Raw genomic sequence first — 144,179 nt, 5'->3', positions numbered from 1 at the left:
CTTCTTATTGAAGACTTTTTTTTTTTAACATCTGAAGACTTCTTATTTAGGAGTTTTTAATATATGCTTGATATGAGTTCTCTCTTTCTATCTCTCCTTCTCTTTCTTACGTGAGTGTCAGTTTTTAATGTTAATAACATCTAATTTGTTATTTTCTTCTTTATTTATTTAGTCTTATTTCTATTTATTTATGTAGTCTTCTTATCTGTAGCAGAATACATTATTTATTCTAAACCACAGATATGTTTTCATTTCTTCAATAAATCTAATTATTAAGCTTTAAATTTAAGTTAACTTTCTACATGTGTTATATCATAGTGAGTATTAATTTTTCTATGACAGCTGAAAGGTTACATTTATTCAGAAAATGTTGTATTCAGCTTTCTTTTCATTTGCTCCTACTTCTCACTGATTCACAGAGGTAAACATCACTTCATCCATGGATCTGACTTTTCTCTGGTTTCTCATGGTCATTCTCACTAATTCATCCTGCCTCCTGAAATCTTTAGCAATACCATTATTCCACAGACTCAGAAACCTTCCTTGGGCCTTTTTCCTCAGAAGATTGAATATTCCCACATTTTAAATGGGAGATTGCAATAAGTTAGGAGAAAATGCCACAAGGGTCTCTCATGTTTCGTTTTTTTCACATCTTGTATCAGCCTCTGCTTACACTTTCTGTTCAAAGAGTTTTGTACAACACATTGATGGAAGATGCCAGTTGTTTCTCTCCTTGGGGCAAAAGACAGATTAATTACCTGACAAATAAAATAAAGACAGTGTCTTGCTCTGCTCAAATGTTGGACAGGATTGCTTGCATCCTAATTTAAAAGTTTCAGGTGACTGAAGCTTAAGATTCCTAAGCTTTAATCCATACTTGCACCATGCACAGCACCCAACAGGACTGCTTTACATAATTCTATGAGAGTTTTGTGTGCAAGTGGAACAGATAAAAATATAAAAGTGTTGCTGTCTTCTTGTGTCATAAAAATGATTTTTTTGTGTCTCATTTAAAGTATTTTTTTTCTAAAATCCAAAAACGTGTCAGGCTAAAAGATTGGAATTTCAAATATGGTAAAATATAAAACCCTTCAAATTTCTTTCCAGTGTTGTAGATTATGGGATGCCGTCAGAGATATGACTTCATTAAACACAATAGGTAAGATTCCTTCATAGGCCTGGTTGGGGAATATGAAAATAATCCCTGGAAAAATCTGGACATTTTCTAGTTCTCAAGTATTGGTTAAGATGGTAGAAAGGACGCTTCATTGTCCTATATGTGAATGCAGATCAGTTGTGAGAGGTGGGGATAAAACAAGCAGGCTAAATATCCTTTATGTTTGCTGTACTACTAGTAGAAAGAGGAGGGGTCAACATGTCACCATGGTTGATATAGCACATAAGCTGCTTGAAACTACACAGAAACGTACCTGCTTTTTCTGTGCAGTTACCCTCTCTTTTGGTGGGCCCTGATACCTCCCTCAATTTATGTATCAACTCCAGCAGTATTAAGAAGAAATCCAAAGAAATCTATTCTTTGGAATTATGAGGAAGGGAAGAGTCGAAAATTTTGTAGCATGCTCTATACAAATATACACGTTACCATCCTTATCTATGTCATGCCATGCATGGAGGGTCAGTAGGTTCAGGGGATTCTGGAAGCACCAAGGTCTGTGGGGTTCATCACGGCTGCATTCATGGGCAGTAAAAGAGAAGGGCCTTATCTTGGTCAGTTTCTCAATGCTAGTAGCTACAAAAAGAAGAGGACAGCAGACATCTTAGGGAGAAGAGCCAACATAAATAAAATGTCCTAATTACTCTAGGCAACCTCTCACGATAGCCTCCCATAGCTCCACAAATCCCTACATCCTTGCACAAGGGATAGCGTAATATTACTGGAGCATGTGACTGCAGATTGACATTATTTTTGTTGTAAAAAATAAAAATAGTTTCAAGTGATAGGGTTTGAAAAGGTTTCACAGTGCAAGGGAAACTACTGTAACAATGTGGACAGAACCCTTTGGATGGATACATCATGTTTTTGTTTTTGTTTTTTTTGCTGCTTCAGAATCTGTAGGAGAGATTGGTGTGTTCCATGATGCATTCCCGCTTCTTATAAGTTTTAGATGGAATACCCCATTAGGAAGAAGTGCACGTAAGGAAGATTAGTGAGTCAAACTACTCTGCCCTCTGTCAGCACTGGGTGCAAAGGGATTTAGACCAAGGGCTTTCATCCTTTGATGTGCAAAGTTTTCACTATATGAATGTTTTGTTTCTTTGCAGGTCAGGAGACTTGGTCTCAATATCCTTGTTTAAAAAGTGTTATTACATGTCTGCCAGAAAGAATTGCTGATGGTACTGGAAAAAATTGAGGGTTATCCTTAACAATTAAGGGTTTTGTAGCAACATGGATGGACCTAGAGATTGTCAGACTGAGTGAAGCAAGTCAGACACAGAAAGACAGATATCATATGATATTGCTTATATGAGGAATCTAAAACAGAAAAAAAAGGTACAAATGAACTTATTTACTCAACAGAAATAGAGTCATGGATATAGAAAACAAACTTATGGTTACCAGGGGAAGGGATAAACTGGGAGATTGGGACTGACCTATACACACTACTATATATAAAATAGATAAATATTGATAAGGACCTGCTTTATAGCACAGGGAACTCTACTCAGTGGTCTGTACTGGTGTATACGGGAAAAGAATCTTAAAAACAATTGGGGGTTTGGGATTATATAATAAATATAAATGTGCAAACCTTTTACATGAAAGGAAAAATCAGTGAACTCTGTGGTCCCTGTCATGGTGTAAACATTTTGTGCCTCTAATTTTAAAATTTTGAAACCCAGCTCTTGTGTTGATGGTATTAGGAGGTGGGGCTTTTGGGAGCTGATTAGGTCATGAGGCCAGAGACCTCAAACATGGGATTAGTGACCTAATAAATGTAGCACACAGAAGATCTTATGCCCATTACATGATTTCATTGCTGAGCGAGAAGACCCACATAATGAACCAGAAATTGATCCCCCACCAGACACCAAGTCAGCTGGCAACTTGTTCATTTTTTTTTTTTTTTAATTAATTTTGGGGCTGCGTTGGGTCTTTGTTTCAGTGTGCGGGCTTCTCATTGGGTGGCTTCTCTTGTTGTGGAGCACGGGCTCTAGGCATGCGGGTTTTAGTAGTTGTGGCACACGGGCTCAGTAGTTGTGGCCTACTGGGCTCTAGAGCACAGGCTCAGTATTTGTGCTGCATGGGCTTAGTTGTTCCATGGCATGTGGGATCTTCCTGGACCAGGGCTTGAACCTGTGTCCCCTTTATTAGTAGGCAGATTCTTAACCACTGCACCACAAGGGAAGCCCCTGGGAACTTGTTCTTGAACTTTTCAGCCTCAGCAATTATGAGAAAACAAAAATATTCTGTTGTTTATAAAACACCAAGTCTCGTATTTTGTTTTAGCAGTCAAAGAGCTGGCTGAGGAGAAATATCTGTGAGCTTGAAGACATATCAAGAGAAACCTTTAAATCTCAAAAGAAAAGAGAAAATGGGCAGGAAAGAAATCAACAGAGCAATCAATAATTGTGGAACAACGAAAAATGCTGTGACCTATACATAATGGGTATAGCAGGAGGAGAATAAAGATAACAAAGAACAGAAAATGTTTTTTAAAAATGACTGAGAGGGCTTCCCTGGTGGCGCAGTGGTTGAGAGTCCGCCTGCCGATGCAGGGGACACGGGTTCCTGCCCTGGTCCGGGAAGATCCCACATGCCGCCGAGCGGCTGGGCCCGTGAGCCATGGCCGCTGAGCCTGTGCGTCCGGAGCCTGTGCTCCACAACAGGAGAGGTCACAGCAGTGAGAGGCCCGCGTAACGCAAAAAAAAAAAAAAAAAAAAAATGACTGAGAATCTCCCCAAATGAATGTCTGACACTAAATCCACAACATCCAAACTTAGAGGAACACATGAATAGTAAAGAAAACTGACCAGTATCTCTCAGGAACATCAATGCAAAAATCCTCAACAAAATATTAACAAATCGAATCCAACAATACTTTGAGAGAATTTTATATCGTGAATGAGAGGGAATAATCCCAGGTATGCAAGTCTGGTTCAACATTCTAAAATCAAATAATTATATCCATCATATCGACACCCTTAAGACAATCATGAGCATATCAATAGATTCAGAAGAACTTTGAAAAAATCTAACACCCATTCTTCATAAAAACTCTCAGTTAAAGAAATAGACTGGAGCTTTCTCAAGTTGATAACAAAGATCTACAGGAAACTTTTATCTTACATCATGATTAATGGTCAAAAACATGAAGCTTTTCCACTAAATTCAGGTAAAAGCAAGGATGTCCCCTTTCATGACTCCTTTTCTATATTTTATTCCAAGTCCTTGCTAATGCAATAAGGCATGAAAATAAATAAAACAAAAACAGATTGGGTAGAAAAAAATGAAAGCAGCCTAAATAAAATGTAGACCAATATACTTTATGGACACCTGACCAAAGAAAATGGACACTATGCATATAAGTATACAGAAGAATAATCCAGATTACATGCTGCTGTGAAAAAGCAAATTAACAATACAAATACATACGATTCTAGCCATTAGAATGGCTAAAATGTGAACAATGACAAGAACAAATTCTGTAGTGGATGTGGAACAATAGGAAATGTCATTTGTTATTGGTGGAAATGAAAAATAATACAGCTACTTTGGTAGTCTGATTGACACTTGCTATAATATTGAACATTCCCTTACTGTACAATCTGGCAAGTGTTCTCATGGATGTTTACCGAAAGTAGTTTAAAACATACTTCCAGATGAAAATCTGCATATGGATATTTATAGCACCTAATTCAATATTGCCAAAATGTGAATGAAACTAAGGTGTCCTCCAATAGGTGAATGAAATGATATAGTATTAATATATTCTGGGAATGGGATAATATTGAGCATTAAAAAAGTAAGCTATCAAGCCATAAAAATATGTGGGAATTCTTTTTTTCTTTTGAAATATAGGTGGTTTTCTTTATTTTGTAATTTAAATTTTATTGGAGTATAATTGATTTACAATGTTGTATTCGTTTCAGCTGCACAGCAAGTGATTCAGTTACACATACACATATATTCATTCTTTTTCAGATTCTTTTTTGATAAAGATATTCCCAGAATATTGAGTAGAGTTCCCTGTGCTATACAGTAGGTCCTTGTTGCTTATCTATGTTATATATAGTAGTATTCGTATGTTTACCCCAAGTTCCTGATTTATCCCTACCCCCCACCTTTCCCCTTTGGTAACCATACGTTTGTTTTCCAAGTCTGTGAGTCTTCCTCTGTTTTGTAAGTTAGTTCATTTGTATCAATTTTTAGGTTCCACCTAGAAGTGATATCATATAATATTTGTCTTACTCTGTCTGACTTCCTTCACTTAGTACAATCATCTCTAGGTCCATCCATGTTACTGCAATTGGCATTTTTTCTTCTATTTTATGGCTGAGTCATATTCCATTATACATATGTATCACATATTCCTTACCTATATTCATATGTTGATGGAATTTTGGTTGCTTCCATGTCTTCGCTATTGTAAAGAGTGTTTCAGTGAACATTGGGGAAGATGTTTCTTTTCGATTTATGCTTTCCTCCAGATATGTGCACATGAGTGAACTTGCTGGATCATCTGGTAGCTCTATTTTATTTTATTTCATTTCATTTCAATTTCAATGTTTATGGAGTAGAGTTGATTTACAATGTTGTGTTACTTTCTGCTGCACAACAGAGTGAAGCAGCTATACATATATCCAATCCTTTTTGGATTCCTTTCCCATACAGGTCGTTACAGAGTATTGAGTAGAGTTCCCTGTGCTATACAGTAGGCCCTTATTTGTTGCCTCTTTTATATATAGTGGTGTGTATATGTCAATCCCAATTTCCAATTTATCCCTCCCGCCTCCCCTTACTCTGGTAACCTCCATTCTGTACTCCATAGTGGCTGTTACCAATTGGCATTGCCACCAATAGCGTAGCATTGGTGGCGCAGTGGTTAAGAATCCGCCTGCCAGTGCAGGGGACACAGGTTCAAGCCCTGGCCTGGGAAGATCCCACATGCCACAGAGCAACTAAGCCCGTGTGCCACAACTACTGAGTCTGCACTCTAGAGCCCACGAGCCACAACTACTGAGCTCACATGCCACAACTACTGAAGCCTGTGTGCCTAGAGCCTGTGCTCCACAACAAGAGAAGCCACCGCAAAGAGAAGGCTGCGTACCACAACGATGAGTAGCCCTGCTTGCTGCAACTAAAGAAAAGCCGCGCACAGCAACGAAGACCCAACACAGATTAAAAAAAATAATAATAAGTAGTAGGTTTCTCTTTTTCCCACACCATCCGAAACATTTCGTGTTTGTAGACATTGTGATGATGGCTATTCTGAGTGGTTCCAGGTGATACTTCTTTGTACATCTGATTTGCATTTGTCTAACATAAAGCAATGGTGAGCATCTTCATATGCGCTTTTCTTTTTTTGAACAGTGTGAGTAAAACTTACCCCTTGAAAAAGGGTTATTGAAGGTTTGCCTTGTTTTGAAGTCTATTTCGATTACCTACCCTAAGACATTTTTCGAGGGCTGTTGTCATTTACAGCTCCTCAGGCATTGTGAATATGAAGGGCCTATAAGGTCCAGTTTTTGGAGTTGTTGTTATGGGAAACAGAAGGCAGCAGGATTTCTACTGTCCCTGTCTGGTTACTGACACAACCTTAGATGTAGGGAAAGTCCTGTTCCTGGGTTTTCAATTACAGTGGAATGTGCCTGACCAAACATGTAAGGGCTTCTGTCCCATTCCTTCTTCCCCCTTACCCTTCATCCCCCAAACAAATGCAAACCCCTGCAAAATCACCTGTTGAGGGTGCTGTCTTGCAGAGCGGGATGCCCTAACGAAGGATTCTGGAGGTCGGAACCCAAACACCAGGATATGTTGAGACCAGGTGATTTTCCAAGTGTCATCCAGCCCAGAGAGTCCACCATCCTTTGGGTGTCAGAGGGTTGGTTTAGTAGTATGAGGGCACACTTAGATCTGGAGATTGTGATCCCATGCAGAGGGGACCAGGGACTACATGTTCAAGGGGGGAGAATTAGCTGGCATATCCTCCCGAGGTCCTCAGGCCCACGGCAGTGCAGCCTTGGGGCCAAATTGGGTCTGTGTCCAGGGATGTGACACTAGCATGTTAACTGAGACTAAACGAATTTAGTGATCATTTTTCTTTTCTATAATTCAATTTTAAATTTATAATGGAGTATAGTTGATTTATCATGTTGTGTTCATTTTTTGATATATACCAACATGATTCATTTATACAGAGATGACTATATATTCTTTTTAGAATTATTTTCCCATTGAGGCTACTAAAGGGTGTTGAGAAGAGTTCCAAGTGCTCTACAGCAGGTCCATGTTGATTACAAGTTTTTTCTCTGTAAATATGTATATACTAACTCTAACCTCATGAATTATGCCTCCAACACAGCTTTCCAGTTTGGTAACCATAAGTTTGTGTTCTAAGTCTGGGACTCTGTTTCTGTGTTGTAAGATAGTACCTTTGTATCAATTTTTAGATTCCACTGATACGTAATATCATATGATATTTGTCATTGTTTGATTTATGAAACTTAGTATAAATGTACCTAGGTCCTTCCGAGGGGCTGCAAATGGCCTTATTTCATTCATTTCATGGCTGAGTAATAATCCATTGTACATATCTACCATAATTTCTTTATCCAGTCTTCCTTCCAAGGATGTTTATGTAGCTTCCAAGTAGATGCTCTTGTAAACAAGGCTGCATAAATTTTGGAGTGCCTGGGTCCTGCCAATTTACGTTTTTTCCAAGATACAGGCCCAGGAGTGGAAGCGCCATGTGCTCTGAAGCTCTGTTTTTGAGACTTTTAAGGAGTCACCACCCACTTCTCCAGAGTGGCTGTTAGCAATTTACATTCCCACCATCAGCTTGTCAGGGTTCCCTTTTCTCGACGCCCTGTCCTGCATTTCAGGTTTTACACATTGTGAGCTTGGCCATTCTGACTGGTGCGAAGTGATACCTCGTTGTAGTATTAATTTACATTGCCCACCTGTTTTGTTGGCCAAAAAGGGAGTAAGGGTTTTTCCTGAATATGTTAAGGAATAACGCATACGGCCTTTTTGGCAAACTGCATCATTGGCGATGTTCAGCAGCTTTGCATGTGCTTCAATGGCGAGTGCAAACTACCTCTTGAAATCCCTTTCCTGCAATTCTGCCTTGCTTACAAGGCCCTTACGAATACTTGGCTCAAGAAATGACTCCATTAGAGGTGTCAGTTACAACCCTGCATGTCTGTGAATTGCAATGCCCCTGAGCACCAGTTTTCAACTTGTTGTTTAGGGAAGCAGCCACAAAGGGGCAGGCTTTCTACAGACCCATTCCGGTTCCTGGGACACCTGAAGGATAGGGAAATTCTTCTGGATTAGGAAACTAGAGTGGCATGTGCCTGTCCAAACATCTAGGGCTTGTGTCTCATTCCATACCCCCATTCCCCTTCTTCACACGGAAAATTCCAAGCTGTGCAAAACCGGCTGTTGAGGGTGCTGCCTTCCCAAAGTGGGGACACTCTAAGGAAAGGAGCTGGGGAACCCCAATACCAGGAGAAGGGGAGATGAGGTGACTTTTCCAAACTCTTCCGGAACAGACGGTGTACCATCCTCTGGATGTCCCATTCATGTTTTAGCTGTAGGAAGGGTCCCTTGCACCTTGAGATATGGGACCCATGGAATGGGGGCCAGGCAGTATTACTCTAAAAGTGCTGCATTTGCTGTCCCATCCTCACCAAGCCTCTCAGACCCATGTGTATAGCGCCTTAGGTCTCATCCAGCTGTGTGTCTAGATGTGGCCAGTACAGGTTGCATAACAGCTCCTGAACAAATTTTGCAAGAATTTCTCTCTCTCTCACAGTTTTTTCTTTTTGTTCCTGTTATTTAATTTTATAATGGGGTATAGCTGATTTTCAATACTGTGTTTCTTGCTGCTCTACATCTATCCGCTTGACTCACTTAAAGAGAGACATCAATAAATTCTTATACAGATTCTTCCCAGTCTTATATATTCTTTTCCTGTGACAACAGTGTGCTGAGTCCAATTCTTTGAGCTATACAGTAGGTCCTGTCGATTACTTATTTTGTTTATGGAACAGTATCTGTGCGAATTTCAAACTCCTGGTTTATGCATCACCCCACCCCACCTTTCTCCTTTAGCAGCTATAAGTGTGTTTTCTAAACGTGTGACTCTGTTCTGTTTTGTAATTCAGTTCATGTGTAGCGATTTTAACATTCCCTCTATAGGTGATACCTTATGATAAGTTTTTGTGTGTGTGACTTTTTCCAATTAGAATCATCATACCTAAATCCACTCATTTTGCTGCTACTAGCCTTATGACATTGATTTCATGGCTGAGTGATATTCCATTGTACATATGCACCACAACTTCTTTATCCATTTTTCTCTTTCCTGGGATATTTAAGGTGTACCGAAGTCGAGCTTCTTGTAAACAGGGCAGTCCTAAACTTTTGGGTGCCTGTGTCCTGTCGATTTTTAGTGTTCGCAAGATATTCGCCCATGAGTGGAAATGCCGTATGCTCTGTAGCTCTGTTTTCTAGATGTTTTAGGAAACAACATACACTTCTCCAGAGTGGCTGTTGGCAATTTACATCCCGCCCGTCAGCATAACAAGGCTCCCTTTTCTCCATGGCCTGTCCTGCTTTTCTGGTTTTTACACTTTTTTAGGATGGCATTTTTGACCGATGGGAAGTGAGACTTCTTTGTAGTGCGGATTTGCATTGCCCGCTTGTTTGGTTGGCCAAAAAGGGCGTATGCGTTTTTTCCTGAAAGTATTCAGGAAAAAACGCATACGCCCTTTTTGGCCAACTGCATCATTATCGAACTTCTGTCGCTTTCATGTGCTTTAAATGTGAGTCCAATCTACCTTTTGAAAATTGCTCCCTGCAATTCTGCCTTGCTTTCAAATCCTCTGCATGCCTTACCTTAATATATTTTTGGACGATAGTTGTCATTTATAACTCTTCAGGTTTGTGAATTGCGGTGTCCCTGAGCTCCATTTTTCAACTCGCTTTTTTGAAAGCTGGCCGCAAAACCGCAGGATTGCTTCAGGCGCTATTCTTGTTCCGGGGGGCAGCCTGAGCCTTTGGTTAATTCTTCTTTCTGATTGGAAATTAGAGTGACATGTGCCTGTCCGAACACCTAGAGCTGGTCTTTCATTGGTCCCCTGTCTTCCCATTCACCCTCCGGACAAATTGCAAACTGTACGAAACAGGAGGTTAAAGGTGCTGATTTTCCAAGTGGGGAGATTGTTAGTAAAGTGGCTGGAATGGCGAACCCGAGCGCCAGGACATGAAAAATGAGGTGCGTTTTAGAAACCTTTTCCGATCACACGGTGTACCATCCTCTGGGCTTCCCATGCATGTTTTAGATGTAGGAAGATTTCCTTGAACCTGCAGATTTGGGGTCCATGGAATGGGTACCACGCAGTATTACTTTAAAGGGACTGCATTTGCTCACCCAACCTCACCAATCCTCTCAGCCCCAAGAGTGTCCAGCCTTATGTCTCATCCAGCTGTGGGTCTAGATGTGATCAATCCAGGTTGCACCACAGCCCCTGAACGAATTTGGTAAGAATTTCACTCTCTTTAACTGTCTTAGTTTTTTGGGGTTTTTTTTGTAGTTTATTTTTATAATGGGGTTTAACTGATTTTCAATGCTGTGTTTATGCCACTTTACACCCACTTGATTCACTTACAGAGAGACATCAATAAACACTTTTTAAGATTCTTACTAGTCAGATATATTCTTCTGTGGTGAATAGGGCTTGTTGAGTCCAGTTCACTGAGCAATGAGCAGGTCTCGTCTATTACATATTTGGTTTATGGAACGGTATGTGTACTAATTCCAAACTCTTGTTTTATGCATCAACCCACCTCACCTTTCCCCTTAAGCAGGCATAAGTGCATTTTTTAAATGTGTGACTCTGTTCTGTTTTGTAATTCAGCTCATGTGTAGCCATGTTTACATTCCCTCTATAAGTGATATCTTATGATAAGTTTCTTTTTCTGTGTGACTTCTTTCACTTAGAATCCTCATGCCTAAATCCATTCATTATGCTGCTGCTGGCCTTATGACGTTGATTTCATGGCTGAGTGATATTCCATTGTACATAAGTACCACAACTTCTTTATCCATATTTCTCTTTCCTGGGATATTGAAGGTGTACTGAAGTCGAAGTTCTTGTAAAAAGAGCGGCCCTATACTTTGGGTTTCCTGTGTCCTGTTGATTTTTAGTTTTCCCCAGATATACCCCCTTGAGTCGAAATGCCCTATGCTCTGTAGCTCTGTTTTTTAGATGTTTAGGAAATAGCATACACTTCTCCAGAGTGGCTGTTGGCAATTTACATGCCACCCGTCAGCATAACAAGGCTCCCTTTTCTCCATGGCCTGTCTTGCATTTCTGGTTTTTACACTGTGTGTGTGTGTGTGTGTGTGTGTGTGTGTGTGTGGTATGGTTTTTACACTTTTTTCGGATGGCCCTTTTGACCGGTGGGAAGAGAGACTTCTTTGTTGTGCGGATTTGCACTGCCCACTTGCTTGGTTGGCCAAAAAGGGTGTATGCGTTTTTTCCTGAATATATTCAGGCCCTTTTTGGCCAACTGAATCATTGTCAAAGTTCTGTCGCTTTTCATGTGCTTTAAAGGCGTTTCCAGTCTCCTTCTTGAAAACTGTTTCCTGCAATTCTGCCTTGCTTTCAAATCCTCTTCGTTGCCTCACCTCAATATATTTTTGGACGATAGTTGTCATTTATAACTCTGCAGGTTTGTGAATTGCAGTGCCCCTGAGCTCCAGTTTTCAACTCGCTTTTTTGTCAGCTGGCCACAAAACTGCAGGATTGCTTCAGGCCCTAATCTGGTTCCGGGGTGGCAGGCTGAGCCGTTGGTTAATTCTTCTTCCTGATGGGAAATTAGAGTGACATGTGCCTGTCCCAACACCTAGAGCTAGTGTCTCATTGGTTCCCCTTCTTCCCGTTCATCCTCCGGACAAATTGCAGACTGTACGAAACAGGAGGTTAAAGGTGCTGATTCTCCAAGTGGGGCGATTGTTAGTATAGTGGCTGGAATGGCGAACCGGAGCACCAAGCGATGAAAAACGAGGTGCATTTTAGAAACCTTTCCTGATCACACAGTGGTCCATCCTCTGGGTTTCCCATGCATGTTTTAGTGTAAGAAGATTCCCTTGAACCTGGAGATTTGGGACCTATGGAATGGGTACCAGTCAGTATTACTTTAAAGGGTCTGCATTTGCTCACCCAACCTCACCAATCCTCTCAGCCCCAAGAGTGTCCAGCCTTATGTCTCATCCAGCTGTGGGTCTAGATGTGGTCAGTACAGGTTGCACCACAGCCCCTGATGGGATTTCTCTCACTTTCACTGTCTTTGTTTTTTTTGGATTTTTTGTGTAATTTTATATATATATATATATATATATATAAAATAATTGAATCACTTTGCTGTACACCTGAAACTAACACAACATTGTAAATCAACTAAACTTCAATAAAAAAAAGAGAAAAATATTTTTTAAAACTCACTTAAAATACTAATTTCATCTGTACTGACTTTTTTCTACCTGTGCCAATATATATGTGTTTAAATGAATAGAATATATATTTTCAAAAGGTGTTTTAAAAAAAATAAGATATAATACCAACCCCTTGGGAGGAATCTGAGGGAGAAATGGAATTATACTCATAGAAGAGTTAGTACAGTGCCTGCCAATAGATGTCCGTTCCACTCTTCCCTTTCCCATTATAAGGAATGGGATTCTGGTGATAATAATGTAGAACATTTATAGTAATTTAAAAATTACAAAGCAGTTTCATGTACATTCATAGAATTATCAAGTCTTTGATAGATAACTTTGAAGATAACTTAAAAATCATCTCACTCTTTGTTCCTATTCATGAATAAACTGAAGTCAAGAGAATTTATGTAACATATTCAAGGTCACCCAGTTAGATAATGGCAAAATTATGATGGAAAACATGGGTGATATTTTGTTCCTAAACATATTTTTGGGTATATTTTCTCTTTACTGGATATGTAGAGTAATATCTTATAACAGTAGCGATTGTTTATAATCATTTACCAAATTCTATGATTTTCCCAACACTTTCTCATGTAATTCCTACAACAATATTCCAAGGCGGGTACTATTATTTTCCCATTCAAGGAGTCAGGAGTGGAGGCTCAGAGAGGTTGAGTAACATCTACAGGGTCACTTAGCCAATAAGAGACAGTGTAGGAATGGGTCTGACCAACTTCAAGTGTGTGCTCCTAACCCTGAAAGGCATTGTCCAAATGGGATTATTAAAGGACAGTTTGAGTGGAATTAGTTGCACTGTTCAAAGCATCTGTGTAACTCCCTGTGATTGATATTTATTGCTAGGAAACATGGCAGTGGAAAGTCTACCTGCTTTGGAGTTAGGCAGACTTGGGTTGGAGTTAGAACTCCAGAGAACTCCAGAGAAGGAGGCCTGTTGAGTGGAGTCGTTTAGTAGGGACTTTGGTGTCAGTCTGACCCATGTTCCAGGCCTGGCCCCTGCCACTGACCAATTATGTGACCTTGGGCAAGTTCCTTGTCCTCTCTAACCTCTCTTTCCCATCTGTGAAACAGACATAATCATAGTAGCAACCTCGTTGGGTTTTTGTAAAGAGGAAATGAGAGCAATGATGTTTATAAAGTATATACAGAGCACTTTGCGCCGTACTCGTTACCTAGTGGGTTCTTAATGTTAACTCTCATCACTGTTGCCTTTGTTATTGTTTAACCTCTCTGAGTCTTGCTTTCCTTATTGGTAAAATGAGAAAATGATATCTATATTATAGTGTAATCATTAAGGAAATGTATGTAAAGTGCTTGGTACTTAATAAATGGTGACTCACAAGTCCAGGGTGTCCTAGAGGCTTTCATCACTAAGTCTCGGATAACTGCAAATAAATATTAAGCTATTGGAAAAATATAGATAAGTCGTCTCAATGCCTGTAATGTTGCCCAGTGAGGGAAGTTGCTTCCTCATCCCTATTTTCTATTTTGTAAAACCAATGATCAGGGGTAGATGAAGAGCTACAGTTTAGGGAAGATGTGAGCTTTGCCTGGGACTAATTTTTTAAATGGCCGACACACTCTCAACCCCGAGGTTAAAAAGCAAAATCTGTTGGTCTCTTGTCTTTCTCAAAAGTTAACCAAGTTCACTAATTCCTGAGTTCACTGAGACATTACACTTAGCTTATCAGAAAAATGATTTAAACTAATCAAAATAGAAATAGTTCCAGAAGGCTCTTGAGGAGGGAATAAAAGGCGGGGCGTTTCATGGCTTTGCAAAGAGTGCTGGGTGCATGCCTTTCCTCAAACGCACCGCTTGTGCTGCGTGAACCGCGCTCATGTTTACACTCAAGTGGCTGAGTGTCCTCTTCACACTCCTTGGCAGGCAGGGAAACAAGCGGTTGTCTGACACTAGTGTCACCTTGGGGAGGGTGTGGAGCTGTGAGTGGCATGGCGGGTCCAGGGGAGCAGGCGTCCTGGACCGGAAGTTCCCTTAAGTGCACATAGGTAGCAAAAACCAAACATCCCCAGGATGCTATTGTTGGGGGGTGGGCAGAGAGACGACCCAGGAGAGCCCTGCTGGGAGCCCGTGCCTTCAGCCACAGTGCTCTGAGGTCTCCCTGCCTGGCACAGGCTCCCAAAGAAGGCTTGCAGGGGCGTACGGGTGGGTTCTGTTATCATGGCGGCCTCTCTTCTTCAGATTCCCTCCCGGAGTACAGGGCGCACAGGGGCGGAGTGGGATGTCGGAAACCACGGGGCAATAGAGAGGGCGGGAGACTTAACCCCAGCTCAGTCTTCTATCAGCTGGGGACCCTGGGTAAGTAGATAACTTAACTACCCTGCCTTTGCTCCCTGACTCCGCCATCTGTAAAATAAGAAGGAGGGCTGTGAAAGTGAACTGCAGAAATGTGTTTGCTGTGATTTATCGTGAGTGCTCCACATATGTCTTCCAATTTTTTTTAAGACCATTAATGTCAAAGGTTGGAGAATTAGAGAATACATCACAAGAAAAACCAAACAAAACAAACAACACCTCCACCCGAGCTTTCCAGACCTCCTGTTCAAAGCATGAAACAACACCCAGGGGATTGTCTTGATAAACACCCAAAGTCTAAATCAGTAGTACAGTTTTAAAAATAACGCTTGATTTAGATTTTCCCGGCTTAAAACTGCCTTGAAAGACTTTTTCATCAAACGGTGACATACTCGTTCTAAATTAATTTGAGAGATTAAGTCCTAAGGACTGTTTGAAGAAACTTGAAAAAAATTCTTCTTGAACACTTGTTATCTCAATAAGTAAATGAATTTCTAACTTTGGTATTTCAAATTAAGTATTTGCTTACTGTCTAGAAAAAAAGTCTTTTTATATTTCTGAAAAGCTCCCTACTGTCATCTTAATTATGACAAAGCATTTAATTTTGTAGGAACACTGCCCTTTCCACAGCTCAAAGGGCAGTTGGCACAAAGATCAATTAATGAATTCTGAATCCCTGATCTGCATACAGATTAAGGCCATAACTATGAAGACTCAGAATCTTCCTTTTTTTTATAAATTAGCTCATTTCTGAAGAGAAGCCAAAACTGGATCCCTTGACTATTCCAACCTTTACTATAGGAAACAAAGATATGAAAAAATATGTCTCCTGAAGTACAACCTGTAGGTTTCCATAGAGAGAGACAAAACCTACACCTCCCCCAAATAACAGTGCCCAAGTGGGGAGAGGAAATAATATTTATCAAGCATCTGCTTTGGAATCTAAAAACATTAGAGGCATGATCTCATTTTACTTTCAGAGACTCCATTTCATTTTAACCCTTACGATAACACTATGACATAGACATCCCTTCCAGTTTTCTGCATCCTGCTTCCCAAACCTGTCTCTCTCTCCATCCATCCTCCCTGCTTCAACTCCAGGTAGACTGGCGCTTCCCAGCACTTTCATATTGTGGCACATGGGGAAAAGTATAATATTTGCATAGCACCTTGAAACAAACAGCAGAGTCTTCTGAAGCACTTAGATAAGGCTTGGTGAGAAAATATATATAAGAAGAAAAATAAAATATATATAGTAGAAGATATTAAATACTGAATTTGTACTACACTTACAAATTAAAAGTTTTGAATTTTTTGAGAAACTTAAGCCTGCTTTTGCAAACACAGCTTCAGTATTTATTGGAAAAGTTTATTTAAGCTTAACTTACGCTCACTGAAATACACAGATTTTAATACACCTTTGATCATTTTTGACAAGTGTACAGATACTACCCCCGCCCCCAATCAAGATACAGAACGTCTTTTTGCCTTAAGAAGTCTCTTTGTGCCTGCAAACGGTCAATGCCTGGCCCTAGAAGCAGCCCCTTGATCTGGTATCTAATATTGTGGAAAGGACTTCATATAAATGGAATAATACAGTATACACTCTATTGTGTCTGGTTGCATTTATTAAACACAATATTTTAAAGATTCATTCAGTTTGTTGCATGTATTGGTAATTTGTTACAGATGTGCCTCATTTTATTGCGCTTCACTTTATTATGTTTGAAGATATTGCATTTTTTTTTTTTTAACAAATTGAATGTTTGTGGCAACCCTGCATCGAGCAAATCTATCAGTGCCATATTTTCAACATAGTTGACTGGATATTTGCTTGCCTCATGTCTCTGTGTCCCATTTTGGTAATTCTCATGATATTTCAAGCTTTCTCTTATTGTTACAGTTGTTACGGTGATCTGTGATCAGTGATCTTTGATGTTACAATTGTAATTGTTGGGGGGCACCACGAACCATGCTCATATAAGACAGTGAACTTAATTGATAAATGCTGTGTGTGTTGTGACTGCTCAACTGATCGGCTGTTCCCCTGTCTCTCTCCCTCTCCTCGGGTCTCCCTATTCCCTGAGACACAACAGTATTGAAATTAGGCCAGCTAATAACTGTACGATGGCCTCTAAGTGTTCAAGCAAAAGGAGCACATCTCTCAGTTTAAATCAAAAGCTAGAAATGATTAAGCTTAGAGAGGAAGGCAAGCCAAAAGCTGAGATAGGCCAAAAGCTAGGCCTCTTGCACCAAACACTTAGCTAACTTGTGAATGCAAAGGAAAAGTTACTGAAGAAATTAAAAGCGTTACTCCACTGAACACACAAACGACAAGAAAGCAAAACAGCCTTATTGCTGTTATGAGAAAGTTTTAGTGGTCCGGATAGAAGATCAAACCAGCCACAGCATTCTCTTAAGCCAAAGGCTAATCCAGAGCAAAGCCCTAACTCTCTTGAGTTCTATGAAGGCTGAGAGAGGTAAGAAAGCTGCAAAAGAAAAGTTTAAAGTGAGCAGAGGTTGGTTCATAAGGTTTAAGGAAAGAAGCCGTCTCCACACATAGAAGTACAAGGCGAAGCAGCAAGTGCTGATGTAGAACCTGCAGCGGGTTATCCAGAATATCTGGCTAAGAGAGGGTGCTACGCTAAACAGCAGATTTTCAATGTAGACAAAACAGCCTTGTGTTGGAAGAAGATGCCATCTAGGACTTTCATAGCTAGAGAGGAGAAGTCAATGCCTGGCTTCAGCGCTTCAAAGAACAGCCTGACTCTCTTGTTGAGGACTAACGCAGCTGGTGACTTTAAACTGAAGCCAATGCTTATTTACCATTCTGAAAATCCTAGGGCCCTTCAGAACTACACTAAATCTACTCTGCCTGTACTCTAGAAATGGAACAACAAAGCCTGGATGATAGCACATCTACTTACAACATAGTGTACTGGATATTTTAAACCCACTATTGAGACCTACCGCTCAGAAAAAAGATTCCTTTCAAAGTACTACCACTCATTGACAATGCACCTGGTCACCCAAGAGCTCAAATGGAGATGTACAAGATTCATGTTGTTTTCATGCCTGCTAACACGACATCCATTCTAGAGCCCATGGATCAAGGAGTAATTTAGACTTTCAAGTCTTATTATTTAAGAAATACATTTTGTAAGGTTATCATTGCCATAGATAGTGACAGATTTGGGCAAAGTAAATTAAAATACTTCTGGAAAGGATTCACAATTCTAGATGCCACTAAGAACATTTGTTATTCATAGGAAGAAGTCAAAATATCAACATTCACAGGCATTTGGAGTAAGTTGACTTCAACCCTCATGGATGACTTGGAGGGGCTCAAGACTTCACTGGAGGAATTAACTGCTGATGTGGTAGAAATAGCGAGAGAACTAAAATTAGAAGTGGAGCCTGAAGATGTGACTGAATTGCTGCAATCTCATGATAATACTTTAATGGATTAGGAGTTGCTTTCTTATGGATGAGCAATGAAAGTGGTTTCTTGAGGTGGAATCTATCAATACTCCTAGTGAAGATATGAAGATGGTTGAAATGACAACAAAGGATTTAGAATATGACATAAACTTAGTTGATAAAGAGCAGCAGGGCCTGAGAGGATCAACTCCAATTTTGAAAGAAGTTCTACTGTGGGTAAAATGCTAACAAACAGCACTGCATGCTGCAGAGAAATTATTAATGACAGGAAGAGTCAGTCTATATGACAAACTTCATGGTTGTCTTATTTTGCCATGGCCACCCCAGCCTTCAGCAACCACTACCCTGGTCAGTTAACAGCTATCAACATTGGGGCAAGACCTACACAAACAAAAATCTCCCTTAAGTCTCAGATGCTGGTCAGCATTATTTTTAGCAATATTTTTTAATTAGAGTATGTGCATTGTTTTATAAAACATGATGCTATTTCACACTTAATAGACTACAGTCTAGTATAAGCATAACTATCATAGGCACTAGGAAGCCAAAAAATTTGTGTGACTTGCTTTACTGCAGTATTGGGATATTCACTTTATTGCAGTGGTCTGGAACCAAACCTGCAATATATCCAAGGTATATGTATATGGATATCCTGTTGTACCTGTATATGGATATCCAGTTGTACCTCCATCATTTTTTTTAATGATACTTTTCTTTTCTCTATGAATTTCTTAGGTGCCCTTGTTGAAAAATCATTTTACTATATAGGTGTGGGTTACTATCTGAACTCTCTGTTTAATCCCAAGAACCTATTTTCTATCTTTTACCAATATCATACTATTTTGATTAATGTAGCTTAAAAGGGAGGACTGAAGTGAGGTTAAGTCCTCCAAATTTGTTTTTTCTTTTTCAAACTTGCTTTGACTATTCTAATCCTTCGTTTTTTCTCTAAAGTTTTAGAATCAACTTGTCAATTTCTACACACAGTCTGCTGTTATTTTGGCTGGGATAGCACTGACACTAGGGCGTTTGTGTAGAATTCCCATAGTAACACACTGAGTCTTCCAATTCATGAACATGGTATATTTTCCCATTTATGTCTTTAATTTCTCTTAGCAATGATGTTTAGTTTACAGTATAAAAGTATTGTGTATCTTTAAATTTTTTTATTGACATATAGTTCATTTATCTTTTGTTAAACTGATCCTTAAGTGTTTTATGTTTTTGGGTGCTATTATAAGATGGTGTCTTCTTTTAAGTTTTCAGTTGTTCATTGCCAGTATATAGAAAAAACATTTGATTTTATATATTGACTTTGTATTCTGTACCTTTGTTAAATTTTACTTATTAGTTCTAGTCTTTGTACATACTTCAGTATATTCTATGTACAAAATTATTCTATCTAGGAAAAAAGACTTCTGCCTTTATAAACTTCATGCTTTTCATTTTTTAGTGGTCTTACTGTGCTGCGTAGGACCTCTAGTAAATCTGTGATAAAAGATAAGTAGTGACAATGAACATTCTTTTCTTGTTCCCAGTCTTAGGAGGAAAGCATTTAAAATTCATTGATATTAGTAATAGGTTATTCATGGATGACTTTTATTAGGTTGGGAAATTTACATTGATTCTGAGTTTAAGGTTTTTTTGTGATGTGAAATAGTGCTGAATTTTGTTAAATGACTTTCTGAATTCATTAACAGAAGCATATTATTTTTTTCCCTTTAATCTGTTAATGTGGTTAATTATATTGATTCTTCAAGGCTTAAACAATCTTACACTCCTGGGATAAACTCCACTATGTCAGGATGGATTATTCTCTTTATACATATATATGTATGTTTTATATTATCTCTCTCTCTCTCTCTCTCTCTCTCTCTCTCTCTCTATATATATATATATATATATATATATCTGAATTCAATATACTAATATTTTGTTAAGGCTTTTGCATTTATATTCATAAAGACTGGGGTTTTTGTAGAAAAATTTTAATTGACAAGTTCAATTTCTTTAATGGATCTAGGATTTTCTTTTTTGTTGTGTCAATTATGCTTTTCAAGGAATATGTTTATATCATTTGAGTTATCAAATTACTAGTATGAAGCTGTTCATAATATTCTCTTATTATCATTTAATGTCTGGAGGATCTGTAATTTTGCTGTTTCCTTCATTGTTGATATGTGTGTTTTTTTTTTCATGCTCGATGTTTATCACTTATTGATCTTTTCAAAAATTCTACATTTCTTGATTTCTTTGCTATTGTTTGCTTTATATTTCCTTGATTTTGCTCTAGTTTTTATTTTCTTTTACTTACGTGCTTTGGATTAATCCTCCACCTTTTTTAGCTTCTTAAAGTAGAAGCTTGGGTCATTGATCTTACATCTGTACTCTTTCTTAATATAGACATTTAAAACTATGAAGTTTCCTCTAAGAACTGCTTTATTTGTGTTCCATAAAATTTGAAATTGTGTGTTTCACTATATTTCTGTTCAAAATATTTTCCAGTTTATTTTGCTGATTTTTAAAAATGCATTTGTTATCAGAAATGTGTTGTATAATTTCCAAATATTTGAAAATTTTCTAGATTTGTACTATCCAATACAGTAGCTACTGGTCATATATGGATATTTAAATTTAAATTAATTGAATGAGTTAAGATAAAAAATTCAGTTGCTAAGTCACTCTAGCCAAATTTCAAGGGCTCAATAGTCACACATGGATAGTGACCACCTTATTGGGCAGTACAGATACAGAACATTTTCATCATTGTGGAAAATTCTATTACAATATTTTATTGCTGTTTATTTCTAATTTAACACTATTGCAGCTGGAGACTATACTCTGTATGATTTTGACTTTTGAAATCTACTGAGACATTTTATGGCCAAGAAAATAGTCTATCTTGATGAATTTTTCATGTGCACTCTATTATTAGGTGTAGTGTTCTGTAACTGTTAAATCGAGTTATATCTTCCATGTCTTTCTTAATTTTTTTGTCTAGTTGTCCTGAGAGATGTGTTAAATTCTTCAACAAAAATTGTGGATCCATATATACTATTTTTTAGTTCTGTTGCATTTAAAATTATTATATTCTCTTGACCACCTAACCCTTTTGTCGTTATGAAATGCCTCTCTATCCCAGTAACACTCTTTATATTGAAGTCTACTTTTGTCATAAAATATAGTAATGGTAGATTTTAATTATTAGCATTTGCATGGTATATCCTTTTTCATTTTCCACTCTTTTACTTTCAAATTTTCTGTGTCTTTACATTTAAAGTGTCTTTCTTGTCAACAGCATACACTTTGGTCTTGTTTATTTTTAGCCAGTCTGACGATCTCTGGCTTTTAATTTGGCTCTTTAGTCCATATGCATTTATTGATATATGTGAATTTTAATTTACCATAGTCATCTTTGATTTATATTGTTCCATCTGCTCCTTGTTTTTATTTTGTTCCATTTTTTTAAATTGGAGTATAATTGCTTTACAATGTTGTATTAGTTTCTGCTGTACAACAGAGTGAATCAGCTATATATATATATATATATATATATATATATATATAGATCCCCTCCCTCTTGAGCCTCCCTCCCACCCCCCATCCCACCGCTCTAGGTCATCACAGAGTACCGAGCTGACTTCCCTGCACTATACAGCATCTTCCCACTATCTCTTTTACACGTGGTAGTGTATATATGTCAATGCTACTCTCTCAATTTGTCCCACCCTCCCCTTCCCCACCATGTTACAAGTCCGTTCTCTACATCTGCATCCCTTTTCCTGCCCTGCAAATAGATTCCTCCTTTTCTGCCCTTTTTTTTGTGTGTGTGAATTAAGTATTTTTAGGTATTTATTTTAGTTTTATTTTCCATGGTAGTTATTATCATTAGTTATGTCTCTCATTATCATGATTTTAGTGGTTGATCTAGAGGTTACAATATGACCTCTAACTTGTCACATCTACAATGAAAAATTATTCTACCACTTCACAAACAATGTAAGAATCTTAAAATAATATATTTTCATTACGATTCTCTCACTCTTTGTGCTCTTCTTATATATTTTACTTCTAAATATGCCATAACCTCATATTACGATGTTATTATTTTTACTTTAAAAGGTTGTCTTTACATTGTGTATATTTATGTGTGTGTGTGTGTGTGTGTGTGTGTTTTCTATGTCCTTTATATTTGCTGACATGTTTTCTCTTCCTTCACAGAGAACTGGGTCTCTATCTGGTATTATCTTTATTCAGCTAAAATAATTTAGTATTCCTTATAGTAGAGGTTTGTTGGATACAATTTCCTTCATTTTTACCTTTTTGAAAATACCTTTATTTTGCCTTCCTTAATTTTCATGAAATATTTCCACTAGACCTAGAATTCTAGATTGATTTTGTTTCTCTTTTCAGCACCTTAAAGATGTCATCCCACTTTCTTCTGGTCTCCATTGTTTCCAGTGAGAAGCTATAATTTCTATTGTTGTTCCGCTTTGCGTAATGTGTCTTACTTTCTCTGGCAGCTTTTAAGATTTTCTCTTTATGTTTGCTTTCCAGCAGTTTGACTGTGATGTTTCTAAGGATGCTTTTGTTAGTATTTCTTTGTATTTATCTTTCTTTGGGTCTGCTGAGCTTATTGAATCATGGGTTGATGTCTCTCATGTATTTAAAAAAATTCTAGGCCGTTCAAATATTTCTCGTGGGACACAAATTACATGTTTACTTGGACATTATATATATCCCAGGTGTGTGTGTGTATATATGTGTGTGTGTATATATGTGTCAGATATCTTGAATGCAGAGTTTGAAAATGAATTGTCTGACTGTTTTCAATTTCACTGATTCCTTTTTCTGCTGTGTCCAGTCTGCTAATAAACTCATTGAAATAAGTCTTTATCTCTGATATATTTTTTGTTTCTAGTATTTCCATTTGGTTATGAAATTGTCCATCTGTTCAAACATGTTGTTCACTTTTTCTATATATTTCTATATTTTTCTACATATCTATCTATATATTTTTCATTATATATATTTATTATTATTATTTTTTAAATGCCTGTCTGATAATTCCGACAACAATGCTATTTACTAGGTGTGGTTCTATTTACTGTTTTCTGTTTAAGGAAGATTTACTTTTCCATGTGTCTTGTAACTTGATTTTGATGGAATTCAGACATGATAAATTATCAGTGAATATTAGAGTCTGAAGCAAACAATAATGTTATCTAGAAAATGGTAGACTTTTTTGTCTGGCAGACTGTTAGGGAGAAGGTTTGAGACAATCTAGTCTGTCATTGATCCAGGTCTGAAAGTTTTGCTGCTGGAGTTAGATTTAGTTCACTGTGTGCTTCACATTATTTGACGGGGGAATCAGAACATTTCCTTTAGCAGGACTTGGAATATGAGTGCCTGGGGGGATTTTATCACTTCTTCTTTCCTGCCCTTAACTTTAGCAGCCTTTGTGTGCTTTGTCTTCTGCCTGCCTCCCAACTGCCCATGGCCCCCTGCCTTGTACTCAGTGTTAGGCCTGGGGGGTTCTCTCAATACTGCTGTTCTGCCCTTGGACTCCGGCTGGCCCTATGTACTGATGTTTGGGGTGAGGTGTCTTCCTCAGCTCTCCAGCTCCTCCCTGAGTAGGGAGAAGGACCGAACCTAGTAAGGTAAGGTCCTTAAGTGTCTGTGGCAGTTCTTTCAGCTCTCCTTGGACTCCAGCAGGCTCCGCCCACCTGCGCATGGGGACAGAGAGGAGTGCTTTCCTCAGCTCTCCAGCTCCTCCCCCAGGAGTAGACAGCTACTGCCTCAAAATCAGCACCAGGATCTTAGAGCTGGAGGAGTTCCCTAAGTTCTCCTGCTCAGACTCTGCAGTCTCCACACACCTGTGCATTGGGGGTGTCTCAGCAATCTTGCCATACCCCAATCTGTCTGGTGGGCCTTCAGTGAAGACTTGTGGAAGGACTTGGTGGGTAGGGGCAGACCCCTCTGTGCCTGAGCTCCTGAAGATATAAACCCATTTAAAATTGCACTAAATACAATGCACCCCAATAGTCATAGCAACACTGCTTACAATAGCCAAGACACAGAAGCAACCTAAATGTCCAGCAACAGATGAATGGATAAAGAAGTTGTGGTACATCTGTATGTCTTCTCTGGAGAAATATCTGTTTGGATCTTCTGCCCATGTTTTGATTGGGTTGTTTGTTTTTTTGATATTGAGCTGCAGGAGCAGTTTGTATATTTTGGAGATTAATCCCTTGTCGGTCGCTTCATTTGCAAATATTTTCTTGTGTTCTGTGGGTTGTCTATTCATTTTATTTATGGTTTTCTTTGCTGTGCAAAAGCTTTTAAGTTTAATTAGATCCCATTTGTTTATTTTTGGCCAAAAAGCACATGAAAAGATGCTCAACATCACTAATTATTAGAGAAATGCAAATCAAAACTACAATGAGGTATCACCTCACATCAGTCAGAATGGGCATCATCAAAAAAATCTACAAAAACAATAAATGCTGGAGAGGGTATGAAGAAAAGGGAATCCTCCTACACTGTTGGTGGGAATGGAAATCGGTACAGCCACTATGGAGAACAGTATAGAAGTTCCTTGAAAAACTAAAAATAGAGCTACTATATGATCCAGCAATCCCACTCCTAGGCATATACCCTGAGAAAACCATAATTCAGAAAGATACATGCACCCCAATGTTCATTGCAGCACTATTTACAATAGCCAGGACATGGAAGCAGCCTAAATGTCTATCAACAGATGAATGGATAAAGAAGATGTGATACATATATACAATGAATATTACATATATGCAATGAATATTACTCAGCCATAAAAAAGAATGAAATAATGCCATTTGCAGTGACATGGATGGACCTAGAAATTATCATACTGAGTGAAATTAAGTCAGACAAAAACAAATATATGATATTGCTTATATGTGGAATCTAAAAAATGGTACAAATGAACCTATTTACAAAACAGAAATAGAGTCACAGATGTAGAAAACAAACTTATGGTAACCAAGGGGGAAAGGCATGGGGTGGGGTGGGGTGGGGTGCATAAGCTGGGAGATTGGGATTGACATATATACACTACTATATATAGAAGAGATAACTAGTAAGGACCTACTGTATAGCACAGGGAACTCTACTCAATTCTCTGTAATGACTTATATGGGAAAAGAATCTAAAAAAGGTGGATATATGTATACGTATAACTGATTCATTTGCTGTAGAGCAGAAACTAACACAATATTGTAAATCAACTATACTCCAATAACAATTAATTTTAAAAAAAGAAGATGTGGTACATATATACAATGGAATATTGCTCAGCCGCAAAAAGAGAATGAAATAATACCACTTGCAGCAACATGGATGGACCTAGAGATTATCATACTAAGTAAGTCAGATGGAGAAAGACAAATATCTTATGGTGCCACTTATATGTGGAATCTAAAAACATGGTACAAATGAACTTATTTACAAAACAGAAATAGACCCACAGACACAGAAAACAAACTTATGGTTACCAAAGGGGGAAGCGGAGCAGGGAGGGATAAATTTGGAGTTCGGGATTAGCAGATACAAACTGCTGTATAAAATAGATCAACAATAAGGTCCTACTGTATAGCATAGGGAACTATACTCAATATCTTGTAATAACTTATATGGGAATAAATCTGAAAAATAATATATATGTCTGAATCACTCTGTACACCTGAAACTAACACAACATTGTAAATCAACTATGCTTCAATTTCAAAAAATGCGCTAAAGATTCAGCTGTTTTTCTTATCAGCTTCCTTTTCCATTCACAGTGCTGCCAAGGATAAAAGCTGCTCTCAAGGAGGATGCTGTTGTTTTTTGGATTTGGGTTCATTAGGTTTCTTTACGACCTGAACACTTGTACAGGCTTTTAAAAAACTACGATTTTGTAGATTATCTGCCTTGTTCTTGTTGTCAGGGTAAGAGTGATGTTCTCTCGTGACTTGCCTCATCCCAAGTGGAAGGGGAAGTCAACATAGCTTTTTCTATCAAGTTTTATGCAGAAATGGTTGCAAGCATATCCTAACTCGCTTTTTAATGTGTTCTCGTCAAATTCACATCATCACCACTGAAAACAGAGTTTCACACAGAGGTGCTAAAATATTTGAAACTATTTTTTATGACCATTCAAACATTTGCAAGAGTTCAAGTTATGTTTAACTGTATGCTAAACATTGTTAAACAGTTACGTTAAAGTTTGAAAGCCTTAATAGTGCTTCCTTTTCTTTTATTGACAAACGGTACGTTAAATTTTATTTTGTAATAATGCAACCAGAGTTCAAATGCAAACTATTTGGGGCATATCAAGTATTTGAAAATAACAGTGAGGCTCCACTTTGCAAAACGTGCGTGGCAAAGCCTTCACTTGGGAAGCTATGTGGATTGCTACTAAGAGCACATCAGCCACAGATCAACACTTTCTAATTTGTGTGAACTAGAGGTGTGGAGCTATACTACCCAGTGCCTTCCAGGGCCCCTTGGCTACCTTCACCGCAACAAGTTGCACCTTGGCCTATGAGCCCTGTTCTGTGGGCATTTGGAATATGAACTCTAGTGGGTCCATGGGTCTCTTGGTCGTGATGGGCAGCTGAGTGCTTTGCCGCTGCCTGCTGATGCAGAGGTCCAGATGGAACCACTCTGGATGCCACCTGAGAAAACCATGGGCCCACCATTAGACCTCACCATGTCTGCATCACCCTTCAAGGAGCCCTAGAAGCATTCCATGACTAGAAGTGCCTGGCCTTGTGTTCCTGGCACTCCTGGCTTCCTTGGATATGCAGAGGGCTGAGGGAATTGGTATCTCACAGTCCACCTTCAACCATAGGCACACCCCAATTGGGGAGCTCAGAGACAGAAGTGGTCCCGCACTACTTCCAGGCACTCCAGGCTCCCCTGCTTTTCTCTCACCTAACCCTGTGTTCTGAGCTTTGTTCTCACTTGGAAGGTTGTGAGGTAAAATGTTGACAAAAATAGCAGGTAAGGAATGGATAATGTTTTCGTATAAATATGTCTCAAACACTGCAGAAACAAACTCCTACTAAAAAAAATTATTTTCTATCTGAAATTCTAATTTTACTTGGAGTCCTATATTTTTATTTGTGAAATCTGGAAAGCCTACTCACTTGGATATAGCCAGTAATAAGGCAAACTCCTTGTTATTTTAGTCCTTGATTAGCTATGTTCAGTTGACCAGCACACTCAACCTCTGTACCCTCATCAGCTCCACTGTCAGGCAGGGTTGGGTGAGACTCAAATGAGATAATGAATGTAAGTGCTATCGGTGTATTATAAACTGCTCTACAGAGGTAAGACAGCATAGTGACTACAGACATGACTAAGTCTAGTTAAATGCCTAACGGTAACAGAGAAGAACAAAGCTGACGCCATATTGGGTCTCTTCCTTTAGCTCTAACCCTTGTGCTCTGTTGCAAGTGCTTAGTCATGCTGGCTCTTCACCTTTGTAAAAGAATATTGCCTATAGCTTGAAATATCTCAGTGCTCTGCCGTCTAGTCTTAGCCTTTAAACGTATAACAATTTTCCATTCATACAGAGACAGAAAGTTGCAGAACAGAAAATAGCAATTGTCTTGGAACATTACAGGAACATTATGAGGAGACCTAGGCTGACAGCTGCAAGAACAAAGGATTCCGGCCCCAAGAAGTATGCAACAGCCAGCCACACCCCTTCCCCTTTTAGTATAAAAGAACCCTGCATTTTAACTCGGGTAAGGTGGTCCCTTGGGACACTAGTCCACCATCTTCTCAGACTACTGGCTTTCTAAACAAAATAGCTTTTCCTTCTCCGGCACTTTGTATTTTGATTTATTGACCTGTCTGTGCAGTGAGCAGTACTAGCTTGGACTCTGTAACATAACCATTTTTAAAAAGTCCTTTTACACTGCTCTCATTTCAGGCTGCAATGTCTGTCCATGGGGGAGACAGGATAGCGTAGTTGTGGACTTCTAAACTCGAAACCTTAGTTTGAACCCTGACTCTACCAGTTAACTAGCTGTGGGATGTTGGACAAACGATTGGCCATGTCTATGCTTCAGACTCCCTCTATGTAAAATAAAGGTACTGTTAGTACAGAGCTCACAGGGTGCTATGTACTCGCACTTACAATAGTATCAGCAGGTAGCAAGTGTTCAACATGTGAGCAGATCATCACTGTTTTGCATCAAACAGGAGATTGCCACCACTACCTTTTTACAAGCATTTCCCCACAATACTGATAGATGTTCTATGAAAAAAAAAAGTTTCTATGATTAAAAATTTGGGAAATGCTACACATCACATGCCCTTTTGAAGCTTCACAGCATATATTTGCACATCAAAGCTACTGAGATGATCCACTGTAGAGAAACTTGTTCTATTTGTTGACCCAGGATTTCTTAAACTTATTAATACATAAAATACCTTTTTAATGGCCCATCTATTAACAACCTGTGTAACTATGTAGACATCCCTGTTAAAAAAATCCTTCCAATGCAAGGGAGAAAGTCAAGAGGTATTATTGTTTATGGACAATGGGGCAAGACATAAAGCTTATGGAATATCATTAAAAGTGACAAAAATGATCAATAGAGGAAGTACAAATGATGATAAAACTTTACTGAAGTTAGGGGTTGGGATGATTGTTATAGGTGAGCTAAATCTGCATCTACTAAAGAGGGTCAGGAGAGCTCTTACATTAGCACATAAAGCAAGAGTGATATAAACACATTTTTTTTTTTTTTGTAGGTAGGACAGGAACTACCCAAACAACTGAAAACAGCAGTGTGGGGAAGGTATGGGACAGGGATGTTGTCTTTCCTCACCAACCCCTCTGTAAAGCCTGATTTAAGAAAATATGTACATGTACTACTTGGATAAAAATTTACAAATAAGAAAAAAGACCATTGAATTCTCAAAGTTTTCAGGGTTAGTTAACTCTGGGCTGGGCCAACCCTACAAGTGATGAAAAAGGAATTTCTTGGGACTAGGACACCCACCCCTCCCACCTCCCCCATTTTGACCACAACCGAAGCTGTGATCACTCACTGTCAGCCAGCTGGAACGTCGTGCACGGCTTTCTACTTGCTCCTTTTCAATCTAGTGCTTCCTTTAATAATCTTTCCTCCCTCCCTTCTCTCTTTTTCACATTTCACGCCATCCTGCCATTCTATATCGTGGTGTAAGATTAAAAAGAAACTAATAAGCCCAGGGCAACTGTGATTGGTGAATTCAACTACCATACTATCTAGACAATATTATGACTATTTTTTCTGCAGCAACTCCACATATGCCTGCTCCTTTATGGCATGCTTTTTAGCAAAAAGATGCTGAAAAGTCTTAGTAATCCTAAGATAAGGACAATTTCAAGATGCAGCAGGCTTTAGAAATGGGACCCAGATGCACTGTCTAAGCCCCCTTAAATCACCAAACCAAGTCAAGGTAGCCTGAATGACTGATTAAATGATTACTTCTGACTGGATTTAATTTCTGGCTCTTTTTGAATTCAGCTGTGGTCTAGATTAAAGCTTTAGTCTTTAGCTCAGAAACATGAATTTGCTTTACATGTGAAGCTCCCATTAGGGACTAGTTCTCATCCATCAAATCTCAGCTCATAATTCACCTCCTTTCTCAACTCCATTTTTCTCCTCCTTCTTCAATTTTACTCCTAATTACCCATAGATCTCATACACACCTTTTCTGCCAATGCCTCCTATGCTGTATTACAACCTGTTTACCTGTTTATCCTCACCTTACTTATTAAAAGGTACATTTTAGACACAAAGGTGGTGTGTATAAACCCCTCCCCTTGCGTGTAGGCAGGACCTGTGAATATGATGGATTATTACTCCATTGATCAGGTTACTTTATAGGGCAAAGGTGAAGGGAGAGTCATTCTGTGATTACCTTATGTTGTGTAAGGCTGTCATCGCAGATGGCAGGGACTCAGCACTGCTGATACCTTCATTTTAGCTCATTGAGACAGATTTTGGACTTCTGATCTTCAGAACTGTAAAATAATAAATGTGGGTTATTTTAAGCTGCTAAGTATGTGGTAATTTGTTACAGTAACAATAGGAAACTGAGAGAGATTTCAACCCCTGCCCCATTCTATATTCCCTTGGTGACTGTCAATCACTGTGCTTACCTTTCTTCCTCCCCAAAGAGAAGACAGGATCCAGATTTCCTATCCTGGAATTTGAATTTTAAATGAACTGAGACCAGGATGAGAATGGAAAGCATCTGGAGCTAAATCATCCCTGTGCGAAACCCAGAATAAGTCTCTTAAACGAATTTCAACAGTTGAAATCCCTATAGTCACATTCTTCCCAAGGTTGATTGTTCTGATTACCCTTTGAGCCAGTTAGTGCCCCAGCATCTGTATAAATTCCTTTTTTTTTTTTTTTGGCTTAAGCTAGTGAAATGCAATTTCTTTTGCATGCAGCCAAAAAAACCAAACCAAACCAAAACAACGGCAACAAAAAACCTACCAGCTATCATTTTGTCAGCACTTACTATCTTCTTCCTCAAATATTCTCTCCAGCTTGACTTCCCCTCCCAGGTATTGTGCTTTGTCTTTAATTACATTTTAACTCTATTACAATAATTAACTCTTTACAGTAACTCATAATAATTTTAGGATTAGCTATTCTTAGACCCATTTCACTGAAGGGAAACAGACAAAAAAGGGTTAACTTGCCCAATGCCACATGGCTATCTCATGACAGCACCTGAATTCAAACATGGGTCTCTTCGCAACAGGGAAGAGATATGGGAACATATGTATATGTATAACTGATTCACTTTGTTATAAAGCAGAAACTAACACACCATTGTAAAGCAATTATACCACAATACAGATGTTAAAAAAAACAAAAACAAAAACATGGGTCTCTTATTTTCAAAGGTCCATTTGCCTGGCCACGAAGCTATATTCCTTTAAAATAAGTGATGTCTGTTAAAGAAAGAAGAGGCATTCCTCTCAGAGAGAACAGGAGAATCTAACATTAAGGGCAAGGAATAGGCTATGTAGTTGCTGTAGATATAGAAGCTAAGAGGGGAGGCTATTTTCAAAAGGCAGGAAACACCTGGCTAAAGGATGAATCTATCAAACAACTTTGGTTGCTCCTCTCAGTATCGTGTTCTGTGCCGTGATGTTTGGATCACATATTAAGCAAAAGAATTATGAGAAACAAAAGACATAGTTTCTGTTCCCATGAGTCTCAGTAATGTACTTTTGATGAGAAGACCAATGGAAGCAAAGGAAAGGGCTGTTGGGGGGATTACAGGAGATAATGCCGGGGAATCTCTCAGCAAGGTGTTTGGCCAGTATCAAGGCTAAATAAACATTTGCTCTAATTCGAGGACTGATGAACCCCTCTGTCAAGGAAGAGAGTCTTCCTTTAGCTACGCTAGTGCCTCCACCTGAGAGTTGCTCCAGCTCATAGCCCTGATCCAAGGTTGGTTGGTTTCCCATTTGCCAGTCTGAAGGCAATCTTATTTTTTTCCTATTTCTGTTCCTTGGATGCCTTTTCACTTTTTGTTCTCATATCTCATCACCAATGCCTGTCGGATAATGTGGCAGGATGGAGTTTTCTCCTTCCACCCTGTGCCCCGCCCCATCCTCTCCCTTCCTCAATAGTGTGGCCATCATCTCTTTGATGAGATGAAAAAATATGAACATAACAATGCACTGGAGCTATACTTTTAGCAACATTAGCCAGACAAAGATTGATTGTCTTTGAAGATTCCCACTGAGGCTGGATTATTCAATCTAATATCCTCCAGAAAGAATGGAAGGACCTAAAACCTTCTTCTCCAGTGCCACCTGAGGGAAACTTATACAGAGTCGGGGTCTAGAGGAAAAGATGAAGGCCTGGAGGAAGCGAAGAGCTAAAAAGACCAAAAGAGACAAAAGGGAGAACTGGTGGAACAGAGAGGAGGTGGACTGAGAGACGAGAGGGACACGTACACTCCTTCATTCATTCTATGGATACTTATGGGCACCTACTGTATTTCAGAGAATGTGGTCATGGGAAAAGAAGGCCCCTGACCTCAAGGAATTCACATGACAGTCAATAAACTGGCGAAGAAATGGACAAACCAGATGATTTCTGAGGGTGGTGAGTTCTAAGACGAAGACACAAGAGGATGATGTACTGGAGAGTGCCTGGGGATGAGAGTTGGGGGCAGCGATACTGGATTGAGGGCTTGGGAAGGTCTCTGAAGAGATGACAGTTAAGCTGAGATCTGAATGATGAGCAGGCAGCATGTGGAGATGAAAAGAAAGAGTGGTCCAGGCAAAACCAAAGCCAAAACCAAAACTGCAAGAGAACATGAAGGTGCAGAGAAAACTGGTCCAGGTAAAAAGAGAAGGACCAAAGTCTCGGTGGTCATGTACCTGCCATGGTCAAGCAATGGGAAACAGACCTCAGGCAGAGATGTTCCTGCTCCAGCCTTTGGAGCACAGGTATAGGCAGGTTGGTCCATGGTAAGAATTTTCTCTCAGATAGTGGACTCCACTCCACTCTCTCAGATAGTACCCTTCCAAATATTCAGGGGAAGCACAGGGATAAGGTTGCACCTTTTACAGATGAGGAACCCTAGGCACAAGAGTGGAGATGATACTCCCAGAGAAACAGAGCAAATAAGTGGCTGAGCGAAGGGCTCGAGCGTATCACAGCCACATGATGTGTCTCTTAAGCATCACACAACACATCCCTTAAGCCACACAGATGTTCTCTGGATCCAGCTCTTGGGCTGCCTGCTTTCAAAGAATACGTTTCTCTCTTTTCTTTACTCTTTCCACTGCCTCTTAAAGAAACCTTGAGTGACATCATTCTTAGTTAATATTAACCTTCATTATTTGGCAGTTCTATCATTTTCCTCCTGTTTCCTGTCTCTTCTTCTTTCCTTGTGAAGTCAAGCCTGCCTTCCCCCACTTCGTTTATGGAGCTGCTGACCCCTCCAGCAGGCCTCTAGAGATAGGGTCTTCTTGGCCAGAAGGGAACACAGCCACTTCAATGTCTCAGAGAAAGGGAGGTAGGCTTTAAATCACAATGTCCCTTACCAAGTATCCAGGAGCATAGGGTTGGCAGGGCCTATCTCTGACCTCTCCCCCTCTGCTTATTCTAACATTCCCACTCATCCTGAGAGCAGATGTCATAGGGATTCTCGAACTTTGTAGAAGGTACTGGAATTCTGTGTGGATCCTGGGAGGAATGCAAATTCCAGGGTGCTACCACCAGAGACTCTGATTCAGTGGCCCTGAGATGAAGCCCAGGAATCTGAAGTTACAAAGCCCTCTCCATTGATTTTTTTTCTCTCAATCAAATTAAATCTGATTCTGGAGACGGAACTAGTCTGATTTCATCTTTTAATTCAAATACACATGTTAATATGAGTTTCAGGAGTATTTAAATATAATTTAAATTTAATATTGAGTAAAGCTAAGATATTAAAACTGAGAAATAAATGAAAGGATTCATATTAAAGAAGGCTAAAATGATATAATTATTGATAATTTATCCACTTTAAAGTTGTAAAAACAACTAAAACATCAAGTTGCTATTTCCAATTATTTGTTAAAAAAATAACTTGACTCCAAGCCTGAATCCCAGTCAATATTAGGGACTCTCCCTTCCCGGAGGTCAGAGAATCAACAAGGCCTAGATGGTGTCTGAAAAGCAGTGAGGGTCCTCTAATAACCTGTCTGCCATGGATGCCCTAATAGCTACATTTTCTAAATGTATCCTTGAATATCCCTTGAATCTGACAGGTATCACTTGAGTTGGACAGCTCTGCTGCTTCCTGGCTGGGCTTGGGTTCTGGGAACCTGCGGGGAGGGAGACGGAAGGCTAGGACCCTGGTGTCAAGTGTCCAGCCTCTCCAGGTCGCCAAGGAGTTATTCCCTCCATCCCACCTGGCACCTTCTTCTGGAGGCCTCTGCAGAGTCGTGTGGCGGTCATGGCTCCCAAGGGAAGCTGAAGAATTCCTCTCCTTACCTATCAGGGAACCACTCAGGAATCTGCATTTATAATAAATTCCCCTGAGGAATTCTGACCTAAGTGGTCTTTGGACCGACTCCTGGCAATGCTGCCTTAGGGAATGCATTCTGGATTCATTTGTTCTTTCATTCATTTTATTCATTCATTCATTCACAAGTGTTTATTGACTGTACCAGGTACTGTTTTAGACACCGAAGAAGGAACAGTGATCAAAGCAGGCAGAAGTCCTGCCCTCATGGAGCTTACATTTCTCGGTTGTTAGGCGACAAACTGGTTAACAAAGAAATACACATGCGGCATAGTGTCAGATGGTGATGGGTAGAAGGATGCAGGGGAAAAGGAAGAGGGGCAAGGGTACTACTTTATAAAGGGTGATCAGGTCTCCTGGAGGAGATGTCACCTGGGGCAAGGCCTGGGGGCCGTAAGACTGTTCTCTAGGAAAATGAGTCCTGAGCAGAGACCCGCACAGATCTGAGGCTGGGGTGAGCCTGGTGCCTCTGAAGGACAGTGGGAGACCAGTGTGGCTAGAGCAGGATGGGGGAGGCAAGAGGAGGACCGAGTTACATGGCTATAGGCAGGGCCAGTCAGGAGGCCATCTGGGCCACGGAAGGATTTAGACTTGTATTAGATTTTGTAGGATAAACCCCTTTGGATGCTGGGGGTGACCACCACGGTGCGTGCTGCTGGTGCCCTGGGACGCCTTTTCCGTGCTCTGTGTGTCCCTCCCCCAGCTTCTCTGAGCGTTCAGAGGACGACCCACGCACACGGGAGGCATCACCCCCGGGAGGACCAGATGAGCCAGAAGAGCTTGCAGAGCTGAAGGCCTGCCTGGGAGCTGTGGCCCCAAGTCAGTGCTGACTGGTGTGGTTACAAAGGTCCACCTTCTCCCCTTCCCTGGCCTGATGCCTGCCCACCACTCTCTCACTGGCGCTTTGTCGCTTGTACCAAATCTTTGCTTCAAGTTCTGCTTCTGGGAGAACCCATGCCATGACAACCCCTGGGTTGGCTAATTAATACCCACTGAGCCCTCTCTTTGTCAGACCAGGTCCCTCGTCCCCTGTGGCGAGCTGGCTGGCAGCCTCCAGCAGTGATTTTGTGTAATCCCCACTTGCCTCCTATCCCTTTGGCTTTATCTTCCAGACCCTTCTGAATCCCAACATCTCCTTATTACTGAGAGTTCAAAGTGTAATTCTGGGGCGGCAGACATTCCCATCCAAGAGAGTTTCGGTGTTGGCTCTGACACTTGCTGGTTTTGTGGCCTGTGCCATCTGAGCTGCAGTTTCCTCTTATGGGAAACAGTGACAATCAAGCCACCTGGCCAGGTGGCTGTGCTGCTTAAATGCCACAAAGCACACGGAGTGCCTGGAGTTGCTCAACAAATACCATAACCTGCCTCTCCTGTCCCACCCTTAGAGCTTAAAACTCTCCTCCCTTTCCTCAAGGAGTTGAAGAAGGCTTTTGAAAATGATTACACGAATAGCAAACATATTTGCATATTGACTAATACTCCAGGAGAGTGCTAAATGCTTTGCACATGTTCTCTCTCTGAGCTGTCTTATGTTGTCTGTGATTTACTTGAAACCTTTGAGCCAGACAATGTATTCTTGCGTGTGTGTGTGTGTGTGTGTGTGTGTGTGTGTGTGTGTGTGTGTGTGTGTGTGAGATTGCAGTTTAGTAGTCATCCGGGTGCAGCTGGTATTCCAATGTGGGCTGAATGTCCAGGAGTGGTCTGTGTGCACTCTACCCAGGAGGCCCCTCCCAGGGCTAATGCAGGCTTCTGTATCTGCATCACCATCAAGATCAGATGTGTTGCCTGTTAACTCAGAGAATGTCAGAAATGTTTCCTTACTGGTGAAATTAGTGGCTTGTTAAATAACATGGCAACTGTTAGAAATGCGTTTCAATGAGGAAATTAAAATCTTCAAGATATTTGGGCTGGATAAAATATTTTAGAAATGCTCTCTACCTTTGCGTGAGTTGGGTGTAAAAAACCAGAAAGACGTGCAGCCTGAATCCTTAGAAGTAACTCAAGAGGGCTAACTCCCTAATCTGTCAGGTGTCCAGCATAAGCAAGGAAGAAGATTCTGGAGCCTGATGCCAATTATAACGTGAGCAGGATCCCTGCCTCAGCAGTCACCATGTGTCTGCTCTGAGGGAACCTCCCATACAAATGGGGGTGGGAACATGAAGGGACTGAGAACTTCGTGGAACTTACAGGCAGGCACTATGGGTCTTTTGGGTTTGCTTGCTAATAAATGTCTATATGTATGGCAGAATTTTGAAATTTCCTTCCTACTTAACCTGGTGGTTAGCTTGTAGAGAAGTTGGCCAACTCTTCCCTGCCTCAACCCTCTTTGGTTAGCCGCATCTACCTAAAAGAACCCAAGAAATGGGCAAGATGAAATCGGCTTGAGTTGGTTTGCAATAAATCCTACAGTGGAGGTACCCCAGTTAGAAGAGTCAAGCCACTTGTCTGTGGTCGCCAGGAAGCGGCAGAAGCAGGGTCCCAGCCACACTCAATGCAGAGTTCACTCTCTTGAACACTGTTGTTCTACCACCAGACACCCCTCTGTTATCAGCACCTCCTCCATTTTTCTCCATGGATAGCCATCCATGGCATGACTGACATTTGGGCTGGAGAATTCTCTGTTGTGGAGCTGCCCTGTGTATTGCAGGATGTTTGGCGGTAACCCTGCCAATAGCATCCCCTACCCCTGTTGTGACAATCAAAAGTGTCTCCAGTCATCGTCAGATGTTCGCGGGGAGCAAAGCTGCTCCTGGTTGAGAGGCACTGGTATAGATCCTACCTCCTTGGCGAAATGCTACCTCTTCTTACAAAAATAACAATGTTTTCCTGAGCACTTACTATGTGTCAGGCACTGTACCCAGAGCTTTAGCTGTGGATTAGGTATTACTAAGCACAATGTCAGCTCAGAGGGGTAAGACGTGTTTACTCTAGCTGCTCCAGGTAAAAGTATGAGGAGCTGACTCAACATTGCCTACAAGATATGTCAGACTTTTACTGAGCCCGTGTGCCTGTCTGCCTGTTGCAAACAGACCTAAGCCAATGGTGCCCTTCACAGTTGCAAGGCTGTTTTGCACAGACATGCCTAACTTCTCACTGCTAGAGGTCCTTGAGGTCTACAGACCCTGCCAGGCAGGACACACAGTGCACAATGGCCAGGCCCCATATGACAATACAACTCTGACCCACAACCTCTATAGCAACCAGTCCAGAATGGTCTGGTTGTTCGATGACCGCCAACTTCCTTATATTTTTTGGCCCCATCTCAAACTCAAGACCAGCCAGAGAAAGCCGAACACATCCCTCAAGCCAATCACATGAGACCCCCTGCTTCTAGTTATCCCGTCTCCAGCTTCTTCATGCCAACAACCTGAAGCCTTCCCTTTCTCTCATTGTACAGTTTTCCCACTTCTCCACTGGCTAATGCTAGTGATGGTGGTGGACTCCCTTGCTGGAGCAAGCTCTGAATAAAGAACCTCTGAGTTTTCTCCCATGGGTGGTCTCCATTTATTTCCACAGTCTCCTACCCACCACCTTGCCACCAGGTAGTACGCTACAAGGGAAGCAGGTCTCAGGAGGAATTCTGCCACCCATACCAATACTGAGTAGCAAGCAAGAACAAAAGCTGTTATCCAAGCTTGCTCTGCAGGCTTGTGGAAGCCCTGGCCCTCGGTTTGCCCATATGCTTCCAAAGTTTCTTGCACAAAGCTTCAACTGGAGGTAGAAAAGATCATACTCTAGACAAGAGAGGCAAGACACCTTAACTGTCCTCTTGGAATCCCCTTCTCAGGATCTGAACGAGGATCAAATGGGAGTCCTAAGCCTTGTGTCCCACCCGAGAGGGTTTAGGCTGCTGGGTTCACTAAATTCTTATCTTCCTGTTCATACAAGGGCACACATGCCTGTGCAATATTTATATCCTTTCTACATATATTGAATACCACTTATTGCACCAATGAGACATGACTTTTGATATCCCTGATGCTACTCTGTAAGCCCTCTAGCACAGATCAAAAGAGCCCGATTGGGAGAGCTGCCACAGAGCTCTGGGGCGTGCGTGCCTAATTAGGATTTTTTTTAATGTGCTATCAGTCCCAGGAGGGTGGATTCCCTGAGAAGGGAGTGTTGGAACAGTATGTGGCACTTAGCAGGTGTTGAGCTATTATGTCTTGTACGACAGGATAAGATGGAAACATCAAGGTGATGTGTCCCAGATGGACCTCACCTACCCAGGTGGTCACTGGATGAGGTGTGCTCACGTGTGGTTCTGAGAACTCCACCAGCCTGTCCCTGGAGCTCTAGGCTCAGTGCACCCTTTCTGCTCTTCCTGGACAGTGGGCCCCTCTTCTGTAACCTTCCTCCAGGATCAGCATGGAGCTCCCCAGGCCTCCTGATCCTTCACCTCTTCTGTGTCAGGTCTCGAGAGTTTCTTTTGTCCTTTCATTCAAGAGAATCCTGCCTTCCCTTTTCACGCAATTCCTCATCCCCAGGTCTTCTCTTTTCTCTTTTCTGTCCATTAATCTGTAATTCTCTCTTTTCTTTACAAGGGAAAAAGATGACTGTTTAAATCCACAGCCTTGGTTCTAATGAACCCCCAAGACAGTATTGATAACACTGTTTTCTTGATGACTGGGACTGTAAATCAATCAACAGGAACTCCAGTTGAATAGTCAGGAGACCAGAATGCAGAGCTCTCATGTCCTGTGAGGATAGCAGAGCTCAACAGGAAGAACAAAGACACCCCTTCTTCCCTGGCAAAGACTCAGCCAATGAAAAGCCATGAAATTTTTGTTCACTGGAGCCCTCCCAACTCCCTTTTCCTCTTTATAAAAGCATGCACCTCCCCTCGCCGTGGGGGGATTTGCATGGGGCTCATCATGACTGCAGACTCTGAATTGCAATTCTCTGCTGAACCTGAAAAAACCAATCTCAGCCAGAGAAATATTTGGCAGTCTATTTGTTTCTGGGTCAACATTTTGACGGTCTGTGTGCAGAGCACAGACACTGCTGAAGGCTGTGGGGCTGGTGAGCAAACAGGTGCTGTACCCACAGTTTAGCTCAGTGTTGCTCGTTACTTTTCTCTTCAACCCTGGAGGTGGAGATATGTCTTTCTCCTGAATCTGAGCTCATTCCCTCTTTGTGTTTGAAACTCTCCAGGCTTTATGTGGGATCTACTTTAAGGTTTCATTTTTCTGGTTAAGGCCTTGTTCTGTAGGCGAGAACACTTTTGGCACTTAAGTGTGAAAAAAACTTTTTTTATATTAAAGTATAGTTGATTTAAGATATTATATTAGTTTCAGATGTATAGCACCGTGATTCAGTATTTTTACAAATTATACTCCATTAAAAGTTATTACAAGAAAATGTCTATAATTCCCTGTGCTGTAAAACATATCCTTGTTGGTTATCTATTTTACACATAGTAGTTTGTATCTCTTAATCCCATACTCCTAACTTGTCCTTCCCTAGTCCTTCTCCCCTTTGGTAACCACTAGATTGCTTTCTATATCTGTGAGTTTATTTCTGTTTTGCATATACCTTAGAGGGTTTTTTAACATCTTTATTGGAGGATAATTGCTTTACAAAGTTGCATTAGTTTCTGCTGTATACCAAAGTGAATCAGCTATACATATACATATATCCCCATATCTCCTCCCTCTTGCGTCTCCCTCCCACCCTCCCTATCCCACCCCTCTAGGTCATCACAAAGCACTGAGCTGATCTCCCTGTGCTATGCAGCTGCTCCCCACTAGCTATCTACTTTACATTTGGTAGTGTATATATGTCCATGCCACTCTCTCACTTCGTCCCAGCTTACCCTCCCTCTTCCCCGGGTCCTCAAATCCATTCTCTACATCTGCATCTTTAAACCTGTCTTGACCCGAGGTTCATCAGAATCATTTTTTTTTAACATTCCATATATATGTGTTAGCATACAGTATTTGTTTTTCTCTTTCTGACTTACTTCACTCTGTATGACAGACTCTGTGTCCATTCACCTCACTACAAATAGCTCAGTTTCATTTCCTTTATGGCTGAGTAATATTCCATTGTATATATGTGCCACATCTTCTTTATCCATTCATCTGTCGATGGACACTTAGGTTGCTTCCATGTCCTGGTTATTGTAAACAGAGCTACAGTGAACATTGTGGTACATGACTCTTTTTGAATTATGGTTTTCTCACGGTATATGCCCAGTAGCGGGACTGCTGGGTCGTAGGGTAGTTCTATTTCTAGTTTGTTAAGGAACCTCCATACTGTTCTCCATAGTGGCTATGTCAAGTTACATTCCCACCAACAGTACGAGAGGGTTCTCTTTTCTCTACACCCTCTCCAGCATTTATTGTTTGTAGATTTTTTGATGATGGCCATTCTGACAGGTGTGAGGTGATACCTCATTGTAGTTTTGATTTGCATTTCTCTAATGATTAGTCATGTTGAGCATCCTTTCATGTGTTTGTTGGCAGTCTGTATATCTTCTTTGGAGAAATGTCTATTTAGGTCTTCTGCCCAATTATGGATTGGGTTGTTTGTTTTTTTTGATATTGAACTGCATGAGTTGCTTGTATATTTTGGAGATTAATCCTTTGTCAGTTGCTTTGTTTGAAAAGGTTTTCTCCCATTCTGAGGGTTGTCTTTTCATCTTATTTAGAGTTTCCTTTGCTGGGCAAAAATTTTTAAGTTTCATTAGGTCCAATTTGCTTATTTTTGTTTTTATTTCCATTTCTCTAGGAGGTGGGTCAAAAAGGATCTTGCTGTGGTTTATGTCATAGAGTGTTCTGCCTATGTTTTCCTCTAAGAATTTTATAGTGTCTGGCCTTACATTTAGGTCTTTAATGCATTTTGAGTTTATTTTTGTGTATGGTGTTAGGAAATGTTCTAATTTCACTCTTTTACATGTAGCTGTCCAGTTTTCCCAGCACCACTTATTGAAAAGGCTGTCTTTTCTTCATTGTATATTCTTGCCTCCTTTGTCAAAAATAAGGTGACCATATGTGCATGGGTTTATCTCTAGGCTTTCTGTCCTGTTCCATTGATCGATATTTCTGTTTTTGTGCCAGTACCATACTTTGTTGATTACTGTAGCTTTATAGTATAGTCTGAAATCTGGGAGCCTGATTCCTCCAGCTCCATTTTTCTTTCTCAATATTGCTTTGGCTATTCGGGGTCTTTGGTGTTACCAGACAAATTGTGAAATTTTTTGTTCTAGTTCTGTGAAAAATGCCACTGGTAGTTTGATAGGCATTGTGTTGAATCCGTAGATTGCTTTGGGTAGTACAGTCATTTTCACAATGTTGATTCTTCCAATCCAAGAACATGGTATATCTCTCCATCTGTTTGTATCATCTTTAATTTCTTTCATCAGTGTCTTATAGTTTTCTGCATACACGTCTTTTGTCTCCTCAGGTAGGTTTATTCCTAGGTATTTTATTCTTCTTGTTGTAATGGTAAATGGGAGTGTTTCATTAATTTCTCTTTCAGATTTTTCATCATTAGTGTATAAGAATACAAGAGATTTCTCTGCATTAACTTTGTATTCTGCTACTTTACCAAATTCATTGATTAGCTCTAGTAGTTTTCTGGTAGCATCTTTAGGATTCTCTATGTATAGTATCTTGTCATCTGCAAACAGTGACAGCTTTACGTCTTCTTTTCCAATTTGGATTCCTTTTATTTCTTTTTCTTCTCTGATTGCTATGGCTAAAACTTCCAAAACTATGTTGAAAAATAGTGGTGAGAGAGGGCAACCTCATCTTGTTCTTGATCTTAGTGGAAATGCTTTCAGTTTTTCACCATTGAGAATGATGTTTGCTGTGGGTTTGTCATATATGGCCTTTATTACATTGAGATAAGTTCCCTGTATGCCTACTTTCTGGAGGGTTTTTATCATAAATGGGTGTTGAATTTTGTCAAAAGCTTTTTCTGCATCTATTTAGATGATCATATGGTTTTTCTCCTTCAGTTTGTTAATATGGTTGATCACACTGACTGATTGAGTATATTGAAGAATCCTTGAATTCCTGGGATAAACCTCATTTGATCATGGTGTATGATCCTTTTAATGTGCTGTTGGATTCTGTTTGCTAGTATTTTATTGAGGATTTTTGCATCTATGTTCATCAGTGATATTGGCCTGTAGTTTGCTTTTTTTGTGTGTGACATCCTTGTCTGGTTTTGGTATCAGGGTGATGGTTGCCTCATAGAATGAGTTTGGGTGTCTTCTTCCCTCTGCTATATTTTGGAGGAGTTTGAGAAGGATAGGTGTTAGCTCCTCTCTAAATATTTGATAGAATTCACCTATGAAGCCATCTGGTCCTGGGCTTTTGTTTGTTGGAAGATTTAAAATCACAGTTTCAATTTCAGTGCTTGTGATTGGTCTGTTTATATTTTCTATTTCTTCCTGGTTCAGTCTTGGAAGGTTGTGCTTTTCGAAGAATTTGTCCATTTCCTCCAGGTTGTCCATTTTATTACCATATAGTTGCTTGTAGTAATCTCTCATGATCCTTTGTATTTCTGCAGTGTCAGTTGTTACTTATCCTTTTTCGCTTCTAATTCTGTTCATTTGAGTCTTCTCCCTTTTTGTCTTGGTGAGTTTGGCTAATGGTTTATCAATTTTGTTTATCTTCTCAAAGAACCAGCATTTAGTTTTATGGATCTTTACTATCATTTCCTTCATTTCTTTTTCATTTATTTCTGATCTGATCTTTGTGATTTCTTTCCATCTGCTAACTTTGGGGGTTTTTTGTTCTGCTTTCTCTAATTGCTTTAAGTGTAAGGTTAGGTTGTTTATTTGAGATGTTTCTTGTTTCTTGAGGTAGGATTGTATTGCTATAAACTTCCCTCTTACACTGCTTTTGCTGCATCTCATAGGTTTTGGGTTGTTGTGTTCTATGTATTTTTTGAATTCCTCTTTGATTTCTTCAGTGATCCCTTGGTTATTTAGTATTGTATTGTTTAGCCTCCATGTGTTTGTATGTTTACAGAATTATTCCTGTAATTGATATCTAGTCTCATAGAGTTGTGGTCAGAAAATATACTTGATACAATTTCAATTTTCTTAAATTTACCAAGGCTTGATTTGTGACCCAAGATATGATGTATCCTGGAGAATGTTCCATGAGCACTTGAGAAGAAAGTGTATTCTGTTGTTTTTGGTTGGAATGTCCTATAAATATCAATTAAGTCCATGTTATTTAATGTATCATTTAAAGCTTGTGTATCCTTATTTATTTTAATTTTGGTCAATCTGTCCATTGGTGAAAGTGGGGTGTTAAAGTCACTTACTATAATTGTGTTACAGTTGATTTCCCCTTTCATGGCTGTTAGCATTTGCCTTATGTATTGAGGTGCTCCTATGTTGGGTGCATAAATATTTACAATTGTTATATCTTCTTCTTGGATTGATCCTTTGATCATTATGTAGTGTCCTTCTTTGTCTCTTATAATAGTCTTTATTTTAAAGTCTATTTTGTCTGATATGAGAATTGCTACTCCAGATTACTTTTGATTTCCATTTGCATGGAATATCTTTTTCCATCCCCTCACTTTCAGTCTGTACATGTCCCTAGGTCTGAAGTGGATCTCTTGTAGACCCAGCATATAAATGGGTCTTGTTTTTGTATCCATTCAGCGAGCCTGTGTCTTTTGGTTGAGGCATTTAATCCATTCACATTTAAGGTAATTATCGATATGTATGTTCCTAGTACCATTGTGTTAATTGTTTGGGGTTTGTTTTTGTAGGTTCTTTTCTTCCCTTGTGTTTCCCATTTAGAGAAGTTCCTTTAACATTTGTTGTAGAGCTGGCTTGGTGCTGAATTCTCTTAGTTTTTGCTTGTCTGTAAAGTTTTTGAATTCTCTGTTGAATTTGAATGAGATCCTTGCTGGGTAGAGTAATCTTGGTTGTACGTTCTTCCTTTTCATTGCTTTAAATATGTCCTGCCACTCCCTTCTGGCTTGCAGAGTTTCTGCTGAAAGATCAGCTGTTAACCTTATGTGGATTCTCTTGTATGTTATTTGTTGCTTTTGCCTTGCTGCTTTTTAATATTTTTACTTTGTATTTAATTTTTGATAGTTTCATTAATATGTGTCTTAGTATGTTTTTCCTTGGATTTATCCTGTATGGGACTCTCTGAACTTCCTGCACTTGATTGACTATTTCCTTTCCCATATTAGAGAAGATTTCAACTATAATCTCTTTAAATATTTTCTCAGTCCCTTTTTTTTTCTCTTCTTCTTCTGGGACCCCTATAATTAGAATCCTGGTGCTTTTAGTTTTGTCCGAGAGGTCTCTGAGATTTTCTCATTTTCATTCATTTTTCTTTATTCAGCTCTTCAGTAGTTATTTCCACTATTTTATCTTCCAGGTCACATATCCGTTCTTCTGCCTCAGTTATTCTGCTTGATTCCTTCTAGCATATTTTTAATTTCATTTATTGTGTTGTTCATCATTGTTTGCTGTTTAGTTCTTCTAGTGCCTTGTTAAACTTTTCTTGTATTTTCTCCATTCTGTTTCCAAGATTTTGGATCATCTTTACTATCATTATTCTGAATTCTTTTTCAGGTAGACTGCCTACTTCCTCTTCATTTGTTTGGTCTGGTGGGTTTTTACCTAGCTCCTTATTCTGCTGCGTATTTCTCTGTCTTTGCGTTTTGTTTAACTTACTGTGTTTGGGGTCTCCTTTTCACAGGCTGCAGGTTCATAGTTCCCATTACTTTTGGTGTCTGCCTCCAGTGGCTAAGGCTGGTTCAGTGGGTTTTGTAGGTTTGCTGTTGGAGGGAACTGGTGCCTGTGCTCTGGTGGGTGGGGTTGAATCTTGTGCTTTTGGTGGCAGGGTTGCATCCGGTGGTGTGTTTTCGGGTGTCTGTGAACTTAGTATGATTTTAGGCAGCTTGTCTGCTAATGGGTGGGGTTGTGTTCCTGTCTTGCTAGTTGTTTGGCATAGGGTGTCCAGCACTGGAGCTTGCTGGCTGTTGGGTGGAGCTGGGTCTTAGTGTTGAAATGGAGATCTCTGGGTGAGCTCTCATCAATTGATATTTCATGGGACCAGGAAGTCTCTGGTGGTCCAATGTCTTGGATTCGCTCTCCCATCTTGGAGGCTCAGGCCCAATACCCTGCTGGAGCACCAAGACCCTGCCAAGCACACGACTTGGAAGAAAAAAAAAAAAAACAGATAGAACCCCAAACGAAAGGGTAAAAGCAAAACTAAACAGCAAAATCACACAAAGAAACATACACACACACACACACACACACACACACACACACACTGAAGAAGAAGAAAAACAAACAAAGAAAAAGAACAGACAGAACCCTAGGACAAATGGTAAAAGCAAACCTAAACAGAGAAAATAACACAAAGAATCATACACATACTCACAAAAAGAGAAAAAAGATAAAATAATAATAATTAAATAAGAAAATGAAAAATTAAAAGAAAGAGAAGAGAGTAACCAAGCCACTAAACAAATCCACCAATGATAACAAGCACTAAAAACTAAACTAAGATAAAGGTAAAACCGAAAACAAATCAGACGCAGAAAGCAAACCCCAAGTCTACAGCTGCTCCCAATGTCCACTGCCTCAGTTTTGGGAACATTCATTGTCTATTCAGGTATTCCACATATGCAGCGTTTATCAAGTTGACTGTGCAGATTTAATCTGCTGCTCCTGAGGCTGCATGGAGAAATTTCCCTTTCTCTTCTTTGTTCGCACAGCTCCTGGGGTTCAACTTTGGTTTTGGCCCCGCCTCTCCGTGTAGGTCGCCCTCAGGCATCTCTTCCCCGCCCAGACATGAGGGGGCTAAAGCAGCAGCTGATTAGGGCTATCTTGCTCACTCAGGCCCGGAAGAGGGAGGGGTACGGTAGTCATAATTGGATTGCAGGGTGAGCCTTCGGTGGCAGAGGCTGATATGACATTGCAACAGCCTGAGGCATGCCATGTGTTTTCCCAGGGAAGTTGGCCCTGGATCATGGGACCCCGGCAGTGGCGTGCGGCACAGGCTCCTGGGGTGGGTGTGGATAGTGACCTGTGCTTGTACACGGGATTCTTGTTGGCGGCAGCAGCAGTGTTAGCAGTTCATGCCCATCTCTGGGTCCGAGCTGATAGTTGTGGCTCACTCCCATCTCTGGAGCTCATTTAGGCGGTGCTCTGAATCCCCTCTCCTTGCACACCCTGAAACAATTGTCTCTTGCCTCTTAGGCAGCTCCAGACTTTTTCCCGGACTCCCTCCTGGCTAGCTGTGGAGTACTAGCCCCCTTCAGGCTGTGTTCACACAGCCAACCTCAGTCCTCTCCCTGGGATCTTACCTCTGAAGCCCAAGCCTCAGCTCCCAGCCCCAACCCACCCCAGCGGGTGAGCAGACAAGCATCTCAGGTTGGTGAGTACTGGCTGACACTGATCATCTGGGTGGGAATCTCTCTGCTTTGCCCTCTGCACCCCTGTTGCTGTGCTCTCCTCCGTGGCTCTGAAGCTTCCCCCCACCACCCCGTCTCTGCCAGTGAAGGGGCTTCCTAGTGTGTGGAAACTTTTCCTCCTTCACAGCTCCCTCCTAGAGGTGCAGGTCATGTCCCTATTCTTTCAACTCTGTTTTTCCTTTTTTCTTTTGCCTTACCCAGGTACGTGGGGAGTTTCTTTCCTTTTGGGAAGTCTGAGGTCTTCTGCCAGCATTCAATAAGTTTTCTGTAGGAGTTGTTCCACATGTAGATGTACTTTGATGTATTTGTGGGGAGGAAGGTGATCTCCAGGTCTTACTCCTCTGCCATCTTGTAGGTCTCCTCTATAATGTTGCTTTTAAGATGAGACTGTTTCAACTGAAGCTGGCTGAGATACTTTCTGCTGATTCCTCTAGGAACAGAGGCTGCTTCAGTGAAACTGTGCCTGTTCAGCTATTGGCCCATTCCTTTGGAATAGGGGCTTGCTCCCTGGAAACTGGCTGAAAAAAACTTTTGGCCTGGCTCCTCCCAGACCAAGCTGTCTCCTTAGAACTGGATGGTATTAGCTTGCAAGCTGTTTGAATTGACTGTCTGTACTGTAAGCTGTTTGAACATGGTTTTTCTACTCTAGAGAAAAACCTCTGAGAAATAGGATCCTAGTTATCTAAATATTTTAGGGAACACTCCCACCAGGGACTCCAGCTGATTTTATATTTAAAAACCACAATTCTTCATCATACACATTTCTAACTGATTGGACTGACCTAACCAAAGGCAATTTTGAGTATCAATGGCCATTATGGGGAACTTTTGAAATCCCCAACTTAATTTTCTTAAAATTGAATTGGACTACAATAGTTTACATTTTTTTCAGAACTGAGTGGAATGCTTATTTGGATTGGTATTTTGAGGCTTTCAAATGTTATGAGGAACCTAAAATTGCCTTTCTGCAACAGAAGGTTTTAAGACTGATTGAGGCAAACACAGAATTAGGGAAAGAAAAAAGTGGCTTTCAAAGCCTCAGGCTCTTCTTCCTTGGCTTCTTTGTCTCAGGCTCTGCCTCTGGCACCATCTCCCTCTTTCCTTTCTACCCTGACTTTGACTCCTCTATACTCTCAGTTCCCCCATACTAATTCTATCGCTCAACTTTCTCTTTTCTCTGAAACTCTCCATTCTCTTTTTCTCTGACCTTGTCAGACCTGTCCCTTTAAAATTGAGCCTTCTGAGGATGCAGAGTCTAAATCCTTAATTTCTTATATTCCCTGGACTAAAGCTGAACTGTGAGCCACAAAGATGATCCCCAAAATAACTGAAAATCCTCATGTTTGCTGAGGAATTAACATAGTCACTCAAACGTATCAGTATAATTTCTTTGGCTTATATCAGCTAGTTCATTATGCTTGCTGGTGAAGGTCAGACCCAGCATTGGATGAAAACAGCAAACTGGGAAAATCCTGAAAGTTCTCTAGAATCATAATTGGGAAACCAGCCCACTAACTTCATCAGCCTCAAACAATTGCTAGGTGACTTCATTAAGCACAGTAATTCCTAGGGCCTTTCCAAAGCCTGTTGATTGGAACAAAGTTGAGCCTTACACACAAAGATCTAATGAATCCAATTATGACTATTACAATTAACTTCAGATTGATTTTAAAGAAAATTCTAGTCTTCCTTCAGATGCTGATTTCACCCAGGGAAGCTTTTAACTCTATGTTAATGGGCTGAACTGGGACCCTTCCCTTCTAGTAAAAAGGCCAGAATGGGATGGGAAACTATGTCCATTCCAGATTTAGTGACTCTGGCGAACCAGCTCTCTCACACTCTACAAGAGTCACCAAAAAGGAAAACTGCCAAAATTCTTCTTCAACTCCAGCAGATGAAGGCTCCTAAAGAAAACCCAAAGCCTTCGAGTTTCTGATATTATTGCAGACAGCCAAGACATTGACAAAGAGATTGTTACACATTTAAGTGTTTTAGGTGCCTTCAGTTCTCTAATCAGCCTTTCCAATGCCCTCTAATTCTCAATGACAGGGCTCTGAGGAACTACAGGGGCACTTCCCAATCCTCCCTCTTAATTGGCTTGGAGAAACATTTCTCCAGATTGGGGATGAATCTCTTCCAGTCCTAAATGACACTAGAGTCATACTCTCAGTGCTCAACCCCACTACTATAAAACAGCCCCTGTCTTGGAGTACTAAAACAGTTCAAATATTGGGGAGACACTAATGAACCTCAAGAGGTTCCTGTCTCTGAACCTATTCCCTTTTGTTTAGGCTCTTTGCGAGATATACACCCTTTTCTCCTTAGTTGCTCTGTTCCTACCCATTTATTAGGCTAAGACTTCTTAGAGAAGTATCATGTTCAACTTTTACCCAAAAGGGATAAATAATTCTAGAATTTGACAATAGTCATCAAAGTAACCAACTAGGTGAATTAAATGACTCTTTGACATATTTTATTTGTTCTGTCACTGATGGTACTAGAACTGATTCTGGAAACACTGATCATTTGTCCCTATTGAATCAGCTACCTCCCTCCTTATGGGCAAAATCTCCAACTGATACTGGCAGAATTCACAGTGTACCTCCCATTAAGATTCAAATAGATCTCTTAAAACCTCTTTCAAAAATTAATCAGTATCCTATAAGTAAAGAAGCCCTTCAAGGCATAAAGCCCATAATAGAAGATTACAGGCTCAGGGTCTCATTATCCCTGTACTAGCTCCTGAAACACCCCCATTTCACCAGTGAGAAAACCTAAGCGCGGAAGGTGGAGGTTTGTCCAGGACCTCCCAGCAATGAACAATATTATTATCTTTCAACACCCTTTTGTTTCTAACCCTCATTCTCACCAGAAATAAAATTGTTGCTGTAATTGATTTATGCAGTGCATTCTTTAGTATTCTAGTTGATGAAGCCAGCCAATACCATTTGGCCTTCACTTGGGAAGAAAAATAATTCACCTGGTCAGTAATGCCTCAGGGTTTTACTGAGAGTCCTTCTTATTTCTTGCAAATCCTGAATGCTGAGCTGGATGAGATAAAGTTCCCCAGAGGTTCTACTTTCTTTCAATATGTGGATGATTTGCTTCTTTGCTCTCTTTCTCAAACCTCCTCATGGGAAGATAACATCCAAAGCTAAATCTTATAGCCTTAAAGAGACATAAGGTCGCCAAAGAAAAATTGCAGTTTGCCCAAACCAAGGTTCAATATTTAGGGCACCTGATATTACAACAAGGACTACACCAAATCCACAGAGACTTCATGGCGTCCTAAGTTTCCCCAAACCCAAAACTAAGTGCCAACTGTAAGGTACTTGGTTGTTGTTGAAATTGATTCCAAATATCTCTCTTATGCCCAAACCTCTATATGTTTTACTCAACAATAACAAGCCAAAAGCAATTTTATGGGAAGACCAGGATGACTTTGCCTTCAAAGCCTTAAAGGGAGAGTTTCATTAACTTACGTGCCCTTGGGCACCCAAATTATCAGATTTCCTTTCTCCTTTTTGTATATGAAAAACAAGGGAATGCCCTTGGGGTACTCACCAAAAAGCACAGGGACCACCATTGACCCAGAGGGTATGATAGCCAGCAAATGGACCCTGCACCATGGGGATACACCCCTTTCCTTAGAGTCATTACTGCACTTTTGGTTAAGGCCACTGAGAAAATTATTGTGGGTTCTCCTTTAACCATTATTTGTGCCCCATGCAGTAGAAGTTCTCTTGAATTCTCATCACAGTCAACATTTCTCAGCCAGCCACCTCATCTCCTAGGAACTCCTTTTTTTAACTACTCTCCACATAACTCTTTTATACTGTAGTAGTCTTAAACCTTGCTATTTTTCTCCCCTCTCTCACCAACAAAGTCCCTCATGGTTGCTTAATGCTGATGGACCATCTCCTGACTCCTTGTGATGACCTACATGAAATTCATTGGGGTAAGGCTGACTTCTCATGGTTTGCTGATGGTTCTTATTTAAAAGGTGACGAAGGCAAATATTGTGCTGGGTATGCTACTTTTGATGTTGTTGAGGAAGTATCTTTACATATGGCTATTGCAGCTTAACAGGCTGAATGATACCCTCTTACATGGGTCTGTACTTTAAACAAGGACAAAACTGGCAATACTTATACTGATAGTAGTATACTTTTGGAGTAGCTCAGGGTGTTGGAATGTTGTAGAAGCAATATGGCTTCCTTACTTCCAGAGGAAATAAAATTAAAAACGGTTCCTATGTTCACAAATGATAGGATGCAATACTTCTACCTGCCACTTTAGCTGTTATAAAGTTTGCAGAGAATCCTAAACTGGACTCTCTGGATGCTAAGAGAAATCAGCTTGCTGATATTTCTGCAAAGAATGCTGCCCTGAAAAGTACCAACAGCAGCCAAACCTCTGCCATGGTCCAAAGTGATACTTCCCCAAATGATAACTTAGAAAAACTGGCTAGAGAAGCCCAACAATTGACCTCAGAAAAGGAAAAACAAAATTGGAAATTCAACAATTGTTGGTTTGATAAAAAGAGAAAGCTCTGATTTGGACCAAATAACAACCCAGGCCTAAAATCCCCACTCCTCACCACTATACATGCAATAAACCATTGGCTTACTGACACAGTGATAGCCTTCATGAATCAATATGGTAGAGGAACATAAACAAGACTGCAAAAGTGCTACCACACTTGTCCCAGTTGTCTGAAGTACAACCCAGGGGAGACTGTTCTTACTGCTCCCAGATGTTTTAAACTGCATAATGGACCTTGCAAGTTCTGGAAAATGGATTTCATACAACTTTCTCCACCTTGTGGATATAGATATATTTTAGTCATGGTCTGTATGTTTTCACACTGGACTGAAGCCTTCCCTTGCAGACAGGCTACTGCCTGTTCTGTGGTCAAAGTCCTTTTAGAAAAGATTATCTCTACGTGTGTGGACCTCCCCCTTGAACTTCATAGTGATCAAGGAACTCATTTTACTGGCCAAATACTTTGACAAATCTGTGTTTGGCCAGCTTTACAACACTTTCACTGCTCTTACCACCCTCAATCCCCTGGTTTAATTAAATGCACTAATGACATTGTTAAGACTCAACTGGCAAACTTTGTAGAGGTCCTCCAAATACCTTGGCGAAAAGAATTGTTGTTAGTCCTTCTTAATCTCAGATTCACCCCTTTTGGAACTCATAAACTCTCACCCTTTGAGATAGTCACAGGGCATCCAATGGACTTGGCTCCTGCTTCTTTTGACCTACAACTGATAAAAGAAGAGATACTCCAATATCTCAAAGGTCTAATTGTTTCCATTGAAAATAACCATATTTTGATAGAGCAATCTTTTCACAGTGCACTCTCAGGAGATGAAGACCTTAAGCATCACATCTTGCAACCTGGAAATTTCATCCACTGCAGAAGAAACCTCCAGAAATATTCTTTCCAACCTCACTGGAGAGGCCCCTTGCATGTCCTGCAAACAAATCCCTGCATCAACAAACTTGAAGGTATAGACTCTTGGATTTACATGACACACCTAAAGAAAACACCAAACGCTGACTGGACCTGCGCATCATCTGGTGACCTAAAAGTAAAGATTTCCTAGAGTTGAAGCAGATAACATCTGTTAAGACAGCTTTCCTAAGAGACCAGGACCAGGCCTGTTGTAAGTTTATCTCCACATCTTTGATGATGACATATTGCTTCAGATGATCTCCAATAACTATTATCTTGATAATATATGGACTTTATATTAAAAAGAGCCTGAGAGCTCTCCCTCCTACCCTCCTTTTTACTCAAATGTGATCTCAGTAGGTTTCCAATCCGTGTACTTTTCCTCTGACATGGACACTACACTTAAGAAAGATCCTTTCTGACACTGAGGGACAAAAAGTTGCTGAAACTACAAAACCTGACTCTTGATCAGTGATGCTTTCAGAGAAAAATCTTAATCAAAAGGGGAAAATATTAAAAAGTAATAAACAGAAACCTCAATTAAATGGAGTTGGGAGATAGAGATTCAAGATGGTGGAGAAGTAGGTGGACGTGGAGTTCATCTCTCTCCACGGATGCATCAGGAATACATCTATAGATGCAACAATTCTCACAGAACACTGGCTGAAAACTAGCAGAAGACCTTGGACAACAGAAAGGACTATAAAAATCCCTGCATAACTGGGTAGGACGGACAAAAGAAGGGAGAAGGAGAAGGAGAGGAAGCGGGACGCGACCTGCACCCTGGTACAGGGAAGCTGAAGCAGAGGAAAGATTCCTGAATTCGGGGAAACCCCTTCTCCGACTGGGAAATTGACTGAGACAGAAGGGAAGCATTTGAGGCTGTCAGAAGGGTGTGAAGCGGCTTATCTGTGGCAGACAGGACAGAGGGAGGAATATATAGACGGTCCGTACCATGGCCCTACATGCCCCGGACGGGGACGTGTGTTCACCGGTGTGCAAGGGGACGGGGAGCTGGTGCATGGGGATTGGAGAACAGACCCAGAGCTAGAACTGCTGTTGGCTGTGGGGAGACGGACCGAGGAGACAGGAGGGAGGAAATCCACAGCAGGGAATGCTACAGAGGAAGACTGGACTGCCATGGAAGCAGGGCACTACTGCTGAGTCACACGCAGGGGGAGGAGCCGCTATTGTAATCTCTCTCTCCCCACGTGCCGGCGCCTGCCAACGACAATAAAAGAAGCCCCCTCAGGGCTGGCTCTCATGCACCAGCTGCCAAGCAATAAAAAAAAAGCCCCCCCTCAGAGCTGGCCCTCACGTGCCTGCTGCCGGGTGACAGAAAAGGCCCTCACTAGGGCCATATCTCTTGTGCCTGTGGCCGCCACTTCCCTGCACGTTTGGCGCTACCAGGACTCCTGCGATCCAAACAGTCATACCACCTCTCTGCCCGGTCCTTACAAGGGCAGACCCAAGAGCTCCAAGGCAGCCTCAGGACCAGACTCCTGTGGGGGGACCACACGCAGAGGTGGGGATAAAACCAAAGCTGAACCCCAGGGACGGGGTGACTAAGGAAGAAGATTGAAAATCTTTCCATCAGCTGTACAAGCTGCATACTAAATCCCCACGATCAGCTAGGTAGACCCTGTGTCTGCGGAATATCTGAGTAGACAATGAGTGTTCCCACAAATGAAAACAGTCTAGCTCTGGCAGCTGTGGACTTTGGGGGCAGCACACGCAGGAGCTGGGCCAGATCAGAGTCTGAGGGGTCACCACAGGGCCCACAGCAGGTCCAGAGACCAGCCCAGAGTCAGAGGAGGGCCTCCTGGGGAGACGGAGAAGGGCTGTGGCTCATGGTGTGTGCAAGGACACTTACAGTGTAGACCCCAGGGAAACATAATTATTACTATTAATTTTATTATGTTTTGATTCATTCTGTTGTTGGCTCTGGCTTTTTTTGTTTGTTCTTTTTTGTTTGTTTGTTGCTGTTTTAGTATTTTTTAAAAATTTAGTCTTTTGGGATCTCCACATATTATAACATATTTTTAATTTTTTATATATTTCTATTCTTACTTTGCTTTTCTTTTGTTCTGTGTTCTTTTCCTTTATTTTCTTCTTCTTTTTCCTTTATATATATATATATATTTAAAATATTTCCATTTCTATTTTGATTTACTGTTGTCCTGTGTTTTTTCACTTTTTTTTTTTTTTTTTTTTTTTTTTGTGGTACGTGGGCCTCTCACCGCTGTGGCCTCTCCCGTTGTGGAGCACAGGCTTCGGACGCACAGGCTCAGCGGCCATGGCTCACGGGCCCAGCTGCTCTGTGGCACGTGGGATCCTCCCAGACCGGGGCACGAACCCACGTCCCCTGCATTGGCAGGCGGACCCTCAACCACTGCGCCACCAGGGAAGTCCTCACTTTTTATTTTGTTTTATTATTTCTTTAAATCATTTTTATCGATTTATTCTCTTTCCTTACTTTATTCTTCAGTTCACACACAGCTTTGGTTTTTTTTTTTTTTTTTTTTTTGGTATGCGGGCCTCTCACTGTTGTGGCCTCTCCCGTTCTGGAGCACAGGCTCCGGACACGCAGGCTCAGCAGCCATGTCTCATGGGCCCAGCTGCTCCGCAGCATGTGGGATCTTTCTGGACCGGGGCATGAACCCGTATCCCCTGCATCGGCAGGCAGACTCTCAACCACTGCGCCACCAGGGAAACCTGGTTTTGTTTTGAGGTTATGTGTCTTTGTTATTTTTTTCACTGTTTTTGTCACCTTTATTATAAATATGTAGACTCAATCATTAATTTATATTAATAGAAGCAGGATCTTAACCTGCTAATTTTTAAAATTTAATTTAAATATTTATACAGCTGGTTTTTATTTATTTTTTTATAATTTTATTTTTTGAATTTTTGAATTTTATGTACTTTTTTATACAGTAGGTTCTTATTAGTTACCTATTTTATACAGATTAGTGTATATATGTCAATCCCAATCTCCCAATTCATCACACCACCACTACCCTCCCCTGCCACATTCCCCCTTTGGTGTCCATACGTTTGTTCTCTACATCTGTGTCTCTATTTCTTCCTTGAAAACTGGATCATCTGTACCATTTTCTCGATTCCACATATATGCATTAATATATGATATTTTTCTCTTTCTGACCTCACTCTGTATGACAGTCTCTAGGTCCATCCATGTCTCTACAAATGACCCAGTTTCATTCCTTTCTATGGCTGAGTAATATTCCATTGTATATATGTACCACATCTTCTTTATCCATTCATCTGTCAATTGGCATTTAGGTTGCTTCCACGACCTAGCTATTGTAAAGAGTGCCACAAGGACAATTGGGGTGCCTGTGTCTTTTTTAATTATGATTTTCTCTGGGTATATGACCAGTAGTAGAATTGCTGGGTCATATGATAATTCTATTTTTAGTTTTTTGAGGAACTTCCATACTGTTCTCCATAGTGGCTTTATCAATTTACATTCCCACCAACAGTGCAGGAGGGTTCCCTTTTCTCCACACCCTCTCAAGCATTCGTTGTTTGTAGATTTTCTGATGATGCCCATTCTAATTGGTGTGAGGTGATACCTCATTGTAGTTTTGATTTGCATTTCTCTAATGATTAGTGATGTTGAGCATCCTTTCATGTGTTTGGTGGCAATCTGTATATCTTCTTTGGAGAAATGTCTATTTAGGTCTTCTGCCCATTTTTGGATTGGGTTGTTCGTTTTTTTTAATATTGAGCTGCATGAGTTGTTTATATATTTTGGAGGTTAATCCTTTGTCCGTTGATTCATTTGCAAATATTTTCTCCCATTCTGAGGGTTGTCTTTTCGTCTTGTTTACAGTTTGCTGTGCAAAAGCTTTTAAGTTTCATTAGATCTCATTTGTTTATTTTTTTAATTTCTATTACTCTAGGAGGTGGATCAAAAAAGATCTTGCTGTGATTTATGTCAAAGTGTTCTTCCTATGTTTTCCTCTAATAGTTTTATAGTGTCTGGTCTTGCATTTAAGTCTTTAATCCATCTTGAGTTTATTTTTGTGTGTGGTGTTAGGGAGTATTCTAACTTCATTCTTTCACATGTAGCTGCCCAGTTTTCCTAGCACTACGTACTGAAGAGACTGTCTTTTCTCCATTGTATATTCATGCCTCCTTTGTCATAGATTAGTTGACCATAGGTGGGTGGGTTTACCTCTGGGCTTTCTATCCTGTTCCATTGATCTATATTTCTGTTTTTGTGCCAGTACCATACTGTCTTGATTCCTGTAGCTTTGTAGTGTAGTCTGAAGTCAGGGAGTCTGATTCCTCCAGCTCCTTTTTTTCCCCTCAAGATTGCTTTGGCTATTCAGGGTCTTTTGTGTCTCCATACAAATTTTAAGATTTTGCGTTGTAGTTCTGTTAAAAAAAAATGCCATTGGTAATTTGATAGAGATTGCGCTGAACCTGTAGATTGCTTTGGGTAGTATAGTCATTTTCACAATAATGTTTCTTCCAATCCAAGAACATGGTATATCTCTCCAACTGTTTGTGTCCTCTTTGATTGCTTTCATGAGTGTCTTATAGTTTTCTGAGTACAGGTCTTTTAACTCCATACATAGGTTTACTGCTAGCTATTTTATTCTTTTCACTGCAATGGTAAATGGGATTGTTTCCATAATTTCTCTTTCTGGTCTTTCGTTGTTAGAGTATAGGTATGCAAGTGATTTCTGTGCATTAATTTTGTATCCGGCAAATTTACCAAATTCACTGATTAACTCTAGTAGTTTTCTGGTGGCATCTTTAGGATTCTCTATGTATAGTATCATGTCATCTGCAAACAGTGACTGTTTTACTTCTTCTTTTCCAATTTGTATTCCTTTTATTTCTTTTTCTTCTCTGATTGCCGTGACTAGGACTTCCAAAACTATGTTGAATAATAGTGGTGAGAGTGGACATCTTGTCTTGTTCTTGATCTTAGAGGAAATGCTTTCAGTTTTTCACTGTTGAGAATGTTGTTTCTGTGGGTTTGTCATATACGGGCTTTATTATGTTGAGGTAGGTTCCTTCTATGCCCACTTTCTGGAGAGTTTTTATCATTCAATAGGTGTTGAATTTTGTCAAAAGCTTTTTCTGCATCAATTGAGATGATCATATGGTTTTTCTTCTTCAATTTGTTAATATGGGGTATCACATTGATTGCTTTGTGTATATTGAAAAATCCTTGCATCGCTGGGGTAAATCCCACTTGATCATGGTGTATGAGCCTTTTAATGTGTTGTTGGATTCTGTTTGCTACTATTTTGTTGAGGATTTTTGCATCTATATTCATGAGTGACATTGGTCTGTAATTTTCTTTTTTTGTAATATCTTTGTCTGATTTTGGTATCAGAGTGATGGTGGCCTCATAAAATGTGTTTGGGAGTTTTCCTTCCTCTGCAATTTTTTGGAAGAGTTTGAGAAGGATGGGTGTTAGCTCTTCTCTAAATGTTTGGTAGAATTCACCTGTAAAGCCATCTATTCCTGGGCTTTGTTTGTTGGAAGATTTCTGATCACAGTTTCAATTTCATTACTTGTGATTGGTCTGTCCACATTATGTATTTCTTCCTGGTTCAGTCTTGGAAGGCTATAGCTTTCTAAGAATTTGTCCATTTCTTCCAGGTTGTCCATTTTATTGGCATAGAGTTGCTTGTAGTAGTCTCTTATTATCCTTTGTATTTCTGTGGTGTCTGTTATAACTTCTCCGTTTTCATTTCTGATTTTATTGATTTGAGTCCTTTCCCTCTTTTTCTTGATGAGTCTGGCAAAAGGTTTATCAATTTTATCTTCTGAAAGGATCAGATTTAGTATTATTGATCTTTGCTATGGTTTTCTTTGTTTCTATTTCACTTATTTCTGGTCTGAACTTTATGATTTCTTTCCTTCTACTAACTTTGGGTTGTGTTTGTTCTTCTTTCTCTAGTTCATTTAGGTGTAAGGTTAGATTGTTTATTTGAGATTTTTCTTCTTTCTCGATGTAGGACTGTATTGCTATAAACTTCCCTCCTAGAACTACTTTTGCCACATCCCATAGGTTTTGACCATTGTGTTTTCATTGTCATTTGTTTCTAGGTATTTTTTGATTTCCTCTTTGATTTCTTCAGTGATCTCTTGGTTATTTAGTAACATATTGCTTAGTCTCCATGTGTTTGTGTTTTTTACGTTCTTTTCCTTGTAATTGATTTCTAATCTCATAGCATTGTGGTTGGAAAAGATGTTTGATATGATTTCAATTTTCTTAAATTTACCAAGGCTTGTTTTGTGACCCAAGATGTGACCTATCCCAGAGAATATCCCATGTGCACTTGAGAAGAATGTGTAATCTGCTGGCTTCAGATGGAATGTCCTATAAATATCAATTAAATATATCTGGTCCATTGTGTCATTTAAAGCTTCTGTTTCCTTACTAATTTCCTGTCTGGATGATCTGTCTATTGCTGTAAGTGAGGTGTTAAAGTCCCCCACCACTACTGTGTTACTGTCAATTTCATCTTTTACAGCTGTTAGCACTTGCCTTACATATTGAGGTGCTCCTATGTTGGGTGCATATATATTAATAATTGTTATATCTTCTTCTTAGATTGATCCCTTGATCATTATGTAGTGTCCTTCCTTGTCTCTTGTGACATTCCTTATTTTAAAGTCTATTTTCTCTGATATGAGTATTGCTACTCCAGCTTTATTTTGATTTCCATTTGTATGGAATATCTTTTTCCATCCCCTCACATTCAGTCTGCATATGTCTCTAGGTCTGAAGTGGGTCTCCTGCAGACAGCATATATATGGGTCTTGTTTTTGTATCCATTCAGTGACCCTGTGACTTTTGGTTGAAGAATTTAATCAGTTCACATTTAAGGTAATTATTACTTTGTATGTTCCTATTACCATTTTCTTAATTGTTTTGGGTTTGTTTTTGTAGGTCCTTTTCATCTCTTGTATTTCCCACTTAGAGAAGTTCCCTTAGCATTTGTTGTACCGCTGGTTTGGTGGTGCTGTATTATCTTAGCTTTTGGTTGTCTCTAAAGCATTTGATTTCTCCGTGGAATCTGAATGAGATCCTTACCAGGCAGAGTAATCTTGGTTGTATGTTCTTCCCTTTCATCACTTTAAATATATCATGAAATTCCCTTCTAGTTAGCAGAATTTATGCTAAGAAATCAGCTGTTAACCTTATGGGGGTTCCCTTGTGTGTTAGTTGTCATTTAACCCATGTTGCTTTTAATAATTTTTCTTTGTCTTTAATTTTTGTCAGTTTGCTTACTATGTGTCTCAGTGTGTTTCTCCTTGGCTTTACCCTGACTGGGACTCTCTGTGCTTCCTGGACTTGGGTGGCTATTTCCTTTCCCATGTTAGGGAAGTTTTCATCTCTTCAAATATTTTCTCAGGTCCTTTCTCTGTCTCTTCTCCTGGGAACCCTATAATGCAAATGTTGGTGCGTTTAATGTTGTCCCAGTTGTCTCTTAGGTTATCTTCAATTTTCATTCTTTTTCTTTACCCTTTTCCACGGCAGTGAACACCACCATTCTCTCTTCCAGGTCATTTATCTGTTCTTCTGCATCATTTATTCTTCTATTGATTCCTACTAGTGTATTTTTCATTTTAGTTATTGTATTGTTCATCTCTGTTTGTTTGTTCTTTAATTCTTCTCAGTGTTTGTTCTTTAATTCTTCTAGGTCTTTGTTAAATATTTCTTGCATCTTCTCGATCTTTGCCTCCATTCTTTTTCCAAGGTCCTGGATCATCTTCACTATCATTATTCCTAATTCTTTTTCTGGAAGGTTGCCTATATGAACTTCATTTAATTGTTTTTCTGGGGCTTTATATTGTTCCTTCATCTAGTATATAGCCTTTTGCCTTTTCATTTTGTTTATCGTTCTGTGAATGTGGTTTTTGTTCCACAGGCTGCAGGATTGCAGTTCTTCTTGCTTCTACTGTCTGTGCTCTTTTCTGTTAGTTTTAATCCTAATTGTTTAATTTCATTTTTGGGTTCTTCTATTTGTCTGGTTGTTCTCTTGCTTTTTGTTTTATTTGGCTTTGCTTTTGTTTCTTTTACGTGTGTGTGGTTCCTTGTTTCTGTTTGTTTGTTTTTACCATTTCTCTGGGGTTTTTTTGTCTTTTTTAAATATATTTTCTATTTTTTTTTATATTTCTATATCTACATTGCTTTTATGTTGTTCTGTCTTCTTTCCCCTTTTTCTTTTTTTTAAATATTTTTTGTCAGTTTGTTTTGTTTCTTTGCTTCATTCTTCAGTTGGCACTCTGCTTTGGTTTTGTTTTTCGGGTTTGTGTTTTTGTCAGTTTTCTTTTTAATTGTTTCAGTTCGTTCTTCCGTTTTTTTGTTTGTCTGGTTGTTCTCTTGCTTTTTGATTTGTTTGGTTCCTTTTTTGTTTCTTTTGTGTTTGTGCATGCATCCTTGTCTCTGCTTCTGTTTGTTTGATTTTACTTTTTACCATCCGCCTGGCGTTTTGTTAGCCTTTTTTTTTTTAATCCCTTTATTGCTGTGATGGCGACCTGTGGGGTCTTGGTCCCTCAACCAGAAGTCGGGCCTGTGGCTCTGGGGTGAGAGCACTGAGTCCAGGACTCTGGACCACTAGAGAATTCCTGACCCCAATGAAGATTAATCACCAAGAGCTCTCACGGAGACCTCTGTCTGAATCCAAGATGCAGATCCACCCAACTGCCAGCAGGTCCCAGCGCTGGACTCCTCACACCAAACAACAAACAGGACAGGAGCACAAACACATAAATCACACAGACTATCTAAAGTCAAACTAAGCTCAAAGACAGCCCAACACACACCACCTGACATGGCTCTGCTCATCAGACTAGCTCCACCCACCAGAAAGCAGGCACCAGTCCCTCCCATCAGGAAGTCTACTCAAGTCACTAGACCAACGTCACCATGGGGGGCAGAGAACAGAAGCAAGGGGAACTACAACCCTGCAGCCTGGGAAAAGGAGACCTCAAATACTGTAAATTAGACAAAATGAGAAGGAAATAGGCAAACTACCTGAAAAAGAATTCACAGTAATGATAGTAAAGATGATCCAAAATCTCGGAAATAGAATAGAGAAAATAAAAGAAACGTTTAACAAGGACCTAGAAGAACTAAAGAGCAGACAAACCATAATGAACAACACAATAACTGAAATTAAAAATACTCTAGAAGAAATAAATAGCAGAATAACTGAGGCAGAAGAACAGATAAGTCAGCTGGAAGATGGAATGGTGGAAATAACTGCCGCAGAGCAGAATAAAAAAAAAACAATGAAAAGAATGGAGGACAGTCTCAGAGACCTCTGGGACAACATTAAGCACACCAACATTCAAGTTACAGGTGTCCAAGAAGAAGAAGAAAAAAAGTCTGAGAAAATATTTGAAGAGTTTATTGTTGAAAACTTCCACAACATGGGAAAGGAAATAGTCAATCAAGTCCAGGAAGTGCAGAGAGTCCCATACAAGATAAAGCCAAGGAGAAACATGCCAAGACACATATTAATCAAACTAACAAAAATTAAACACAAAGAAAAAATATTAAAAGAGGCCAGGGAAAAGAAACAAATAACATACAAGGGAATCCCCATAAGGTGAACAGCTGATCTTTCAGCAGAAACTCCACAGGCCAGAAGGGAGTGGTACGATATATTTAAAGTGATTAAAGGGAAAAAAACTACAACCAAGATTACTCTACCCAGCAAGGATCACATTCAGATTCGACGGAGAAATCGAAAGCTTTACAGAAAGGAAAATTTCAGTGTATTCAGAGAATTCAGCACCACCAAACCAGCTTTACCACAAATGCTAAAGGAACTTCTTTAGGTGGGAAACACAAGAGAAGGAAAAGACTTACAAAAACAAACCCAAAACAATTAATAAATTGGTAATAAGAACATACATATCAATAATTACCTTAAATATAAATGGATTAAACGCCGCATCCAAAAGACACAGACTGGCTGAATGGATACAAAAACAAGACCCATATATATGCTGTCTTCAAGAGACCCACTTAGGACCCAGGAACACATACAGAATGAAAGTGAGGGCATGGAGAAATGCATTCCATGCAAATGGAAATCAAAAGAAAGTTGGAGTAGCAATACTCATATCAGAGAAAATAGACTTCAAAATAAAGACTATTACAAGAGACAAGGAAGGACACTACATAATGATCAAGGGATCAATCCAAGAAGAAGATATAACAATTGTAAATATCTATGCACCAAACATAGGAGCACCTCAATACATAAGGCATACGCTAACAGCCATAAAAGGGGAAATTGACAGTAACACAATCACAGTAGGGGGACTTTAACATCCCACTTACACCAATGGACAGATCATCCAAACAGAAAATAAACAAGGAAACACAAGCTTTAAATAACACATTAGACCAGATGGACTTAATTGATATTTATAGGACATTCCATCCAAAAACAACAGAATACACTTTCTTATCAAGTGCTCATAGAACATTCTCCAGGATAGATGACATCTTGGGTCACAAGTCAAGCCTTGATAAATTTAAGAAAAATGAAATTGTATCAAATATCTTTTCTGACCCAAATGCTATGAGACTAGATATCAATTACAGGGAAAAAAAACTGTAAAAAATACGAACACATGGAGGCTAAATGCTACTAAGTAACCAAGAAATCAAAGAAGAAATCAAAAAATACCTAGAAACAAATGACAATGAAAACACAATGACCCAAAACCTATGGAATGAAGCAAAAGCAGTCCAAAGAGGGAAGTTTATAACAATACAATCCTATGTCAAGAAACAAGAAACATCTCAAATAAATAACCTAACCTTACACTTAAAGCAATTAGAGAAAGAAGAACCAAAAAACCCCAAAGTTAGCAGAAGGAAAGAAATCATAAAGATCAGATCAGAAATAAATGAAAAAGTAATGAAGGAAACAACAGCAAAGATCAAAAAAACATAAAAGCTGGTTCTTTGAGAAGAAAAACAAAATTGATAAAGCATTAGCCTGCCTCATCAGGAAAAAAAGGAAGACTCAAATCAACGGAATTAGAAATGGAAAAGGAGAAGTAACAACTGACATTGCAGAAATACAAAGAATCATGAGAAACTACTACAAGCAACTCTATGCCAATAAAATGGAAAACCTGGAAGAAATGGACGAATTATTAGAAAAGTACAACCTTCCAAGACTGGACCAGGAAGAAATAGAAAATATGAAGAGATGAGTCATAAACACTGAAACTGAAACTGTGATTAAAAATCTTCTAAAAAAAAAAAAAATCTTCCAACAAACAAAAGCCCATGGCCAGATGGCTTCACATGTGAATCCTATCAAACACTAAAAGAAGAGCTAACACCTATCCTTCTCAAACGCTTCCCAAATATACCAGAGGGAGGAACACTCCCAAACTTATTCTATAAGACCACCATCACCCTGATACCAAAACAAGACAAAGATGTCACAAAAAAAGAAAACTACAGGCCAATATCACTGATGAACATAGATGCAAAAATCCTCAACAAAATACTAGCAAGCAGAATCCAACAGCACATTAAAAGGATTATACACCATGATCAAGTGGGGTTTATACCCAGTATGCAAGGATTCTCCAGTATATGCATATCAATCAATGTGATACAGCATATTAACAAACTGAAGGATAAAACCATATGATCATCTCAATAGATGCAGAAAAATCTTTTGACAAAATTCAACACCCATTTATGATAAAAACACTCAGAAAGTGGGCATAGAGAGAACCTACCCATGCCCACTTTTACTATGTTGAGAATAATAAAAGCCATATATGACAAACCCACAGCAAACATCATTCTCAATGGTGAAAAACTGAAAACACTTCCTCTAAGATCAGGAACAAGACATGGGTGCCACTCTAACCACTAGTATTCAACATACTTTTGGAAGATTTAGCCATGGCATTCATGGCATTTAGCCATTTAGCCATGGCAATCAGAGAAGAAAAAGAAATAAAAGGAATCCAAACTGGAAAAGAAGAAGTAAAACTGTCACTGTTTGCAGACGACATGATACTATACATAGAGAATCCTAAAGATGGTACCAGAAAACTACTAGAGCTAATCAATGAATTTGGTAAAGTAGAAGGATACAAATTTAATGCACAGAAATCTCTTGCATTCCTATACACTAACAATGAAAAATAAGAAAGAGAAATTAAGGAAACACTCCCATTTACCATTGTAACAAAAAGAATAAAATACCTAGGAATAAACCTACCTGAGGAGACAAAAGACCTGTATGCAGAAAACTAAAAGACACTGATGAAAGAAATCAAAGACAATATAAACAGATGGAAAGATGTACCATATTCGTGGATTGGAAGAATCAATATTGTGAAAATGACTATACTACCTAAAGCAATCTACAGATTCAACACAATGCCTATCAAACTACCAGTGGCATTTTCCGCAAAACTAGAACAAAAAATTTCACAATTTGTCTGGAAACACCAAAGACCCCGAATAGCCAAAGCAATCTTGAGAAAGAAAAATGGAGCTGGAGGAATCAGGCTCTCTGACTTCAGACTATACTACAAAGCTATAGTAATCGAGGCATTATGGTACTGGCACAAAAACAGAAATATAGATCAATGGAACAGGATAGAAAGTCCAGAGATAAACCCACGTACATATTGGTCACCTTATCCTTGACAGAGGAAGCAAGAATATACAATGGAGAAAAGACGGTCTCCTCAATAAGTGGTGCTGGGAAAACGGGACAGCTACATGTAAAAGAGTGAAATTAGAACATTTCCTAACACCATACACAAAAATAAACTCAAAATGCATTAAAGACCTAAATGTAAGGCCAGACACTATAAAACTCTTAGAGGAAAACATAGGCAGAATACTCTGTGACAAAAATCACAGCAAGATCGTTTTTGACCCACCTCCTAGAGTAATGGAAATAAAATAAAAAATAAACAAATGGGACCTAATGAAACTTAAAAGGTTTTGCACAGCAAAGGAAACCATAAACAAGATGAAAAGACAACCCTCAGAATGGGAGAAAATATTTGCAAACAAAGCAACTGACCAAGGATTAATCTCCAAACTATACAAGCAGCTCATGCACCTCAATATCAAAAAACCAAAAAAAAAACCCAATCTAAAAATGGGTGGAAGACCTAAATAGACATTTCTCCAAAGTAGACATACAGATTGCCAACAAACACATGAAAAAATGCTCAACATCACTAATCATTAGAGAAATGCAAATCAAAACCACAGTGCGGTATCACTTCACAGCCCTCCAAATGGCCATCATCAAAATATCTACAAACACTAAATGCTGGAGAGGGTGTGGAGAAAAGGGAACCCTCTTGCACTGTTGGTGGGAATGTAAATTGATACAGCCACTGTGGAGAACAGTACGGAGGTTCTTTAACAAACTAAAAATAGAACTACTATATGACCCAGCAATCCCACTGCTGGGCATATACCCTGAGAAAACCGTAATTCAAAAAGATACATGTACCATGATGTTTATTGCAGCACTATTTACAGTAGCCAGAACATGGAAGCAACCTAAGTGTCCATCAACACATGAATGGATAAAGAAGATGTGGCACATACATACAATCGAATATTACTCAGCCATTAAAAGGAACGAAATTGAGTTATTTGTAATGAGGTGAATGGACACAGAGTCTGTCATACAGAGTGAAGTAAGTCAGAAAGAGGAAAACAAATACTGTATGCTAATGCACCTATATGGAATCTAAAAAAACAGTACTGATGAACCTAGTGGCAGGGCAGGAATAAAGATGCAAACTTAGAGAATGGACTTGAGGACACAGAGGGGGAAGGGTAAGCTGGGACAAAGTGAGAGAGTAGCATGGACATATATACACTCCCAAATGTAAAATAGCTAGCTAGTGGGAAGCTGCTGCATGGCACAGGGAGATCAGCTCGGTGCTTTGTGACCACCTAGAGTGGGGGATAGGGAGGGTGGGAGGGAGACAGAAGAGGGAGGGGATATGGGGATACATGTATATGTATAGCTGATTCACTTTGTTATACAGCAGATACTAACACAACATTGTATAGCAATTATACTCCAATAAAGATATTTAGAAAAAGAGTTGGGCGACCAGAAGGGAGAGCCCTCATGCCCTGCAATGATAACAGAGCCCAACTGGAAGAAGAAAGACTCATCTTCTTTCCTGGCAACAACTTGGCCAGTGAAAATCATGGATTCTATGTTTACTATAGTCCCCCCAACTTCCTTTCTCCCCTCTATAAAAGAGTTCTGCTTCTCTTGTTGCTTGCATGAAGACTTGCATGTGGCTTGCCTTTGTTGCAGACCCTGCATTGCAATTCTCTGCTAATCCTGAATAAACCCATCTTAGCTGGAGAAACACCTGGCAATCTGTTTGTTTTAGGCCAACAGGTCAAAGAGGGCCCCATTTTCAAAAATTCTTCAAATGGATAAAGGATATTATTCGCATAGACAGAGAAAAAATAGATATCTATATTCTGAGAAATAGATGGTGGAAAGATAGATAGATAGATAGGGAAAGGTATAAGAACCTTCCAGGTGTTCAGAGTCTCATCACATCTATCTTGTTTTATACTCTCATGACCACTCTGTAAAGTGTATGTTATTAACCCAATTTTCGTGTGAAGGAAACTAAAGGTCCAAAAGTATAGATAATGTTCTTAATGCCACACAGCTGATAATAAAGGAGATTGGATTAGTACTCCCCAACTTCAAAGGCCCTGCCCTAGATCACCTCCCAGCTAGCAACCTTCGACTCTCAAGGCTGGGGCACTGGGTGAATAGGGCAGGAGATATCTGCCTTGGGACAATGCTTCTCAAACTACCTGCGATGGGGGCCAGTTCATTTCCAATCTTGTTTCCGATCAATAAGTGTGTTTGCTACACAGGACCCGTTCGTATCTCTTGCCACAAGTGACTCGCCAGCACATTTGTAACATCCCGACTGGTCTGAATCCGTGCAACTGATCCCAGCCTGGGATGTCACGGCAAGGTCGAAATTGCCTTACCAGTTTCTAATGCTCCCTGTCACCTTCTGTTCTTATCTCCTTGTGGCCTGGTAGCAAGCTATTCACAGATAGGAAGCACTTTGTGAACCACACCCAGTAACAGTGGTGGAAGACATGGCTCGTGCACGAAAGCCAGGCCTCCAGCGGGGCCCTGAGATCAGGGATGCGGTGCTGCCCGATGAGCTATCATTCTCCCTACTAACCACATAGCAATCTCTAGGCAATTTACAACTCAGAGGATGTGCAGCTGGCTCTAGATAAATAATTTGACAATGTCCTCATTCGTGGGGAAGAATATCTGTGACTCCTCTGAGATGCTAAATGAAATATTTTCCAAGTTTCCTTTGCTCTGCATGTGATGTTAATTACAGTGTATTTATGGGTGTTGCTCTGCATTTTTGGCTAACAGGCAGTTGACTCATTTAACAGCTGCTGTTTCAACAAGGACGTGTTAAGGTGTTTGGACATCCTCACTGTTGGTGATCGTGCCTATAATTTTCCTTTTCTTGGAGCACCCACGGGAATTTCTGTGTGTTCCTGGTAAACACGTGTATTTAAATAGTCTGCTTTTCTTAGGATTATGATTTTTCACTGAAATACAAACGTGAGGATTTGCTGCTACCTTTTCCCATCAGCTTTTGACACCTGATGAAACGTGTTTTCCAATCTGTTGCTTTGGCTCTTGGCTTATTTCCTTCTGGGAAGGAAGTTTTGCTTCCCTGTTTGCGCACAGCTCACCTCCAGAAACACCTCAGAGCAGGAAACAGCCCTTGCTTGCTGACTTTTGTGTCTCAGACATACTTGTTTCGTGCCACCTAGTGGCCAATTAGGTTGACTTCAGGCCCTGGAATTGTGACTGGTAAACGTGGACTCACATTGTTTCAGCAACAGGCCAAATGTTTGAGAAACTGAGGCACCTTAAGACAGTGGCAAAGGAAGTGGCCGTCTAGAATAGTTTGGATTTTTTTCCCCAAAAGACCCTACTGAAAGCATAGTTTCAAGGGTCTGTCGGGTTCGGGCTGGAACTCTAGCTCTGAGGCTTGCTAGCTGGGTGACATTAAGCAAATTATTTAACCTCTCTTGGCCTCGCTTACTCATGGGTAAAAAGGGGATAATAATAGTATGGTGGTAAGGATTAAATAAATAATATACTTCCAGTGCATATCACAGTAACTGGCACATAATAACAGCTCCCTTATTATAATGGCCATCATTCCTATTATTCAGCACCTAGAACATAATAGGCACTACATAAACGGTTGCTACAGTAATAATAACCAAGTCCAAATTATCAGTCAATTAGCAAATATTTATCAAGGACCTTTTATGCATTCAAATCCGTGTGTTGAGCCTGGCACTAAATGAAATGCTTGGAGGTGGCTATAGGTTCTTTGCCTCTTAAGAGCTGAGAACCATATAAGTGAGTGGAGAAACACAGCCGGCGACATAGTAGTTCTACACGAATAACAAATGTTGGCAAGGATGTGGAGGAAAGGGAATCTTTGTTCACTGTTGGTCAGAAGGTAAATTGGTGCAGCTGCTGTGGAAAACAGCATGGAGGTTTCTCAGAAAACGAAAAATAGAACTACCATACGACCCAGCAATCCCACTCCTGGATACATCTCCAAAAAAATCAAAAACACTAGTTTGAAAAGATGCATGCACCCCAATGTTCACTGCAGCGCTACTGACCATAGCCAAGACATGGAAACAACCTAAATGTCCATCGACAGATGAATGGATAAAGAAGGTGTAGTATATATACATATCCAACACATACAATGGAATACTACTCAGCCATAAAAAAGAATGAAATCTTGCCATTTTCAGCAACATGGATGGACTTGGAGGGCATTATGCTAAGTGAAACAAGTCAGGGAAAGAGGAATATTATATGATATTGCTTATATGTGGAATCTAAAAAACACAACAAACTAGTGAATATAACATAAAAGAAGCAGACTCACAGATACAGAGAATAAACTAGTGGTTACCAGTGGGAGGCAATCAATACAGAGGTGGGAGAGTCAGAGTTACAAATGACTGTGAATAAGGTAGGCTCAAGGATGTACTGTGCAATACGGGGAATATAGCCAATATTTTGTAATAACTGTAAATAGAAAGTAACATTTAAAATTGTATACAAATAAAAAAATGGTAGTTCTATCTGGCACAGAGGCTGAAGGAGGAGGGGGGAAGGGGGAAAGGGGGAAGGGAAAGTGAGCACTGAGGTGAAGCCCGACTGGATGGAAGGAAGGGAGAAGAGTGGGAGATGTTAGTGAATCCCTGAGACAGGAAAGTACAGGCATGCTTATGGCTGTGCCGGAGGCTGTGGCAGCTGTTTACTTAAGATGAGTAGGGGAGGACCTGCCAAACAGAATGAGGAGACGTCCTCTTCATCATGTACACTAGTTTCCTGTGGCTGCGAGGACCAATTGCCACAAGCTGGGTGGCTTAGAGCAACAGAAATGGCTTCCTTTGCTGATCTAGGGGCTAGAAGTCCAAAATCAAGGAGTCCGCAGGGCTGTGTCCTCCAGAGTCTCTAGGGGAGAAGCTGTTCCTTGCCTCTTCCAGTTTCTGGAGGTACCAGGTGTTCCCTGGCTGGTGGCCGCGTCCCTCCAGTCTCCACCTCTGTGATCATACGTCTTTCTCTTCTGAGGTCTTCTTCTTGCCTCTCTCTTACAAGGACACGTTTGACGGTGTTTAAGGCCCGTCAGATAATCCAGGGCCATCTCCTTATCTCAAAATCAGTAGCTGAAGCACATCTGCAAAGACCCTTTCCCCCAATAGTGTCACATTTACAAGTTCAGGGTTGAGAACTTGACATCTTTGGGGCCATTTATCCCACTCACTGCATCTTGTTTCTTATTTTCTCCTCTAGTCTGAACTTCCTGGCTTCCTGTTCTTTTCCTAGTCCTCTTTTCCTTAAATCTGCTTTTCTGTTTGTCTCATTCTCCTCTGTTATATTGCATCGGCCAGAAAGTTCGTTCAGTTCTAAGTAAAAACAAAAGACGCATTCTTCATTTTCCCCAAGAACTTTATTGAACAACGTATTCATTAACCGAACGAACTTTTTGGCCAGCCCAGCACTTTCCTCCCCTCTCTCTCTGTTTTCCTTTTCTCTGGTTAGAGTTAGGCTGGTACCAAAGTCTACCAGGAGAGAAGGAGCTCTTAGGTAAGCCAGGCCTTTGCTGATGACTCCTTCCCCTCTCTCTCCTTCCCTCCTTCCTTCCTCACTCCTCTGGCTGTTGATCTGGGTCTCACACATGCTGTTTCCTGTTCCTGCAACGCCACGTTTCCCCTCCACACCACCAGCCCCTTTGCCCTGTTACCACCTGCTTATTCTCCGCTCTTACCCAGTATCAACATAACCTCGTCTAGGAAGGCTTCCCCAGCCAGCCGCCCATTCCTTGAGATGTTTTCCCAAGGACTCCCACGGCATCCTGGGCTTCATTTGCTTCACGTCCACTGGCGTTTGGCCAGTGGCTCTGTTCAATACCATCTCTTAGGGACCCAGGCCGACAGCAGGTTTCTCTCAATGCTTGTTTCCACCATCACGCTGGCCCCTAAAGCTTCCACCTAGAGACGACCCACGTCCCTTCTGCTCACATTTTATTGACCAAAGCAAGTCACATGGCCATGCCTAACTCTAAGTGCTGGGAAGGGCAATCATAACGGGACCCCGGAGAAGCCTGGAAACATTTGCTGGATGACACAGATGACCAGCACAGAAGATGAGCCTGCTGTCAGAGCTTCAGTCCAAGCTAAGAGCACAGCATCTCTGCCCAGGTAACCTCAGGCTCAGCGCATTCAGGTATAAAGGGATTTGTACGCACTTCTTCATGAATTCAGGACAGATACAGAAAGAGGGAGGGCCTGGAAGCAACTGTCCACACATACCCCAAAATTCACCTATTCAATTACTGGGCAGTGGGGTGGGGAAAGGGAAGGAGGAATTGGCCTACAGACTTAAGAAGCTAAGAATGGGCTGAGGAGTTGTAGTTTGACTGAAGTGTCAAGAGATGCATCTCAGTCCCCCCGCAGCCTCTCTCTGCTTGAGAGGTTCACGTGACAGGAAGGAGGGGGCAACTCTGCCCTAATGCAGTCTCTGTGTGCGTCCTCCAAAGATTCCAAGAATGTGTAGGAACAAAAGTCTGTTACACCTGACACCGTAGGCTCAGAAGGAGGGACTGGGGTCTCCCTGGCACCTCTATAAGGAGAAGGGTGTTTGCCGGCACCAGAGGGGAACACTCGGGTCTCAGTCCAGGAGCTGCCCTGACAATTCCCCAGCACTGCCTCTTTGCTCTCACTGAAAACAAGGTGTGACTTCGGACGTGATGCTTTTCTGGGGTGCACGGTTTCTTGAGCGGCAGCGGGAAGCTGCAGTTGAAGGAAATTCGACACACGAAAGTGGAGATAAATTAGGGACTGACTCTTTGCTCTGTGAAGGGGTTCTTTGACGTAGAAAGAGGATTTGTCATGAAATTTAAGATACTGGAAATATGATCTGAGCTACAAAATCTCAGTTTGTGTACAACGTTACAGGAACACATGTCTTTCTCATCTAAAGCTCATCTGCATATTGGAACCTGAAGAATAAGGAGCCATTAAAAAAAAGAAACAAAGAAAAGAATAGAAACTGACTCTTCAGATAGGGAAAAACCATGGACTTTGGGTCACGCAGACATGGTACCGAACCCTGTCTCTGCCCTTTACTAAGGGTTAAGTGGTCTTAGGGAGGATGCACATCTGAGTTTCTTCAATGGGCAGGAAAGCACACACCTCAGGGGCCACACAAGGAGCTCACAGGCACGCAGCTTTAACCTGGCACTGAGGTGGCCCTTCGTAGAAGTCTGTTTTTCTTCCTGTTCCCCAAGGAGTTGATCGAGATGGTACCCTCACTGTGTTTACAGGCTGTGTACGTGTGTGTGTGTCTCACAACAGACTTGTCCACTTCACGCTACAGAGGAAGCGGGGTAAGAGGCTGGGCTTTGGGCTACAGGAATCTTCCATCTATAGTTCACAGCCCACATCTGGGTGAAATCAATATGAAGGCAATGGCTGGGACTTCCCGGGTGGTCCAGTGGTTAGGGCTTCATGCTTCCACTGCAGGGGGCACAGGTTCTATCCCTGGTGGGGGAACTAAGATCCCCCATGCCACAGGGCAAAAAAGAAAAAAAAAGTGAAGGCAATGACTTGGGCTTCTCTTCAGTTGCCTCCGTGATAGCCCCAGGTTTCTCCCTCTCATGATGTCAGATGGAGGGAAAGGGCTATACATGAGGCAGAAACATTAGTAGGTTGACAAGTCCCTAATATTTAGTTGCAGAAATCTCCATATGGGATTGTACTTCCTCCACAAAGCTGACCAGGAAGGCTCCCCTGTTCTAGCCAGGTGGCTGGGGTGGAAGGGTCCCTAGAAGTAGCACAGCCTTCTGCTGCTCCCTCATCCAGGACCCTGGAGACCTGGACCTCATCTGACCACCTCCATGCTTCCCTGGAGAAAAGAGAAACCAGTGGCAGAGTTCTGAACTTCATTCTCTGCCAACGATGCGTGAACGTGTTTCCTCCTCCTTCTATTCTTCTTCCTCTTTATTTTATTTTATTTTTTTTACAGAGATCATTATTCCCTTCAAATAATTTTTTCAACCTTTAGATTTGGATGCACTGATTTTTCTTGTCTCCCCTCCTACCTCTCCGATTGTTCCTATTCAGTCTCTTTTGGGGACCGACTCACTCCTTTCTGAATTGTGGAGGCCCCTCTATTTTCCCTTCACACTTTCTCTTCTCTCCCCAGGCAACATGACCTTCCCCTGTATTTTTAGGAGATGCTACCCCAAGTCTCCTAAATTCAAATTTGGGGATGAGACCTATGTCCAGCTGCCCGATGTGCATCGTCACTGGGCTGTCCCACTGACATCTTGAGGTCAACGTGCCTTGGGCTGAACTTCCTTCCTTCATGGACCTATCTAGTTGCTCAAGCCAGAGACCTGCATGTCCTGTTTTACTGTTTTCTCTCCATCAACCCTCATAGACAGTCAATGACTGTTCCCTTGCTTCCGTCTCTTCTTATTGTCACTTCCCTAGTTCAGGCTCCAAGACCTATTACCTGCCTCATCCTCCTAATGGAGCTTTGGCCTCCCATCTTGACCTGCTCCAATGTGTTCTCCAGAGAACCACCAAGGGTCTCTTTTCTAAGAATGCATCTGCATTTCTTTACTTAAAAAGTTGAAGTGGCTCCCATGCTCCATAGGATAAGCCTCACTCTTCCTAGTAAGGCAAGGAAAGCACTGCAATGTCTAGTCCATCTCCCCGCTCTGCCTTTATCTCCCTCCACCACCACGATGCATCAACATCACGTGTCTTGCAGCTCCCCAAGCATGCCATGCTGCTTCCAAGCTCTGTTCTCGGTTTCTGGAAAGCCTTTTCTTCTGCCATACACTTGGTGAACTCAAATGCATTCTTTGATTTTAATTTTTCTCTACAGAGTTGTCTCTGCCTTTCAAAACTGAATTAATCATTGCCCCCTCTGGGCAACTGCTGTAACTCATACAATTGTACCTCTGCTGTTGCACTCGAGATTGCTTTTGATGAGTTCATTTTTCCCATTAGACGGTGAGTGCTTGAGGGCAGGAACTGAGTCATATTCATCTTTGTATCATCAACTTCTGGCCCGAGGCCATACTGTCCATATTAAACAGATATTGTGGTTGAGACCTCAAGTGTTTCATAGGAGACTTTCTGTGCATTTAGAAGGAAGAGGCACAGGAAAATCATCTGTCCGGCCCTTGCGGGCCCTTCCCGCACAGCTCCGAGAATTGCCCTGATGTCTGAGAGCTGCTCTCTCACCTCCCCATAAACACAACATCTTTTTCTGGTCTATAAACTTTCTGAACTAATGTTTTCTTCTCAAACTGTGCTCCATTTTGCTTTCCAATATGACAGATAAGCTAATCTGGTCTAATTTTGACAAAGGTATTGATGGTTGCTAACAACATGAATACTAACTATAGACAGTATACATTTACATAATATAACTGTTCCTTGGATTATGTATGTTTCAGTAAAGAGGGCTACCTTTGTTGTTGTTTTTTTAGAAACTTGGTTCAGTATGCATCTTATGGTATGCGTATTAGTAAAATATAAAGTATGGTTATCAATATGAATATAGAAAAAGAATCTCAAATAACTGCTGAACTTTAAGCTAAAAGTTTCTTCCAGAAGAAGAGAGATCAGTTTCTCAAAAAATTTAAACATTAAATATTCATAAAGAAATTTATAAAAAAAACTGTTAGGAATTAGAGTCAGTACATTTGTTTAACTACCTGTTTCAAATTCAGGCAGTATCTACTGAGTCCCTTCTTTCCTGCTATAATTTTGTTCAGGTCTCACCCTCTTCTTTGTGTTCTAATTAACCTGCGCCCATCATGATAGTCCCATTCAACTTGTTAGAGACTGGATTCAGACTCAGTTCTGGCAATGAAAGGTGGAAGAGGGTCTGCAGGAGAGTCTTGAAAAATATTTTGTTTTTTTACTCTTCTATTGGACATGATCACATCTACATGAATGACTGTAGATGTGGCAGCCATAGGGAGCAGGCAAGCAAGGGCCAGCCCAACATGTGAATCACGTGGAAGTGACCTGTATCCTCCGTGACATCACAGCTGCTGAATTAACCTACTTGGAGCCTCTTTACATGGGAAGTTTTGCAACGTGGGTAAATAAATATTCCTTTTTGCTTACTCCAGTGGTTCTTTGAAAGGATCAACAAAATTGACAAGCTTTTAGCTTGACAGATGAAGAAAGAGAGAGAAGACTCAATACAATCAGGATTGAAAGAGGAGACTTCATTACTACTCTTATAGAAAGAAAAAGGATTATAAGGCCATCAACAATTTCATGCCAACAAATTAGAAAACTATGATGAAATGACAAATTCCTAGAAAGAAGAAAACTATCAAAAATGACTCAAGAAGAAATAGAACAGCTTAGTAGACCTATAACAAATAACAAGGTTAAATTTGGAGTCAAAAAATTACCCAAAGAAAAATCCCAGGACCAGGCTTCACTGGTGAATTCTACCAAACACCTAAAAGACAATTAATGCCAATTTTTCACAAAGTCTTCCGAAAAATATAAGAGGAAGAAATACTTCTCAACTCATTCTAAAACAAGTCAAAGACAGCATAAGAAAACTATAGCTTAATATCCCTTATGATAATAGATTAAAAATCCTCTACAAAATACTACCAAACTGATCCAGCAATATAAAAAAGATAATACACCATGACCAAATGGTATGTTTCCCAGAAATGTAAGGTTTGTTTAAAATACAAAAACTAATCAATATAATACAACATTAATAGAATAAAGGATAAAACTACATGATCCTCTCAATAGATGCAGAAAAAGCATCTGACAAAATCAATACTCCTTTATGTTAAAAACACTCAATAAACTAGGGATACAAGGGAAATTTTCAACCTGAAAAAGGGCATCTATGAAAACCCTACAGCCAGTAGCATACCTAGTGCTTAAAAACTGAAATCATTCCCCCTGAGATAAAGAACAAGACAAGGAAGTCTATGCTCATCACTTCTATTCAACATTGCACTGAAGGTTCTAATCAGGCCAATTAGACAAGAAAAATAAATATAAGACATGCAAATTAGAAAGGGAACAAAACCTCTCTTTCTTTCAGATGATATGATTCATATATATACATATATGAAATCTCAAGAAGTCCACACCAAAAAATTATTAGAGCTGATTTCTGCAGCAAAGTTGCAGGATATATGATCCTTATTCAATTGTAATTCTATATACTGGTGACAAACAATCCTAAAATGAAATTAAGAAAACAATTCTACTTACTACAGCATCAAAAACAGTAAAGTACTTAGGAATAAATTTAACAAAAGAAATGTAAACATTGTACACTGAAAACTATAAAACTTCAGTGAAATAAATTTAAAGACATAAGTAAATGGGAAGACATCTTGTGCTCATAAATTGGAAAACTTAGTATTGTTAAGTTTAAATCTCCCCAAACTGATCTACAGATTCAGTGCAATCCCCATCAAGATCCCAACCAACTTTGTCTTCAGAAACTGACAAAAGAATCATGAAATTCCTATGGAAAGGCAAGGGACTCGAAATAGACAAAACAATTTAGGAAAAAAAGTTGGCGGACTCACATCTTGCAATTTCAAAACTTAGGACAAGACAACAGTAATCCAGACGATGTGGTACAGATGTAAGGTAGACATGTAGATCAATGTAAAATAACTGAGAGACTCCAGAAATAAAGACTTACGTTTACAGTAAGTTGATTTTTGACGAGGGTGCCTAGACAGTTTAATGAGGAAAGAATAGTCTTTTTAACAAATGGTGCTGGGACAACTGGATAGCCTCATACAAAAGAATGAATTTGGACCCCTGTGTCATACTAGATACAAAGATTAACTCAAAATAGATCATAGAGCTAAATGTAGGAGCTAAAACTATAAAACTCTTAGAGGAAAACACAGGAATAAATCTTTGTGAGCTTGAATCAAGTAATGGTTTCTTAGATATGACACAAAGCACAAGCAAGAAAATAAAAAATAGATGAATGAAAGTTCATCAAAATTAAAAGCTTTTGTGTTTCAAAGGATTCCATTAAGAAAGTGAAAATATCCCACAGAACGGGAGAACGTATTTGCCAATCATACATCTGATAATGGACTTAGGTACAGAATATATAAAGATATTTTATAGCTCAAAAATAAAGAGACAAATAATCTAATTAGTGTAAAAATGAGCAAAGGATTTGAATAGACATTTCTCTAAAGAAGATATTCAAACAATCAATAAACACATGAAAAGATGTTGAACATCATCAGTCATTAGGGAAATGCCAATAAAACCAAAATGAGACACCATTTCACACAAACTGGGATGGCTAGAATAAAAAAGACAGAAAATAACACGTTAGCTAGGAAGTGGAGAAACTGGAACCCTCATACATTTCTGCTGGGAACGTAAAACGGTGCAGATTTTTGGAAAGCAGTTGGGCAGCTCTTCAAAATGCTAAATGTAGGATTGTCATATGATCTAGCAGTTCAACTCCTAAGTGGAAACCCAAGAGAATTCAGAACATGTATCCACATAGAAACTGTTCAAAGCCGCATTATACGTAATAGGCAAAAAGTGGAAGCAAATCAGATGTCTATCAACTAGTGAACAGATTAAAAAATGTGGTACAGCCATACAATGGAGTGTTTTTCAGCCATAAGAAGGATCAAGTACCGACTGATCCTATAACATTAATGAACCTTGAAAACAGTATACTAAGCGAAAGAAGCCAGACACAAAACGTCACATGATATATAAATACATTTATATGAAATGTCCAGACTAGGCCGATCTAAAGAGACAGAGAACAGATTAGTTTAGTGGTTGTCAAGGGCTGGGGGTAGGGTGTGACCCATAATGGGCATGGGCTTTCTTTTTGGGGTGAAGAAAATGTTCTGGAATTAGATAGCGTGATAGTCACACAATTTTATGAACATACAAAAACTCACTGAATTGCATACTTTAAAAGGGTGAATTTTAAGGGTATGTCAATTATATCTTAAGAATTTATATTAAATATAGAAAGAATAGGAGTGGTTGATTGGCAGGGTTTCTCTTTCAGATTCCTCTCTCCTAGCCCTTCTAAAGAATGACCTTTTCTATGACTGTCTCTGACTCTGGATCTCTAATTGAAGGATTAATGACTTTAATGTCATGGACATTGGCTATGACTTTTACGGTAGTGACCTGTATTTTTTAAATTGAAGTATAACACACTCAGAAAACTTCACCAACCCTAAATCTACAAAATGAACACACCTGTTTAACTGTGAACCAGGTCAAGAGAGGGAGTGTTTCCAGGATCCTAAAGGTACAATCTGTATATCAGCCCATTCCATAACCTTTCTACCTTCCCTAAATGTAACTATCTGACTTCTAACACCATAGATTAGTTTCACCCATTTTTAAAATCTTATAAATGGAATTATACATCATATATTCTTTCCTTTCTGACCTCTTTCGCACAATACCATGTATGGGAGATTCATCCTTGTTGGTACATGCAGCTATAGTTAAGCATTTTTTGCTGTATTGAATTCATTGTATACACACACCATAAAAGAATTTTTAAAATTTTTCTGCTGTGATGAACATTTGGCTTGCTACCTGTTCAGGGGCTGCTATGAATAAGGATGCTGTGACCTTTGCTGCACATAACTTTTGGTGTACGTGGGCATGAATTTCTCTATTTTTAAATTTATTTTAACTTTAAAAGATTTTTTTAAATTAAATCCTTTTTTGGACATGTATATAGGAATTGCTGGGTCACTGACTATGCATATGCTTAAATTTAGTGGGTACTGCCATACAATTTCCTAAAGTGCTTGTACAAATTTATGCTCCTATTAGCAGCATGTGAGAGTTTCAGTTGCTTTACATTCTTGTTAAACTTGGTTTTGTCAGGCTTTTAAATTCAAATTCAGGCATGTTAAAAGTTCTACAGTGGTATCTTACTGTAGCTTTAATATGCATTTCTCTTAATGAGTTTGGTCATATTTTCCTTTCTTTTCCTTTTTTAAAAAAATTGTGGTAAGCGACTTCCCTGGTGGCGCAGTGGTTAAGAATCCGCCTGCCCATGCAGGGGACACGGGTTCGAGCCCTGGTCCGGGAAGATCCCACATGCCTCGGAGCAACTAAGCCCGTGCGCCACAACTGCTGAGCCTGTGCTCTAGAGCCCGTGGGCCACAACTACTGAGCCTTTGTGCCACAACTACTGAAGCTGCGCGCCTAGAGCCCACGCTCCGCAACAAAGAGAAACCACCGCAATGAGAAACCCCTGCACCGCAACGAAGAGTAGCCCCCGCTCGCCGCAACTAGAGAAAGCCCGCACACAGTAACGAAGACCCAATGCAGCCAAAAATAGATAAATAAAAAGTTAATTAATTAAAAAAAGAACAGACACAGGGTTCTAGAAAAAAATTATGGTAAGAACACTTAATTTGAGATCTACCCTCAACTTTTTAAATGTACAGTGCTGTGTTGTTAACTACAGGCACAACGTTGTATAGAAGAGCCCTAGAACTTCTTTATCTCGCGTAACTGAAACTTGATGCTTATTGAACAGCAACTTCCCATCTCCCTACACCCGCCCCCCCACCAGACACTGGCAATCACCATCGTACTCTCTGCTTCTAAGAGTCAGACTATTTTAAATATAAAAGTGGAATCATGCAACATCGGGTCTTCTGTGACTGGCTTATTTCACTTAGCATAATGTCCTGAATGTTTAATTCAGGTTGCTACCTATGGCAGGATTTCCTTCTTTTTAAAGACCGAATCATACTCTATTGTATGTATATGCTACATTTTCTTTATCTACTCATCGCTCAATGGACATTTATATTGTTTCTACATCTTGGCTATTATGAATAATGCTGCAGTGAACATGGGAGTGCACATATCTCTTTGAGATACCGATTTTAATTTTGGGGGGTAAATATACAGAAGTGGAATTGCTGCATCATATGGTAAGTCTATTTTTAATTTTTTGAGGAACTTCCATATTATTTCTGTAGTGGTCACACCACTGTATGTACATTCCCACCAGAAGCATACAGGAGTAGCAATTTCTCTATATCCTCACCAAAACTTATTTTATATATAAACGAATATATATATATATAGTATGTATACATGCAAATATATATATATACATCTATATACACAAAAATCCACTTTAATATATAAATATATAAAATAAATTTTACATATATAAAAAGTATATATATATAATAGCCATCCTAACAGGTGTGAAGTGATAGCTCATTGTGGTTTTGATTTGCATTTCCCTGATGATTAGTGATTTTGAGCAACTTTTCATATACCCAAGAGGGTATGCAAATGGGAACATTTTCATATGTTTATTGACCATTTAAATATTCTTTTTGTGAAGTGCCCATTCAAGTATCTTGGCAGTTTCTATATTGAGTTGATATTTTTTCTTATTTAGTAGCAGGATTTCTTTATATAGTCTGGATATGTGTCTCTTTTAGTTACATGTAGTATAAGATCTCCCATTTTGTGGCTTGTCTTTTTGCACTCATAATGAAGTCTTTTCGTGAGCAGCTGTTTTTAATTTAGTCTAATTTATTATCTTTTCCTTTATGGTTAGTACATTTTGTGTTTTCAGAAATCTTTGCCTGCTCCAAGGTCATAAAGATATTCTACTATTTTTATCTTGTAGAAGATTGTTTTATATTTCACATTTAGATAAACAACTCATCTGAAATTGATTGTTTTGCATGGTACTAGGTAGGAATTGGGTTTTGTTTCTTTATATATGGACATCTAACTGATCAGCAATACTTAATGAGAAGACTGTCTTTTCCCCGCTGCTTTCCATACCACACTTGCCATAAATCAAGTTTTCATACTGCATGGGTCTATTTCTGGGCTTTCTATCCAGTTCCATTTTCCAATTTCTATCCAGTTTTCTTGCATCAATACCATACTGACTTAATTACTACAGCTTTATTATGAGTCCTGACATCTTTTAGAAATCTTTGAATTTGTCTTGAATATTCTTGGTACTCTACACTGCCACATCGATTTGTATTTTGTCAAATTACACGCACCCACATCCACACACATCCTGCTGAGATGTTGTTTGGAACTGTGTTGAATTTATAGATCAATTTGGGGAGAATTCAAACAATTACAATACTGAAACTTCCAATTCAGGAACATGGTATATATTGTCTTATTTAATTTCTCTCAATAATGATTTAGAGTTTTCTGTGTAGATAGCTTGCATATCCTCTGTCAGATTTATTTCCTAGGCTTTTGATTTTTTAATATTATTAGAAATAGTATAAACTTTTTTATTTTCTAATTCTTTTTTCCTAGTATGTAGAAATACAATTTTTTGTGTGTATTTACCTTTTATCCCGCATAATTGCTAAGCCCACTTCTTAATCTAAAAATTTGTCTATAGTTTGTGTTTCTGTGCACACAATTACCTCTTATGCAAATTATGGCAGTTTTCCCTACTTTTAATCTTTTTCCCCCTTACCTTATTAGACTGGATAGGACCTCCAGTACAATGTTGAATAGAAATTAATAAGTTCCATTATTGTTTCATTCTCAATTTAGAGAGAAGGTATCCACTATTTCACTATTAAGCATGAAATGTGCTCTTAGATTATTGTAGACCTCATTTATCAGATTAGGAAGTTCACTTCTATTCTTAGTGTTCTAAGATTTTATTATAAATAAGTATTAAATTTCATCAATCTTTCTTCTACACCTATTGAATAAAATCATGTAATTTTTCTTCTTCTGTAAATGGAACAAATAACTTTGAGCTTCAAAACTCAAACCTCCCTTGCATTTCTGGAATTAACTCAACTTTTTCACAATGTATTATCTTTCTCTATATATTGCTGGATTCTTTTTGATAATATTTTGTTTAGTATCTTTAAATCCTGGTATTGTGTTTGGGATTCATGTGTATGAATCATGAATTCATGTTTGGTATGTAACTTTCCTTTCTTGTAATGTCCCTTATCAGGTTTTGGTACCAAAGTTATACTGGCATCAAAAAATGATTTAGGAAGCACTCCCCACTTAAAAAAATCTGTGGAAGGGTTTATGGATTATTGATGTTCTTTTTCTCTTAGTGACATTTGACTTTGGGAAAATCTGCATCTTCCATAGAGTCCGAGGTAGATGAGTTGACTCTCACCATATTCCCTCGACTAGACTCAGATCTTGCAGTGTTTGCTTTGTTTATGCTTTGGCCACACATTTGTTTCCTTACTTTATTTAAAATGGTGTTATTTCTCTACCTTTTGTTTCTGTTTTTAGTTTTACTCAATTCATAAGGAGAGAGTACAGGAAAAACACTTCTATTCTTCCACCTCTCAGTGAAAATTCTTCTCCTCTATTTTAATGCGGGAATCCTTGCTTTAAACCAAAGTAATGAATCTTTCTCGTTGGAAATTTCAGACACCTAAGATGGGAGGATGGAGGGACTGTTTTTGGAGAAGCATGGGTCTTAAGAAAGAGAGACACAATGGCATACTGGAAGACCACTGGACTGGGAGTTAGCAGGCTTGGGTATTTGACTATGTTTCCTCTCTTATTATCTGTGCGAGGCATTAAACTTCTTTGAGTTTTAGTTTCTTTTCATGTAAAACAAAGAGAATAACACCAGCCTTGCCAAGCTCATAAGATTAATGGGGAGATCAAATGGGGTAAACGATATTATCCTATTTGTAAAATGCTATAGAAATACAGTATATTATTTTCATGCCTTCACACTGAGTGCTCAGGAAAGCTGTCGGGGAACATGAAACAAAGGATGTCATAGCTCCTGTTGCCTTTTTATTCCATCTTAATGAATATCTCCCAGCTAATCTGCAGTCACAGTGAAGTCACATTAATATGGAACTTTTGTAATTCATAAACTGCGACAGCAGCCTGGAAAGGCTTTAATCAGTTGTCTTCACTCTTAATTATTTTAAAACCTCAATAATGGTAAAATGAGCTACCTGACAGTTTAATTAGTTTGCATTAAGCCCAAAGGTCCTGAATGAGTGGTGAGTTTATGAACACAAAGCCTAAGGGTTCAGCAGGAGCACGTCAAGCCTGAATGGGTATCTGGTCTCTGGTTCCCTTCCGTTTCTCCCACGTCAAGCCCTGTGTGTATGTGTGTGTTGCATTCACACAATTTGTCTCTCTGTTTATTACATTAGAATTGTCCTTGAAGCCTCTGAAAATGAGATCACTTGCTGTCACTTGCTAGAGAAAAGCTTTGGAATTATCTGTGAATTGCAATTGCCTCTGCTCTTATTGCTCCAGTTTCTGTGGTTAATAGAGAGCTGGCTGCATGTCACTTTTATTTTTGTGGAGGAGAATTGGTGCTTTTTACTCCCTGCCCAGCATACTGGCTTGGTCATTAGCATATTACAATGCAAAAATCCCATTGGGTGATGGTGGCATTCCTGAATTGTACCAACCTGAGCCAGATGCTGCAGTGAGTTGGCCCTGCTCATTCTTAGCCTGGGAGGCTGTCTTCTCAGGCGTGGTCCTGGGCAGGATTTGTTACCCACATTACCATCTCTCTGAGTTTGGAGTTATAACCTATCCTATTGTGAAACTTTTATACCAAAATGGTCAGGAGGGCAAAAAGGAAAAAAAAAGGAAGGAGGTAAGTAGAGTCATTCATCTGGCTCATTTTTCTGGTCTTCTATTTTCTATCAAATGCAGCCACCAAGTGTACAATATTTTGCAATGGCAGCAGAAGCAAACTAGTTCAGGGGACAATAATATACTCCATATATCCCTAATTGTGACCATCTAATGATGGGCTGTGTGTGAAGCGTGTACAACAGAATCTGGTGTGTAGTAAAAAAGAATGGATATTTATTGAACATTTCCTATCTGAGTGCAAGTCATCTTGCTGAGACGGTTTCACCTTTGTGTGTGTTCAAGGGATCTAGGGTGGTGCTGTCCCATAGATCTTTCTGTATTGACAGGAATGTAATGCAGCGCTGTTCAATATGGTAGCCATGGGCCACATGTGGCTATTGAGTCCTTGAAGTGTGACTAGTGAGACTGAGAAATTTAAATTTTTATTGAATTTAAATGTAAATAGCCACAGGTGGCTAGTAGCTACTGTATGGGCAAGTACAGATCTAGACCCCACTAGAAGAGGCCCATTGAAACTTGAAATAGTTACACGTCAATCCCAAACTCCCAATCCATCCTTCCCTCCCACCTTCCCCTCCCCACCCCCCGGCAATCACAAGTTTGGGATTGACATGTACACACAGCTATGCTTAAAATAGATGACCAAGGGGCTTCCCTGGTGGTGCAGTGGTTGAGAGTCCGCCTGCCGATGCAGGGGACACGGGTTTGTGCCCCAGTCCGGGAAAATCCCACATGCTGCGGAGCGGCTGGGCCCGTGAGCCATGGCCGCTGAGCCTGTGCTCCGCAACGGGAGAGGCCACAACAGTGAGAGGCCCGCATACCACAAAAAAAAAATAGATGACCAAAAAGGACAACTGTAAAATAAATAAATAAAATAAAATAAAAATAAACTTGAAATAGTTAAAATATGATCTCATCCATCAGCACTGGGGAGCATGTTCCTTGCAGTCTCCTAGGCTAGTCTACAATGCCATCGATGTCACTGTCACTTAGAATTACACAATGTCAGATCTTGAGTGCCCAGCACATTAAATTAATTGAACTCTTCGCTATTTCCAACCAAACATGTTAAAATCCCCATTGCTGCACATTCTACTGGTAGAAGATAGTATCTAAAGAATGGCCTGAAAGACCCCTAAAAGGCTTTTATTTGGCTATTTGAGGGAATTTTCATCTCTGCTCAGGTTTGGATAAATCTCTACTGTGAAGAAGGAAAAGTTGAAAGTGGTAAGGAGTTTTCTGAACAGGACTGGAGGTACGAAAGTGAGGCAGAGGTGGTGAAACATGGCTTAGAGATGGGTGAGGATTCTGGATTCTCACTCTTTGCTTCTCACGGGAGGTCCTCATGGTGAGGGGCCTCTGCTTTAACCTTAGGGGAGAATTGTTACCCCACAGCTTCAACATATCCTGGTGTATCAGAAACACAAGCCCAGCTGGAAGAACTGATGGTTGGAGGAGGAGGTATTTATTATGCAAGTCAATATTTATTTGACTGGCTGCTGGGTATCAGGACTCTAGGTAAGGAATATAGTGAGCAAAAATGGATGCTGTTCAATGACATGATACTATACATAGAAAATCCTAAAGATGCTACCAGAAAACTACTAGAGCTCATCAATGAATTTGGTAAAGTTGCAGGATACAAAATTAATACACAGAAATCTGTTGCATTTCTATACACTAACAATGAAATATCAGAAAGGGAAATTAAGGAAACAATCCCATTTACCATCACATCCAAAAAAAGAGAAAATCATAGGAATAAATCTACCTAAGGAGGCAAAAGACCTGTACTCTGAAAACTATAAGATGGTGATGAAAGAAATTGAAGATGACAGAAACAGATGGAAAGATATACCATGCTTTTGGATTGGAAGAATCAACATTGTTAAAATGACTATACTACCCAAGGCAATCTACAGAGTCAGTGTAATTCCTACCAAAATACCAATGGCATTTTTCACAGAACTGGAAAAAATAATTTCAAAATTGGTATGGAAACAGAAAAGACCCCAAATAGCCAAAACAATCCTGAGAAAGAAGAATGGAGCTGGAGGAATCAAGCTCCCTGACTTCAAAGCTACAGTAATCAAAACAGTATGGCACTGGCACAAAAACAGAAATATAGATCAATGGAAGAGGATAGAAAGCCCAGAAATAAACCCACACACCTATGGTCAATTAATCTAAGACAAAGGAGGCAAGACTCTACAATGGAGAAAAGGCAGTCTATTTAATAAATGGTGTTGGGAAAACTGGACAGCTACATGTAAAAGAATGAAATTCTTTAACACCATACACAAAAATAAACTCAAAATGGATTAAATACCTAAATGTAAGACTGGATACTATAAAACTCTTATGGGAAAACATAGGCAGAACACTCTTTGTCATAAATTGCAGCAATATCTTTTTGGATTTGTCTCCTAGAGTAATGGAAATAAAAACAAAAATAAATAAATGGGACCTAATTAAACTCAAAATCTTCTGCATAGCAAAGGAAACTATAAACAAAATGAAAAGACAACCCATACAATGGGAAAAAATATTTGCAAAGAGTGCAACTGACAAGAGGTTAATCTCCAGAATTTACAAACAGCTCATGCAGCTCAATATCAAAAAAACGAACAGCCAAACCAAAAAATGAGAAGAAGACCTAAACAGACATTTCTCCAAAGAAGCCATACAGATGACCAAAAGGCACATGAAAAGATGTTCAACATCTCTAATTATTAGAGAAATGCAAATCAAAACTGCAGTGAGGTATCACTTCACACCAGTCAGAATGGCCATCATCAAAAATTCTACAAATAATAAATACTGAAGAGAGTGTGGAGAAAAAGGAATCGTCCTACACTGTTGGTGGGAATGTAAACTGGTACAGCCACTATGGAGAACAGTATGGAAGTTCCTTAAAAATCTAAAAATATAGCTACCATATGACCCAGCAATCCCACTCCTAGGCATATATCTGGAGAAAACCATAATTTGAAAGGATGCATGCACCACGATGTTCACTGCAGCACTATTTACAATAGCGAAGACATGGAAGCAACCTAAGTGTCCATCAACAGATGAATGGATAAAGAAGATGTGGCATGTATACACACCACACACACACACACATACACACACACACAATGGAATATTAGTCATAAAAAAGAGTGAAATAATGCCATTTGCAGCAATATGGATGGACTTAGAGATTATTATACAAAATGAAGTTTAAGTCAGAAAGAGAAAGACAAATATCATATGATATCGCTTATATGTGGAATCTAAAAGAAAAAAAAAGACACAAATGAACTTATTTCAAAAACAGAAAGAGACTCACAGACACAGAAAAGAAACTTATGGTTATCAAAGGGGAAAGGGGGAGGTGGGAGGGATAAATTAGGAGGCTAGGATTAACATATACACACTACTATGTATAAATAGATAACAAACAAAGACCTACTGTATAGCATAGGGAAGTATACTTAATATTATGTATTAACTTATAAGGGGAAAGAACCTGAAAAAGAATATATATAGAGAGAAATAGATACATAGATAGATAAAGATATAGATATACATATATATAAAACTGAATTGCTGTGCTGTACACCTGAAACTTACATGATATTGTAAATCAAGTATACTCCAATTTAAAATTTTTTAAAAAATAGATGCTGTTCTTGCCCTCATGGAATATGCAATCTAGTGGTACAAACAAGATTACATAATGACACAAATAGCTGTGGTGACAGGTAAAGAAATTTACTGAGAAAGGAATGTCTGGGCTGGTTCTACAGGATGGATCCTATGTCTCAGGAAGTGTCTCCTGGGACTGAAGATGAAAGAGCAGAAGATTAACCGTTCACTCAATACGTTAGTATTTGAGGCACTACATTAGCTACTAGTACAAGAGGCGAATGTGACTACGATGACTTCTTCCTCTGAAGACTAGGGGAAGACTAGGGATGGGGCAAACTGAAGGGAGTAAGTGTGTACAGAATAGATGGCAAGGCATATGCTAGAATGCAGTCAACATCAACTGGGGGGTCAAGAGATGGGGTTCAGAAGAGACAAAGATCTGTCCTATAGAAAGGTTGGGAAGACCTTGCCGAGAATGCGCCTTAGACTGGACTTTGGAAATAGGCAAGAGGTGGTGGAGCCACCTGCTTCAACTTGACCATGTGGGCTTTGGCAGTGAGCACCAAAGCTGACACCACTCTACTCAAAGGAGGACACCCTGCTCATGTAATATTCTCCCCTGTATACTCAATGTTGTATAGTCTCATGGTGATGGTAGGACGGCAGATGGGAGAAGGAAGCTCACCAAAGGCTGAAATGTAATGTTTCTCCAGCTAGGTAATAGAGCTTAGAACTAAGTTAATTTGGTTTAGAGAAAGAATGAAGTGATATTTGATGTACCTTAGGGTTCTGGAATAAAAATCATACTGTGGCCTTTGCGTTCTCTCTCCCTCTCCCAACATGGCGGCCTCAGCAAAAATGAAGAATAGGAAGGGGAAGACTATCTCCCTAACAGACCTCCTGGCTGAGGTTGGAGGGACTGCTGGAGGAAACACCTACGTCCCCAAACCAGTCAGCTGGGCTGATGAAACAGATGACCTAGAAGGAGATGTTTCAACCACTTGGCATAGTAATGATGATGATGTGCACGGGGCACCTCCAGTCGACCATTCCATCCTGCCCACTGCTCCACGGGCTGCTCGGGAACCCAATATCCACTGGAGCTGTCTTCCCAAATCGCCACCCTACACTGCTTTTCTAGGGAACCTGCCCTGTGATGTGATAGAAGACATCATCAAGGGATTCTTTAGAATTCCTTCAGAGGTTTAAATATGAGCGCGGTGCGTTTATAATGTGAACCCAGCAATCCTGAGAGGTTGAAAGGTTTTGGTAATGCTGAGTTTGAGGACCTGGATTCCTTGCTCAATGCCCCGAGCCTCAATGAAGAGTCTCTAGGTAACAGGAGAATTCGAGTGGACGTTGCTGATCAAGCACAGGATAAAGACAGGATGATCGTTCTTTTGGCAGAGATAGAAATCGGGATTCTGACAAAACAGATACAGACTGGGGGGCCCGTCCTGCTACAGACAGCTTTGATGACTACCCACCTAGAAGAGGTGATGATAGCTTTGGAGACAAGTATGGAGATCGTTATGATTCAGACCGATATCGTGATGGGTATCGGGACAGTTACCGTGATGGCCCACGCCGGGACATGGATCGATACGGGGGCCGAGATGGCTATGATGACCGAGGCAGCAGAGACCATGATAGAGGCCACTATTCCAGGATAGGCAGTGGCAGAAGAGCATTTGGTAGTGGGTACCGTAGGGATGACCACTACAGAGGAGGCAGGGACCCTATGAAGACAGATATGATGACAAGATGACCGGTCATGGAGCTCCAAAGATGATTACTCTCGGGGTGATTATAGGCGTGATGATAGAGGTCCCTCGCAAAGACCCAAACTGAACCTAAAGCCTCGGAGTACTCCTAAGGAAGATGATTCCTCTGCTAGCACCTCCCAGTCCAGTCAAGCAGCCTCTATCTTTGGAGGAGCAAAGCCTGTTGACACAGCTGCTAGAGAACGAGAAGTAGAAGAGCCGCTACAGAAGGAACAGGAGAAACTGCAGCGTCAGCTGGATGAGCCAAAACTAGAACGACAGCCTCGGGAGAGACACCCAAGCTGGCGAAGTGAAGAAACTCAGGAACGGGAATGGCCGAGGGCAGAAAATGAGTCATCACAGACTGGGACCTCAGCCACATCTGGAAGAAGTAAGTCAGACCAGGATGCATGAAGGAGAGAGAGTGAGAAGTCGCTAGAATATGAAACACCCAATAAAGAGGAAGACTGTCAGTCTCCAGCTTCTAAGCCTCCCAAACCTGAACAGCCTCGAAAGGTAATGCCAACCCCTCCACCAAAGGAGAATGCTTGTGTGAAACGAAGTTCTAAGCAAGCCTCCTGATCGATCTCAGAGCTCAGACACAGAGCAGCAGTCCCGTGGAGGGAGTGGTGGAGGGAAAGTAGCTTCAGCTCAACCACCTGAGGAAGGACCAGTAAGGAAAGCAGATGAAAATAAAGTAGATGGGGTGAGTGCCCCAAAAGGCCAAAGTGGAAATTCCAGCCGTGGTCCAGGAGATGGAGGGAACAAAGACCACTGGAAGGAGGCAGACAGGAAAGATGGCAAAAAGCATCAAGACTCCAGGTCTGCACCTGAGCCAAAGAAAGCTGAAGAAAATCCAGCCTCTAAATTCAGTTCTGCAAGCAAGTATGCTGCTCTTGGCATTGATGGTGAAGGTGGAAATGAGGGAGAAGATTATACCGAATAGACCTCTGCATTCTGTGCTTTCTCCTAGTCTCTCACCACCCTGGAACATTCGAGAGCAAATCAAATCTCTATCCAGACAAGACAAAATAAAACTCACCATCTCCTGGAAAAAAAAAAATCATACTGTGCATGATTCCTATCCTCAGGGAGCTTACTGTCAGGAGGATGGGTGGATAACAATGTGTTAATATTGTATTTGCCACACTGCAATTAGTGCCATAGATAAGGCCCCTTACAGGGCCTTCAGAAGAAGGAAAGACCACTTGGTAGAACCAAGAAAGGCTTAGAGTATGAAGTGATATTTGTAATAGCTCATTAAGTATAGAAGGGGTTTCATAGAGAGGAGGGAAGGGCACTCCAGGTAGGGAAAAGAGTTTGAACAAAGGCTTATGAAACATGTCCCTTGTTCTAGGGCTAGAGATGAATCTGGTACTTCTAGGGAAGATTGACAGAAAAACCTTGCCTTCTCCTGGCTCAGGGTCTGATCATTCCCTACAGGGACAAGTCCCCATTGAGAATCACTATATTTTCATTGTATTCCCCCAGATCAGGGATATTTTATTGAGATATACTTCATGTAGTTTATATTAAAAATTGACACAAGTATTTATTATTTGAAATACAGTGTAATATTGGACATGCTTTTTATAAAATACAAAGGACCTTTAAGGACCCTCCCTTTAGACTCTGACTCGCTGCCAATATTCCTCCTCATTTGAAAATCATCAGACTTTCCTCGCTTTAAGAAAGATGTATGGGGAGCTATGAGAGTTCGTATTGGGAAGTTTGGGTCAGACTTAGCAGTTAATACTGAGTGGACACAGAAGAAAGAGATAAGATCAGAGGACTCTGGTCAGGGTAGGATGGACTTAATCAAGGAAGACATCTTTGGAAGGGTACCATGAACCAGGCATTGATGAGCAGAAAGAAAAGAATGTGAAGGGATAGTAGGGTAAGGGGAATAAATGTCCACTTAGTTCTATGTTGCAGAATAAGCAGATAATGAATGAATAAATGAATGAATAAATGCAGGTGCTGTGAAATTATTCAAGTGAAAGATCCTATGGATAGAATGAGCCACCAAGAGACGGTTTCTCCAAAGATGAGTCGCAAAAAATTGGGACTCTGTAGGTGGACAGCAGATAAAGAAAAAAAGTTATTATTGCTACTGTCACATGAGAAGAAAAGGTGTCCTTGGGGCTAACTGAAATTGAGTGCCACCACCAGACTGCTTACCTGGAGTCAGCAGGAGCGGTTGTTTGCCTGAGGGGTACCCTGGCAATTTTATCTATTCTCAGTTAAAAATCAGAGAGCTCTTCCTTTCATGTGAAATAACCCCTGAAAATCTCCTGGGATTTCAGCAGATTAACTGTGAGCAAAATTCAGGCAGAAAATAGAGACGATGGGCAGGCTGTGGTATCAGCTGTAGAACCCAGGGTATGGAATTGGATTTAATTCAGCAGAAAATGATTTCGGGGTGACAAGCCCACCTATTTGGACGCCCAGGCCTGAAGCAGAGCCAGTAGTTTTGGTGGCCTGGCTGCCCGGTGACAGCGGCCTGGATTCCTCTCTCCACAGGCACCCAGCAGCGGGAGGGAGGGAAGAAGACGGGGAGAAGCTCATCAGTCTCCAGAGGGAAGAGGAGCTTGTTTTATCTGAGATGCAGGGCCTGCTGCCTAAAAGCCAAGCACACAAAGGCCAGCTGGGGGGCCTGGCCTCTATAGTGTGGATGCGGCCAGGGAACACTTCGTAGGTGGCTCTTGCACAAGCATTCTACTGCCATGTTTTAAAGAGAGGGCAAAGCACAGTTATTTTCTAGAAGGTTCGAAACCTGGTCGGCTCCCCTGTTCCCTGCCCAGGTTCTGAATGATTTGAGAAGGAAGATAAAGGGGAGGCAGAAAGAAGCCAGGACGCAGGGCACAGCTTTGGTCTATTAATGCCTCCAGAACTAGGTATGCTCGTACCCTGCCACACACATGCTGGAAAGCCCATGCTCTGGAGCAGTTCCAGAAACCGCCTGATCCCCAAAGGCAGCTCATTCCCTGGAGGAGAGAAGGGGGGCGGAGACAAGCAGGCCCAGTGGTTCTCAAACTCATCAATCTGGTCCTTGATGGGATGAGGTACCAGCTGCATGAGGAAATAATACCCTCCTCTGAACCAAGTGGTTTTCCTGATTCATTTAGGAACTAACTCAGGACTCAGAGGGTAGCAGCTTCTTCCACCCCTCCCTTCCCCATCCCTTTTAGACCTACTGTGGACTTTGAAATCAACTGGCTTCTCTAGGACTTTATAGTAAGGAAGGCGGCTTCAGTTCCAGTTTCCTTGGAAAGGCATCCAAAAGTGCTTCCGAGGTTGAGTCTATTCAATTCAGTGAATTTCTCTCAGATCTACTAGAGGAATTCTGGATTCTGGATACTGGGAGCTGACAATAAACCTGTACTGAGCATCGGCTACATAATTTGCAGAGCCTAGGCTGAAGGGAAAATGCAGGTCCTTGTTTCAAAATTTATTAAGAATTGTAAGCCAGTGACAGCATAGCATTGATCCAAGTTTGGGACCCTGTCTATACAAGGCCTGGTGCAACTGCAAAGCTCCCACACCGTGAAGCTAGCCCTTAGTGCTTACAGATATTATTTATGGTCTCTGGGCTATTTCCTTCCCTTCCTGTTCTCCAGTCAGGAGCAGCTCTGTCTGTCTCCCTTTTACACACACACACACACACTTTAAATACAATTTATGTATAACATGTATAAGAGAAATTGCACTTATCAGAAGTGTACAGCTTGATCGATTTCCACAAAATAAACACATCCATGTAACCACATCATTTAACAGAATGTTACCAGAATCTCAGAAAACTCTTTGTGTTCCTTTCTAACCATCACCTTGTTTCTTTTGTGATTGGCGTCTTTCATTCAACTGTCTTTGTGGGATTTATCTGTGTTGTTGTATGTGGCTGAGTTTATTCATTTACCTTGCTGTATTTTGTCACTGTATTTATTCATTGACGTTATTTGTTCCGTCTACGGTTGATGAACAATTGGGTTGTTTCTAGTATTTGGCTATTACAATTAGTGCAGCTGTGCACGTTCCAGTGCATCTCTCCTGGTGCATATGTGCACTTATTTTGTTGGAATTGCTGGCTCATGGATTAAGCTTATGCTAAACTGTAGTGGTTACTAGTATTTCCCCGAAGTGATTGACCAATTTACCCCCCTATTAGTAGTAAATGATGTTCCATTTGCTTAATACTCTTGCCAACGTTAGTTGGTCTTTTTTTTAAACTGTTTTTATTTTGGCCATCCTGGTTGGAAGGGTATAAAAAATTATTTATCCCTTGCCTAATTTCAGAAAGTATGGAAAGATTCTTAGACGTGTGAATAAAACACCCCTTCTATCTCAGCTTCTCTCTGTCCAGTGGCTTCACTTTTTGCATCATTTTTTTTTTTTTTCCTCCACCTGGTGGCAAAGAGAGCCACAGCAAATTCTATTGCTATTAGAATTTGGAAAAGGAGAACCCTACAGACTAGAGGAGTCAAGGAAGACTTTATGGAATTGATGGGATTTGAGTTAGATTTCCAAGCACTTGGAAAAGGTGAGCAGGAGGGAAAGGGCTCCTTAGGTGGATTAAAGTGGAGAGAGTGGTCCCATCATAGCTGTTCAGGCTGCAGTGGCAGATTCGCCTCGGGAGCAATGGCTGATGAGGGGCCAGAGTGTGCAGTGACTCCCTGTGGCTGAGAAGCTAGGCTGCTACCACTGGTTTGCTTGTGCCTGGTTTAGAAAAATTAATCTGGCCAAGGTCCATTCAAGGGAATCCAAGAGGAAAGGCTGGAAGCTGGCCAGGATAGGAGGAAAGGCTGAGGGAGGGTCTGCATTAGGGTTCTCATTAGTGTCAGAAGACCAAAAAGGAGTTGGATGTATTTGGAAGGAAGAATGGATTGTCCTTTGTACTCCTTGTTCCTGTGTCATCGTCATAGGAACAAGGATCTTCATAGGATGCCTGATTAGATGGCTCCTGGAGAGGCACCGTGCTGTCTCCTTGTTTGGGTCCTTCCCTCCTTGCCTCCAGTACAGAACAAATATATAGATATGCATACGAGGCACCTCTCATGAAATCGTTGTCTAATTGACTAACAAAATTGTGGCAGTGCCTCTTGGGCCCAAATTTAGAAGAATGTTATAGGATTAAACTATTTGGGTGCATTTCAGCTGATTTCATGGTTTCTCATGATGGAAAGGAAGGTTTCTTTTATTTGTTTATTTATTATACTTCTGTAAGGATGTGAAGATTACTTTGGTAGTTGGAAATCTCAAATATATATTGAATATATCTGCATGTTTGTACCTATGATATGATATAGGCTATTTTGTATAGTTCTTTTTCTCCATGGTTGCAAGTGATGACTTCCTGCCAGGTCGGCTGGAAAAGGCACAAGTTACCACTTCAATTTCTTTCACATTTTAATACTTGCATATCATGCTATTTGTGTATGAAGTTGACTGTCTCTCTATAGGGATATACGTAGTTCTTTTAAATATTTAAAACAATATTTCCCCTAAAGAACCCACACAAAAACTACTAGATCTGATAAACAAATTCAGCAAGGTAGCGGAACACAAGATTAACATGCAGAAATCAGTTGCACTTCCTTACACTAACAACGAAATACCAGAAAGGGAATGTAAACTATCCCTTTTAAAATCGCATCAAAACAATAAAATACTTAGGAATAAAACAATATTTCATTCTGCCCCATCCTCAAACGCCTACTTTAGGATGCAGGAGATATGTACCTAACTCTCTCTTTTGTGTCCGGAAAGCATGAGCACATGTATAGAACCAGCTTTCAATGGTTTGTGCTGAAGGGAGGTGGTGGTGGAAGGTGAATGGCCAGGGGTCTCCAATCTCTGCCAGGATGAGCCACTTCCTTTCTCACCTGAAGCCAAATGGTTGTTATTGATGTATGTGTGTGTCTGTGCATGTGGGCATCTTCAAAATAAGCTGAGGTGGGTGAGAGTTTGGGGAGTAGTGTTCCAAAAGAGGGCTCCAATTAGCCAATGAATAGGAAAGGTTGTAGATTTCTAGAGTGATGGTTTCCTGCCCTTTGCCCCACCACAAATGTCCATAAGCCTCCGGACAAGCCACCTACACTCACAGGGCCTCAGTCTCCAACCATCTAGGCTGAACGTAAGGCCATTTGTCCTACTTTTCTCTCAGCTGGATTGTGTCACATATACGTGAAAGGTCTGTATAACATAAAGAATTTTTGTCATTCGCCAAATAAACGCTTCAGAAATCCTTCAGAGATTCCCCGTGAGACATTTAGACTCGGACCATTTGACTTGGAAGCATTAGAAAGACAGGAAAAGAGAATATTTATTACCAGTTCTTATTTAGGCAGTTTGCTTATCCTGTGTATCAAAAATAAGAGCCAACAGGCTGGAGTGGTTTTGATTGGATCTCAATATTTCTCCACATTTGAATGGACTCCAAGGGTCTATTCCAGCATTTGGGCCAGAAGACCTGCACGTTCTGGAGGGGAGCAAGTTTGTCTACGTGTGCAATGGCCCTGCGCTGGCTGCAGACAGACGATGGTGTCATGTCCCCGCCACGCTAGCCATCTCCAGCGAGCAGGTTGCCTCTTCCTGCTCTGAGCTGGGTGGGTGTCGAGCCCTGGAATTAAATCCTACCAGAAGCAAGCTTCTGCTTTTAGCCACTCAGGCCACTCTGGACATTTTAACTCTGAGAAGCTGGCCTTTTCTCAGGCACTGTTCATACTTTGGGAGAGAAGAATTATCACAGCTGATACTTCTTGAGAATGTATGCACCAGTCATCATTCTAAGCGCAGTCCTTCTGTGGACTCCTTTAATCCTAACACTTGAGGTAAGTAATGTTACTATTCCTGTGTTACAGATGAGGAAATCGAGGTGTGCAGATGCTTAATAACTTAAATTCAACTCTGCAGAAAGTGACAACATGGGTGATATTCAAAAGACGTAACAACTAGGATGATCAAAACACTGGCCAATCAGAGGCAAGGCTGTGCCCACTCAGAACGGATGCTACCTGTAAACAAAGCTGGTGTGGCTATACAGGTCCCACTGGCCGAGCATCACCCCAAGTGGGGATTCAAACCCGGGCAGTCTGGCTGCAGGGTCCACATTCTCCCCACTCCTCTGTACTGTCTCTTTGCTTTCAGAGTGTCTGGCACAGGATAGATGCTCCATCAATAGTATGCAAAATTAGGGTGCTATGGTCTAATTGCTCCCTCATGAGGGCTTCCTGTTTGCTCTGTCTCCTGCCCCTCCTCTTGGCACCTATGACAATGCCCAGGGCGTGGTCGTGCTCTTGTGGCACTATTCATAAGTGTTCTTCTCGTTTCTGCTCCACGGTACCCCTTCTTCCACCCTTTCAAGATCCAGGGCTCACTCACCTCCTTCCAGCCTCTCCCCCAAACAAACAACCCTTTACTCTACATGTCAGTACTTCCAACAGTCCTGCTTTTGCTCTCTCACATTGTCCTATGCCATGTGATGGTTTCCCCGAAGATATTGAGAATCTGTGGTTCTCAAGAGCTGCCTTAGGCTGGTTCTGGAAAAAGTGGGGCAGGGAGAATAGGCACATACACGGGTTTAATGACCGAACCCAGGAGGCCCTTCACGTTCCCAAGTGTCTTTTAGGGAAAGAAATAGAATTTATAGACTGGAATTTCTCCACAGATTAAAAACTGACATAGAGTTTTCTGATTCAGTAGGTCTGGAGGGGATCCTGAGAATGTGCATCTCTAACAACTTTCCAGGTGATGCTGCTGCTGTTTGTCTGGGTACCACACCTTGACACCATAGCACCTTATTCCTCTGTCTTTAGAGCCAGCCCTCCTCTACTTGAGGGGAAACTATTTCGGATTGATTTCACCTGGGAGCTCCGGGCTCAAGGCCCGGGGCCTGTTCTAGTCATTTCTCAGTGGTGTTGGCCACATTCTCTTTATGGGCACTTGTGTGAAGATTTTATCCTGAACAAACTCCAAACAGCTGGCCTTGCTGGCCTGAAACCAAGGGCTGCTCAGAGTGTGACGTGGTATGGTGGTGGCCATGGACAGCCAGGAGTGCATGTGATCAATGTCTGCTAGGACCCCATCAATCTCCACTTCCACATGCCTTGTGTTTTCCCATTGGGATCCTGATGTGAAAAAGCACAAGAGAGGGGCTTCCCTGGTGGCGCAGTGGTTGAGAGTCCACCTGCCGATGCAGGGGACATGGGTTCGTGCCCCGGTCCGGGAGGATCCCACATGCCGCGGAGCGGCTGGGCCCGTGAGCCATGGCCGCTGAGCCTGCGCGTCCAGAGCCTGTGCTCCGCGACGGGAGAGGCCACAACAGTGAGATGCCTGGTGGAAAACATCCCTCTTACTGCTCCCCAACCCCCCTCCCAAGTTTTCCTCCTTAGAACAGTCAATCTTACCTCTTCTCTGGAATCTTCTCCAACCTCTCTAGATAGGTTACAGCTTTCGCTTCTGGGCTTCCTGAGCACGTCTTTACCACCACACTTGTGGTATCGATTTAGACTGTGAACAGCTGGAGGGCATGTCTCTCTGCCTCGTGGATCCTTGTCAAAGTGCAGGACACACCGTAGGTACTCTCTGAATGTTTGATAAATGAAAACAAAGGCAACGGTTATGAAGACAACACAGCACAACAGGTGTAATGTAGTCTGGCTTTGGAGTCATCAGACTGGAACGTAGTTCTCAGTTTTGCCACTTGTTAATTGTGTAACCCTGTATAGGAATTACTTAACTCAGCTCATTCTCAGTTTCTGATCTGCAAAATGGGTACAACAGCATCTTCTTCATAGGACTGTTGTGCTATTAAGATAATGCATATAAAGCTCCTATCACTGGGCACAGAACAGGTTCTCAGACAATGATATTTATTAGTGGGAGAACCATGTGCTGAACAGATGAGGGCGGTGGGCACAGGAAGAGGAGTCCTGGGCCCTTAGCTTTCAGGGTTTTACCCGATATCATCTTTCAGCCTGATTTATTGAAGTGGGATAAAGCAAGAGGCTCTAGAGGGTAGATGTGTCCTATCTGAAAGGACAGAGCGAAGAACATGGAAAGAGATAAAACAGACCCAGCAGGCGCTTCACAACCTGTCCGGCCTTTGTTTCCCTTTCTGTGTTTGCTCCTAATGGTGTTAATTCTCTGCCTGCTCTCTTTCGGGGCACCCTCTCTGTCTGTATACATCAGTGGACCTGAGCCCGACAGTAAAACCTGAATTGGCCTGTGCTGGGAACTGTGACACCAGGGATCCGTGTTTAATAGGCGTTTGGGAATGCCATCGCTTATTAGTGTACACGATATGTCAGGGCTATTAAAATACGCTCCTTGTTCAGTCCTCTAAGCTGCACGTGGCTCTTGTATTAGCTAACCTCCCTTTGGTGCTATAGAGAGATACACCATGTAATGTGGCAGACATCCTGAGTCCTGGTATCACGCTAGTATCAGTCTGGTTTTCCTCCCCTTCCAGGCATATGGACGACAGGCCCCCTGTAGTTGGGCAGCACCCTGAGCCTAGTCCTGGGTGACCTGTGAGCAGAGGCAGTGGGAAACCCTCACAGCTCGCTCTGTCTTTCCGAAGGCACATGATCCTGCAGGAGGCTTTGTTTTAGGGGCAGAGCTGCAAGATTAAAACGACCTGGACCCTGAGCTGGACTGTGAGGCAATCTCCCTTAAAGAGGCACTTGTATCCCCCCAAATCCTTTGTTGCATGAAGCCACCGAAATCTGGAGGCTGTCTGTGACTGTCAGATGACCTGGCTCATTCTAATAAAAAAATCAATGAGAAAACATTACAAGTCGTTTCCCACTTTTCCCACCATCCGTAGGTTATCTGCCTGTGCTTTTCATATAGCAGCCCAGGCACATCAGTTTATAATTTTCTTGATAATTGTGTTTCTGGCCTGGAGCCTTTCCTGTATTCGCCACTCCCCCGCCTAATTTTGGAGGAATCATATTCACCAAAACTGTTCAAGATGAGAGCTAGATGCCACCTGGTTGGACCAAACCTACCCCTATCCTGCTGAAAAAAATTTCTCTGTTGCTCATGGTGAAGAAAGTGTACGAGCTGCTTGGTAAACACACTCCGATCTCCGGATGGATCTTTTATTGAGAAAGTCTAGAGACACACATGAACCAATAATTAACTACTTTGTCTACTTTTATTGTTTCTTGTTTGTGTGGCCCCAAATAAGAGGAAGTAGCATAGTGTAGCTATGTCCATGACGGACCATGAAACTGGGTTTCTAGAGGAGGCGACTGGGATCAGCAGTGCTGTTAAATGTAATCCTATGTCTAGGTCCCTGTTCACAGATCCCAAAGGCACTGTTCCTATTGTGTGTGTTGGAAATGGGGTCTCTGTGCTCAAGAAACGCAATGTTGACTGCACAGCATGGCAGGGCCTGAATGTGTCCCATCTGCACCTCAGTTCCTCACTGTGAAATGGGGCTACTACATACTTCCCAGACCTCTAGAAAAGACCCAATGCTTTGTACTTTATAATTTTACTTTTTCTTTTTTACTGTGGGTAAATTTCTAAAAAAATCCACAAACAATAAGGACTTCAAAAGAACCCAGGATCAGAACCATGGATGAAATCAGAATTCTGACTGATAAAGCATCCTATAAAACTCTCAGAGGTGTATCAGGATCAAGTAGGTTGGAGGACTAACCTTGTCTCCCTAACTACCTCCCTGGGGCCAGATCTGGCCTCCTGATTATTTTCTGTAAATAACGTTTCATTAAAACACAGTCAAGCAGACTTCCCTGGTGGCACAGTGATTAAGAATCCGCCTGCCAATGGAGGGGACACGGGTTCAAGCCCTGGTCCAGGAAGATGCCGCGGAGCAACTAAGCCTGTGCGCCACAACTACTGAGCCTGCGCTCTACAGCTCGCAAGCCACAACTACTGAGTCTGTGTGCCGCAACTACTGAAGGCCGCGCACCTAGAGCCCGTGCTCTGCAACAAGAGAAGCCACCGCAGTGAGAAGCCCGCACACCGTAACGAAGAGTTGCCGCCTCTCACTGCAATTAGAGAAAGCCCGCATGCAGCAACGAAGACCCAACGCAGCCAAAAATAAATAAAAATTTATGTTAAAAAAAGCATCTCCTTAAATTACTAAAAAAAAAAAAGTCAAGCTCCTCCACCTTACACAATGTTCATGGCTGTCTTCACAGTACAATGGCAGAGGTGAATAGTTGTGACAGGAATTTATGGCCCACAAAGCTTAACTTACGTAGGATTTGGTCCTTTACAGCCAAGACTACAACAGTGGTTCTCAAACTTGAGCAAGCATGTTAGAATCACATGGTGGACTTATTAAAATCCAGATTTCTGGGCCTTACCTGTAATTCAGTAGGTCTGGGGTGGGGCCCATGAATCTGTATTTCTATCAGGTCCCATCCAGGTGATGCTGCTTGTCTGGGGACCACATTTTTGTGAACCGCAAGACTAGGGATTATTGTTGTCAAGCTCTACTGATGAGACAAATTCTAATGGAACAGAATGGGCCTCAGCTGTGCCTAGGGCGCTTCTCCAGTTTCCAGAACAGAGTCGAGGAAAGGGGGGCGTGCCTGTTTCTCTAGGACCCTTTGGCTTGGTTAAACAAACCAAAAAAAAGTGGCTATTCCAGGGCTGTACAGAAGATAGTGTGCATGTATCTGGGGAACTCCGTGAATAAGGCTGGCTATAAAACAACTCCTCTACTTGTGGGTATTTGGGAATCCTCTAAATCTCTAGTGCCTGAGGTCAAATGCTCCTTAAGTACAGTTAGCAGGTACCATCTTGTAGCTGTAAAATTACCGAATTCCAGAAGAACATGTTGAAATTCATCCAGTATCACTTCTCTCTGATGGGTGTCAACTGCTGAGCTCTGGGAGCTAGTCTTTGGGAGATGAGGTCAAGCAATCATAATCAGGCTGATTATTTTTTAATACTTACTCATCGTTGCCCCCATATCCCCTTTGGGACGTTAATTAATTGGTGTAGGGATGGAGAGGAAGCCACTTGATGTAAAAAAGAAAGATGGGGGCTTGCCTGGTGGCGCAGTGGTTGAGAGTCCGCCTGCCGATGCAGGGGACACGGGTTCGTGCCCCGGTCCGGGAAGATCCCACATGCCGCGGAGCGGCTGGGCCCGTGAGCCATGGCCGCTGAGCCTGCGCGTCCGGAGCCTGTGCTCTGCAGCGGGAGAGGCCACAACAGAGAGAGGCCCGATTACCGAAAAAAAAAAAAAAAAGAAAGATGGTAGGTGAAAAAGTCAGACCCGGAATAGGGAATGTGATGGAGGTTGCCCACGAGAGTTCTTGTTTTGAAAAATCAGCTGTAAAGGAGGAAGAAGTCTTCTTACCTGTGAGGATTCAGGAGTGAGATCCTGCTTTTATTGCTTGCTGCTGAAAATTCTCTCCACACAGCCACACAGCTAAGAAGATGTAGGAGAAAGGGGAGGTTTCTGGTCCCTACCGTCCCATACAAATTGGACTTGGTTGTCTTTCAGGCTGGGCTTGGGTTCTTTGGGAGGGAGCTCTTCGGAGACAGCGGAGGGAGAAAGGTTGGCGTCTACAGAGTCGCCTCTGCCCCGCCCCCTCCCCACGCTGCTCTCCTCTTCATCTCTTCAATGAGGGGCCCTCCAGGTGTAGAGAGAACACAGCTGTTCTGATGGCTCCGCAAGGAATCACTGGGGCAGCACCGTTGCAGCTGGTTTGAATTGGCCCAATCACGATGGTCATGCGTGAAGCTGACCAATTATCCAAAGACTGACGAATCAGGAATCAGGTTTTCAAAGTAAAACACCTGAGCACACCTTTTGCAGCCCACCCAAGGGGCAGTTCTTTTTTTTTAACATCTTTATTGGAGTATAATTGCTTTACAATGTTGTGTTTGTTTCTGCCGTATAACAAAGTGAATCAGCTATACGTATACATATATCCCCATATCCCTTCCCTCTTGCGTCTCCCTCCCACCCTCCCTATCCCACCCCTCTAGGTGGTCACAAAGCACCAAGCTGATCTCCCTGTGCTATGCGGCTGCTTCCCACTAGCTATTTTACATTTAGTAGTGTATATATGTCCATGCCACTCTCTCACTTCGTCCCAGCTTACCCTTCCCCCTCCCCGTGTCCTCAAGTCCATTCTCTACATCTGCATCTTTATTCCTGTCCTGCCCCTAGGTTCTTCAGAACCTTTTTTTTTTTTTTTTTAGATTCCATATATATGTGTTAGCACACGGTATTTGTTTTTCTCCTTCTGACTTACTTCACTCTGTATGACAGACTCTATACAGAGCCAAGGGGTACTTCTTGCTCTGGGGCTTGTCTCTTCCAGGCGGGCTGGGAAGACGCCAGACCAACTAAGAAGGGCAACTTAGATGTCTGAATGTTACAGAGCCTCTCCTTCCTCCTTTGTCTCCCTGGAGGACTCCTTCTCACCCTGTAGATTCAGCGATAGGACCACCTTCAGTCCCGCAGAGGCAGGCCGGCTTTCCACGTGTGCTAACTAAGCTGTTTGCAAAGGTGCACTCTTGCCTCCGTCAGGTACGCGGCCAGGGTTGGGGTGAGGGTTTTGTGGGTAACGCATGAAGAGTGTTGGGGAGATTCACAGGTGAGGCATCCCCCGTGGCTCATGGGGGCCTCCCAGGGGAGTCTCTGATGTGGTCAGTAGGATCTCTGCCCCTCTGATGAGTTCTGTTCTGAGCCCCGGCTGCTGTTCTCTTAGCTGCTCACCAGCCCCAGGCATGCAGTGCACGATTTGGCCTTCTGAACGGGATGAGAAACAAATGCACCTCTTTGGCAGTGACCTGCTCATCTGTAGAAGTCGGGAGCTCACTTACACGCTCTCATTTTCCCCATGGGAGCGGTCATGGGCTGAGAAGGTCTCTCTTGACACTGAGCTGTGCCATCTTGGGGGAAGGGGTGACACTGGTAAAGTGAAACAGTTCCTCTTATTCTCTTCAGTGTGTCCAGTCTTAGATTTTGGTTTTTTGTTTGTTTGCTTTTGTTTTTGTTCCAACAGTGTGCTGGAACTTCTCTGCTGGAATCCCAGACTTCTGCAAAGCCCCTCTTGTCCATAGGTGATTGTCAAAATTGGTGTTCGTTGAGGGGAAGATGGTAGAAAGCTTTTATTTTGCCATGTTGATGATATCACTCTCCTCATTTAATCTTCATAACAACACTGTGGAGTAGGTATTATTATTATGCCCATTTTGTCGATGAGAAGACTGAGTCACAGGGAGGTTATATAATTGCTCATGACCACAGATCTCATAAGTGACAGAGCTGGTATTCATAACTAGACAGTCTGGCTCCAGAATCTTAACTATTGTGCTATGCTACTCTCCCTTAAAGTTACCATTTATGTTTTATTCATCTTTTATTTCTAGTTTCTAAGACCGGGCATAGAATAAGGCAAAATTTTAACAAATGTTTTTGAAAGAAAGAATATACTGTTTATTTGTTAAGAAGACAGAGGACTGAATAATTTTTTGGAGTCAGTACACATATATTCCATTTAATGGAATCTACACAGTGCTAGTTTATTATGTGATTTGTCTCTGAACTTATTTTCCTAGAAAAACATGTGTGTATGTGTGTGTGCGTGAAAAATCCTTTGTAGTTTAGCATTGCATATTTTCCCCAATGTGTCTTTGTATATTTTCACTTAAAAAAAAGTGAGAGTGCAGACACAGAGAACAGACTTGTGGTTGACAAGGGGGAGTACTTTCCTGTATAGCAGAAATTAACACAACATTGTAAATCAACTCTACTTCAACAAAATAAAATTTTAAAAAGTGAGAATGGCAACTGTTCTGCACACTCTTAACTAATGAACCCTCTACCCTCACTCTTTTTTTTTTTTTGGCCACTGTGTGGTTTGTGGGATCTCAGTTCCTTGACCAGGGATTGAACCTGGGCCATGGGAGTGAAAGCCTGGAATCCTAACCACTAGGCCACCAGGGAACTCCCATACCCTCAGTCTCTTGAGTTGAGTGTATTCCACAAAGAGGGCTGTTAATGCCTCTGTAGCCTCTCTTTCTGCTATTTATTTTGTGTTCCAGTGAATTATTTTAATCTACAATTACTGACAAAAGAAATGTATAAGTTAAGGGCCTGAGCCTGCATCAGAGAAATAGGTAGAGGATCAAGTTGGATTTTAAAAGACAGGCAAGGTTGTTCTCTAGACCTAGCAATGTCATTCACTAGCACAGCTCTAAAGCGTAATATTCTGTAAGCAGTTCTTTACTTGGAGAAATTAGAGACTTTTCAATCACCTCTAAGCACCAAGAAAAGAACCACGAACAAAAATATCTGGAACCGGGGCTTCCCTGGTGGCGCAGTGGTGTGGAGTCCGCCTGCCGATGCAGGGGATGCGGGTTCGTGCCCCGGTCCAGGAAGATCCCACATGCCGCGGAGCGGCTAGGCCCGTGAGCCATGGCCGCTGAGCCTGCGCGTCCGGAGCCTGTGCTCCGCAGCGGGAGAGGCCACAACAGTGAGAGGCCCGCATACCGCAAAAAAAAAAAAAATCTGGAACCAGTCCTAGGTGATGCGACAGATTCAAACACTGCAGAAACCTACAAGGGTAAAAGATTTAAGAAGGGAGCCAGTGTTGACCAGCAAGCTGTGTCTGGATTCCCCAGCACCCCAAGGATCCACAGGCCTGGTATCAACCCTCCCAGCTTGTCGTCATTGTGGATGAACCTTGCCTTTATTGGAAGTATGTGTTACTGAGCCATTTGACTCTTGAGAAAAGAACAGGGCATTCGGGTGTAAAGTCACCAAGGACAACTTCACACTCTTACTGGGGACCATGCTTTGACAGAGTCTAACTTGAGCCCCATGATTACCTATCATTAAACGATAGCCAACACCTTCTCCCCATGCGACTGCATTTGTCACACTGGGGCTGTGCAGTTCCCAGATACATACATAACTTTCTGAATTTCATTTTATTTTATTAGTACGCATTTTATAATACATAACATTTTTATTAATCTGCTTATTACTTGTACTATAGTTTAAAGAATCGAGTAAACCCATAATTCTTAGTAATATATAAAGAGTTAGGATTTCAGGAACACATCTCCATTGGGACTGTTATATAAGGTCACTTTACTACAGATATAGAGGTCAAGTTTTCAGAAGTATTCACAGTACTAACCGCTGTGTGCCATGATCTGTCCTAATCTTTTTACGTATTTTATCTCACTCAGTTGTCAAGATTCAAACTTAGGAACTGCAAGGTTGAAGTTGCAACCAGGTAATAAAATGTAGGTTTTAGCCAAACAACTCATGAGCTCTCTGTGTGGGTTTAGAATTGTTAGGCAAAAACTGAGTGCCTCTTTAGTGCCAGACACTCTTAGTGACTACCTGCAATTGTACTGATTAAGAAAATAAGAAAAAAAAAATCTTTCCTTCCTCCATGACTGACTAGGCCGTTGCTAATGATGCCGAAATCTCGGCCTTTATGCACCGGTGACGAATCAAATCTCAGAGACAGAGTTTTGGGTGAAGTAGAAAAGAACAGCTTTATTGCTTTGCCAGACAAGAGGGGACACAGTGGGCTCATGCCCCTCAAAAACTGTGTGTCCCAACGTGGGAGGATGTGGTGAGGAGTTTTACAGCAATAGTTCAAGGGTGGGGTTATTGATAGGTTAGGGTATGTACAGGCCTGCGCTCCTTTAATCTGGCCTCGGGTCGGCTCCTCCTAATGAGCTTCTCTGGCTCCTTTAATCTGGAATGAAGAATGCTAACATCTTCCATTTTGGGGGGTATCTTAGTTCTGTAAAAGAGCTCAAAGATATTGTTATGTGTATCACTTGAGGCAGAATCAGGACCCTGCCCCAAGGCTGTACTATTGTTTCTTAACTGTTCCTCCCTTGTCTCTGCATCCCCTCCCTTCCCTGATTAGCAACTGTTTGAAGGGATTCCTTGACCAGGAGCCCCACAGGGTCCTGCTCAGTTTCAGTTATTCAATAATAATTGTCCTGTATCACGTAGGACTTACATTCAGCAGCAAATATCAGATGTTAAAAAGATAACGGCTTATTCCAATGAAGGGTTTTATTTTTCTCATATAAGGTGAAGTCTGGATATTGTCAGTCCAGGACCGGAAGGGCAACTCCACCATGTAATCAGAGACCCAGCAGATTCCACAACCTTTCTGCTCCATCATCCTTAGTACATGCTTGTCTCATGGCCACAAGATGACTGCCATCCTCCAGCCATCTTATTTGCATTCCTGGCAGGAAGAAGACAGTGGGCAAGGGGTGGAAGGAACATGCCAGTTGGTTGAGCTCTCCTTTAATGGAGCTTTCCCAGATTGCTCACCCATGAACTTCCTCTTGCTTCTCATTGGCCAGCTTTGTGTTTCATACTCACTCCTAAATGCAAAGGTGGCTGAGAAAATTAGTTATGTTTTTGAAAGGGATATATAAACTTGCTGTGCGTCTTTGAGATTTGGCTTACTGTTTCTGGCTTATATAGTCACTCTAGTAACTCTTGGAGTGGGGACGGGGTGGGTACAGGCACAAGCAGACTCATAGCTGCCTACATGGTATAGATTAAGGAACACTGGGTAGGCTCAGAGGCCAAGTCATACAGTCAGGTAGTGACAGAAGCTGGAACCAGCATCTTTGGGCCTCTCAAGACCTTGCCACTCTTATCATACTTCATCTGAGAGCTCAAACTCCTGTAAACTGACAGCTCCCTGAGTATTTAAGTGGCTGGCTCCAGGCAATAAAGGTTCTTTCTACACCGTAGGACCTCCAAGTGGCCAGTAAGACATTTACATCCCTAGCGTATCAGTTAAGAATGGAAAATGTCCAGGTGGTGCTTTTTGCTTCCCAGCCTCTGGGCAAATGCAAAATAGGATAGGTCATTCTAGAGACAATTGAACCATTATCTGTCTTTACTACAGTCCTAGATTGGGATTAGAATATGGGTGGAGAGAAAATCCTTTATGCTGTAGAGATACAATTACAGGACAGAAAAAAGAAAGTGAACCACATGTGTAGTTAAAGAACTTAGTCGTTTTTGAGGTGGTACAAGCCTCCTGGTAACCAGATTTCAGACAGAATTTAATAAAATCATGAATGACAGAGTCATGTAATTGATTCTATTCCATCTTTGGGGTCAGTTCCATCCAGGAGCTCTATACTCATTAGCACGTTTAATCCAGGTAACAGCCCTCCAAGGCAGTCGGTCATTGCCCTTGTACAACGGAGGACACTAAGTTTGGCAGCTGGCCCTGGGACACCAGGGCAGCTGGGCTGAGTCCAGCTGCCCCTCATCTTGTGTGCTTCCCACCACACTATGCAAACCTGACAAGGCACTGCTAACCTTTTCCATGCAAAGAGGAATAGGTTTCTTTGTTCAAGTATCACAAATGTTTATTGATGGATACACATCTCTAAAATAATGGGTATGACTTGATACATTAAGCAGACTTAAGTTCAATATTACAACAAGAGGAACGAATTCAATTTCTCACCAGTTGTTTCATATCTACAAAAACCACTCTAAGGGCATTCACTGTCTCTCAGAACTCATCAGTTTTATACAAGTAAACCATGTTTCTTCTAAAAAGACTTGTGTACTTGACCAGCCTCAAGGATATTAAAAATTAAGAGGTTGGAATTAACACATACATACTACTATGTATAAAATAAATAACAAACAAAGACCTACTGTATAGCACAGGGAACTATACTCAATATTTTTAATAACCTATAGGAGAAAAAAATATGTATGTATAACGGAATCACTGTGCTTCATACTTGAAACTAACATGACATTGTAAATCAACTATACTTCAATTAAAAAAAAATCTAGCACCACAAAAAAAATCTAGCATATAAAGCTCATTCCTAGAGGTAGAAATACAGGCACTGTAATATTACAGCAACAATCATCAAATGAACTGAAATGGTCTCTTCTTCACTGGGATTCGTGTGGGAAATCTGCCCTTTGTCCATGTTTGCAGTCTTCCAGGAGATGGCACCAGAGAGCTTAGAATCAGTTGCAGAGAGAGCTAAACTGGATGAAAGTGAACCCGACAAACAGCTTAGGTGCCTGTCGAAGAGGAAGAATCTCAGTACAGACCTAGCACCGCCGGTGTTTAAGTATTCTCCGTCTATTCAGGGACCTCTGGCCTGGTTCTGACGTGTCCGAGACGTGCAGCCTTCTGAGAGTCGATCTCGTGGCCTGAGAAGTGTTTGGCAAGGGGGCAGACGGTTTAAAGGTGAGGCTGGATTCTGAAAATGCAGAGGTTGGCTCCTGGATAGTCAGAAAGAAACAAACCAGCCAACTTCATTCTGTAAGGAGGTGGACCCCTCAGTGAACTCTCCCGGGGGGTCTCATCATGTGTGATCTAAATATTTAGTCTGTCCAAAGAGGAGTGGGATGTCCACGACCTACAAAAGCCACAGGACAGGAAACAAGTATCACCTCCCAGGGGTTTCTTCTTGAGGCAAAACTGGAGGAAAAAAGAGAAGAAAAACAAAACTAAAACCCAACTCTAAACATTTTTTGGGGGGATCAGATTACATTGTTTGCCCACCAAAATGGCTATCTGCAAAACTACAGGTAACCCCTCACCATTAGCTCTCCCTGCCATTAAGTTGAGAGCAGCCAGCCACAGCAGCACAAGGCAGGGCCTGTGCCAGCCCCGAAGTGGGCTTCCCTGAGCTGTTGGGTGATGTCAGTCACCTGCCGTTATTTCCGGAGCCCTTTCAGGTTCAATTTCCACATCCACAAATCAATTTTACCTGCAGCCTTGAGTCTCTGGAGATTTCCCCCGGGGGGCCCAAAGTGAGCGCCCCCTCCTTCCAATGTTTTTATTTATCCCTATTAAATGCATTTTGAATCTGGCATGGGTACAAGAATTTTTTTTTAGAGGATGGGTTTTTTTTGCGGTACGCGGGCCTCTCACCGCTGCGGCCTCTCCCGTTGCGGAGCACAGGCTCCGGACGCGCAGGCTCAGCGGCCATGGCTCACGGGCCCAGCCGCTCCGCGGCATGTGGGATCCTCCAGGACCGGGGCACGAACCCGTGTCCCCTGCATCGGCAGGCGGACTCTCAACCACTGCGCCACCAGGGAAGCCCTAGAGGATGTGTTTATGTATATTATCAAAATGATAGCACCTTGAAGCCATGTGGAAACTTAGAGATCTTGAAAGCGGTCCAATTCAGAAACAAACAGAGCACTTTTAAAGTGTCTCCCTTTACGCTGTTTGCCTTAGTGAACCCACATGTGGATCCGTGCACTGGAAGCGCAGAGTTCTATGTTCCCTATGCCCTCGCTACTCAAAGTGTGTTCCACAAACCAGCAGCATCGACATCACAGGGGAGCTTGTTAGACATGCACCATTTGGGAACCCAGAACTATTGCATCAGAATCTGCATTTTAACAAGAACCCCAGGGGATGTGTATGTTCTTTAAAGTCTGAGAAATGTAGCCCTACGAGACTCTTTTTAAAGCTGGCTCTAAGAGTCCAATAGGCTGGGGAGGACCCCAGAGCTGGGCTCTGCCTCCCGGGATGGATATGCTGTATTATTATTAATCATCCGGGACTGTGTTTTCTCCCTCGTTGTCCCATTTGAGGAGAAGAGAGGCTGATTGATGGGTATCAGCACATTGCATTAGGTAATAATAGGCAAGGGCTACATATCTGTGCCATTTAAGGCATGGGGTATGCATAAGTGACATATGGAGAAAGGTAACCCTTCTGATGAGCAAGTAATGGGCACAGAGTGCTCTGGAGAGAGAGATGGCAGGAAGGGGCAAGAAAACAGTGGAATCTCAGCACAGACATGTTAAGGCAGGCTGCCAAAGACCACCTGGAATCATAAGGCACCTCCTTAGATGACAGTAGGGAGGGCAGTCTGACCTGGAAACTCCCGGCCTTTTTGGGAAAACCCCAGGAAGATCAAGAGATTTTCCATGGCCAAGGGGCTCCTAGTGTCAGACTGTGCCCAGGGACTGTCCCCAGCAACTCTCTGTGCTGAGGGAGACAATCTGGTGGTCTGTTAGGTGGCAGATGGAGACACCCTCCACATGAGGAGACACAGAGTGCAGCCTTCACAGTTAAGAGATTTCTGTGCTTACTAAATAAGAATATTAGTGGCCCAAAGGGGCCATTCCCATTCTTTTCCTGACCATCACAACTGCCTCTCATTGTAGCAGAGGCAGATCAATAACGGTGACTATGCAAGTGTTCCAAGTGCTTTAAAGTAGGATCCAGCTTTTGCCAGGGATGAAGACAAACTCCTTCTATGAAATTCTCGGACTAGTGGATATAATCCAATCTGATTTTTCTTTTAAAGTAAAAGCAATATTCACTGCCACTGTCAAGGAAATAATTGAAGTGAGGGAGGAGGTGTTACCCACCAGAAAGGTGGGTCCACCTAGATTGTGAGGGAGAGGAGTGCAGGCACGTGGTCCTGGGTGGAAGCAATGACCCACTCCTGTTTCATATGTGCACAGGGCGTTAGAAGTCAGACTGCCCATTCAGAGCATGCTTCATTTCCTGACCTACCCCTGAGTCTCCGAGGCCACCCAAGCACTTGGAATTTCATCTTGGCACAAGAGGAGGAAAGAATTTCTCTCTCACACTGGCTTCCTTTTCCCCCTGGGGGCCTCAGTTACTCATCAGGCTTCAGTTTCTATCTGCAGAACATTACCCAGAGAGAAATACAGACCTGAGGCAAAGTGGCAGCAAGTCCCATGCGGGGCCTCTGTCTGACATGCAAGGCCTTGAAATTTGGTCAGATTCCCAAATCTAGACGTTAAGGTTCCTGACACAGTCTGAGTCTCCTCTGTGGACCTCTGAGTTTCCCAGGCATAATCTGATGCTTCAGAAGCCAGCCAACCATCAATTCTGGTTTCCCCTCCCCTTGAGTGTTGGTCTCTGTAGGACGGGGACCTGGCAATGACTCTGACCCTGCAGCCTGATTGGTTGGTTTACCTAGTTCTCTGGATGTAGGTGGGAGAATCTAAACTATTGACGGCTAGGGCCTGGCCAACTGTGTTAAGAGTGTCTTTTTATTCTGATGTTTTGACATCTGGCAGCTTGAGGACTCTGTAGAGACTGCCTTCCCAGGATTAACTAATCCCTAGAGACACTAAGGCACCTGCCTAGAAGTTCACCTTTCATATGCAAACCAATCAATCCAGGACCCACACCCCACCACCCCCTCCATCAGGCTTTTATGCTCTGGCCACTATCCTCTTGCCCTAATCACATACCAGCCAAAGACTAGGCAACTAGGGACAGCCTCTACGTCCCACAGCCTGCCTAAAGCATTCAAACCAGCCAATCCTTGGATGTTTACCTGATTTACCAGCTCCTTCCCATGGAAACCACAATGAAAGCTCTTCTCTTGCCCACATCTTCTCTTCACTCTTTCTGCCTTATGACTGGCCCTGGTGCTTCCCCGAGTGGCTCAGCCAATGCTCTATCTCTTGTTTCTAGGGAACTATGAGTATAAAAGCTTCTTTCTCCATGACAGCCGTTTGTCTGCATGTCTCACCATACCTGATTAAAACAGATCTGGGGTACATTTTCAAACACCATCCCTCCTACCCCTAGACTGAGATTGGGTCATGCTCCTTGAGCCCATATTCCACGGTGCTTCCTGTCCTGGATGGGTCTACCTCCTGCCTTCCTGACTTCCAGCTTGAAATTATTTCCTTCCACACACATTTTGTAATTTTTTATTGTCACTTTATTCGATATCCTACGGCCAGCAACATCTGGAATTTAGGAATATGACTATAATGCACTGTACCTGACCCCCTGAGATGAATTTTCCTGAACTGGTGCTGTTATTTCTGTAGGATGGATTCCAGGAGTAAAACTGCTGGGCTGGGGGATACGTTAATGCAGTTAATTTTGATAGATGTTTCCAGATAGCTTTACAAAAAAGCCGTCATAATTCATATATCCATCAGCAAGAGATGAAATGAATCCTTTCCCTGAAAGCTCCTGAAGATCTTGGCGTACCTGGAATCTAGCCCCCGAGCATCCCAGGTGGCGAGTACTCTCTGGGGCTCCCAAGGGGGGTGGCATAGGGCTGTGGGCAGCTCACGGAGGTTGGAGTCACCTAAGAAGCCAGGCTGACTGGTGAAGGCAGGGGGTGGCTCCCACTGGCCTGCCCATGGTGGATGCTGCTTCTCTGACCTGAGACCATGCAGGTGACATTGTTTATGGTCCATCCCCTTCCCTCTCAGCTGGGACACCCTGGCTCAGATCACTCTGCAGGAGGGGAAGTTATTGCTTTAGAATCAATTTAGGGGAGTGAGAGGGGAGACGCTTCCTCTCAAATAATTCCTGCCAAATTTGCTTTTATAATTAGTTGAATAGCAAGGATTTTTAGGGTTCCGGGGTTGATTTTTTTATCTTTCTCAAACCATTTTGACTTCCAGGTCACGACTGGTCTTGGCAATTAGTTGCCATGGGTGGTGGGATTTCCTGGTGAGACTCAGGACACAAGGCTTACCCCTCAAGATCACGCCAGTGACCCCCCCTTTCTATGCTCTAGGACTCCCTTTTAAAAATGTATTTTGCTGTTTTAGAAAATTGCACAATTATTATTTTATAGGTGAAAATACAGCTAATCAAGAGAGAAACATTTATTTTAAATCTCACTAATCAGAAATAACTGTTACTAACATTTTGGGTGGATTGCTTCTGGACTTTTTTCATGAAAAAAATTATTTGGGGGCCATACCTGCATATTTCAACCTAAGAAGATCATGTGTGTCGTTCTTTGTCAGTATATTGGTTTACAGAAGCACTTTCCATGGGTGCATAAGTATTGTGTCATGCCTTACATTGTTTAAGCAATTTCCTATCGTTGGTTGATTTCCCCAGATCTTTGCTATTGTAATAACTTCTATAATAAACAGCTTTGCACATATGTCTGTATAATTGTCCAATTATATTCTTAGGCAAAATGCCTAGAAATGAGATTACGGAATTAAAGCACAGTTACTTTTTAAGAACTTTTGAGTTGAATTGTACTCTAGAAAGTGTGTACCAATTTACTTACCACCAAGAGGTATTTGAGTAACCATTTTACCAAACTCACCCCAATAGCTGAGAATTATTTTCTTTGTCTTGGCCAATTTGATAGGTACATTTAACAAATATACCATAGGGGTAATAACCCCCTTTTCTCAATTTCAGTAAAGCCCAATCCTTTACCACCACACCATCTAACATGAAGGGCTAAGAACCTGGGGTCTGCAGTCCAAGAGACCATGTTTATAGGACCCTGGGCAAGTCACTTGATCTCCATAAATCTCAGTTTCCTCAACTCTAAAATGGCACAATGAAAAAAAATGTATATCACTGGTTTGTTGAGGGTTTAAATAAAGGAATGTAGAAAAAGTATTTATTTAGCGTATGCTTGGTACAACGTGCAATTTCAATAAATATCTTTTTAGAGAACCCTCAAAATGTCACCTGGTTGGTCTCCTACCTTAAGCAAACCCTTACTCAAGACAGAGAGACCCTTCTTAAAAGAGCAAGGCCTCAAGAAGAGATATGGGCACGCACTTGAGCGCTGCTTGTCAACGACAAGCTCTGTGCACAACCTAAGTTCTGTGTAGAATAATGAAGGAGCAGTTATGTGCATACCATATCTGAGCGTTCTCTCTCATCTTACACATATACACACACACGCACATGTACATATGTGTAAAATTTCAATTTGGTCGATACTTAATGAGAACAAACAGCATGTAAGGTTTAGTTTCTGGGGAAATTCGGACAAATCACTTTTCCTCTTTGTGCCTCAGTTTCCTCATTTGTAAATTGGGGATAATAATAGCACCTACCTCATAGAGTTATTGTGAGGATTAAATAGGTTCATGTTTGGTACTTAGACCACAGCCTGGCACGTGGTAAGGGCAGTGTAAGTTGTTTCCTAACTAAATAGGTGATGCAGACCCAGTATGCTGCTGTACCAGCTATGTTCTCACTGAAGGGTTGGCTTCTGATCCTGAGGGGGGAGAGTGTAATAGCCATGCAGGAAGTAAGATTAGGGGAGAGGGCTCACCGTCAGGGGTCTCTGTACAGCGCAAGTGGAGGATACTGGTGGGGGAGCCCTGGCTTCCCCAGCTGCACACATAGAGGAGGAGTGGGTGAGGATACATGTCCACGTGCTGTCTTTCAATGAAAGAAGAAGAGCAGGAAAGAGGAAGTTTTAATAAAGCTTTTTGAAGGGAGTTCTGCCAGTCTGATGAGGGTCAGATGACTTGATCAAACCTCAACCTCGTCTTATCTCCCTGTCACTTCGACCCCAGAGATGATTCCCCCAAAGAAACTTGAAACCAGAAGTCCAGGTGAGATCGGAGCATCACAGGTTGGCCTCCTGACTTACCACGTGAGACTGATCGGAGAGCCATGGGAACTTGCAGCTGTCGTCACCCTCCTCATCTAAGGGGACCTGGGTGTCCTTGGGCCCAGGTCAGGCCTCAAGCAAAGGAGTTGTTGGGTCCCTGGAGAACTTTAAGCAGGAATGTCCCTGTCACTAATGTCAGCCTCAGGCTGACCATTTTGATCAGACCCAAAGACGGTGAGCACAGAAGGACCCCAGTGAGGGCTGTGGCTCTCTCCTGTGAGGCCTCCTGTCACCCTGGCCCACCTGGGGTGGGGGACAGGCTGGGTGTGTGTGTGGTGTGCTTGGGGGTTGGAGGATACTGCAACCTGCCTTCCTCAGGCAGTGCTGGCCCCCAGAGGAGCTGTGTTTGTCTGACAGAATGTATTCTAAAAATTCAAATCGGGATGCCCTGGGAGTAATTGGTGGGAGTTGCGTGCACTATCTCAGCCCTTCCCTGTCATCTGATCCCTTGCCTGAATCCCAGGGCACTTGGCTGGGTCCCATGGGCCTTTGGGATTGCCACTTTCATGTGGAAGAGACCCTGAATCTTGTGTGATTCTCACTGAGTGACAGTCGAGCTGGCCCAGACCACAAGATGTGGTTTCTGTCTCTCCTGCTTGGCCTGACACCCTGCAGGGTCCAGCTCTCTGCTCCGACCCCCAGCCTGAGGCACCTTACACTCTCCACCTCGGCCACCAAAGCGATGGGCTGACTCTGGGTTCTTGATCCCTCAGAACGTGCTACTCCTCCCAGAAAGCCCTCAGGAATTCCCTATTGTCTGGATTATCCCACCCCTGAGCCCCAGCCCCAGGTAGGAGCTCCTCATAGAAAAACATCTGCCGGAACTAACACCAACTTCATGATACCCCTTTGGGTGACCACTGCGAACGGACACCTCCTCAGGGTTCAGCCTGAAAGCAAGATTGGCTCTCCTGGCTTCCACTCCAGCATCCCAAACTCTCCCTTCCCACTGACCACCCTGCGAGGTCCAAGCAGGTCTAGAACCCTCATCGTGACCTCGGAACTTTACTCAGAATCTTTTGAGTTGCAGTTTATACTCTCTTCTAGCAGCTTGGGTTATCAGACTCAGACGATGGCAGATGAAAAACAATGAATTGTGAAGCAGAACAAAAGGTATCCAGAAAGGAAAGGGACAGTTGACAAGGGGGCAGAAGTCAAACCCACAGACAACTTTGGTATAGAGTCATAAGCTGCGTGGACCCAGCTGAGAGGTTGCCTGGAGCCCCTCGGATGGGTTTTCGGTGTGACCCCGTCTTTCATTGAAGGCTCTGTTCTAGCAGGAGCCTCTGGGCTAGGGATGCCTGTTATCCAGGCAGGTGGTGGCATGCTTGACTAAGACTTTCATCCCATGTCTGGCACTGATTGATCGGACAAAACTCCAAATTCGTTATGGTGAGCAGAGATCAGCCCCTCTGTGCCTGGTAGAAGCTACTAGGAAACCCCAACACAATGCCAGGCACATAGTAGGCCTTCAGTGGGCACATAGTAGCCCTTTTAGTTCTCTTTCTGTTCCCGTTGAGCTTGTGTAAGAGGGACTTGGACTTGGGGCAAGAGGAGCTGGACTGTATACTGAAAACTTTTAGTTTCATAGTTACTCATCTCTATTTCTTAAGATCCATTGTAAGATGCACCTGGATTTCAGAGACGTGAAAACGGAGAAAAATATCCAACTTGGAATTGATGACATACATTATTGGTTTGAGAAATCCTTGCCTCTGGGAGATCTATTCTGCTCACCAGCATGGTAACAGCTCCAGGAAGTCCTGGAGTAGAGGCACCTGCTTAACTTCGAGTTCTTTTCTCCCGGACTGATGAGTCCATCAGAGAGCCCTCTCTGTGTGGCTCGTAGGGCATCCTTTGGAACTTGTTTTCTATGGGACCTATTTTAGGTCACCTTAAGTCATTTAGAAAAGTTTAAATTATATTCAGTATACTTTCTTCATTGACCTTAGTTCTGTGATGTGATATATTTTAGAAAGATTTTTATTAAACATGCTTAAGGAAATGTCAGTTTTAGTTACAAATTTGCATAAGTGCTTCAGGGAGCTTGGGACACTCCTGGCTTGCTCCAGGGGCTGATTTGCCTAAAGGGCCCTAGGCTTTGGGGAAATTGCTACCAGGCCTTCCCACATTTAGATTAAGACTGTGCCCCTCCTGAAGGGGTGATGTAGAGCATGTCGCCATCCCAGGACCACCAAGAGCTGGAAGTACCTTCTATCCTACCCTCTTCCCACAGCCAGTGACTGGTGCCTGGCTATGAAAGCCCAGCTCCCTTGCCTGACAGTGGAACAAACTCTATAGCATAATATCCAATTCCAGAGCTCCCTACAGAATCAGGCTGAGACGAGGACTTAGCCTTAAATTGCACCCTTGCCCGACTTCTCTTCCCCTATCTTCCGCCCTGACTCTCTTACCAGGTTTTCCTGGGGACACCTCCTTAGTAAAGCACTGGCCTGTGAATTCTTGTCTCAGAGTTTGCCTCCAGGGATCCTAATCCCAGACAGGCACTAACAAATTAATAACAGGGCTTCCCTGGTGGCGCAGTGGTTGGGAGTCCGCCTGCTGATGCAGGGGACACGGGTTTGTGCCCCAGTCTGGGAAGATCCCACATGCCGCGGAGCGGCTGGGCCCGTGGGCCATGGCCGCTGAGCCTGCGCGTCCGGAGCCTGTGCTCCGCAATGAGAGAGGCCACAGCGGTGAGAGGCCAGCATACCGCAAAAAAATAATAATAATAAGTAAAAAAAATAAAAAATTAATAACAATTCTTAAGTATTTTACACATTCAGTTTGCAAGAAAATTTCACCAGTGTTTTTTAACATCAGGATTCATATATGATCCGCATACATCAATGAGGTGACTTTTAAAATCCCTTTTAATCTTTAGATTCCCTTTCTTTTCTTTCCCATTGCAGTTTTTGTTTTGTTTTTGAGAAATGAGCCTGCTTTCTTGAGAGATTTCCGCAGTCTGGATTTGAATGCTGGCATTCCGTTGGTCTTATTTAACATGTTCCCCTGTCCTTGTTTTCCCTATAAATTGGTAGTTGCGGGATCTGATTCAGATTTGATTTTTGGCAAGACTCCTTCATAAGAGGTGTTGTGTTCTTCCATCAGAAATTGCTAAATTTCTGCTTGTTTTTCTCTTTGTGATGTTGGCATCCGCTGACGCTCAATATTTGGGTATATTAATTCATTGGGGGTTGCCAAATGGTGATATTCGAATTGCATTATCGCTTTTTATGAGCTCAAATATCCTGGGAAACCTTCCTTATCAACCATTTAGTTACTTTGAAGTACAATTTGTATAGAGAATTCGAAGAAGTAATGTTTGATTTTATCCTTTAATTGCCTATTTTCAAAATAATGAGTTGGTTCCCTCGTATCCTTGAACGTTTTCTTATTATATTAGATTTCTTTTTGTATCATGATGAGCTCAGGGATTTAATCCATATATCGTGTTTTTCAATCCACTGCAGTTACATGAATTTTCAAAAGTAAACATTATACTATATATTTTACTCTGTAATTTCCTGTTTAAAAAACTCTGAAGTATGTCTTGCAGATCTTCTCATTCTTGCATATAAAGATCTACCTCATTCTTTTTCATTGCTACTGAGTGTGACACTCTATACCTGTCTTAGGGGTTATATTAGAATCTTCTGTATTAGGCTGAGCCTTGTGTGCACGTTATTTCATATAGTCTTTAAGACACTCTCTGATGGAAGTATGAAATTCTTACTTTTGGGATGCAGAAATGGAGCTCAAGTTTACTCAGCTTCGAAGGGGTAACCTGGGAGTTGAGCACAAGTCTGCTTGGCTTTGGAAGTCTCATACTGGACCACTGAGTCCCTGAGTGGGCCAAGCCAAGTTGCTTTTCTGTTCCAAGAGAGGTATTCACACATCCCCTCCTTCGTCTGAGGTCAGTCCTCCTCTGGGACCTGGGTGGAGCCTCCAGCCTCCTTAGGAATCCTGCTTTAATTAATTATCCCTCTGTGTACACACATCTGCCTCTCGTGTGGAATCTTTCCCTCAGTAGAAAAGCATGCTCCATCCTAAGAAGACCACCTGCTCACGCCTTGGCCCATGTGCCCTTGACACGGCCCCTCCCTCTCCCACAGCTGCCGTTTATTTGATCACATCGGATGAGAGTGGGATTGCCTGTGAACTGGCTCTGTGTTTGCTCCCTGAGTGACCTTTGGGTCTTTGTACCTGCCCTGGAGGGACCATCGCAGCCCAGTCACTGCGGTTAGCTCAGTCTCTGCAAAATCCCCCTAAGACCACTCCCACCTGCCTGCCCTTGGGTCAATCTTGAGGAGCAGGTAGATTTTGGAAAGTCAAACATGGCCTTTGCACTCCTGGCTTAAGATTTTGGGAAAGTTGCAAGAGAGAAATCTTGATTTAAAGAGCATTGTTCTTTCCCTAGCCTGGGAGTATCTCTTTCCACATCCTGGATGTTCATTCTTTCTTGATGAATTCTTCCTTGATGTGCTCAGCCTTCATTAATTTTTCTTTTTCTGTACAACTAGTACCGGTTCTTTGCATATTCTGCTTTGCATTAGTAGCTAGGTTTGAATAAACACAATTGTAAAATCTTTGAAGGCTGGTATGTCTTCTGGTCTTTGAGTCCCTCACAGTTACCTAGCCCACTAATTACCCTCCATATGATGGGCACTTAGAGTTGTTGGAGGATGGTTTAATTTATTGTTTCTACCAACCTTTGGGGACAAATGAACTATAATAACAGATAACCCAGACAACCCAGGCTTTAGACACTATCTACTGATTTAAGAGATCAGACTGTGGTGATGACCCTGGGCAGTGTCTTGCATGAGCTCCCCCTAAAACCTTATTTCTGACACCGCTATTGTCTGAGGTATCTGTCTTAGAATTTTCTGGTGTTTGTGTATTCAGGGAGCATCCCTGTTCCCACCATAGCTGAATTATGGGGTTTCCTGGTGTCCAAATTTTAATACTAAGTAATAGGGCTGGGATGGCTTTGCTTTTGCCTGCCAAGAATTGCTTATGCCTTGTAGGAATAAATCTTCCATGAAAGACAACCCCGATACCCATAATCAGTCCATGTCGTTTGGGTAGGCCTGATTTTCCCTCTGGCCCCAGTTCTGGGTATGTGGAGGTCACAGGACCCAAGTCAGGCGAACGAAGCTCAACTTTTTGGGGCAGGACCAGGAAGGATGCCTTTCCTGTCTGCTGGATTTGTAAGAAGGGAATCAGCAGGCTGCCATGAAGAGAGAGCCTTTCTGAGAGAGATGCCAACACACAGTGGAGTGAAGCAGAGAAATCGAGACAAAGCCAGGTCTGATGACATTGTATGAGCCCCTGGATCCACATGTGCCTGAAGCCCGAATACCCCCGGATTAATAGTTACTTGAGACAACTGGTTCCTCATTTTGCTCAAACCCGCCTGTGTACATTTCCATCACTTTAAACCTAAAGAGCTTTAACTCATAACGTATCTTTCCCGTTTCAGTTAGATTGTTAGAGGGGTACAGAGTTTGCAGGGGAGGAGCTCTGTTAGCTTTGATTTTTTTCTGTGGGTTCCCTGCTTGCCTCCATACTTTGACAATATTCCAGTGTGGAAAGGGAGATGAATCGAAGCAACAGACCCATGTTGTATGCGAACCTCCTTCCCCATCCAAGGAAGGCTTTATTACTGGGTATATCAGTTATAAATATGTTTGGCTTTAGGTACTAGAAAAAATCCAACAAGACAGGCTTAAACCAATGGACATGTAATCTTGTCATGTAACAAGGATTCTGTAGGCAGGTGGCTGTTGGTGCAGATGAGGAGAGTAATCATGTCAGTCCAACTTCTCTGCCAACCCCGTGGTGTTGCTTATTCTTCTTCCTTCATACTGTTGCCTCATGGTCATAAAGTGGCTGCTGCCTCTCCAGACATCATATCCGTATTTAAGACAGAATGAACATGGGAGAGAGAAAGGTGGTATGACCTCCATGGCTCCCTTTTCATTTGAAAAGTGGAAGCTCCCTGAATCTTTGTGTAGATTTCTCTTTGTGTCTTATTTGCCAGAACTCAGGAATGTGATCCCTCCTAACCTTCAAGGAAAGCTGGGAAAACATACGTTCAGCTAGATGTATTGATCCTCCTACCAATATCTGTGTTCCTTTAATTCAAAAGAAGTGAGGAATGGATCTTACCTACTCAGCAAACATGTGTCTGTTCTTCCTCGACTCCCTTAGTGTGACTTCTCTTCCAAAAGGCTCCTCAGACTTTTGCAAAAAGACTCCAGCAGGCCTCCCTTGCCAGGTCGTCAGACCTGTCTGAATCCCAGCTAAAAGTCATTCTGAGTCCCCTCTATATTTGACAAAAGTGGACTCTTGACAAGTGCAAAGGTTAAATTATAAATACCAGGGTTTTAACTTGCTGTGTAAAAAAAGGGTATAATAAAAATTACTGCAGAAGGTACCGTAAAATAAAAGACGAAAGGTGCCTAATGCCGTGCCTAGCATGTGGTTGGCATCCAATGAACATTAATTCCCTTCTCCCTCTCTCTTCCCTATCAGTGTCCGCCTGCTTCCTTTTACCCCCTTATGTCAGTAGGAAAGGTCATTGCAATGTTCACTGGGCACTTCAGCTCTTTGGTTCATGACCCTGAATGCTCAGAAAAGGACGTTAAAGAACGCATCCATGTCCAAGACCAAAAGAAGCCACAAATGTCACATATTTTTATTTTAATTCAATTCACAAGTTGTTCAGCCAGAAAACTTGAATCTATAGCAAACCAGGCCCAATTTGTTCAGATGCTTGCTTCATGGATCTGCACATTATCCTGTAATAATGTACTCGATACTGTTCGCTTGGCATGGAGCAGAGGTTCCAAATGATGCAGAGACACTAAGAGGGCATCCAGTCTGCAGCGTGACAAAGGGACCTTATCCTAGTGTTTTGCAGCAGCATCCACTCTGCACAGAGGCAGGGAAGATGGCGGCCTATGTGGCGTAGTTTGATAAGATCGATGCAAGGACCTCTCCTTCACCTTTACTTTTTCCTCCTTGAGAGATCGTGTGCTGAAGTAGAAGCAGCATCCAACTGACGGTCAAAATAGGGGTTTGAATTTTGGTTCCATCACCAATTAACTCTACGATCCTAGGTAAATCGTTCAACCTCTCTAATCCTCCACCCTTCCTAGCAAAATGGGTTGTGAAAATTAAAGGAGAAAACTTCTGTGAGAGGATATGGTACATGGTAGGTTTCAATTACTGCATGTTTTTTCTCCTGCCAAAACAGTAAGAGCACCTACTGTGGACCAGTATTCTCGATATGTTAGGTCATTAATTCTCACCATAAAATGAAGTGTGGGTAGAATCGCCAGCTACAGATGAGAGAGAGCTCCGAAGCCCTGAAAGTCTAAATAACCTGCCCCCGATCACACATTGGTTAAGTGGTGGAGCCAAAATGTGTACCCAGGTTGGTTTTATTCCATATCTTTCTATCCACGGACATACCGCTTATCAGGGAGAATTTTTACTATTCCTGGCCTAAAATCTTTTGACTCTATCACATTTTCATTTTCATAGGAAGTAAAGTCTTAAACTAAATGGAAAGCCTTTGTCGTGGCATTCCAGGCATCAACAAGTTAGATGAGGAGATTAACCCATCAACCAAAGTAAATTTGACCTATAAGACATCGACGGGCACTTTGGTAAACCCACTCTGCCCAATGGATCATGGGGAAGTAAGAGTCCACACAGCTTCCCTTGCCCCTCAGACCTTTCTGAGGGGTCCACTCCTCTTTTCTCTTGTAGACCCTGGCATGGGGCCCACCCTCCCCCTATGAAATCCCAGCAGAGAAGGGCAACATTTTTCTTTCTCTCCCGTCTGTTGCCTTCCAAACAACACAAAATCCCTTTTGATTTCTTTATGCCACAGAGAAACAGAAAAGGATTAATCCAAAGGTGAACTACTTGATAAATGATGTAATGTTAGGAAGACCCCCAAAGCTATGGTGGGCATCATCCCTGCTGACATGTAAAGGTTGCTGGTCTCATTTCTCCAGTCCCCTTGCCAGGCATACTCTCAGAGCCTCCTTGGGAACATCCTGCGTGGTTTCCATTCCATTTATTCTTTTCCCCTTCCTATTCTCTGGGAGAATATCTCCCAGCTTCACTGACGTCAGGCCAGGCGTGGCATCCAGTAGACCTGGTGTGAGTCGTAGCTCTGCCCTTTGTATGACTTTTGGTATTTCATCCCTCTGAGCCTCAGGTTCCTCCTTCCCCAAATGGCATCTCCTCCTGGCTTTGTTATGAAGATCAAATAAGAACACACGGGAATGTCCACAGCCCAGTGCCAGCACATGGTAAACAATTAATAAGTGTGAGCTACTAATAATAACTACCATCCTGTAGGAAAATCCAGATGAATGTCTCCATTCCCTTCCCCCCGCCCCGGGGAACTACAACAACAACAACAAAAAAGAACTGGCCAACCCAGACCCCACCCCAGAGTTCGGAATCAATCACTATTCTATATCTTCATGACAAAGGGAAAGAATCTTATTTAAAAAGATAAATCATTTCATTCACGGAAGAAACACATACGAGTCAGAGATGGAATGATTGAAGGACTAGAGGAGAGTCTGTAAAGAGACTGAGGACATAATATATTGCCACAATGACATTGGGTAAATTATTGTGTGTGTGTTTTTTTTTTTAAAGGAAGTCAGCAGACAATCGAGTGAAAGATTTGTCTGGATTTTTTCCTCTGCTTTTTCTTCTTTGATCTGAGATCAACGGGGCTGTTCTATGAAGAGCTGATTTCTGAGGCTGCTGATGAGCTGCAGGTGGCTTTCAGAGCCATCACGGGATCATTTATCATTCTCCATGACATATTTGGCCAACTCTCAGGTGGAAGTTTTGAAACCTTTTTGGCTGATTTATGAATGCAAAATGTGACAGGTACATCCTAGGTCTTTATTTGCGGCTACAGGATGGCCCTGCCTGCTTTAAGCATGAACCCACTCAGATACTTATCAAAACGTTTAGGGCTGCTAATGGGGACGGTGTCTGCAGACCACCCCCGAGGTCACCCAAACACTGCAAATCATTTACAAATGAACAGCTGTGTTCTTTACACAACATGACTGTGTGGGCAGAGACCAAGAAAAGCATATATTTTCAAAATGTCCCTGGTGAGTGGGATGTTATTTTTGTGACTCCTGTAAACCATTCAGAGCATGATTATTTCCCCATATGCGTCATATATATTAGTAGGAAAGAATCAAGGAGAATCAATGAAATGCTTTTTACTTTTTGTGGGAATCTTAAGTCCTACCTGAATTTGCTAATACATGAGTTCTGGCCTTGAAATTTCTTGAGATAATCCTTTAGGTGAATTACTCAGTAATTTAAAATATTTACTTTAAAGTTTTTCAGATTAAAATGACTTTTATATTTTCCCAACCCCAAATTCCCATATTCTTTGAGCCCAAACTGATAGTTACAGGGTCGCCATCGCCTGCTAAGTACTTTTTTGGATCAGTCCGTCCAATAGAACTTCCTGCGGTGACAGGAATGTTCACTCTCTGTGCTGTCCAATAGTTAGCAACTAGCCACGTGTAGAACTTAATTTTTAGTTTAATTTTAATTATTAAAATTTCAATTTCAGCAGCACATGTGGCTGGTAGCTACTTTATTGGGCGGAGCAGATTCGGAGCATTCATGGGAGGGATGTCAGAGGACCTGGGTGTTCTGAGTTTGGCTGAGGTCAAGGAGAAGAGCCTCATGGCCTCTCTGGGTCAGGAACGAGAAGCAGCGTTGCAGTGTGCTTACTGGCTCCCACCTCTCCAGCCTTCCCCAAGGCCCAAGCCTTGTCTCACAGCCCTGACGCCTTCCCTGCAACCCCTAATGCGATGCTCCTCCCTTCTGGGTACCTGTAAATCATCGTCCCTGCCCCTTTCCTGGTACTCTTGCGAGGCTGCCTTGCATAGCAAGCTTTTATTTATTTATTTACTTACTTACTTATTGGACGCACCATGTGGCATGCGGGATCTTTGTTCCCCGACCAGGGATCGAACCCGTGTCCCCTGCACTGGAAGCGTGGAGTCCACTGGATGGCCAGGGAAGTCCCCATAGCAAGCTTTCATCCTGTAGGTCAACACTCTGTGTGCCCCTAGACTGGAAGGTCACTGGAAGGTCGTGTCCCGGTACAGGGAGAAGAACAAACCCAGGGAAAAACAAAGCAGAAAGACCACATGCCAGGGCTTTTGAAACTCACCCGGAACTCATCTTGACCCACTTTGTACCCTCTTCCCTCCCTATACCACATTTATTTCCCCTTGCTTTTTAGGAGGTCATTTTTCTTTTTTAATCCCATCGTCCTTTCTCCTGTTACTGTCTGCTGGCTTTGACCCTCCCCCTCAGTTCCCACGCTAGGACCTCTCTAGTTTCTGGTACCTTGTGAATTTCCCACTGTGCTTAGTGGGACCTGACCCCTTCAGAGAACACAGGTGTCCTCCTGAGGTCTGAGCCGGGGCCAGACCCTGCCGAGGTGCCTGGGACTCTGGGGTTGTCTGCCTCCCCCCTTTGATATAGGGGCCCATAAATACTTGTTGAGAACTTAAAAGACAAGAACCTTTTTTTAAAAAGACCTTTCTATTTTGTTTTGTTTTGGATTGCGTGTTTTACCACACGCAGTTGCTTTGAAAAAGCAAAACCAAAAGAAATGGTAACATGGGGGGATCTAAACACCCGATCTGTTTTCTCCGCTTTGACCTGCAGTGAGGTTCCTGAGCCATCATGTTCTTTGTGTCCAGCAACAGTGTAGCGTGTTGTGGGAAAGGTAAACCCTTACGTAAGATAAGGAAGCCCATTCATTTGTCTTCAGTGTATGGGCAGGGTAGTCCCAAGGGAATGAGATTTTCCACTGTTAAGGGTCAGGAAAGGTGTTCATGGAGATGAGAGGGGTAGTATTGCCAGGTTGGAAGGGTGAGCATATCCTCGAGCTGTATTTTATCAGACATGTGGCCAGAGGGTCAATGCTTTCGACATAACATGGAAAAGTGCTATCAGAGGCTTCCCAGGGCAATTCTTAATCAGGGAGAGGTTTTTTTCTGAAACTTAGGTAGCATTTAATCCTTCCTTTGAATGGAGTGCCCACTTGTAAGGCACTAGAGGGTCTTATATAAGATACGTACATGCACACACACACAGAGATGTATGTGCTCATAAAGATATTTACTGGAGTAATGGGTGGCTCTTAGCACACTCGGGGGTGCAGAAAAATGTGTTCTCCTTATTCTGCCTGTTACTGATAGGATTTCCCTATGAGGCCTCTTCCTATGGGAGGCGGGGAGCCCAGAAGGGACTCAGTTTAGTCTAATCTGGAAGTCTTATTCTGAGCTGATAGTTTGAACAGTCTCTCCAGGTAATCTTGTTCCTTTGGGGTAAATGCTGCCTTTCCTTTTCTGCCCCTCCCCACCTTGAACCACATGGCCTGTGGGTACATGGAGAGAGGGGTGTGGCTTAGGTGACCTGAGGGCAGTGGAGGGAAGATGGGTACTTCTGCATCCACAGAGCATCCTCTGGGGGCTCCCTGGCCTCTGGTACGGTGAGGCAGGACTGGCACGTCTGGGACTGGTACCACCGACAAGGAACTGATAAGGTTGTCCAGATAGGTTGATGGGCTGGTGTTCATGCTGCAGTCATTGGCTCCCACCTTTTGCATCTGTTTTCAAAGCTCCAACACATCGTTAGAGACCCCAGCCTTCTGCTGGGCCATCTGGGCTTGCAACATCTCCAAGACCCCCGCTAGGGCCTCAGAAAGTCACAGGAAGCCAACTCCTGCTGTTAGAGCCGGGCAGCCCATCCAACAGTGGTCTCAGGGGCTATTGGGGGTGTCTTAGTCAGCTCAGGCTGCCATAACAAAATTCCTCAGACTGAGTGGCTTAAATGGCAGAAATTTATTTCTTCAGAGTTCTGGAGGCTGGAAGTCCAAGGTCAAGGTGCTGGTAGGGTTGGTTCCTGGTGAGACCTCTCTCCTTGGCTTGCAGATGGCCACCTTCTCACTGTGTCTTCATATGAACTCTTCTCTGTGTGTGTACAGCCCTGAGGTCTCTTCCTCTTCTTTTGAGGACTCTGGGAGTGACCTTAATTACCCCCTTAAAGGTCCTCATTCCAAATACTGGCACATTGGCGGTTAGGGCTTCAGTATCTGAATTTATGGGGGGAACACAATTCAGACCATAACAGGGGACTTCTTATGGATGCTTCTTCCACTGCACCTGTAGGAGCTGCCACTGGCTCTCATGTCTTTCTCCCTGTGTCCTCCACACCCATCTGGAGGTTTCTAGGCTGCCTGCGACTTCCAGAGAAGTATCAAAAATGAAGATACTTTGCCATCCTTGTCTCTCTCTCTCTTCCTTGCCACAATCACTGAAGAAATTCTATCAACTGGGTCTTCCAGTCTTCATTCCTGATAGGCTGAAAACATCTAGATATGTCTTTCTTTTTGAATAATGCTGGCTTTCCAGTTTCTTGCCAAACTAAAATCCATCGTGACTTTTCTCTGTTGGTAGCCCACCCGGAAGCACCGAGACCCATGGTCCGGAAGTCCCAGGGACAAGGAGGGTCACAAGGCGAGAAATGTCTTTGAAATGATCTTTTAAAAAGTCACGTATCGACATTATATTTATGCACAAACACGATACTTTCAATGCTACATCTTTTGCTTCCCTCAAATTCAATGGAATTATTTGTGTAACTATTCCAAGTCCTGAGGGATAGGGGTGTCCTAAAGGAATTTGCTACATTTGTTTCTGGGCTCTCCCCTGTCCCTCGGGCTCCTCGAAGTGAACTGGGCTGTGTGTTAGGGGGCACCTTTTGCGGTTCTTATGTGTGAAAACACGAGGTCTCAGGAGAACACGGCATCCCGTACCGTCAGCCTTCAGGGCTCCCCACTTCTACCCATGTTGTTCTCACCCCCAGGCCCACGGATGCCTCCGCCTCCTGACTTGACATTTAAAAAGAAATGATTGTTTTAAATGGTACCATGTCCACTTGGTTCAAAATGCAGAACAATAAATGTGACTGTGAAAAGGGTTTCTTCCACCCTGTCTTTATCCCCCAACTGCCTCATCCTCCCACACTGTCCCAAATAGGTAACCATTTGTATCATCTTTTAGTGTGTATGTGGGGGGGGAGGGGGAGTTTGAAAAGTACATGGAGCAAATATGAATACAGGTTTTTATCTTCCCTGCTTTCACACAGGAAAGGTAACATACTCCACAGACTGATTGGTACATCGCTTTTTTTTGTTTCAGTTTTTGGAAAATTTTCCATATTAGTACATAGAAAGCACCGTATTTTTCTTCTTTTTTAATAAAATGGTTGCCCAGTATTCCATTCTTTGGCTGTTTTAGCTATTTCACTAGTCGTTAGCTATTCAAATGATTTAACCATAAACTATTCAACTAGTCTTCGCTTAAGAAACGTTGGATTATTTCCAATCTTTGGTATAAACAAAACTGCAGTGGATAACCTCATGTCATCTTGTACCTGTGCAGTTATGTCTATAAGGTAAATTCCAAGAAGTGGGATCGATGGGGCAGGTCTATATTCTTCAGTGGTTTTGCTAGCTACGGCCAGTTGCTCTCTCCAGAAGTTGTACCAAGGTGCACTCCTACCAGTAACCTCTGAGATGCAGACTTGATCCAGTCACGCATTTCTCAAATAACTTACATTTCGGGTCTTCAGTGTGACAGGCACGGAGCTGAGTCTGATGGAGGCAGCAGGCCGGGGAGGAGGCTTCCCCTCCCTCCCCTGCCTCAGCACTGGACTTAGAGACCTCCAGTTTTGGTCTTATGCGTGGAAACGCCCCCATGCTGGAGGACTGTGAATCACCCAGGTTGAGGGGACTTACCCTAAACCTCCCACTCTGAGCCCTCACAGCTGCTTCTTGTGGCTTCTTTTTTATTTTTAATTAATTAATTTTATTTATTTATTTTTGGCTGCGTTGGGTCTTCGTCGCTGCACACGGGCTTTCTCTAGTTGTGGCTAGTGGAAGCTACTCTGTTGCGGAGCCTGGGCTTCTCATGGTGGTGGCTTCCCTTGTTGCGGAGCATGGGCTCTAGGCATATGGGCTTCAGTAGTTGTGGCATGTGGGCTCAGTAGTTGTGGCTTTCGGGCTCTAGAGCACAGGCTCAGTAGTTGTGACGCGTGGACTTAGTTGCTCCACAACATGTGGGATCTTCCCGGACCAGGGCTCGAATCCGTGTCCCCTGCGTTGGCAGGCGGATTATTTTTGCAGTACGCGGGCCTCTCATTGTTGTGGCCTCTCCCGTTGCAGAGCACAGGCTCTGGACGCGCAGGCTCAGCGGCCTTGGCTCACGGGCCCAGCCGCTCCGCGGCATGTGGGATCTTCCTGGACCAGGGCATGAACCCATGTCCCCTGCATCGGCAGGTGAACTCTCAACCACTGCACCACCAGGGAAGCCCTGGAAGGCGGATTCTTAACCACTGCGCCACCAGGGAAGCCCTCTTGTGTCTTCTTGATGGCTTCTGACCCTGACTGCCCATCCGTTCTGCCAGGGTTCTCTTGGTCACCGCTCCAACCGCACTCCTGTGTCATTGTTCAGCCTTGGCCTCTGCTTCTCCTCAGGGTGGGAGATGGTCAACCGTTCTGTCTGGGTGTCTCTGGCAGGATGGCCGGCGAGGACCCGAGAAAACAGAGTCTGAGCAACACACACCAGAGCAAGTGTCCTGGCTGTCTCCACCTTAGGCTGTTGGAGCTGCCTCAGGCCTGTCTGGGCTCGCCCTCCAGGTCTGTGCTTCAGCACTAGAGGAGGGGTCTCAAACTTAACTGCATACGGGGCCAGCCAGACAAAGGCCCTGGGCTGGGTGTGCCTGGGGAGAAGCAGAGAGCACTAGTCGAAGGCTCTGGCAAACTGCCCTCTTATAAGCATCCTGGGCCCAGGAAGCCAGAACATTCGGTATTTGCAAGAGAAGCTGGAAACCTAGATTTTTGCATTAAATTCTACGATCTGCAAATGTTGGCAACTAATTCCTGTTGAAATAATACCACCACTCCTAACAACTGGAGGGACTCCATATAGCACATCCGAGAGTCGGGTTTGGTCTGTGGCTACAGTTGGCACCTCTGGCTTAGCTCAGTGTCTGGCTTCTCAGTAGCGTCCCAGACTTTTCATGTCCTCAGGCCAGGACCCACTACCAGCCTGGACACAGCGCTCAGCTGCTGCCATGTGGACCTGCTGTCCCCAAGGTGCTGTTTGTTAAGATTTTTGGCTGGAAATAACTTTTTCAGGGTGATAGTCTCTTCTATAAAACCTTGACTGCTTTTAAGGTCATCAGACAAAACGTGGACCTGCTCGCCCGTGCACCGTAAAGCCAATCTACTGGCACTTGGTTGTGGCGAAGGACAGTGCAGCGTTTATTGCAGGGCACCCGGCAAGGAGTCCACGTAGCTAGTGCTTAAAAGACCCCAATTCCCCGAAAGCTTTCAGGGAAAGGTTTATAAAGACGGGGTGAGGAAGGGGGTTTGTGGGGGTGTGTGATCAGCTCGTGGACATTCTTCTGATTGGTTGGCGGTGAGGTAATTGGGAGTCAGCGTCATCAACCTTCTGCTTCCAGCCCGTCTGGGGTCTGCGTGCTTGTGGGGAGCATAGAGTTAACTTCTCCCACCTGGTGGGAGTTTCAGTATCTGCAAAACAGCTCGAAGGACATGACTCAGAATATCATCTATAGCCCTTGAGGAGGAACTAAAGGTCCTTGACTCTGTGTAATGGCTAAACTATTATCATTTTGTCTTGCTTGACCGTTTTCCTTTCTTTCTGCATTTCTCACTTCTCTGATTAAATTTGTTCTTTGCAGCTCGGGAAAGGCCTAGGAGGCTAAAGTTTTCCACAGACAGGAGGCAGGCAGAGGACATGGGTGGAGGGGGTCTGTTCTGGGAAGGCCCCGTAGAGTCCTGCATGGTTACCAAATTACAATAAAAAGTCTTGTGACTTCCAGGAATGTTTACCCGGGAAATTCCAGTGCCCCACCCACCCCTACCATGTCTGTTTGCGCTGAGGCTTGGTTTCTCCTCTTGAGGGCGTACAAAGGATCTCTCCCTTTTGCATTCACGAATAGACAAAGACTGCTTCTCAAAGGCAAGATCAACAACATCTTACATGTCTCTGGCCATCTTCACCACTGCTTTCAGAGCCCGAAGCCACCTTGTCTTGAGCCACAGCCTCACCTTGGTTCTTTCTAGAATATTCTTCTGACGAACTCTTTGCTTGATCCTGCCTCTCCTCTTACCTCCTCCCTGGAGCAGCGTTTTCTTTCTTCTGGGAGGTAGAGCCCAGTAATGGAAAGAATATATTGATTCTGCAGACTGTGTTCTCTCTCCAAGTCTCAGTTTCCTCAGCTGTAAAATGCTGTCATTAACAGCACCCCCTTGGCTTCTCAGAGTGGTAGTGAGAATCGAATCGCTATATGTGGAAATGCTCTGGAGACTGAAAAGGGTTACAAAGAGTACATATTTTTCTTCCTTATTTGTATATGTGGCCCAAGACTGTTACAGCTGCAAAAAGGAAACATTGAAGACATAAAAAAGGGACTCACCATCTCATTATGCTAACCCACGCAGTTACTGTTTTCTGGTATTTTGTATTCTCTTCCTGTTCTTATCCACATAGAAACAGTCAGAGGTGATCCTGAGCTGAATCACTTCTCCCTCTAGGCTGCTCTCTGCCCTTCTGCTTTCCAGCATATGGGAGGGAGCAGAACCAACCCCTTCGGAGGATGCTGGGTGAATGATTTATCTCTGAGTGTTTTTAAAGAGATCAGACATTTTATGCAGAACGACCAGCCTAATGCAGAGTTTGCCTAACACCAAACAGGTATACAAGCGACAAAGAAATAAACACTCGAAAAAGACTTCACAGCGATGACTAATTTTTCCAAGTATCTCATAGTTTTTAAAGCGTTTCATATGTATTAACTCTTTCTAACCTTTTAACAGTGCAGGCAGGTAGATAGGACAGAGCCCATATATTTATTTCTATTTTCCAGTTGAGGACGAGAAGCCCAAAGAGGCTAGGTGATGTGTTCAAGGTTATGGTTAGTTTGTGCTAGGGTTGGCCTGGGAACCCAGATTTGATAGATTCTTTTCTTGATCTTTAAGTTTCTGTTGATTTAATTCTTCATTATAATCTCTGTGCTCAGGGACTATATACTAGTACTCCTTTTGTATCCATCCCTCCATGGTATCTCTCAATAAATACTTACTGATCATTTGTTTAATAAAGTATACTTGGAAGCTACCTGTATGGTTATCTGAATCTCATAACAATTGTCAGATATAACTTACTATAACCCTTTCTAATGAACCCCAGTGGCTTTGCATTTGCTTGGAAGAAAAGGGTCACCGACTTGAGATCTAATAATTCAGATCTAACAGTACCCTACTTTGTATGTTATTGTAAAATTTGCCAACTACTTTCGCATCTTTTATTTCATGGTCCTCACTGCATCTCTGTGTGGTAGTTATGACAGCTCTGAAGCCCAGATGCCTCTGGGTCTGCCACCCTTCTGGGCTCCCATTTCACTTGAACTTCCAAATAAGAGGACTCGAGTCTCCTTTCTGTGTGGTGCAGAAGGGGCCACCCGATGGTTTCATGAATTTCCAGGGGAGACAAGCTCGGGACAGAGGAGTTTAAGAGATGAGTTCTGCCTCAGAAGGGGCCCTTGTGAGGGAGGTTTACAGCCCCCTGCTCAGCCTACCCTACTGCCGTCTGCTTGCAGGATGCTGTATGACCCACAAGAGTGCTGTGGGCCAGCCCGTCATCCTGTCAACAGCCTTTCTTCATCCTGACAATTTACCACTCATACCAGACTGATGTGTATTGCCGACTTTATTGAAGTTTGGGGGGAAATGGAAGGTGATTACACTGCAGGTAGGAAACCACTTCAACTTGCATTCAGATCTTCTTGTTCATAGAAAGCTACTAAGCACTTTTCACTGCAAGGGATTTCTTATTCACTTGCTGCCATGTTGTCGGAGCCTTCTCGCTACCTACAAGGTGTCCGTCTTTCTGATGATGCTCCATCCCTTTATTCTGGGCTTAAATTTTCTCTTACTTTGATTTGCAGAACAATTCCTTTTTCCACTTTTTTTAACCTTCTCTCTTCAGACAATGCTCTGGAAGTTCTCACCTTTGATTCTCAAGGAAGCTTATTACGTAATTTTCCTAAATAGAGAACTATCACCCAGATTTGAATTCCTGATTATACAAAAGTGGCTGCAGCTGATTTTTATGGTAAGTACTGGTTTTCTTTTTCCTTTTCATGAATAACTATTTCCATTTAGCAGATGAGGAAACTGAGGTTCCGAGACTATAAAAGACTTATACAAGCACCAGAGCTAGCAGTGGTGGCGCTGAGACTTTGTTTTTCTACTCTACCCTTCTGTTTTACAAGAGACTTCAATGTTAACTGTTTGTTGTCATGATATCAAGCTGTATCTTAATTTACTTTTCTCCATTAAAGGTGATTACCTCAAAGAACACTTTGCATTGACTTTCCATTGCTCAGAATTCAAGGAGCAACATCTCGACCCTAAGGAGCAATGGATGTCATGGCTGTTGTTCACACAGCTGAGTCAGGCTGTTTATACTCCTTGTAAAAGTAATTGTCTCATTAATCTTCGCCTCAACCACCTAGCCCTGTTGCCAAGGTCAAAGATGCAGGTGAATTGCAAATATGTCCTTGTGCACACAAAACACAGTGCCCACACCAGTTTTGTTTGAAGTGGCAATGAATGTTGAGGGCTCAGAAGCTGGAGATGAGAGAGATGGGAGGCCCACCTTCTGAAAATATGCAAGGTGGCCCGCTTTTCATAATACTGGAAACATATGAGTGTTACCCAGGCACGGAAAATCCTGTCCATCTAGGGAGGGCTGCTTTCCCATGGAATTTAATTCTACCAGATCTACTCAGTGTTGAATTAAATGGTAAACTTTTACTCCATTACTAGGCCAACATTTATTTTTTAGTGGTCATCCTGCTGTCACAGAGGCAGTGACTTCAATGCAAAAGCATCCACACAGACAAGAGTTTTTGCTTCAGTGTGTAAATTACATCACCAGGTAATAACTGGAAAAGAAAGTATCAGGGCAGGTCACTGATTTCAGGGCTAAGCTTAGGAGAAAGAAATGAGGAAAAGGATCCTTAGAGGTAGATTATACATTTTTTAGGAGAGAGACACAAGTATCTGCCTTTAATTTGGTTTTCTTATTCCACAACTATCCATTGGGCCAGGTACAGTGTTAAATACAGGAGAAGCAATGGTGACAAGATGCTGAGCTTGATTTATGGAGCTGAGGGTAAACAGGTGAATACATTATGACTGCTCAGATGTGCTGACAGGTGGTGGAAGAGAGGTAGAAATCCAGGGTGCTGTGACAGCCCAGAGCAGCACAGTTTTGGTGGACAGAGAGAGCTTCTTTGAGGAAATGTAACCAAGTAGGACCCTATGGTGCCTTCCTGGAACAGACCGCCATCCTCCATGTCCTCTGCTTGCCTCTTATTTGTAGAAAAACTTTAGCCTCCTAGGCCTTCCCCGCATTCCAAAGAGTAAATTTTATCAGAGAAGTGAGAAAATGCAGAAAGAAAGGAAAACAGTCAAGCAAGAAAAAATAATAATAGTGTAGCCATTAAACAAAGTCAAGGAACTTTCATTCCTCCTCAAGGGCTATAGATAATATTCTGAGCCATATTCTTTGATCTGTTTTGCAGATACTGAAACTCCTACCAGGTGGAAGAAGTTAAGTGTATGTGCCCCACAGACCACTGGAACCAGAAGGCTGATGATGCTGTCTTCCAATTACCTCACTATCAACCAATCAGAAGAATGTCCATGAGTTGATCATATACCCCAGAAACCATCCCCTCCCTCACCCTGTCTTTATAAACCCGTCCCTGAAAGCCGTTGGGGAGTTCAGGCCTTTTGAGCCCTAGCTACCTGGACTCCTTGCTGGGTGCCCTGCAGTAAATGCTGCAATTTCCTTCACCGCAACCTGGTGTCAGTAGATTGACTTTACTGTGCACGGGTGAGAAGACTCAAGTTTGGCTCAGTAACAAATGCAAGCTGGTATTTGAAGGATGAGTAGGAGTTTGAAAGTGGGTATCCCAAGCAAATGGGACAGCAAAGTTCAGAGGTTGGAAGAGGAGTGGTGAGTGAGAGAAACTAGGTGTGGAGCTAGTCGAGAGCAAGGAGAGAAAATGTGGGTTAGTTTTGGACATGTTGAGATTGAGATGCTTTTGGAGCATCTAAATAAAGATGCTCAGAAAAAAAATTGAGCAGACTAAGGGTAAAATGTGGGCTGAAGAGTCATGACCACTCAGCCCTGGAAACATTGGGAGTTGAAGCAAGCACCCAGGATGTGTTCGGTAGACTGGGATGAGGAACCCCGACATATAAGAGATGAACAGAAGTGAAGTCCCTAAAGGAGACTGGGGAAAGCAGGTCACAGAGGTGGGAAGTGGAATGGCATGATGCTGCCCTGCTTGTTTTTCACTTGGGGGAATGAGCACTGCATGATCTCAGTAAGAACCTTCAGATGGGCCGGCCCAGGAGATGTCACAAGCCAGACAGAGCTGGTGGGATGCAGCACATGTGGCATGCAGAAAACATGGCAAATCTGCTGGCCAGATTCATCTTCATTTTGAGACCCCAAATGAAATCAGTTCATTGATTTCACTGATGAAGAAACTGACAACCATCGTTCGGTGACTTGCCTGGTCACTGACCTTGGGTTATTGTCAAAGCAGAGGGAAAACACACGCCAGTCCTGAGTGCTTTCCCATGCCCCACACTGCTTCAGTTTAGAGCAGACATCTGCAGCCCCCAATTCTGTGCCAGGTTTCAGGTGTGTTGGGGAGGATGCAATGCTCATTTATCTGCGGGGATAAAGTCATTAAAACTCTCCATGCTACACTGAAGAAATAAGGTTTTTCATGCACTCCTTTCTGTTTCTTTTATGAGCAGAGGATAGTGTGTTTGCTTTTCCTCCACTTGGTAGAGATGGTATCCTCATACCCGAGACTCAGAAAGCAGTGAGGCAGAACATTCCAGAGGCTACCAGAAACCACAGCTGGAATCCTTCGATAACACAGACCTTCACATTAGAAAGAGAGTAATACTCCCACCCAACTCCACTAGAACTTTGGGGGTTAGCACTGTGTAAAAAGTGTTTTTAGTTTCTTTTCATGGGAATGCAAGAGGTTGAGGGTGACCAGGTGCTTCATAGTAGGGCAAAAATAATACCACACTTATCTTTTACATCTTGAGGAACACCTTCAAACTCTTCATAAGCCACCGCAGCTTTGGAGTAAACAACAAATGATTTTCTCTCGAAGTCTGCCAAGCATAGCTGGGCCCCTTTTCGTCCTCTGAGGTTGGGGGGAAGGGGCAGAGCTTTGATGGCCTGGAGAAACATGAATGGACACAGTAAATTCCTTCATTCTTTCATGCTGTGAGTAACAAAGATTCCACTGTATGGAGTTGCAAGATCTGGCTCTCCTTACAAAAATCCTTCTCTCCTTACAAAAATCCTTCTCTAAACTGGATTTCTCTCTGGCCTCAGGCAGGACAAGCCCATTCTATACACTGCCCTGGGCACGGAAACAGCGCACTTTTGTCTTTCCTTGTGCTCTCTCTTCCTCTCTGATTTCTGTCTAATTCTTGTGCAGTTGAGTTTGGGCCCCAGGAACTTGTGAAGCTGAGGAGAACTCTCGTTTAGAAGTGAGGATGCAAATGGCAGTGGAAATATCCTCCCTTCCTCCCTCTTTCCTTCATCCTTCTCTCTTCTTACCAGGCAAGGGCTCCCTGCCCTAGGCCAAGAGAGTCCAATATTATGGCACTGGGTTTTGAGAAGAGTTTTATTGTGAGATCAACCAGGAAGAAGATATGAAGCAAAGCTCTCAAATCTGTCTCCTGGAGCCAGGGTTCAGTGTGAAATGTAAGGAGTGGCAGGGGGTAGGAGGTGGGGTGGAGATTTCAAACTTGGAAGCTGATTACCTTGCTTCCCTTTCTATCTTCCTTTCTTCCCCTACTTGCTTCTCTCTCATGCTTTCCTTTCTAACTTCCTTTTTTATCCCCTTTCCTTGCATCTCTAGTCTTCCTTCCCAATTTTGTCCTCTTTTCTTGCTTCCATTTTTAACTTCCTTTTCTCCTTTTCCTTTTCTTTTCCCCTTCCTTTCTTCTCTTTTCCTGGCTTCCTTTCTTACATCCCTGTCATGATTTCCTTTATGCTCCTGTTTTCTCCCTTCCCTTTTCTCATGTCCCTTTTCTTACTTTAATTTTCTTGTTTTTATGTTTTTGCCTCTGTGCTTTTGCTTCCCTTTTCTTGCTTTCTTTTCTTTCTTTCTTACATTTCTTCCCTTTCTTGCTTCCAGTTTTTGCTGTCTTCTTTAGTTCCCTTTTCCCATTTCTGTTTTCTTTATAATTACTTGCTTTTCTTTCTTTGTTGTTGATTCCTCTTTCTTGCTTCCACTTCTTGCTCCCCTTTTCTTACAACTTTTATCTTGCTTATCTTTCTTGCTTCCATTTCTTACTTCCTTTTTCTTGCTTCTCTTTCCTTCCTTCCCCTTCCTAGCTTGCCTCTGTTACTTCCATTTGCCTCTTCTTTGTACTCACCTCTCTAGTTTCATGTCTTTTTTTCCCCTTATTTTTTCCTTCTTTTATTTTTCTTCCTTCCTTTTCTCTTTCCCTCTTCTTGATTCTTTTTTCTCCTTTCCTTTTCATTTCAATTTTCTTCCTTTCTTTTTTCTTTTTTTTGATTCTCTTTTCTTTCTCCTCTTTTCTGATTTCCCTTTCTAGTTTCCCTTTTCTTGCATCTCGTTTAAAATTTCCTTTTTTCTTGCTTTTCTTCCTTCCCTTTTTTGCTTCTCTTTCTTGATTCCAATTTTTTTCTCTTTTCTTGCTTCCCTTTCTGATTTGCTATTTTCCTTAACTTTTTCTTGTTTCTGATTTATTTATTTATTTTTGTTTGTTTGTTTCTGTTTTATAACTTACCCTTCTCACTTCCATTTTCTGCTTCCTTGGCTTCCTTCCTCTTTCTAGTTTTTTCCTCCTTCCTTCCTTCCTTTTTTCCTTCCTTCCTTTCACTTCCTTTTTCACTTCCCTTTCATCCTTTTTTTTTCTTATTTCTCTTTTTATTCTTGCCCATTCTGGCTAAGCTTTCATGTTTCCCTTTCCTGGTTTTCTTTTTTCTTCCCTTTTCCTCTGCCCTTTCTTTTTTCTTTCTTCCCCCACATTCCCTCTCTTCCCATGTTTCATCCATTTTTCTTCCTTTTTCTTTCACTTTCTTCTTCTCTTTTTCTTTCTTTTTTCATCTTTTTGTTCCTCTTACTTTCTTCCTTCCTCTTCTCACTTTTTGCCTTCTTTTCTGTCCACATCCTTTTCATCTTCTTTTTCTCCTCCTCCTCCTCCTTCTGCTTTTGTTTCATTTTTGTCTTCCTCAGTCTCTGAGCTCTGATAACTATGGGACTCATAGTGCTCTTATCGAAAGAGCATCTACCTCCCAATAAGCTAGAGCAGCATCAACTCCTGCTTCCACCCCTGTTAACTGTGTGAAGCCAGCAGATGACTCCATCTCTCTGAGCACAGTGTCCTCATCTTTAGGTAATCTAGTCACTTGAGTCACCCTGTCTGTGTTAGAATCAAATTAGCCTGAAGCTCATTTACTGTGCACTGGGGGGAACCACACCTCTTTGGATTTTAGATGCAAGGGTTGCTTTGGCTTTCCCAGTGGACTCTGAGTTTTGCGTCTGCTGTGTTGTTCAAAGGATGGCTCTTTTTACAGTCCTACGCTTTTTCTGTTCTAAACTGCAACCCCTCACATCCCAGGCTTCCTTCGGCAAACACCTCGTGCACAGTGTTTTTATATGTGCTGGTGGATTGGGGACAAAGAAGGGTTTTACATCTCCATGCAACAGTGTGGGTTTTGTCTCTCTTTAAAGAAGAGGTGGCAAACTTTTGGTAAACAAGCTACATCTGGCTAGAAAACAAAGGCAGTCCAGAGACAGATTAACTGGCCCAGTGTTGAACACAAAATTTTTAATTAGGTCAAGCATTTGAAAATTACTTGATTTCATATGAAGACTCTGTTTTCTGGCAGCTCTGGTTTCTGCATGATTGGGTGCATCTGAGGGTCATTTGCTCCCTCAGAGGGCCTAGCTGTCCAGTTCACCACACCCTCCCCACCCTCTTTCTTCACTCCTTCTCTCCCTTGCCCAGTGCCTGGAAGCATTGGGGGGAACACTTCTCCACAGCATCCTGTTTGTGATCCAAATCCTCTAAGATCCATTAAACACTTCCTACCTGGCACGTTACTACCCTTGAAGACACAAACCCAGGACAGACTGTATCTTCTCAGATGGAGAGGAGGGAAAGAGCTCATCAGGAGAAAAATATTATTAGGGGAAAAAAAAAAAACATTTTGCCCTGAGTTATTGCTTGAAATAACAGCATCAAACCTCATCCTCTTGAAATAATATTTTCCTGTTATCCAGATATCTTATTGGGGTAAAATGCTGTTCTGGGTGGGATACAAATGCAGGGAAGTAAAATTCTTAAAATACTTAAAGTTTTTAATTAAATATTTATCCTCACTAATTTTAATATTCTTTTATCTTGGTTCCGGTTAAATTCATGGCTTGCTAAATCCTGGCTTGTTGCCTTCAACCAGTTAGCCAAAATTTTCTCATAAAAAGTTTTCTCACGTTGTTGAAGTCGGGATTTCCCTTGTTCTTGTGTAGCCTGATAGCCATGCCCTGCACAAATGCACCAGTCCTTCCTTGGGTACGGTGTATCCAACTGGACCCCTAGTGCTCTCCGTCCTCCTTTCCTTTGCCTTTGGTCCCCCTCTCCATAGCATGCACCACCATCTAACATGTTGTATCTTTTACTCTGGAGGGAGTGTTGGTCTCCCTCTGTTAGATGTGAAACCCATGAATGCAGGACATTTGAGGGTTCTGTTCACTACCAGATCCCAGTGCAGTCCTCACTAGGCTCTCAGTAAGGATTTGTGGAGTAAGAGAATCCTGGGCAGAAAGGGAGACCATCTTTCCATGTCTCTACCACAGAAGAGCCACTCAGCTCTGTCAGTCAGGTCCCAGTTGGAGACACCTCGCCCTCCAATCTAGGTGATAAGTGGAGAGTTTACACATAGGGGCACTGTTTTCAAAGGTGCAGGTGGGGTTGAAAGACATTAACAAGGTATAACCTGGGACTACTGTTGACTAAAAAAAAATGTACAACCTAAAAGTTGAGAATTATGTATATTTTATTTGGTGGAATTCCTGAGGACTTAAGCCTGGGAGACAGCCTCTGAGATCGCTCTGAGAAACTGTTCCAAAGAGGTCAGGGAGGAGCAGGATACATAGGAGGTTGAACAGAAAAGATTGAACATGGTAGTTGAACATCAAAAGATTATTGCTGGGCTTCCCTGGTGGCGCAGTGGTTGGGGGTCCGCCTGCCGATGCAGGGGGCGCGGGTTCGTGCCCCGGTCCGGGAAGATCCCACATGCCGCAGAGCGGCTGGGCCCGTGAGCCATGGCCACTGAGCCTGCGCGTCCGGAGCCTGTGCTCCACAACGGGAGAGGCCACGGCAGTGAGAGGCCCGCGTACCACAGAGAGAAAAGAAAAAAAATAAAAAGATTATTGCTAATGAAAGAAAAGCAGATGTCTCAAGTTAATGAATTTATTGCTCTTCTGTGTATGAGAAGATGCAAGAGTCTAGACTCATTGAAATCATTCCTTTGTTATGCATTTTAACTATCCAGGGCAAATATCCTGTTTTTCTCCATCTTGAATCCCCTCAGAGTACACAGTTGGGGGCGGCTGCAGTGGCTGATGACTTGATGGTTGCAACATCCTTGTTTACTGATATGGCAGGAAACATTTTTCATCCACACTAGCAACAGCCTTACCACTCCTACCTGGAAGGAACAAAGGGAGAGAGCTTCTCCCAGATCCTAAAGCACAGCTACTTGCAGAGGAATGCATAACAGCAGTGTGGCCTTGGAAGAGAGACTGGGCAACCTGAGGAAAGGCTCTGATTTCCAGCCCTCACCTCCAAGCTGATCAAACCCAGTGGAATCAGAAGACAAAATAACCCATTAATGTGGTCAGGAAAGTCAGCCCCTGGGGTACAGAGTCTGGTGCAGATTCTGGAGGATTAGTGGAAAGCAACCGGCATAAAACCTCTCCTATTAATAAAGATGCAGACGTAGAGAAGGGACTTGAGGACACGGGGAGGGGGAAGGTGGGACAAAGTGAGAGAGTAGCATGGACATATATACACTACCAAATGTAAGGTAGATAGCTAGTGGGAAGCAGCCGCATAGCACAGGGAGATCAACTCGGTGCTTCAGGACCACCTAGAGAGGTGGGATAGGGAGGGTGGGAGGGAGACACAAGAGGGAAGCGATATGGGGATATATGTATATGTATAGCTGATTCACTTTGTTATACAACAGAAACGAACACAACATTGTAAAGCAAATATGCTCCACTAAAGATGTTAAAAAATTTTTTTAAATAAAAATAAAACCTCTCTTATTGTGTTCCCAGAAGACTCATCTTCTTTATCAAGCATAGCTGTGTTTAGCCACCAGCAAAGGGAACTACTGGGATGCTGGAAGGGAGCCTCTTGGTTCTAGGTAATAGTGAGTCAGGAGACGAGTAAGTAAGCAAAAGTCAGAGTGCATTAGCTAGGTGGCTGTTCAAAGTCTGTGTAAACAGCAAATTGGAGAGGAGTCCATAGAGGCTGAGGAGCAGGGTGAAAACAGAGACCAAGAGCCTGGAAGCCACCAACTGCATGGGGCTCCCAGAACAGGGGACTCCACGGCCTGTCCAGCCACCAGCCTGCCCACAGACTGATGGCTGGGCAACTTCGGTGGCCATTGCGCTGCTTTCCCTGGTGCTTCTCCATCCTCCAGCAGCCTGAGGTTTTCTTCCGTGTTGCACCTGGAAGGCAGAGCTCTGAACATGAAGGTAGGGGCTGGCAAATGTGTTTCTGGTTGAAAATCTGTCAAGAAAAAAGGCTCTTTCTGTGTGGGGGTAGGAGGCTGAGGATGCACATCAAGGGACTGTCCCACGATTGCCAAGTGAGTTTGGTCTTCTCAGTCCAGTGTCCCTAACTTCACAGCACTGAAGTCACTTTTTTTCTCAACAACATTCAGGCTGGTGGCTCTTTCCTCTTCTCAAGGCAGAATTCATTGTTTCTTCATCTTTGAGGCCTTTGCTCTCATGTCGGGACACCTTCTCCTTGTAATAGAATCGGTTGTCCGTGGGTCTATAGTGTCAAGCATGTGTACATTCACACACACACACACACACACACACACACACACACACCCACCCCCATACCTCCTTTGAGGGCTTTGTTCATCTCCATTTTCCAATGCGTGATGCCTGGAACATAATAAGATATTGGTAAATGTTTGTTGCATGAATAAGTGACCTAATGAGAGCTGATCCACCTCGGATTACCTCCGTCTCTGTCCACTGTGCTCTAGTTCCAGTTCTTACCTGTCTGCTCCCTGTCATGAAATCTTACATATATGTTTCGCTGCTTCTTCAAGGTCCTCCTGTGTGACTGGCTATGTAATTTGATATTCCAAACCATGGCAATGAAATAGTGGATACAATGGCTTATGAGTTTCCCTGTACTGGTTTTGTAGACAAGTGTTTTCATTTCTTAATCCACATGAAATGATTTCCCCATGTGCCCTCTTCAGCCATCCAGTTGTTCTGCAGTGCTTCTGGTCAAGGGCACTTGTAATTGTCTCCTAAGTGACATGCCTCTGTGGGCCACCTGTGTTTCCTACTTTTCACTCTGATTGCCCATCTTCCCTCTTCCCCCACTTTCTCATCCCTGCAACATTTCCCAAACCATAGCAGCTACCTGGGACATGGTAGTTTTGTACAGAGCTTCCCTTCTTGTGGCTTGGTGAATGGAGGCTGCTGTTTCCTACCTTCCTAAAGATACTGAACGAGGTCTTCTGGAATCTCGGAAGGTGGTGGGGGAGAGATCCTTGTGTATTTGTGCGTGTGTGTTAAGCCTAAGCTACTCATGTTCTAAAAATCTGATTGAGACCCAGGAGTAAAGCTCAGCACATGGAGATCAAAATAAACAAAATGAGTGCTTTCCTTTCTAACGTGGTATCAACGTTGGTGTCTACCCAGATCGGAGTCATTTTTGCAGATGTCTGTGCTCCCCCAGTTCACCAGCGTTCCGCCACCTGACAGCTGATCATTCAGAATTTGCTGATTCAGAGGCTGCTTATAGCTACTGAAATTTTTGAGATTTATTTTTTAATTTTTTTAGCATCTTTATTGGAGGCTACAGAAATTTTAATGCACTCGCTGTGTATAACTGGTAGCTCCTCTGCTTGTATATAATCCCCCGCAGCAGCTCTCAGCCCTACACGTGCTAGGTTTTTGACAAGTCATTTTTGCACGTGTAGGATTAAATTATTTCACAGGGGAAAGAACAGAACTAGAAATGGGAACACTGAGGGCTCCAGAAAAAGGGAGAGCAAGGTGACAGCAGCCGTTTTATCTCTTCAGACGCTGCAGGAATCTCTATAAGTTGGCTGGCTTAGAGAAATACTCTAATGTATCAGAATATTTTCCTAAAACTGCCTTGTTCAAAGACCACAAACCTAAAGGTCTGAACCAAAAAAAGAGCAATATAGAGTCAAGCCTCCGGAAAATTCTTCAGCGGTAGAAATCCTAGTAGATATCCTTCCTCTGATTCTCAGAACCCCTTATTTGCGGAAGCACCTGGCATGTTCATCTGTCATTTTGATTGTCAGTGGTGTCCTCTAAACTCTGGTTTCTTGATGATAGGGATTAGACTTTATTCATTGCAGTGATAAAGTGTGTCGGTCAGAGTACTGATATACTAGCATTTTTCAGACCCTCTTCTAATACAAAGGAGAGAAAGGTAAAAGACACAAAGCACAGCACAGAGAAACACCACAAGAGAAGGGGAGTCTGGGCCCCCTAAGGGTGTACATGTGAGAGAACCAGAGTGTAGCTGAGGCCAGTAGACCTTGGCAGCCCATGCTGGGATGGTGTCCTGCTTTAGAAACTTGGTGAGCAGGGGAGGGTACAGCAAAGCAAGCTGTAACCCTAACCTAAGCCAGGAACATCACCTTGGTGCCTAGAACATGGTCTAGGTGTCCAAGAGCATCACTCAAAGTCACCACTGACCTGTATGGGACCAGCATTCATTCTGTGACTATATTTGAGGTGGTGGTATCAGTGGGCAAACCACACCTTACAGTTGTCTCTCTATTGGCTTTTGGAAGTCACATGGACCCCTCGCGCCTGAAAAAGGGTCTAGGATATCAAAGAATCATAGTAAATGTGGGTCTTAAGAAGGAACGTCTGGATTTCCTATTGGTAAGAACAGGTTAGTGTACTGGTGGTTAACTGGAAAAACAAAAAGAAGCTTTTTTTGTATGTAAAATCTGAAGGGTCTATGAAACATCAAGGTGGGGGCTCCAGAAGACACATATGGGCCTTAAAAACAAGGAAAGTTTGGGGATAGAAATTCAAGTCTGGAAAGCATATAGATAAGACTGTCTTA

General features: G+C 42.0%; 1 pseudogene across 1 annotated transcript; it reads left to right on the top strand.

Moving 5' to 3' along the window:
• Positions 1 to 88,226: 88,226 nt before the first annotated feature.
• LOC307187558 (eukaryotic translation initiation factor 4B-like) lies at positions 88,227 to 90,095 on the top strand (annotated as a pseudogene). The gene has a single exon. The product of its transcript is annotated as a eukaryotic translation initiation factor 4B-like (transcript).
• The last annotated feature ends 54,084 nt before the right edge of the window (positions 90,096 to 144,179 follow it).

Source organism: Stenella coeruleoalba, assembly GCF_951394435.1.
Source record: "Stenella coeruleoalba genome assembly, chromosome: 6".
Taxonomy (NCBI): domain Eukaryota; kingdom Metazoa; phylum Chordata; class Mammalia; order Artiodactyla; family Delphinidae; genus Stenella; species Stenella coeruleoalba.
This window is presented reverse-complemented; position numbering and strand designations above follow the sequence as displayed.